The sequence below is a fragment of the Schistocerca gregaria genome, chromosome 1 (genome assembly GCF_023897955.1).
Source record: "Schistocerca gregaria isolate iqSchGreg1 chromosome 1, iqSchGreg1.2, whole genome shotgun sequence".
Lineage (NCBI taxonomy): Eukaryota > Metazoa > Arthropoda > Insecta > Orthoptera > Acrididae > Schistocerca > Schistocerca gregaria.
The window spans coordinates 1,105,623,142-1,105,745,037 of record NC_064920.1 but is presented as its reverse complement, the minus strand read 5'-3'; the positions used below and the strand labels follow the sequence as shown (position 1 = coordinate 1,105,745,037).

At 41.7% G+C, this 121,896-nt stretch overlaps 1 protein-coding gene across 2 annotated transcripts; it reads left to right on the top strand.

Moving 5' to 3' along the window:
- Positions 1-5,009: 5,009 nt before the first annotated feature.
- On the top strand, positions 5,010-91,646 carry LOC126282890 (hypodermin-B-like). Of its 2 annotated transcripts, none has more exons than XM_049982230.1 (7): positions 5,010-5,079; positions 18,442-18,527; positions 40,715-40,803; positions 55,039-55,174; positions 56,208-56,324; positions 82,682-82,840; positions 91,245-91,646. In XM_049982230.1, the coding sequence occupies exons 1-7, from the start codon at positions 5,022-5,024 to the stop codon at positions 91,398-91,400; spliced, it is 801 nt and encodes a 266-aa protein (XP_049838187.1). In that variant the 5' UTR covers positions 5,010-5,021; the 3' UTR covers positions 91,401-91,646. The 2 variants fall into 2 exon arrangements, with proteins under 2 accessions (XP_049838187.1, XP_049838186.1); XM_049982229.1 differs by having other exon boundaries at positions 55,036-55,174.
- Positions 91,647-121,896: the final 30,250 nt, after the last annotated feature.

The following is a 121,896-nucleotide window of genomic DNA, read 5'->3' as shown; positions in this document are numbered from 1 at the left end:
TCCTGTTCAGTATTAACATTTAACAGAAGGAACTGAATGCCATGGTCTGAGAGGCCATTGACTATTGGTTTTGTAATATAATTTTGTTCATTGGACTTTTCTATAAAGATATTTTCGATGGTTGTTTGTGAGCAAGTGGCTACCACAGTGGAGAACTTTACTGTGGGAATTAAATTGAATGATAGTGTTACTAACTCAAATAAGTTCTTATTGGGAGAGTCTTTAAGGAAAACTACATTGAAATCACCAGCAACCACTATTTCTTTGTTTTTGGTTGTTAAATGGGCCAGTACAGCTTCAAGGTGGTTCAAAAACAGATTAAAGTTACCTGCAAGTGCTCAATATACACTTAATATTATGAAGGAGTTTTTGTGAATTTCTAATTCTGTTGCCCATGCTTTCATATGCTGTTCTAGGCAAAATTTATGAGTGTCTATGTTCTTAAATTATGACAGTTTCTGATGAATTTTGCAACTCCTCCTTTCTCAATTTCTGATCTACAAAAGTGAGATGCTAACCTAAACCCTGTAATACTTAAAAGTTCTATACCAGTGGTCACATGATGTTCAGAGAGGCAGATTATGTCAGCTGGGTTTTAAGACTCTAATTCATCTATGCTGATAGTTAATTCATTAATTTTATTTCTCAGTCCTCGAACATTTTGATGCACTAAAGATAGCTGACATTTCATATTGACTGAGTTAAAATTTGGTAGAGTTATAATATCTGCTGACTGTTGAAAATTCTTAACAGATAGCTGTTTATGCTGATGCAATAAGCTGGAATTATGTTTTTTGATTTCTTTCTCAAACTTAAGGTTTGTCTCAGTACTAACCTCTCTTAAAATTTGCTTTCTTTATGTCCTCCCTACCCTAAAAAAGGGCCTTTTCTGAACCCTATAACCACTGGTATTTTACCACTCATGTCAGTGCCTCCCCCCTTTAACTTTCCTGCTATTTCCCCAGCCAATTTACCCTTCCCCTTCCTGTTGAGGTGAAGGCCATGCCCAGTATAATCCCACCTACTGAGAGAATCAACAGGAACCACACCAATGTGTGACCCTTCACCCGACGTAAGCACCAGTTCCAGCTCCAAATTAACTCTCTTCTGTCGAGTTCAAATGAGGTCGGTCATGGCGCCCAAGAACAGATACAAACTCGACACTAGTATGCTTCGATGCTGATGCAATCTTTGCCAGGTCACACTCTATACTGTACCCAGGATCTCTGTCAACACTGTTACCTGCCCCACCCACTATAATCACAGTGTCTTCCTTAGTGAAATCTTTGCAAAGTGATCCTAAATCCTGTCACCGGCTCCAGACCAGCACTAGGTTTAAAAAAAATTGATGACCTGGTATTCTGATCCTAGTTCATCCTGAAAAAGTTGGCCAACACCTCTTCCATGATAACTACCTAACAACAACAGTTTCATTCTCTTTACTGATTTCCTTACATTCTTACTTTTCAGTTTGCCGCTGAAAGTTTGTTGTGCCCTGTCTACACTTGCAACTGCTTGCAATGTATGACTTCATTTTGGACTGTATTACTTACTGTAGAACTGTTTCGGCCACATGTACTGAAATGATGTTTTAAATCTTCGTCTCCAGCATCCACAGGAAAAGCCAAAAGACTCTGAAACACTCCATGTTTCCCCCTAGAAGATCATCAGTTTTTTCCTCTTTTAGCTGAGGAATTAAACCGTGATCACGATGTTCTCGTAAAGGCAGTTTATTTCTAGCACACAGGACTATAGACTTATAATAGGTCTCAAACGTTTCCGGTTTTCTTCAGTAACTGAAGATTTCTTAGTATCGAGAACAACAGCAATACTTTTTGTACTTGATTGCATAGACTTGGTGAACTCTATAGCCTTCTCCATGGAAAACTTGCGGTAGTTTGTGTTTTCATGATGATGAAGATCTTCCGTAGCCTTCTTGTATTTGACCAATGGTTCTTTTACCAGTGTTTTCAAAGCTTATAAAAATAAATTAAAAATGTCTTCGATAAATAATTAAGTAAAGAAAAAATTGTGTAAACACTAAACCTTGTAAGCTCTCGAAATGTTAGTAACATGGAAATTTTTGCTGAAAAACCAAGCTTGAAAACAATTTGAATAATTATATTTTTATACCTGAAGTGATTCCAACTGAAAACGACACCTCCAAGTTATTAATGGTTTTTACCAAGCCAGGTAAAGGTTTCAATTATTTAGAATAAAGGAAAAATGTAATAAGTACATGGGAGCCGATTCCGGCACCTGAAGGAGAAAACAGAACAGATGCAGTACAAAATCCGCGACGTAACATTTTACTGTATGAAATGTAGTTGTACTGGCTGATACATTCATGCTTAAATCTTCGGTTTTGCTTTCCTTCTAATTGAGTGGGAAAAGAGAAGTTTGCAGAAGGCTTCCAAGTATTGTTTAAAGACTTAAGCTTCTCATCATCATATTAGTCGCTTTTAAGAGCTCTTTATACATCATATGGGTCATAATATGTTTCAGTCCTTTGTGGTCTTTCTTCCTGAAGTGATTCCGATTGAAAACGACACCTCCAAATTATTAATGGTTTTTACCAAGCCAGGTAAAGGTTTCAATTATTTAGAATAAAGGAAAAAATGTAATAACTACATGGGAGTCGATTCCGGCACCTGAATGCCAGTATTACGTACAAGTGACTCAACACAAAAGTATATAGCATTATTTACACATATAAATATTTTTATGATCACTAAAAAGTCACAATTTGTCTTCCAAAACATTAACACTACACCATATTCCTCGGTCTTGCCGCTTGCCCTAGTAACATTCGTGTAAGAGCCCGTGGCAAACAGTACTGAAATGGTCTTATGTATTGACATGCTTATTGCAGGTACTAACTGCAGCAATTCCGTGCAAAGAAAAAAGACTCAGAGGAGGGAAGCAGTAAAAAATAAGGAAGCAGATGACAATGGCTACTTCAAACCGTGTTTCAGCTACCTAATGTTACAGGCAGCCTGGAAGAAAGTTACTACCGGCCGAAGTTTCCCGACTTCTACCAATTCAGGACAAGGGAATGGGACTGTCAAGATACATTTTACACATTGTAACTATATTTGTTTGTGAAACTGGTCCGTGAACGGTATTTATGAGTCCAAAGTTTTGTGTTATACAAATTGTAGACTGTAGATGCAAAAAGGCTGTGACGGTTCCAATTCTGTAGCGCAAGCAATATCAGATTTCTTACGAGGGTTTTTCGCCCTACTTTCAGGTTTTCCAAAATAATCCGTTAGCTTGCGATTCGTTGCAGCAACGTCTTTAATCACTCTCTCCAATCAATAATACAGTATTATTAAAGAAAAAATTGACACTACTCATTCACACACCTCAATAATGTCAATAATCGTGAGTGGAAGACAAGTGTTCGCTGGCAGCGCGTGGAAGAGTTGGAACTAGTGTCGGGACAACCAACTGTTTTTAAGAATTGATTGGTCATCAGACCCATGGCATCCTTCGAAGATGGCAGGTGGAGCACTCTTCGAAAGATGCCATGGGTCTGGTGAAGGTCATGTTTAATGACCGAAACCGATCACCTATGTTCTTGTAGCACACGTGGTGCGATCAAGACTGAACTTTAAAAGGAAAAATCTTTATAAAATTTTTTGATCTCTGTTCCAAAAATGTTTATTAAAAATCAAATGGCTCCAAGCACTGTGGGACTTAACATCTGAGGTCATCAGTCCCCTAGACTTAGAACTACTTTAACCTAACTAACCTAAGGTCATCACACACAGCCATGCCCGAAGCTGGATTCGAAACTACGACCGCGGCAGCAGCGCGGTTCCGGGCTGAAACGCCTAGAGCCGATCGGCCACAGCAGCCGGCACCTCAAACACAAAACACCGCGATGAAAACACCATGAAAGAAACACTCGAAGAAACATGAAATCCTTATTAGAGCATGCAGCTTATATATAAGGTATTTTCTCTACACTAGTCTACCAATCAGCAAAATGCAAATTAAAGGTCTTCTGTGACTGAACTGTGCGGGAAGAATGTATTAAACCCTTGAAGCAATACATGGCTGCTGGCGATCTGCACGTGCAGTTGCTCCGTGAGAAGAAGAGAGTAGCGAAATGAAAAACCCTCCAACCTGATTGAAGTAATTGTGCTTGTAACAGTTCAGTGATTTCAGAGTGAGTTATGTATTTTGAGCGGCAACTCTACTGGATGGCCGGCCCGAGTGACCGTGCGGTTCTAGGCGCTACAGTCTGGAACTGCGCGACCGCTACGGTCCCGGGTTCGAATCTTGCCTGCGGCATGGATGTGTGTGATGTCCTTAGGTTAGTTAGGTTTAAGTAGTCCTAAGTTGTAGGGGACTGGTGACCTCAGAAGTTAAGTCTCGTAGTGATCAGAGCCATTTGAACCATTTTGAACTACTGGATGACCCAAGAAACGTGTGTGTGTGTGTGTGTGTGTGTGTGTGTGTGTGTGTGTGTGTGTGTGTGCGGTACCTATTTAAAGTTTTGTGCTTCAAAAGACACTGAACCGTATCAAATAAGCATTCGGAGTTCTGCGGCCGCTTCTTGACATATCCCCTGGGAGATATGTTTCGCAGCAAGCGGCCGTTTGGCAAGCTGACATTTCTTCAGCACCAGTGGATGGCGTTTTCAAAGTATTATCCTCTGTCACTACTCGTGGACTGCGTCATCTATCATTATCAGCTTAAACACAGAGAAGCTTTACAGGGATGGAACGATGTATGTCAGGAAAAGATGGATTAGCTACTTACTCGACTGATGGATAGATCTGATAACACAAGAAATCGCTAAATGTAGTTTTACACTGGAGATACAATCTCTGTTACTAAAGAATAAAATTACACGTTTGTTTGATCGATGGGAACTTTCTTAGGCTCTTATAAAAATAACTTAACAGTGATAAGACCCCTAATTAGGCAATTTCATCTCCATATCTGGCTGTGGTGGTTGTCGTTATAAAAGACGCTGTGGGTGTCTGTGTTGTAGCCACATTAAGGACACCATGCCACAGACAGCGTTGCTACTGTTGCTCCTAACAGCGTCCGTGCAGTGTGCTCCAGGTGAGATCTGCATTTATTTATTTTCGTATGTAGTCCCTGTGATTCACTCTTAATGTGAGTAGAGGAAAATCCTTTCTTTATTGTTCTATGTATTAAGATTTCTTCGATTTACGTATGGGGTACGAACAATCAGGTGCGGATCCAAGAAGTGTGGGAGTGTGTGGTTGGGAACAAGGCCCCTCACCTCCAAACTCCACCCCTCCATCCCTCCCCTCAAAAAGAAAGTTCACTAAAGGCATTCATGCTTTTATGTATAACAGTTTGCAAATTTCTCAGCCAAGTTTCGGGGAGTAAAATAGCATGAGCACTAACAGTCTGTTCGAACAGTCCACGGGTGTACTGCCGGTCAATAGTCTCCAACGGGCACAATATTTTGGCGATCAGACGTGTCTCCATCGTCAGATGGGCTGACAAACTGAGCTCCCGAAATATTGTGCCCGTTGTAGACTATGGACTGGCAGTCGAGTAAGAAATACGCCGGGAGAAACTATAGAATCACACTAACGCTCTGTTTTAACCCAGGGTACTCTGTATTCTGTACAAACATGAGAGGCAATACTGGCAATACGACTTCTCTTAAAAAGCAGACTGAGGACAGGCAAACCTACGTTTAGAGCATTTGTAGATTTAGAGAAAGTTGTTGGTAATAATCACTGGAATACACTCTTTAAATTTCTGAAGGTAGCAGGCGTAAAATACAGGGACCGAAAGGCTATTTACCACTTGTACAGAAACCTGACGTCACTTCTAAGAGTCGAGAGGCATGAAAGGGAAGCAGAGGTTGAGAGGGATGTGACACAGGATTGTAACCTGTCGCCGATGTTATTCAATCTGTATATTGAGCAAGCAGTAAAGGATGCAAAAGAAAAATCTGAATCTGAAATTAAAGTTCACTTAGAAGAAATAAAATCTTTGAGGTTTACCGATGAGGTCGTAGTTGTGTCAGAGATAGCACAGAAGTTGGAAGAGCAGTTGAACGGAATGGACAGTGGCTTGACAGCCGCATAAAAGATGAACATCACAAAAGGAAAACAAGGAAATTGGAATGTAGACGAAATAAACCAGGTAGTGATGATGGAATTGGACTAGGTAACGAGTAGTAAGTGAGTTTGCTATTTGGGAAACAAAATAACTGATGACGGCCAAAATAGAGAGAATATAAAATGTAGAAAAGAAAAGAATTTCTGAAGAGCAGAAATTTCTTAACATAGAATGCAGATTTAAGGGCTAGGAAGTCTTTTGTGAAGGTGTTTGTCTGGAATATAGCCTTGCACGGAAGTGAAATGTGAGCGGTAAGCAATAAGATGACAATGGAAGCATCTGAAATGTGGTGCTATAGAATAACGATGAAGATTACTAAGGTAGATCTTGCAACTAATTTGGAAGCACTGAACAGAACTGGAGCGAAGACTTGTCTAAGGGATCGATAGGTAGCTCACCTTCGAAGACAGCTGAGTTCTGTAATGCAGTTGCCTGAAACTCCAAGTGCCATCTGAAAGCATTTTGCAAACCAGACATATCAGTCTGTCCAGTATAATCTGCTCCCTGTCGGGAAATGTTGTAATTTGGTTTGTGTGGATCTCGACTTTCCAGATTCTTTGTTCAGGCAGATACTGGCGGGCATTCGTTGAGAGTAGATGCCTAAGGTAGCCTGGAGATATCGTGGTGAGCAGCCAATGGTCGCGGCTCGGGTGCATATTGAAAAATAACAGACGAATATCACCTCGTGCACTCTGTAAGGTAATATGGAGTAAAGTACTTTCACGTGAACATTGTGTTCGTCTCGTTATTGTGGAGTGGAGATAAGGCGAGGGCAGTGAGTCATCTCGTAATTACACACTCCAGAAGTAAGTTACCAGTGCTGGAACAGAGACTTGCAACTGAACAGCGTACACGGCAGCCCCAAATCGGTGATCGTGTTCGCTTCAAGGGGGATAACTTACCTAAGTCGGTGTGGAGGCTGGGTGTCATCGATCAGCTGTTTTCCAGCCTCGACTGGTGAGTGAATAGGGCGCCGCTGAAAACTACTATTGTCAGGCTAGAAAGGCCTGTTAGTGAAGTTGTGTCCCCTGCCCAACTGAGAACCAGTATGGGTCCCCTCCCAATGGCGTGGCGGTACAATATGAAGGCCTATCGCCAGCTTGCTTTTTGGAGCCAAAAAATCTCATCTCTTATTCTCAGATTCAGAAATTGTGTATGTTTTCTTGTATTGATTTCCTAAGTGTCATATGCAGTATCACAATAATATTTATTATTTTTATGTACTAACAGGTATGTTAGTACCCTCCATGTTTCATACGCAGTCCATCGATAGCATTTTGTCGGTTTTTTGTATTCTAATTGTTAGTGTATTTCATTTCTATATGCCTAAATACTGTGTCCAGTTTTATTTTTACTGTTTTCCCTGTTTGGAATTTATGTTTCCATTCCTTGCTTGTTAATATCATAAATCACTACACCAGAAAAGTTTATGGAGCCACATCAAGAACCTCTAAGGGGAGGAGATGTTTGAACTTGTAAGGAAGTTGGATGTACTTCATAAGAAGAAGTGGACATTCGAAATTTGTGGTAAGGTCTTATGGGACCAAAGTGCTGAGGTCATCGGTCCCTAAGCTTACACACCTTTTAATCTAACTTAAACTAACTTACGCTAAGGACGACACACACACCCATGCCCGAGGGAGGACTCGAACCTACGATGGGGGCTGCCGCGTGGACAGTGACAAGACGCCTAAGACCACGCGGCTGGGGGAAGTTGCTGAGCGCCCTCGCTTTTCTGCTGAGCTGCCGGAATTAAGGTATATTACCTAAATTGGCCAAAAATGGCCTTGGGACAAAAATGACCAACAACATTAAGAAGCGAGCTGGTTTTGCCTTAGCGAGGGAGCGCATTCGTTTTACACGAAGACAACTGGATTTCATATCCAAGGATTTATTTTATTTACTTTCGGAAGTTTCGGCGTTGCTGTCTGATGCATCCTGAGACTGGGTTGACAGTTCGTACTGAGCAATATGAGATTGGGTTTATGCAAACGTCGTCAGTAGGTGATCTTTTAGACGTGTGCAGGAGGGATGATATGATATTAGGCCACAGCGTTTATAGTAAGCCGACTCATATGGACCGATGTCTTCATAAATCAAGTTGTCATCCATCGTCCCAACGCAATGGGGTCCTATGTGGATTGGTAAAAAGAGCTTATGCCATCTCAGACGCAGATTGCTTGACATAAGAACTGCATCAACTAAAAGCTGTGTTCAAGCAGAATGGTCATATCGATAATCAGACCTGTCGTGGTCCAGTCTGGACCTTCGCGGGAACCAACAGAAGACACAAACAAATCGGTCGTGTTTCTACCTTTCGTGGGAAGCTTATCTTCAAAAACAGGAAGAATTTTAAAGATATTTGATATTAAAAGTGTATTCCGCACGCCTGTTAAGACTAGAACTCAACTGGGCTCAGTGAATGATGATGTGGGTTCGAGGAAGCCCAGTGTCTACAGAATTCCCTGCCATTGCGGGAAAGCCTATGTTGGACAAACGGTTCGTAAGGTCCAGGATGGACGGGTGAAGCACAATCGTCACATGCATTTGTTTCAACCAGAAAAATCTGCGGTTGGAAAACGTTGTCTTAGTGAAGGACATAAAATGTTGTACGATAACACACAATTGGTTCCCCCTGCATCGCGTTATTGGAACTGTATAGTGAAAGAAGCGATTGGAGTACGACTATCTGACGATATCATAGCAGAGGTTAATTAAGAATTGGAACGCTGTTTTGTTTGACATTAAAAAACAACGGTTGTTGCTTCGGTCTTCAAAAGCAGTCAATAGTATTTGATAACGATTTATCGTTTCCACGAATTTTCACCACCTGAGCATTATTGCGTCTTGCGCTAGAGGGCAGATGTGTTCGCGCACGCGAGGTGGACCTGCAGGCTGTGTATATAGGACCGCCGAAATATGATGTTACGTTCCGTCTGGAGCCCGATATCATTACGCTGCCCAATATCATTACGCTGTGCTCCTTTAAGGTAATAATTAATAAAGTATTTTCATATAATGGTTGTTTTCGTCCCATCATTTTGGAGTGGAAATAACTAGGGAGTGGGGGCGGGTGGGGGGGGGGGGGCAATGAGTTGTCTTGTGCTACACACTCCAAACTGAAACGCACCAGTGCAGGACCACAGGCTTGCAAGTGAACTAGGTAGTCCTGTGGCGTTACCGACTACGGGAAACCTCCCACGCGAGTAGAGGTGTTGACCTGGCCCCACCTGCTGCTGGCGACCAAACCAATACGCTTCCTGAGTCCGCAGGTAGGATCAACAGGTCAGAGCAGGCTGAATGACAGGCAGAATAGGAGAGACCTCACACTGAGGAAGAAAATAACGGAGACTGAATTTCTCAAGCGTAGACACAAAAAGACGGAGGGTAAAGGCGTTTCCCTTATTTAGTCACTCGCTAAATTGTAGACTGCTGATCTTTGTTCACTACAGTAGAGCTTAGTGAAACACTGCTACTGAAGTGAAATTTAGGTCTTGACGTTGTCGCAGTTGTGAGAGTTTGTTGCTATTATAGTTCTTAAATTAATTGCACGACACATGGGAATTCATGTTTTGGACGAATACTTTCTTGAAATTCCGTATGTCTCCGAATTGCAGTTTCTCAGAAGTCAAATGAAAGGAAAGTACTAAGCCCTGATCTAAATGAATGTATGTATGGACCATGCTGGCTTGCACAGTGTTTTCAGATCAGTTTTCCTGATCTTCCGTATCGCTGTCACTCTCTATGCATTACTGTTCACGTATGGACACAGTGCTTTTAGATTAGTTTTCCTCATCTTCAATATGGGTGTCATTCTCTATCCGTTTTGCTGCATGCTTCCTTCAGTCCACCTTGTTCCTGTTTATTATTTTATTTTTTATTTTAATTAATTTATTTTTTTCAACCTTACTTTCTGGCTATACTGCCCAACAGTTTACCTTCTGTGAATTTTAAAACTTTCCCGGCGAATTGACCGTTCAAACCAATTTCGGGCTTGCAGACGGCTCACCTGAAGATGACTGGCAGGTGCCCAGTTCAAATATCCTGCGAAGTATTGAACGACGACCGGCTGCAAGCCCGAAATTTGTTTGAACAGTTTACCTTCTGTCTCAACAGTTTACTGTCTACTGCTTCCACTCCTATCTCGGTCTTTTTAACTTGTTGAATCCATGGTATATTCTTCAGAAAACAGTGGTGTGTGTAAAAGTGTGCTGTGAAACACGTAAGAAATGCGTAGTGCTGCAGAACAACTAAAAGTTAGTTCAAAATTATCAGTGCCTAAATCATAAAAACACCAACGATGTGCTAGCAGACGGCATTTCCCGATGTAAGCGTGAAATCTAGGGAAAATCACTACCGCTGATGAGGCTTTACCTCATTAAAGCGAAACGCGTCTGGTGAAAAACATCACACATTTTTGTAGTTGCAACGACAGAACAAAAATACTCTCAAGAACGATGCTTCAATTTTCTTACATGTGATAAAATGTCGTGTGTAAACATTGTTGTGGTCACTATTTCAAAATGGCCACAAAGTTCCAGTCTGTTACGTTCTAACGTCTGAGTGCAGGATTGATAATTTTTCTGTTACTGCTTAAGATTTCAGTCTGTATGCACCCTCTGTTTCCTCCTGGGCCAAGAGTTGTCCTCATAATCCTTCGACCTTCCTTCAGGTTGTTTTCCAGATCGCTCGCTATTTCTGTTGAGAATTGAAGTTCCGCTTATATAAAGAACTTCCAGTTTGGTCACCGTGTTGTAATGTCTAACTTTTGTATGTATAAACATACACTTCTTGTAGGGCTCACGTTTTCCCCCATACGCTCTCTTGAGTTTCTGCAGCCGATCATTCCGTGCTTCCTTCTCTAGTCCCATTGGTTCTACGATCTCGCGGAAATAGTTGAAGTGTCTGAACGTCTTCATCTCCCCGTACTTCGTGTTTAATTTCTTAACGGTAAATTTGGTGCAAATGAACTCAGATCTGCAGGTCAGCCTTTCCCCGCATTGTTTGAATTCCGTAAATTTACTGTTCGCTAGAATTACTAAATCGCCTGCGAAAGCTAAGCAGGCGATCTTCACCATTAGTCCGTCCGACTTGATCAGTCATCGAGAAATCTTGCTTTTGGATTCTTTTTCGCTTCCCCTAAGAACTTTGTTCGGGATGAGCAGTGGAGACAGTCCAACTGGTTGGCGAAAATCGTTTTTAATTGCAAAGGATATTCGACTTGGTGTCTGTGAGTGCTTACTTTGAGTCTGGTCCTTGCCCCTTTAGGATGTCTAAAAGAGACAGTGAACTTGTATTGTTACAGTTATTATTATCTCAAAAAATTTATGTATTCTACTGTTATTGTTATCAGAATCAGAGGCCTATGTCCCACGTTAAATAACGGACTGACAGAATGTTATATTGCGCAGAGGGGCGGGATGTGGTAAAAACCAGCCGCGAAATCTGAAGCACACTATCTCCTTCCGCTCCCCCTCTTCATACCTCGCCATAAGCGGACAGTGGAAGTTGAATTCTTCTGTTTCTCTTAGAGATCGTAATAGCGTAATTTATCTTCACAATCTCTATGAAAGCGATACAGTGTGCGACGCATAGGGGCGCGCGCACTTGCGTCATGTGTGGGGAGGTGGTGGGGGAGTGTGGTGCGTGGCACAGCATAATGTAGTTCGTGTGACGAAATTCAATTCTGACAGACTTTAAAACTAATACAGCAAAATATACACAAACTTTTAACGAATATACGTTGAAATAGGAGTCTTCAGCGTATTTATAATATTAAATGACAAAGTACAACTGCGAGATACTTTTATATACCTTTGTTTCTGACAATACGTGTTTCGGACTTTCGTCAGATATCTTCAACAGTATATCGTTTTTCTTCGAATTCACTTTGAACTTTGCAGCTACCTTTTATTCTGTAACTTTCCAGTTCATTTTCACGCATTTATATGGGTAGCACAGATTTTCAGTTACGCCGATGCAGTGCAGCCACAAGGCGAATGGAACAGAGGGTTGCAGTCTGCCATGCTTTGGTGGCACAGTTTAAACTGTGGGAACTTTCCCGGATCTTACAAATGATAATTTTAGTCTAAGAGCAGTTAAGGAAGGTCCCCAAGGCATTAGAGAGGGAAAAAAAGCAGCATTTACCGTGGATAGTGGTCCAAATGGCTCTGAGCACTACGGGACTTAGCTTCTGAGGTCATCAGTCCTCTAGAACTTTGAACTACTTAAACCTAACTAAGCTAAGGACATCACACACATCCATCCCCGAGGCAGGATTCGAACTTGCGACCGTAGCGGTCGCGCGGTTCCAGACTGTAGCGCCTAGAACCGCTCGGCCACTCCTGCCCGGCACTGTGGATAGTGAGACAAGAAATTCTCATTGATTCTGTCGTTTATAAATGATGAAAAAGTTAGATGACCTTGACTTGTAAGTTCTCGAGCAAAAGTTGTGTGGATTGCTTTTATTGCAAATTGTTCAGTTAGTGAGCTGCCTCTATCACAAGAAGTGGTTTAAGAGAATGGCAAAGCTTATCAGAAGTTCTCTCTAACGATGAACTGCCCCTAACGTCCAAGTGAAAAGAACTTTTGCAGAGAAGGTGAGTGATAATAAAATCAACCAGGAATGAAGTGGAGATCGGTTTTGTCAACGTTATTTTCCCTAGTATGACCATGAAGTACTGGGGAAATCCAGGTAATGGAAACTTTTTAGGGCAAGTAGAATTAATGTCCGAGTTCGATCCTGTATCAAATGACCATTTAATTGTGTGGCTAAGCCTGGAAGGTTACTCACTTACTTAAGGACATACAAAATGAAATCATTACCATAATTCCTGATGAGATTCTGTTTGTCACTAAGGATACTATACTCAAAAATAAGTATTATTCAATAATATTGGACTGTACACCAGATTTGAGTCACAAGGAACAATTAAGAGTGGTTTTAAGAGTGGCAGAAGTGTCTTACAAACCAGTTGCAACTCAAGAATATTTTTAGATTTTTTTGAAGTGAGTGATACCGCTGGAAAAGGTCTTACAGAAATGTTACTTCAGATACTACATAACCACGGCATATCGTTTGCGGAGTCTCAAAATGGTTCAAATGGCTCTGAGCACTATGGGACTCAACTGCTGTGGTCATTAGTCCCCTAGAACTTAGAACTACTTAAACCTAACTAACCTAAGGACATCACACACATCCATGCCCGAGGCAGGATTCGAACCTGCGACCGTAGCAGTCGCACGGTTCCGGACTGCGCTCCTAGAACCGCGAGACCACCGCGGCCGGCTGCGGAGTCTAAGCGGGCAATCTTATGACAACGGGAACAACATGAAGACCAAGAAGAGTGGTAGTCACGCTCACATAATCGAAGGAAATCCCTTGCTGTGCTCATAGCTTGAACTTGGTTGTTAGTGACGCAGTTAAATCATTTATAATTGCACTACATTTTTTTGGTGTAGTTCAAAGGTTGTTCACATTATTTTCTGCCTGTGTAAAGCGCTGGGAAGCACTCAAAAATCACTTAGCCTGACTCTGAAACTACTGTGTTACACAAGATGGGAGGCCAGGAGTCAAAGCGTTCAGGTTGTAAGATCAGACCTTAATAACATAAGACTTGTATTAACAGAGTTAAAGAGCACATTTAAGTTTTCTTTGCGTGCTGTGATGTGCAATAATGTTCTTTTCCACGTCAACAGAGTAGTTCAGCAAGAAGGTACACAATTACACTCTACAATAAAATTAATAAAATCAATTCTTAGTGTTACTGAAGATTATATATCCAACAGTTTTGAAAGGCTAAGAAAGAAGCAGAGGAACTGCTTACATCTTAAAGAAATGTTGCTGAGTTAACAGAATACACATCTGTAACTATTCAAATGCAATGTTCTTACTAAAGTAGAGATGAACTCATTACGGGGGAAGAGAACCGCTTGAGGATAAACTATTTCTATGTTGTGTCGGACACCGCTGTTATTCCTTTGAAGGAAGGGTTTCAGCAGCTCAATAACTGCTGTGTCGTGTTAAGTGCTATTTTTGACATTACTAACTTGGCAACACAAATATGCAGTCTCAAAAGAGGGTGCAGAAGTCGCTCTGAGACACGCTAAAATGCATCCAGGAGATATAAACTCGCAGGACCAAAAAAAAAAAAAAAAAAAAAAAAAAAAAAAAATAAAAATAAAAATAAAAAAAATAAAAAAAAAATGCTTCCACAACATGTTTAGAAGTACTTCAGTACGTCTCCGAAATGAATTCGGGATACGTTTTCCTAAATATAACAACTGCGTTAGACAGAATATATTAAATTTTATGCCTAATTTTGCATGGTTATAGCGGTTCATGTAAAAATTATTCCTACCAAGTCAGCCGGGCTTCGCTCGCTACTATTGTGAACTGTTAGTAGTTATGGTCATCAGTGACAAAGCACCAGGAAAAGAAAAATTAAGAATGAATAAAAATACAATTTATTTTTATGACGACTCTCACTGGCTCCTTCTCTTGAATGTAAGAACGGAACAATGTTGCAAGCAATCTGGAAACCCAATGTTGAACCAGCCGCTATTGCTTCGTAAAAAGTTAAAAATTACGACGAAACGCCCAGTTGTTACAGCCTGCGGTAATCTGTGATTCCCTCAATTTATATGAAATACTGTAAGTAAGTTCTCTAGTACATTTAAGAATCGTCATATACTTACTTACTGCTAAATTTTCGAGTTAAAGAAAACAGTATATTTACTTTATTACTGTCAGAAACGCCGAATAAATTTTTAGATTCATGTTTTTCCATTTGTATTTGGTATTCGTTTTAATTGCAGGCTCGTTCATTTCAAGTGCTGGTTAGTATATTTTTGGTGCATCTTCGTTGTTTTAATGTATATTTAGGATATTTTTGTGCATATTTTAACCCACTAGTGCTTACATTTAACACAGAAAAATCAACTGGCGACCTAGCCAAGGCAGCAGCACCATTTGTTTGCATTAAAATAAAAGGATGAACAGAGATATTGTGAAATATGCACTATCCGGTATTCTTACAGCTGGAGGTTAACACGCTATTCTCCAAACATACTGAATGTGTTTTGGGCAATAAACCCTAGCTTACCAGTGTAAGTCGTGGGTAAGCTCCTGGCCCGTCAGTACATACACGATTCAAACACTCCCCAGTTCGTGAATTTCGAGACTCTTTGAGCTGCTAACACACACACACACACACACACACACACACACACACACACACACACACACACACTCATAACAGTCATATACACTGAAGCGCCAAAGTAACTGGTATAGGCATGCTATTCAAATACAGAGATATGTAAAAAGGCAGAATACGGTGCTGCGGTCGGCAACGCCTATATAGGACAAAAAGTGTCTAGCGCAGTTTTTAGATCGGTTAATGCTGCTCCAATGGCACTTATCAAGATTTATGTGAGTTTGAACGTGATGTTATAGTCAGCGCACCAGCGATGGGATACAATAGGTCTGAGGTAGCGATGAAGTGGGGATTTTCCCGTACGAAAATTTCACAAGTGCACAGTGAATATCAGGTATATGGCAAAACATCAAATCTCCGACATTGTTGCGCCTGCAAGAATCGGACTGAAGACATAAGTGCAACCCTTCCGCAAATTGCTGCAGATTTCATTGCTGGGCCATCAGTAAGTGTCAACATGTGAACCTTTCTACGAAACATCATCGATATGGGCTTTCGCAGCACAAGGCCCATTCGTGTTCCCTTGATATGACACAAAGCTTTACGCCTCACCTGGGCCCGTCAACATCGACATTGGACTGTTTATGACTGGAAACATGTTGCCTGAAACGTTACGGGTGTCGAGAGAACCTCATGAATCCATGGACCCTGCATGCCAGCAGGGGACTGTTCAAGCTGGTGGAGGGTGTGTAATGGTGTGGGGACACGTAAGCATCCTGTCTGATCGCCTGTATCCATTAATGCACAATGCATTCCGACGGTCTTAGGCAATTCCAGGGAGAGACTGCGACATCTCACACGTCCAGAATTGCTACAGAGTGGCTTCACGAACACTCTACCGAGTTTAAACACTTCCACTGGCCACCAAGTTCCCCAGTTATGAACGTTATTGAGCAGAACTGGGATGCCTTGCAACGAGCTGTTCAGAAGAGATCTCCACCCATCGTACTCTTTCGGATTTATGGACAGCCCTGCTGTATTTATGGTGTTTCTTCCCTCCAGCACTACTTCAGACATTAGTCGAGTCCATGCCACGTCGCGTTACGGCACTTCTGCGTGCTCGCGGGGGCCCTAACCGATATTAAGTAGGTGTACCAGTTCCTTTGGCTCTTCGGAGTCTTTCCTAACATAAAACTTTTTGTTTGTAGTTGACTTAATAGGCATTTAATATTGGTATTTCGTGAATTTTATTCCGTCGTGTTGTCTATGTAAATGCCAACACAGTCTCGCTTATTTGGCGCGTGTAACAATTGCTCCAATAATGGAAAGACCAATTTCGTTTTATGTAGCAGACAGTGACAAAATAGACATAAATCGAGAAACCACACCACTCTTAGGTACTATTCGTATTAACAGCTTTTTCACAATTAAATGACATTCTGATTTTTCATGTAGCAAAACGTTTGACCAACTTTAATGAGGTAATAGATTCTTTCGCGGAAAGATGTAGTAAGATAAGAGAGAAAAAACCGCTGGGACGTAAGGATGGAAGAAATTTTTTCTGTCTTGCTTGTATCTTGTCTTTAATGGTTTTATGTTTCCTATATTTAATTTTATGTTACACAAAAGAGGAAATTATTAACTAATAGGCAATGAAGTGGGCAACTTTTCTCAAGATCTCTTATAATTCCAGTTACAATAATCCCAAGCAGTATTAATTGTGAGTTTTTCAAAAGGGGGTAGGATGTCAAAACGGCCGACTGGGAGCAGGAGAGGCAGCACAGGACACTGTAATTTCCACTGTCCTGAATATAGGTCAGATGAGATTCATGGCGGTTGGTCTGGGTGAGCAGATCATTTGCTCGAATTGTCCAGAATGTTCTTCAAACCAATAGTTAACAGTTGTGACCCAGTGACAGTCCGCATTGACAATCATAAAAATTAAAGCATTGTTTGTGAACATAAAGTCCATGAATGGCTGCAAATGGTCTCCAGATAGCTGGACATAAGCATTTCCTATCAATGAAAGTTTCAGTTCGATTAGAGGAACCAGACCATTCTTTGTAAACGTAGGCCACACCATTAGGGGGATCACCAGCTTGCACTGTGCGTTGTTGACATCTTGGGTTCATGGTATACAGAGGTCTGTGCCACACTCGAATCCTATCATCAGCTCTTACCAACTGAAATTCGGACTCATCTAACTGGGCCGCGGTTTTCCAGCTGTCTACGGTCCAATTAATATAGTCACGAGCCCAGGAGAGGCGCTGTAGGCGATTTCTTGCTGTTAGCAAAGGCACTCGCTTCGGTCGTCTGCTGTCGTAGCCCATTAACGCCACATTTCGCCGCGTTGTCCTAACTGATACGTTCCTCCTACGTCCCACATTGATTTCCGCGGTTATTTCAATCACGGTTGCTTGTCTGTTAGCACCGACAACTGTATGCAAATGCGGGTGCCCTCGGTCGTTACTTTGCGCGTGTATGAGTTATACATCATGTATGATGTAGTACAAACTAACTTAATGCTCCCATGCAGTTATTAATGTAGAACTGGGTTATCCATGATGAGAAGTAATGCCTCAAATTTGGTACTCTTGGCACGCTCTTGACACTGTGGATCGCGGAATATTGAATTCTGTAACGGTTTTCGAAATGGAAGGTCCGATGTGTCTAGCTCCAAGTACCATACTGCATTCAGAGTCTGTTAATTATCCTCGTGCGGCCGTAATCACGTCGGAAACCTGTTCAAATGAATCACCTGAGTGCAAATAGACAGATCCGCCACTGCACTGCCCTTTTGTACCCCGTGTACGTCATACTACCGGCACCTATATATGTGCACACCCCTACCCCATGACTTTCGCCACCTCAGTGTAATGAGTGCACCATAGGCACTGAAGAACGAGTTGGAAAATGTTTCATTAAAATGACCTGTGTACTGGTACCAGATATCTCATAGAGTGGAGCCCTAGCAAGAGTCTCGGGGAATTTGTTTAGAAAGGAGTGTCATTAACGTGACACAGTTATCGGTCCACAGATGGACATTACTATAATAAAGAATAAATATCCATTCTTATCAATGTAAGTTTGCCCATGTAGTTGTCAATTATGCCTGCAGGTATACTGCAAGAAGTACACATTGTAAAAGTACAACCTTTTGCAGGTGGCGCACTACTGCGGAAGCCTACGGTACTAAAGGGACGTATAGTCAACGGCGTCGAAGCGGAACCTGGGGAGTTCCCTTATCAAGTGAGTACTGGTAACCAAACAGCCAGAAAAATGCTATATGTTGGCCTTTACGTTTCTATTTCCAGTGGAAATGGACGTTACTGCTAGTTATTTTGTTGCAATACGACTCCCTAGTAGCACTACTACTCATACTGAATCTCTTATTTACTCAGAAAGGAGTAGGAAATGTCTGAGGTATCTGCAGCTATACAGCGGGCAACATAAATAAACCGACAAACTGCTTGGACGGATTCCTAACAGGAAATGTGTCGTTGTTCCGGCGGATGACGCTGACGAATGAAAGATCATCCGACCACATGCCGTGTGTTCCTTGTATGTTGCAGGCTGTGTGAAAGACGCAGCGTAAAAGCAGAACAATGGTTCGATATTCGTGTCGGGAGCAAGCCGAGATTCAAACGGTCGACAGGTAGCACGGCTAAACCAATACAAGTACCCCAAACACACCAACCACGTCATACAACATTTTAAGCCCTTTTTGGGCGTCTGTGTAATTACGGGACCTTTCAGACAGACGAACGCGCAGGGAGGAGTGTTCTACTGGATATTGAGACGAACCCTACAGCAAGCACTAGGCAAGTGGCCCGACAACATGTGTAAGGTGTCAGGCAAATCCAACACCTTCCATGAAAACCCTGACATGATAAGCAAATCCAGTAGTATGTCACATAGCTCCGAATAAATCGTGACATTAAATTAACCAAAGTAATACGATTAACGAGTGAGCAAATGGAATACCACAGACTAACACAAGAATGCCTAATGCATGTCATACCTACCCACCGTGAGGCAGACGCAGTTCCGAGGGGAGAAACGGGAACAGAAGCCGAGAGCAGAACCGTGTTAAGCTAGAAGGCCCTCCGATAATGGACGGACTGGTCACCCACGTCGCCAGCTAACCACTAGGACAACGCCAGCTGCAAGTTTTAGCGTGAGACGTTTTCGCGTCTCTGTTACGTTAGCGCCACCCCCCAGCCCATGTTAAAAGCTAGAGCCCTCCAGAAGAACAGTATAGATCTTACTATAACGCTAAAAGGACTACACCAGCTGCAAGTTTTAGCGTGAGACTTTTTCGCGTCTCTGTTACGTTGCAAACTTTAAAAACATTGCCCCACCACGAAAAGTATAACGTTTCTCATTGGATAGACAGAATTTTTGTAGGCAGAGCTTAAGGTTAACATTGAAAGCACTGCCAGATAGTTTTTTGTAAACCAACTTCGGTAAATGGTAGTAAGGAGAAGTTAGGAAAGGTTAGTTAGTTCCGAGACGGCGAGCTGGATGGCTGCTGCGCCGGCCGCCGCCCCCTGACGAACACCAACAAGGTAATGAACGCACGCGATGCCGCATAACAGCGCATAAAGCTTCACTCAGAACTGCAGAAGTCTCTTCTGTTACACCCCCTTTTTGCGTAATACTAGTGTCGATCGTCAATTAAAGCTCATGGTGTTCACATCTGCCACTTGAAGTAAAAATCTGAAACGCGATGATTTTTCTGTTATATAGTTATTGAGAAGCCACGTCATCCACTGTAATTTACGACAAGTTAGATAAGTAATTAAAGATAATTGAGGGTCACTGTAGACCATTTTGATAGTTTTCTCTGTTGTGAAACTTAATTTAAACCTAGATTATAGATGTGATATGACATAGGTCATCCTTCGATCCATTGTAGAACTTGGAAATAGGGAATATTGGTTCACATTTTTGTTGAACGCAGTTGGTTTTTACCATCCTGTATTAAAACACTTCCTTTTATCAATAGTGCAATTTATAAACAATGTTTTGTGAGTAGAATAAAATTTCCAATGGTAAACTTAACTGCTTTCTCGACGTTATTTTACCAGCTAACTAAAAATAGGAAAGCCTTGAACCCCTTCCACTAAATTTAGTTAGTATTAAGATTATTTTACAGAGAGTGCAGTGGAGCTGACGCTGAAATCAATAAGTATTTGGTTATATCATCGCTAGTCTCACTGAACTCTTCTGAATTCTACATGTCATGTGTGGTCTGGCGTCTCCTCACCAGCAGCAGGTCCCAGGTTCAAACTAGTCAATTCCCTAAAAAACACGTTCAGAGCGTCGTTGCGTGAAAGTGGTAGGGAGACATGATATAGAACAAAGAGACACCACCCAGAATGTTAGACATGCTGTAAACCAAAGTACGACTATGTGTATCCTGCATGACAGATGTGTGTGAACGCGTGCAGTGCATCCCATGGAGACCACTTTGAACAAATGTTGTGATGCGGATACCATGCAGCTCTGTACCGTGTTCAGGGTCGATTTGTTGTTGTTACTCGCACACCGTCCATTTTCAGACACGTATCCATAGGACAGTCTTCCATTTCCAGTCCCTGGATATGTCGGTTTTATTAACATCCACCCTGCATATCTTTTACAGTAAGATCCCTTTGAAACTTCAATATTGCGCCTCATGTTGGTAGACTCTGAAGATGGAAAAACAGAAGTATTTAGCAAAATAACTGGAAAACGTTGGGAAAGACTTAGGTCCAATACATTCGAACATTGAAGCGAAAGAAGAATTCAAGAGACCTGGTATTTTTCCCTGCTGACAGATGTTTGTCACATAAAGGGATTCAGAGAGAGAGCTTCTGATGCCACTTTTCTGGTTTTCCCCGCGGATCTGTTGCAAATGCACTTCCCGAGATTGCCATCGGATATTACAGTGCAAATCCCACATAACGTCGTCGATAGGACTGTTTGACACGTTCAGGTGTTGGTAGCTGCTGTTATCACTGTTGCAAGACGTGACTAATGATAATCGCTCGGCCAGGAGCCAGGAACAGGAACAGGAAACACGCACGCGCGAGCAGGTTCTCACAGTTGAATAGAAGCTGCGCTCATAGTGCCTCCTGTTGGGAGCCGTAGAGACTAGGTATGTGCTGTAGGTATGATTGAACTGCCGGACGTCCCTGTGCGGATGAAAGCTGAATTAAATCTCTGCAACACGCTGCACCCTGTCGTGACTGACAGGATTCCGGTGTTCTGTTTTAATTTAATAGCAGCTAGTGCTGCATTGCAGGTGGCGCTTAATTGAAAACCTGCATCCCTATTAACAAGACTGTCCGCTGTAGGGATCCGTATCGCCTCCCATTTCGACTAACGTCATGAAGGACCTGCGCCAACAATCAACAGTTTCCCCAAGACTGTACGGCCTACCGAAGAACTGTAAGGATGGGTCTCCTCCTCGCCCTATAGTGAGCAACGTCAGATGCATGTCTGCCCTGATTAAACATCTTATTTCACTGTTTGGGCTTTCACGCAGGTGAATGTGACCATCATATCCAGCATTCAGAGGATTTCATAGGTCGCCCGAAGACACTTCAATTACAGCCATCGGGTTTTATAGTTACCTTTGACGTTGTATCTTTATTTACGAAAGTACCTCTACAGGACTCATTACAGCTTACCAGCAACAAGTCTGAGAATGATATAGTGCTTTGAGTATGTGCTTAACTCAACTTACTTCTAATTTAATAACCACTATTTTGAACAACCCTCATTCTGACACCGGCCTTGTCAAAGAGATTCAGGGTACTCTCTTCCTCTTAGCGTGGGAAACTGCCTCTAAAAGGCGCAAGAATCAGCAATTGTTAACGGCATAACGATAAAGGACGCAATGGAAACCACTGCACCGAAGATGCATAAAGTGTATCCACAGGAAGTGCGACAGGAGATGCGCCCTGCAGTTGAAAAACTATCATGATGATCTCTCCGTTGGGAATAGATTCCGAACTTGCCCTCCATTCGGATCTCTGTAACGATACTGCCAGGCGAGAGGTGACAACGAGAAAAAGATTGAATAACCAACGGAAGGATAACGTTCTAAAAATCGGAGCGTGGAATGTCAGAAGTTTGAACGTGATAGGGAAGGTAGGTAATCTTAAAACGGAAATGCAGAAGCTCAATCTAGATATAGTAAGGGTTAGTGAAGTGGAAAGAAGACAAGGATTTCTTGACAGATGAGAATAGGGTATATAAACAGCAGCAGAAAATGGTATAACGGGAATAGGATTCGTTGTGAATAGGAAGGTAGGGAAGAGAGTGTGTAACTGTGAACAGTTCACTGACAGTGTTGTCATTATCAGAAGCGACAGCAAACCAACACCGACAACGATAGTTCAGGTATACATGCCAACGTCGCAAGCTGAAGATCAAGAGGTAGAGAAAGAGTATCAGGATACTGAAAGGGTAATGCAGTATGTAAAGGGGGATGAATATCTAATAGTCATGGGGGACTGGTATGCAGCTGTAGGGGAAGGAGTAGAAGAAAAGGTTACAGGAGAATGTGAGCTTGGGACAAGGAATGAGAGAGGAGAAAGTGTAATTGAGTTCTGTAACAAGTTTCACCTTGTAATAGCAAATACTATGTTCAAGAATCACAAGAGGAGGAGGTATACTTGTAAAAGGCCGGCTGAAACGGGAAGATTTCAGTTAGATTACATCATGGTCAGACAGAGATTCCGAAACCAGATACTGGATTGTAAGGCGTACCCAGGAACAGATATAGAATTAGATCACAATGCAGTAGCGACGAATAATAGGTTGAAGTTTGAGAGATTACTCAGGAAGTACTAAGGAATGACGAGATACGCTTGAAGTTCTCTAAGGCTACAGATACAGCAATAAGGAATAGCTGAGGAGGCAGTACAGTTGAAGAGGAATGGACATCTCTAAATACGGCAATCACAGAAGTTGGGAAGGAAAACATAGGTACAAAGAAGAAACCATGGGTAACAGAAGAAATGCTTCAGCTGATCGATCAAAGAAGGAAATACAAAAATGTTCAGGGAAATTCAGGAATACAGAAATACAAGTTGGTGAAGAATGAAATAAATAGGAAGTGCAGGGAAGCTAGGATGAAATGGCTGCATGAAAAATGAGAGAAATCGAAAAAGAAGCGATTGTACAGTACGACTGACTCAGCATATAGGAAAGTCAAAACAACCCTCGGTGAAATTAAAAGCAACGGTTGTAACACTGAGAGTTCAACGGGAACTCCACTGTTAAAAGCTTAGGAAAGAGCGGATAGATGGAAAAAGTACACGCAAACCCTCTATGAGGGAGAAGATTGGTCTGATGTTGTAAAAGATAGAAGAAGAAACAGCAGTCTATTTAGAACAGACAGGGGATCCTGTATTAGAATTAGAATTTAAAAGATGTTTGGAAGACTTAAGATTAAATAAGGCAGAAGGGATAGATAAAATTTCCTCAGAATTTCTAAAATCACTGGGAGAAGTGGCAACGAAACGATTATTCACGTTGGTGTGTAGAATTTATGAGTCCGGCGATATACTATCTGACTTCCAGAAAAATATCATGCACACAATTCTGAGAACTGTAAGAGCTGACAAGTTCGATAACTGTCGCACAGTCAGCTTAACAGCTCATACATTCAAGTGGCTGATAAGAATAATATACAGAAGAATGGAAAAGAAAATTAAGGCTGTGTTAGATGGCGATTGGTTTGGCTTTACTAAAGGCAAAGGCACTAGAGAAGCAATTCTAACGTTACGGTTGATACTAGAAGTAATTCTTACGAAAAAAGAAAAAGACACATTGATAGGATCTGTTGACCCGGAAGGAGCGTTCGACAGTGTCAAATGATGCAACTTGTTCGAAATCCTGAGGAAACTAGGCATAAGCTATAGGGAGAGACGTGTGATATACAATATGTACAAGAGCCACGAGGGAATAGTAAGAGTGACGACCAAGAACGAAGTTCTCCGATTAAAAAGGCCGTAAGGCAGTGTAATCTTTCGCCCGTACTGTGCAGTCTATACATCGAAGAAGCAATGGTGGAAATGAAAGAAAGCAACATGGAATTAAAACTGAAGATGTAAAGATATCTGCTGAATGGAATGAACGGTCTAATGAGCACAGGATACGGACTGAGAGTAAATCGAAGAAAGATGAAAGCAATGAAAAGTAGCAGAAAAGGGAACAGCGAGAGATTTAATATCAGGGTCGGTGGTTGAAGTATTTGCTCTAGCAGAATAGAAATGCGGAAGATACAAGTACCAAAACAATTTATTGGACTCACCAAAACGAAACAATAATACAATATCCAAAAGAACAACCCGTTCGATCCCGACTGCGGATCGACACGAACAGAAAACAACAAATAACAATAATAATAGAAAAACACTCGTCTTTTCACGGTGAGCGAACACAGACAATTCTACAACGTCCAGAGGTTCGTCGACTATACCAAGAGATCGGCCAGCTAAAAGAGGCGCCTGGCCCGGGCTACAGCTCTGCATCCTTCCGAATGATGCCTCGACCTGCCTTTTACCGGCAGTGAGCCGCTTTATAAAGCCAGTTGGCGGATGTATCTGCAGGAACTATTTGCGGTCACGTGCCTGGCGTAGCGAAGTAGTCCGTAGGCAAGCTGCGACCTGTGGTGCAGCTGTTCTGCAGATTGCGCGAACTGACTCTGTTTTCCTGATGAATATGCACCCTGTGATGGCATCCCGTGATGGTTTGACGTAAAATGGGACACCGATGTATTAGGCGCTACGATGTCAGAAGTGTGCGGCCACTGCAGTGGTCAAGAAGTAGAAGTAGATGAAGTTAAGGAATTCTGCTACCTAGGCAGCAAAATAATCAATGACGGACGGAGCATGGGGGACATCAAAAGCAGCCTAACACTGGCAAAACAGGTATTCCTGCCCAAGAGAAGTCTACTAGCATCAAACATTGGTCTTAGTTTGAGGAAAAATTACTGGGAATGTACACTTGGAGCAAATCATTGTATGGTAGTGAGACATGAACTGTGGGAAAACCGGAACAGAAGAGAATCAAAGCAGATAAATTCTTCTCGGGTTGATAGCCGAGTCAATGCGTTGTTCTCCAGCAACGTTTCAGCAAGTTTCTTACTTGCCATCTTCAGGCGAAGTGTCGGGTTCACGTCTCATCCGGGTCTTTATAGCCGCTGGACCACGGGCATCTCTGCATCCTTGGCGCGGGTCGGGCCAATCAGGCGCGAGCGGAATCGGCGCGGCGGCGCGTGGTGAGGGGGAGGGGGGGGGGGGGCGGGCGCCGGGTCCTGGCGTCTCGTCTCGGTGCGGCCTGTTTATCCCATACGCCGCCACCGACCTACCTCCATCGGAGCGCTCTCGTCTCATTCTTGATAATGTTGTATTCCACGCGCTGCTGAGTTGGAAGCCACTGTCCCGATTGACCAGGTTGTCACTAACCCGTATCTCCACTGCCTCTTTAATAACTGAGTCCCAGAAACCTTTCGCTCTACACAGTCTCTTGGTTTCTTCAAACTGAAACGTGTGTTCTTCACTGAGGCTGTGCTCCGCTACCGCGGATTTTTCTTTTTGTCTGAGGCGGACGCTTCTCACATGTTCAGAGATGCGTTGCGTTATGCAACGCTGCGTCTGCCCAATATATTGTTTCCCACATTCACAGGAAATACTGTAGACACCCGGAGTTCTTAGACCCAAGTTGTCCTTCATTGAGCCCAGCATATTTCTGATTTTTGTTGGAGCATGGAAGATGGTTATTATCTTGTTTTTCTCCAGTATCCTGGCAATCTTGGCCGTGGGTGGTCCTGTGTACGGGAGGAACGCCAGACTTTTGTTGTTCTCATCTTCCTGAAGGTTCTTCTCCTTCTTCTTCTTGCTCATATGGAGAGCGCGTCTAATCTGCGTGTCGGAGTATCCATTCATCTGGAAGGTTTTCTTCAGGTGCTGAATCTCAGCAGATAAACTATCCCTGTCGCATATGTCATCAGCTCTGCGGACCAGAGTAGTGAGCACGGACTTCTGTTGTGCTGGGTGATGGCAGCTGTTGGCGTTGAGGTACAGGTCTGTGTGCATGCTACCAGCGTTATAGACGCACGGCACAGCGGACACACCAGGAACCGCGGTGTTGGCCGTCGAATGGCGCTAGCTGCGCAGCATTTGTGCACCGCCGCCGTCAGTGTCAGCCAGTTTGCCGTGGCATACGGTGCTCCATCGCAGTCTTTAACACTGGTAGCATGGCGCGACAGCGTGGACGTGAACCGTATGTGCAGTTGACGGACTTTGAACGAGGGCGTATAGTGGGCATGCGGGAGGCCGGGTGGACGTACCGCCGAATTGCTCAACACGTGGGGCGTGAGGTCTCCACAGTACATCGATGTTGTCGTCAGTGGTCGGCGGAAGGTGCACGTGCCCGTCGACCTGGGACCGGACCGCAGCGACGCACGGATGCACGCCAAGACCGTAGGATCCTACGCAGTGCCGTAGGGGACCGCACCGCCACTTCCCAGCAAATTAGGGACACTGTTGCTCCTGGGGTATCGGCGAGGACCATTCGCAACCGTCTCCATGAAGCTGGGCTACGGTCCCGCACACCGTTAGGCCGTCTTCGGCTCACGCCCCCACATCGTGCAGCCCGCCTCCAGTGGTGTCGCGACAGGCGTGAATGGAGGGACGAATGGAGACGTGTCGTCTTCAGCAATGAGAGTCGCTTGTGCCTTGGTGCCAATGATGGTCGTATGCGTGTTTGGCGCCGTGCAGGTGAGCGCCACAATCAGGACTGCATACGACCGAGGCACACAGGGCCAACACCCGGCATCATGGTGTGGGGAGCGATCTCCTACACTGGCCGTACACCTCTGGTGATCGTCGAGGGGACACTGAATAGTGCACGGTACATCCAAACCGTCATCGAACCCATCGTTCTACCATTCCTAGACCGGCAAGGGAACTTGCTGTTCCAACAGGACAATGCACGTCCGCATGTATCCCGTGCCACCCAACGTGCTCTAGAAGGTGTAAGTCAACTACCCTGGCCAGCAAGATCTCCGGATCTGTCCCCCATTGAGCATCTTTGCGACTGGATGAAGCGTCGTCTCACGCGGTCTGCACGTCCAGTACGAACGCTGGTCCAACTGAGGCGCCAGGTGGAAATGGCATGGCAAGCCGTTCCACAGGAGTACATCCAGCATCTCTACGATCGTCTCCATGGGAGAATAGCAGCCTGCATTGCTGCGAAAGGTGGATATACACTGTACTAGTGCCGACATTGTGCATGCTCTGTTGCCTGTGTCTATGTGCCTGTGGTTCTGTCAGTGTGATCATGTGATGTATCTGCCCCCAGGAATGTGTCAATAAAGTTTCCCCTTCCTGGGACAATGAATTCACGGTGTTCTTATTTCAATTTCCAGGAGTGTAGATACTCTCAATTATATATATATATATATATATATATATATATATATATATATATATATATATATGTGTGTGTGTGTGTGTGTGTGTGTGTGTACATATATATTCTTTGCTTTACTTTACTGCCGAGAAATAAACATATCAATAATGTATCCAGTATTTTCACTTGGAAAACACATTTGATTTTCATAAAGAACACTCAACGAATGAATCTACAGTTAGCTCAAGTTATCATACTGCTTTTCAACTTGGAAAGGGTTGAGCAGTTTTACTGATTGTCAGGTTATCTTGACAATGTTAAAACTTGGTTACAGTTACAACTTATACACCTGCAGTGTGACGTTTGCGCTATTAGTTTCATAGCAAAATTAATTGTAGACTTCTGTTTCCTCAATGTAAATATTCATGGCTTTACGAGTCTATAGCTACGAGTATGCCAATGTTTGGACTCACATGTACATACTGCTTTTTTACGCAATGAAGAGAACGAATTCCACCGACAGAAGTTTACTGGCGTACTGAAAGTTAAGAGCTTGTCTTCGAATTAGCATTACTCGAAAAGTGGTACCAGACATTGATCCTTTAGTGAAAAGCAAAAGTAATGTTCGTTGATATTCTGTGTTTTTAGCTTTAACGTCTAAATAAAACGGAAAAGGAATATAAATTTATCAATTTCAATGTCGTCATAGAACTGCAGTTATCGTAAAGTCACCCCCCCCCCCTCTCCTCCGCCACAGTCCTTTGCACCTTCAAAATATTAAAAGAGATATTGAATTTCGTTGGCAGTTTTCATTAATACAACATACTTAAAAACAAATCTGAAACGAAACGCCTTCATGAGCGACCCATGGTTGCTCACTACTGTAGTGTGAGCGCAAGACAACTCGCACGAGCACCTCTGCTGAACTGCTGGACATCTCAGTGTGCCTTTACCCGGGAAAAGCCAGTTAGCCTGGCAAGAACCCCAGGCTCCGTGAAAGTGTCACTTCGAGCAAATGTAACTCTGTGAAAGTGTTCCAACCTCCTGGCTGCCATTAAATTAAACCTCCGATTGATGTCTGGACAAGTGGAGGATGTTTTCTAACAGCAGAAGAACACGTGAACACCAACATGCGGATTTATTGGTTATTGTCTACCGTGATAATACTCCACGTTCTTACTCATCTAGGTTCCGTGAAACTTAGCGTCAAGGTCGCGGGTACACCTTCAGTTGTATAGGTTTTAAGGAGCTGGCGTGATATAATTACCTCACGGGTCGAATACATATGGATTTGATTAACAACGTGCATGGTTCACAGCGTGAGCAGCTAGTCCTTACCACTCAACTACAAGTTCACATCGATGCCTCCAGGTGGTTGCACACGGCAGCAGACTTTTATACTCATTCACTTGTCATAAATCCTGAAGTCCTGCTAGACGGTAGCACAGTCCTCAGATATGAAAATTTGTTCGCTATATAGTAAAATTAGTTCTGACATCAGTGTATATTATAGTTGCAGTGATAGAAAAACCTATTTTATGGGATTCTAAATGAGATATCGTGTTTTATGTTTCGAATTTTATCATACAGTAATCCGTCTGACGCCGTGAGAACAATAAAGCAGATCACCATCGATTGTGAGACTGTATCATTTATTCATGCTTTTGGCATCTGCTGATCTTATGGTGGGTTACGTTTATCTGAGCAATAGGCCGACATTGCAAAAATGAACATTCACGAAAAGCTGTCGCACTGGTTTCTCTGATATTGAGTTAAATGTAGGATGTCTGCTTTAGTCCCTTTTGGTTCTTATTGCCTCACTTGTATTCTAGGCCTGTACCATGTTGGTAGACAGTACTGCTTTAATTTAGCCATTTCCACAGATGGCAGTTTGTGTTTCGAGTTGGCTGTTTTACTGTGCAGGAATCGGCTTAAGTGTGAAATGTCAACATTAACTCTGTTGAATCTGTGTTAAGAGCTAACAGAAAAGACAATTACCAGGAAAAGTTAGCCGCAAAGGAACTATAATCTCCCAGACCAGATCTGTTGATTGAGAAAATGACGAAATCAAATAAGCGTGACTATAAGTGAACATTTAACAGCGAAGTATATAATCCATGTAAGTTGTTGTGTGAGTGCAGCATAAGAACGTCTGATTTTAAGCATGGAAGTTAATTCGTTAACTAATATATGTGTTAGGGATCTTGTACATTTATCCGAAAAATAAAAAGGTGTGAAAACTCCCCATTACACAAACATTTGGAACAGAGAGGAGCGAAAACTTAATTATTTCGTGCTTCCCCTAAACTGTACTTCATTATACACAAAACAAAAAAATTCCAAAAACAGTTCTTTTCTTCATACAAGTTATGCATGTCAATATTATTATTATTATTACTCTTACTATTATTGTTATTGTTATTATTATTGGCAGTGGATGCAGATGCATTAACATGTTGATAAACATAACTGTTATACAGCAGGCGTTATTAATTTCACACTCTCATATTTCTGTGAATCTAAAAACTTATGAACACCCAGAACGTATATTCATGAACTGCCACTGCACCAGACGCAACGTGTTGCAGAGACATAATTCAGCTTTTAACCACCGGGGCATCTGGCAGCTCAGCCCAAGGATAGTTCATGAGCCCATGCGAATAGTAAACGGTTAAGAAAACTCACTTGACCTCTTAGGAACAAATAATCCTGAGTTAATAACGAGCATCTAAACCGATTCAAGGATTAGTGTACATAGGGCTGTCGTAGCAAGACTGAATATTGTAATCCCCAAATCCTAGAAAAATAAGCGAAAAATATACTTATTCAAAAAAGCAGATAAAAATTCGCTTGACGCCTTCCTGAGAGACAATCTCCACTCATTCCAAATTAATAATATCAGTGTAGACCAGATGTGGCTTAAATTCAAATAAATAGTATCGGCAGCAATTAAGAGATTTATACCAAATAAATTAACAAACGAAGGAGCTGATCCTCCTTTGTACACAAAACGTGTTAGAACACGGTTGCAGAAACAACGAAACAAAAATGCCAGATTCAAACAGACGCAAAATTCCCTAGATTGCCGATCTTTTACAGAAGCTCGAAATTTTGCGCGAGCTTCAATGCCAGATGCCTTTAACAGTTTCCACAACGAAACTTTGTCTCGAAACCTGGCAGAAATATCCAAAAAAGTTCTGGCCGTATGTGAAGTATGTTAGCGTGCTTCTCTGCACGATAGAAATGGAGATACTATCGAAGACAGTGCTGCCAAAGCAGAGTTAATAAACACAGCCCTCCGAAATGCCTTCACAAAAGAAGACGAAGTAAATATTCCAGAATTCGAATCGAGAAGAGCTGCCAACATGAGTAACGTAGAAGTAAATATCCTCAGAGTAGTGAAGCAACTTAAATAACTTAATAAAACCAAGTCTTCTGGTCCAAACTGTATACCAATTAGATTCCTTTCGGAGTATGCTTCTGCATTAGCTCCATACTTAACAATCATATACAACCGTTTGCTCGACGAAAGATCCGTACCCAACGACTGGAAGGTTGCACAGGTCACACCAATATTCAAGAATGGTAGTAGGAGTAATCCACTAAATTGCAGGCCCATATCGTTAACGTCGATATGCAGCAGGATTTTAGAACATATATTGTGTTCGAACATAATGAATTACCTCGACGAAAACGGTCTATTGACACACAGTCAACATGGGTTTAGAAAACATCGTTCTTGTGAAACACAACTAGCTCTTTATTCACATGACTTGTTGAATGCTATTGCCAAGGAATTGCAGATCGATTCCGTATTTCTGGATTTCCGGAAGACTTTTGACACTGTACCACGCAAGGGGCTATTAGGAAAATTGCGTGCTTATGGAATATCGTTTCAGTTATGCGACTAGGTCTGTGATTTCCTGTCAGAGACTGGTCAGGTGACTACAGGGCTGTAAACACAAAATCAATTAGGGGTAATGCAGGAGTAGGTTTAATAATGAATAGGAAAATAGGAATGCGGGTAAGCAACTACAAACAGTATAGTGAACGCATTTTTGTGGCCAAGATAGATACGAAGCCCACACCTACTACAGTAATTGACGGAAAGTCATCGAGTAAAATAAAAGTGATTTCAGGCGTTTCTCAAGGTAGTGTTACAGGCCCTTTGCTGTTCCTTATCTATATAAATGATTTGGCAGACAATCTCAGCAGCCGTCTTCGGTTCTTTGCAGATGACTCTGTCGTTTATCGACTAATAAAGTCATTAGAAGATCAAAACAAACTGCAAAACTATTTAGAAGAAATATCGGAATGGTGCGAAAAGTGGCAGTTGACCTTCAATAACGCAAAGTGTGAGGTCATCCACATGAGTCCTAAAAGGAACACGTTTAACCTCGGTTACACAATAAATCAGTCTAATCTAAAAGCTGATTTATTGTGTAACCAAATTTTGCTGTATGATTAAATGATGATGGGGTCCTCTTGGGTAAAATATTCAAGAGGTAAAATAGTCCCCCATTCGGATCTCTCTCAAGGGGATGTCGTTATCAGAAGAAAGAAAACTGGCGTTCTACGGATCGGAGCTTGGAATGTCAGATCACTTAGTCGGGCAGGTAGGTTAGAAAATTTAAAAGGGAAATGGATAGGTTAAAGTTAGATATAGTGGGAATTAGTGAAGTTCGGTGGCAGGAGGAACAAGACTTCTGGTCAGGTGACTACAGGGCTGTAAACACAAAATCAATTAGGGGTAATGCAGGAGTAGGTTTAATAATGAATAGGAAAATAGGAATGCGGGTAAGCAACTACAAACAGTATAGTGAACGCATTTTTGTGGCCAAGATAGATACGAAGCCCACACCTACTACAGTAGTACAAGTTTATATGCCAACGAGCTCTGCAGATGACGAAGAAGTTGAAGAAATGTATGATGAAATAAAAGAAATTATTCAGGTAGTGAAGTGTGACGAAAATTTAATAGTCATGGGTGACTGGAATCCGGTAGTAGGAAAAGGGAGAGAAGGAAACGTAGTACGTGAATATGGACTGGGGCTAAGAAATGAAAGAGGAAGCCGCCTGGTAGAATTTTGCACAGAGCACAATTTAATCATAGCTAACACTTGGTTTAAGAATCATGAAACAAGGTTGTATACATGGAAGAACCCTGGAGGTACTAAAAGGTATCAGATAGATTATATAATGGTAAGACAGAGATTTAGGAACCAGGTTTTAAATTGTACAGAGTTTCAGGGAGAGCATAAGGGTACAATAGACAGGAATGGGGGAAAGAAATACAGTAGAAGAAGAATGGGTAGCTTTGAGGGATGAAGTAGTGAAGGCAGCAGAGGATCAAGTAGGTAAAAAGACGAGCGCTAGTAGAAATCCTTGGGTAACAGAAGAAATATTGAATTTAATTTATGAAAGGAGAAAGTATTGTATGAATATCAAGAGCTCAGATGGAAGCCCATTTCTAAGTAAAGAAGGGAAAGCAGAAAGGTGGAAGGAGTGTATAGAGGGTCTATACAAGGGCGATGTACTTGAGGACAATATTATGGAAATAGAAGAGGATGTAGATGAAGACAAAATGGGAGATAAGATACTGCGTGAATAGATTGACAGAGCACTGAAAGACCTGAGTCGACACAAGGCCCCCAGAGTAGACAACATTCCATTAGAACTACTGACGGCCTTGGGAGAGCCAGTCATGACAAAACTCTACCATCTGGTGAGCAAGATGTATGAAACAGGCGAAATACCCTCAGACTTCAAGAAGAATATAATAATTCCAATCCCAAAGAAAGCAGGTGTTGACAGGTGTGAAAATTACCGAACAATCTGTTCAATAAGCCACAGCTGCAAAATACTAACGCGAATTCTTTACAGACGAATGGAAAAACTAGTAGAAGCCGCCCTCGGGGAAGATCAGTTTGTATTTCGTAGAAACGTTGGAACACGTGAAGCAATACTGACTCTACGACTTATCTTAGAAGAAAGATTAAGGAAAATGCAAACCTACGTTTCTAGCATTTGTAGACTTAGAGAAAGCTTTTGACACTGTTGATTGGAATACTCTCTTTCAAATTCTAAAGGTGGCAGGGGTACAATACAGGGAGCGAAAGGCTATTTACAATTTGTACAGAAACCAGATGGCAGTTATAAGAGTCGAGGTGCATGAAAGGCGGTGGTTGGGAAGGGAGTGAGACAGGGTTGTAACCTATCCCCAATGTTATTCAATCTGTATATTGAGCAAACAGTAAAGGAAACAAAAGAAAATTTCGGTGTAGGTATTAAAATCCATGGACAAGAAATAAAAACTTTGAGGTTCGCCGATGACATTGTAATTCTGTCAGAGACAGCAAAGGACTTGGAAGAGCAGTTGAACGGAATCGACAGTGTATTGAAATGAGGATATAAGATGAACATCAACAAAAGCTAAACGAGGATACTGGAATGTAGTCGAATTAAGTCGGGTGATGCTGAGGGAATTAGATTAGGAAATGAGACACTTAAAGTAGTAAAGGAGATTTGCTATTTGGGTAGCAAAATAACTGATGATGGTCGAAGTAGAGAGGATATAAAATGTAGACTGGTAATGGCAAGGAAAGCGTTTCTGAAGAAGAGTAATTTGTTGACATCGAGTATTTTTGAAAGTATTTGTATGGAGTGTAGCCATGTATGGAAGTGAGACATGGACGATAAATAGTTTGGACAAGAAGAGAATAGAAGCTTTCGAAATGTGCTGCTACAGAAGAATGCTGAAGATTAGATGGGTAGATCACATAACTAATGAGGAAGTATTGAATAGGATTGGGGAGAAGAGGATCTTGTGGCAGAACTTGACCAGAAGAAGGGATCGGTTGGTAGGACATGTTCTGAGGCATCAAGGGATCACCAATTTAGTACTGGAGGGCAGCGTGGAGTGTAAAAATCATAGAGGGAGACCAAGAGATGAATACAGTAAGCAGATTCAGAAGGATGTAGGTCGCAGTAGGTAGTGGGAGATGAAGAAGCTTGCACAGGATAGAGTAGCATGGAAAGCTGCATCAAACTAGTCTCTGGACTGAAGACGACAACAACAACAACAATCTAAAAGCCGTAAATTCAACTAAATGCCTAGGTATTACAATTACGAACAACATAAATTGGAAGGAACACATAGAAAATGTTGTGGGGGAGGCAAGACATTTAGAAAATGTAACAGACCTACTAAGGAGACTGCCAACACTACGCTTGTCCGTCCACTTTTAGAATAGTGTTGCGCAGTGTGGGATCCTTACCGGATAGGACTGACTGAGCACATTGAAAAAGTTCATTGAAGGACAGCACGTTTTGTATTGTCGCGAAATATGGGAGAAAGTGTCACAGAAATGATACAGGATTTGGGATGGACATCATTAAAAGAAAGGCGATTTTAGTTGCGACGGAATATTCTTACGGAATTCCAATAACCAACTTTCTCCTCCGAATGCGAAAATATGTTGTTGACACAGACTTACATGTGGAGGAACGATCACTGAGATAAAATAAGGGAAATCAGAGCTCGTACGGAAAAATATAGGTGTTCATTCTTTCCGCGCGCTATACGAGAATGGAATAATAAAGAATTGTGAAGGTGGTTCCATGAACCCTCTGCCAGGCACTTAAATGTGACTTACAGAGTATCCATGTAGATGTTGATGTAGATGTAGATGTAAATAGTAAAGTTGGGCAGCAAGCGCTCTTCTCTGCCATTGGCTGACATTGTGACGTCAGGTGGAAGCAGGCAATCACAAGCAGATGACCCGGCATGCGTGTTTACGTCACGTTTTTGGCGAAAGGTGTGGTTTATACCATAATACCATAATTTTGGTGTCAAAACTGCTTTTCTGTTGCTAAAATGTTACCTTTGGAACTGATGAGTTCTATTCTGTCTTAGCTTATGTCTCACGCATCAGTAAAATATCGGATCACAACCACACTGACATACACTTGAAATGCGAAACGTTGACGCAAATAAATCAGAAACTATTAATTTAATTGCACTGAAATAAATTTAGATAACGGCATAATTCCCGTAAATTAAGATTATATAAATAATAAAAAAACAACTTTACTTATCATTTCTCCTCTGCAGTGAATCTGCCAAGCTGTGTTGTAAATATGCAAAAACATTCGTAACATCATTCTTGTAATGTAGTGACAAAATTCGAGAGAGTTTTACATACACAGTATCACACGCAATTATACTCTGTATACAATGGTTCCGCCAGAAATATATGTTCCTACATACACAACGTTTATTTACAAAGCATTTAAACTACATATTGAATTCATTATTGTGATGACATATGACACATTCTCCCACTTTCTTCGATGTGCAGTCTCAGATATTCTTACTCTGACTTTTAATGAATCCAGCACAAACGAATAAATGTGCGAGTTCTAAAGTAAATTCTAATAATCTCTTCGTGTATATTGGGGAAACGCTCACCAAGTGTTGCCCCTTTCTCCAGAGAAATTGTCACTGCTATGAAGCTGAGCAAAAGTGATCTCGAATTGAGTTATTGTCTCAAAACATTTTTCTGAGGGCACAAGTGAACTTCCCCTAGAAATAGAATGCACACTCAGCTGATAGGTTTTTCTCCTGGGATTGACTCCAGCCATTCAGTAGGTATAGCTTACGTTCTGTCTTACTGCCTGCGCCGATGAGCTATATATCCGGCAAGATACTGAATTCCCGCCCCGCCCCACCCCCCTCCCCTCCTCCTCCACGCTACAGTCAGAATCCACGGATGATGAGGAACTCTCATAAGTTTCTGCAGTCGGTTCTGCCCCTGCAGTTTCTTTCTGTCGTTCAACCATTGACAGTGCTTCAGACACATCGGGAAGAATGCTGTTGAACACTACTGCAGTCATAAATGTTGCTTTTTCATCGGATTCAACAAAAGAAGCAGAGGAATATAGAAAGAATTGGTTCTTAACAATGATAACCTTATTCTGTTTTTTATATCTACTGGAGTTGGGCCCCTCACAAGAGCAAAGACGATTTCCAGTCAGTCCTGATTCAGCGTGGCAGTCAGCATTCATTTTTGACATCCTATTCTCTTAAGTGGCTGAATAGACCTAAAAGTGGCCAAATAAATTACACGAATCCTTTCTGAAAAGGTGACAAAGGATTTGATGTTCCAACGTGCATGCTCTTACAGCATTTGTAGAACTTGTGCAGACATTGTTCTGGTACTTCGAAATGAATTCCGGATCCACATGTCAGATGTTTCTTACTTTCGAAGTTCCTTGAACTGAGGACATCTTAACTATCATTGACCAGCTATATGAAGTCACTAGTGTGTCCTTTTTCTGGCATTGAATATCGAACGGCCTGAGAAGTTGTGTGAGACAGCAATTCGGCTGCTAAATGCAGCCTCTCTTGCTCTCTGCCCTTGACAGTGCTGTGTTGCTAAGTTAGCTTTGGGCTCATTTTCATCTCGCCACTGTCTAAAGCGAAAAGTCTGGCGAAGACGGATTTCGTCACTGCCTTGTTTTCTGCAATAATGGCTTCATCCAACAAATGATTCAGTAACAGCTTCATCAAACGTGGGACGTCAGCGAACTCGGACACACGTTTCCTCGTCGTCGCTAGGATGAGAGAAACAACTGTTTATGTGCGTCACGCCAAGCTCGCTCCAAGCGGAAATACTTCTTATTCCACGTCTGCCACACAATGTGCAACCCCATACGAATTATTGGCTAAGGCGACAATAAACAGCACAAACTGGCATTGTAAAAGGTATATGAACGCGTGGTGTCTGTTCTTTCGGACTTGTCCGAGGGAATATGCATTCATGTAAGTGGTTCGCCTCGATGGGGAATAATCTAACTTCTTCAGTGTGGATGCACAAATACATCTGACCTCATGCGGGAATCTCAGAGAAGCGAGCACAGAGGACAAGAACAGGAACTGCAAATAGGTGACGTTAGGTGGGAGTATGGAGTCGTCCAACAGGCGTGCTGAAATTGTCCGCACAAAGCCGATAAACATATTGTTTGGTGTGGTGCAGTGGTTAGCAACTGCCTAATAAGCTGGATATGCAAGTTTGGAATCCTGGTAAGGCAAATATTTTTCATTCATTGCTGCTCATTCTGCATGAAGTCCCAATGCAGCTGACGTCACTAGTCCCTTCCCCTTTCATTCCTTTCTCCCCTTTCACCTTCAATTTGCATACAGGGTGAAAAGTATTTAAACTGAAAAACCCTAGGATGTTGTAGGGGGCATCAAAACAAAAACTTTTCCCTAATGTCATTTTTTCGTATGAGGAATATTTAAACCAGTAGAGGAAGATTTCTCTGGTGGCAAATTAACTAAACCAACAAAAACTTTTCCATTTTTTATGACCAAGAGGCAACACATTAACACAACCCTATTTCAATTACGGTAAATTTTCGAAAATGCCTCCAATCACACGTAAACAAAGGTTAATCATGTTCTGTCTGACATGGGCAAAAAACCCAGGAGGCAAAAAACCCAGGAGTATCCTGAATTGTTCCTGCTGCTGCTACTATCCGGGCAACCAGATCCTCTTCTGATGCAACAGGAGTTGCATAAACAATCGTCGGTCCAGGAATCGACGCACACGACGACTGAAATGTGCCGGAGACCCGTCATGTTGGAACCACATGCGTTGTCTTGTATGGAGCGGGACGTCTTCCAGCAACTCTGGCAATGCTCTGGCGAGAAAACTGTAGTAGTTCCTGCCATTTAATGGCCTAGGTAGCAGATACGGCCCAATTAAACAGTCCTCAACAACACCGACCCGCACATTAGCGAAGAACCGCACTTGATGAGCGCTAGTAACTGTGGCATGTGGGTTATCCTCACTCCAAACATCCGAATTGTGCATGTTGAACACTCCATCACGCCCGAAAGTTGCTTCATCGGTATATAAAACAGAGGACGGAAATGTAGGATACATTTCACACTGTTCCAGGTATCACCGCGAAAACTGTGCTCTGGGTGGATAATCAACTGATTCCAAGTTGTGGACACGCTGTAAGTGAAATGGACGTAAAAATTGCTCTCGAAGAACTGTTCTTACATTCGTCTGATTCGTCCCCATGTTACGTGCAATTGCAGGAGTGCTGATTGAAGGATCCCGCTCCACATACTGCAAGAGAGCTTCCTCAAATTGCAGCGTTCTTACCGTGCGACGGCGTCCCTGTCCAGGTAATCTGCTAATGACCCGGTCTCACGCAGTCGTTGGTACACAGCAGCAAAGGTCGTATGATGCGGGATACGGCGATTAGGGTATTGTTGTTGATAAACCCGCTGTGCAGCTCGTCCGTTGTGGTGCTCTACGTAGTATGCACCAACCATGTCAGTGCACTCACTCCACGTGTATCACTCCATTAGTAAACAGAGACAATGCGCTACTACACTGGTGGACAGCAGTTGCCTACAACTGAAGAGCGTAATACGCCTTCTGACAACTGAAGATCGTAATACGGCTTCTAACAACTTAAGAGCGTAATACGGCCTCGGCGGGTTTAAATAATCCTCATAGGAAAAAATGACATTAGGGAAAAATATTTGTTTTGATGTCACCTACAGCCTCCCAGAGTTTGTCGGTTTAAATACTTTTCACCCTGTATATGGTAACAATTAATTTTCGGTCTCACTTGTATATTCCGCACAGAGTACTTCACAGAGAAAACCATAAACCATAAAGCTGGCGAACGGAGTACTGATGCCACTGTCCTCTGTTCGCTAGCTACTTCAGTTTCAGATCAAATCTCTGTGCAATTAAAGGAAAAGTGTAACACTCCCGAATTGGTTAAAGTTGACACTGTTGACTGTGTACTTATTACAACTTGATCGAAGTACTCCACCAAACAGAGTAAAAACTATCATACACAGCGTGAAATAGTGTACTGTTCGGCTCGCAACTGAGAAAACGCACTGATGACTACATACCCCTGGCTGAGTCATTGTCTACAGTGAACGCTCAGAGTGCCTATCTACAGCTCCCGACAGAGAGCACTGTGAGCGCTACTATCATCCAACTGTGAGAACCCTATCGCACATGCATATTTCCTGCTACTGGAGTGAGAAATTCGACACCGCACCAACGATTATTATCAGTCGCTTTTTGCAGGTGTGTCAACAGTAACTTCCACCATTAAATATTGCAGTATTTGCACAATGTTATCCTCTGGCAAACCTGAGAAGTATATTTGCAGAGCTTCTATTACTTACAATGAATTTTATTACTATAAGTCGAGTAGCCACGAGTCTCCTGGAGAGAGTTAAGAAGCGAAGAAATATGGAAGAAACGTGTGAGAAATTAAGAAATAGTGTACAATGATACACTGTTAGACTGATGAGAGTATGCCATCAACTCGGTAGAATCTCAGGCAGTTGTGGTGTGTGGAACTATTGAAAGCGACCCATCAACGGGATGCAGATGTTAAGTTCATCAACGCCTTTAGTGTTGTACTAGATGAGCAGGCAATGACCTAGCACCAAATTTACGTCTCCTCCTTCTTGCACTCCCTATTTCTTCATAGGAATACAAACCAAACGTCTACCACGGTCATAGAAACGACACAGAAGCAAGTTTCACGCTTGAGAACAGGTTGGTGGAAGGCTTACCTCAAGAACTGAGGTAGCAGAATGCCTGTTAGAAAACTTGGAGCACAAAACGAGTAAATTTCCTGATCAAACTATCGTAATACGAGGCGACTTAGATCTTCCAATTATAAAATGGCAGTGATTATAAAAAGGCAGTGATTTGTGAAAATTACTTCAGGCCGATAGAGAGCGATCTCGTGAAGATAACATTCGAGACGTCATGATATTACAAAATTTCTATGAATTCACCTCTCCCCATCACACCTCACATCCCGGAGTATAGGTGTAGATGTTGAAGGCAATGGTAAACCAACTGCACAGGTAATCATGTTCTATATTACTGTTCGATTACGGGACTCTCTTATTTGTTCCACGCTGTTTCTGATATCCGGACTAACTGCAGTTCTTTGTGTTTTAGCTGTCGCTGCAGAAGAACGCGGAACACTGGTGTGGCGCCGTCATCTTGAACGAAGACTGGGCACTCACTGCAGCACAGTGTGTCGAAGAGTGAGTATCTCCATACGCGAAGTATAAGAAATAGTGGCACACTTTGCCCCTCACTGGGTGCTAATGCCTTTAAGTCAGTAAAATCCCTGAGACGATTTTAGCACCGAACACAGCTGGGCGATGCAATCCTCTGTTTAGAATTGTGGCTCGATATACTAATAGGTTCGGATTGTACATGACTGCTTTCACGCCCAGCAGCTAAACCTGCTGCTCCTTTAGTCTATTAATCCAAACATTCGCATTTCATGCGAATTTTGTAACCTAAAACAAGTTGAAACGAAGCAGAATAATAATTAGAATAATAACTGAATAAATGCTGTAAATGGCTCCAGAGAGCTTAAGTTGAAAGAACTAATAATTCATTTATTCAGTCAAAACTATGAAATCTTAAAAATGAAAATAAAGTTATAAGAATACTCAAATGCTATAAAGTTTGCTTGAATCCGTTATTAGAAAGAGAACAGACTCCTCAAATACTATCTAAACAACACTAGTACTCAGGAAACAGAGCCCCCTGCTTTTAAATTAAACACAAAATATTCTCCATCTCTTAAATACATGATATCTATTACGGTGATCAACATATTCTCCGAATCATTTGTAGGTTCCCACGCTGCATACAGTATTAATTCAAAAATGCATATGAAAAAAGTTAAAATTCAGTACTGAACCACATCTAATGCTTGCGAATGTTAAAATTCCAGCCAAAAATATTAAAGTGTTTGTTCGACCACTTGTCGCCCAGGATCTATCACTTATGCAAGTCTAAAACCACATTATCGGCTCCCCAACACGTTACCTCAAGACCGATCCACACAGACTGCCAGATGCATATTTTAGGCATGACCGCTCGACTCACAATGACCAGAAGTGAAGGCTCGCTCGCGCTTTTAAGCTTTCCCACTCCAAAATTCACGACGTGCTTAAAGCACAGGAAGTGGACCATAATTTAAAATATGCATAAGTAAGAAATGTATCACATGTGTTAAACAAAAGATCTGCCTTTGACAGTCCTCTACAGACCCTACACATTGTTTTGCAACTAAGAGTTTAGGCATCATTAATTAAAACATGACTTTTGCACATGCATGCTTACGAAAAATAACGGAAAGAAAGTTGTTAAAGCATGAGAAGCACTTAAGTTAGACTGCCTAATAAATGCGCCTTTTCACGCTCTATTCAGTGACGCTATCAAATCTTATATGCAAACTATCACGAGTGTTTTTAATATAGTTCAATTAAATAAACTAGAATTTAAGTAATAACATAGACTTCATTACATGGTTTAACTGTGGAGAAAACGATGAGCTGGCACATGTACATAATTAAAAGGATATAAAAACCGTAGTAACACAATAAATAAAATATGTACAAATGTGTCGCTTTCAGGATTGACAGCTAGTGCCCTAAGCTATCATTCAATACTGATTTGTCCAGGTCTCATGCAGCATTCAACAGCTATTGATTGTAAAGTTCTACTGTAAGATTATTACTGTGAGTATGTAACTTCCATGGTTTTCGTGATATTCATGATATTTATATCTCTATATATGAATTACAGTCCCTTGTATATGTGACGTGACTGTTTTTGTTCTACGGTGAAACTGCGAGTTACTATTGAATTTCGAAGTATTTCAAAGTACATTCTGCCATGTTGCAAACGCCGCCATCTTTGGAGCCACTTACTCTCAGACCATGGTGGTGAGATAGCTAAACATCATTCCCCATCGTCTGCGGCCTGGAGAAAACTGCCGATTACATGTTGCTGGACGCATGTTTTCCCGCAGTTGCGCGGATTTCGGTCACAGACGAACTGTTTCCATTCGCATTGGCTTCAGCAGCCGAACCAACACACACAGTACCAGAACTCGATAACTTTTGCTTGGCTGATTGCTCACCAGCTTATGTGTTAGGTTAGAATTTTCGTTAAGTATCGCCCACTAAAGAGAAGATACTGTGGCACCACATTACCTGTTTCTCAACATTAACATTACTTCACCAAATTGCTGAAGCAGATTAGTGTGCTCACCTACATAACTGACAAGTACATCATCTTTCTCTTGCAGTACCACAACTCATCCTGCTATACCTTCTACAAGGCTTTTTTTGTTGAACAACTAAATGATTTACATACACATGATTACTCTGAAATTCATAGTTCAGTGTTTGGAAGAGGGTGCATGAAAGCGCTTTCAGACTATCTCTCTACTCTTCCAGTCTGGAAAAGAACATGCAAAAATGAACTACTACTTCTTTTATTTTATCATGTGGTCATCTACCCTTACACCCACATTAATTGGCGTAAACAAAATATTCTGGGACATGGGGGAGAAAGTTGGTGATTGTAATGCCGTAAGGCGTGCGGGATTAGTCGAACGGTCTGAGGCAATGCAGTCATGGACTCTGCGGCTGGTCCCGGCGGAGGTTCGAGTCCTCCCTCAGCATGGGTGTGTATGTTTGTCCCTAGGATAATTTAGGTTAAGTAGTGTGTAAGCTTAGGGACTGATGACCTTAGCAGTTAAGTCCCATAAGACTTCACACACATTTGAACATTTATAATGTCGTAAACATATTTCACCACAACGTCTTCGTTTTAATGACTACCGTCCCAACACGATTCTCATATCCATGACAGTTTCCCCCTATTTTTTAACAATGCAAAACAAGCTGCCCTTCTTTGAACTTTTTCGAAGTCCGCCATCACTCCTGTCTAGTAAGGATCCTATACTTCGCAAAAACTCTATAGAAGAGGATCGACAAGTATATTGTACAGAGTCCCTTTGGTAATTTTTTAATTTTTTTCATCTTATAATGGCTCTAACAATAAAGCATGATAGTTACAGTTTAAGTTTGTCATAATTGTAAGTCCCAGAGATTTATTTAGTTGAACTGGCAGCCTTTAAATTTGTGTGATTTACCGTGTAACCGAAATTTAACGGAATTTTTATACTACTCATGGGGAGGACCTATCACATTTTATTGGTCAGGATTGGTTGTCGCTTTTCCACTTGCCTAAATTAATTTGTAATTCGGTTTGAACTACTGTTGACTCCATTACACTGTAAACGATGACATTTCTACAAACAGTCTAAAAGATATGCTCGCATTGTCTCCTAAATTGTTTATATAAATTAAGACCACCAGAGGGCCTACAATGTTCCTTGGGGAACCACAGTTATGATTTCCTTGTAATTAGATGACTCCCCATCAACTGCTATGATCTGTGATCTTTCTGACAGAGAACCATTCACGCAGCTGCGACGGTACTCAATAGGTATGCAACTTGAACAGAAGCTCCCTGAGAGGAATGGTGTCATATTTCGCCTGGATATCTAGTAATTTGTTATCCAATTGAGATCCACTGTCGATAGCACTCATTACTCAGTGTGAATAAAGAGCTAGTTCTATTCCACAAGAACGATATTTTCTGAATCCGTGCCATTTATCTATCTGCAGATAGTTTTTTCGAGGTATTTCATATTGGTGGAACACAGTTTGTAACCTGTTTCACCTTGTTCTTTAGCGCTTATTCTTCGATTTTTAATAGACAAAAGACAAGGGAAAAAACATTGCGTCTCTGCTGCAGTAATTGGGAGAAATAACATGCCCACCTGATCCTCTTATAGTTCGGTCCCAATGAGCATCACTACCTACCAGCACTTCTCGGTCGGCACTCGTATGTAACGTTTCATTCCAGCTGGTTACATATACACAATCCTTGAATGAAATTATGTGACTGGGAAGAGGCTAATTGACCAGCAAACACAATGAAAAGCCAAAACATTATGACCACCTTCTTAATAGCTTGTTTTTCTGTCTTTAGAATGAAACACAACACTGATTATGCGTATCAGGGATCAGAAATTGCATTGGCAGGTTTGTGGAGGTATGTGGCATTAGATTGCTACGCACAGGTCATGTAATTCGCGAAAGTAATGGGCTACTGGCATGCGGACGTGGTGACAGCGCCCGATAGCGACCGAGGTGGGTTGCATAGGATTTACATAATGGGAATATGTTGGCGAGAAATCAATGTGAGTTCATTGTAATACTCCTCAAACCACTGTACCACTGTTCTGGTTCCAGGACACGAACAATTACACTGCAGAAAGATGACGTCGCCATCGGGGAAGACATCGAGTATGAACGGCTGCAGGTGGTTCGAAGCTGTTGATTACATCCACAGGTCCCACGCAAATGCAGGAGAATGTCTCCCATGTCATAATACTGCTCTCCCCAGCCTGCGTCCGTGGGGCGCTGCACTTTTCGAGCCGCCTTTTACCTCGGTGACAGCGTTTGTGGGGACGACCATCGATCTAGTGTATCGAAATGTGATTCACCTGAAGAGCAATGATGATGGTCTCGTACCCACTGCATTCACAATTGACGATGTCTTTGGGTCAACATGTGAACACGCAGGTGTGGTCTACTGTGGATCTCCATGTTCAACAATGTATGATGAATAGTGTGCTCCAAAACACTTGCACGTGCATCAGCGTTGTGGTCTTTCGGCAGAGATGCCACAGTTCACCATTAATGCTATTATACAGAGCAGACAAGCCCCTGAACCCTACGTTCTCTGAAGAGTCACGGACGTCCAAACATTTAGCGTCTAGTGGTAGTTTTTACTGTCCTTCTACCTGGCTCCCTAGATGCTCATGACAGCCTCGTTCGCAGCCTCTGCGTGATAATAATCTGCCCTTTATAAAATCTCAATGTATTTCCCCATTTGCAGACCATCCTTGCAATGATAATCCCCCGTCCATGTATGTCCTGCTTACATACTTTTGTTACTACATCACGTGTCAGCAACGCCACAAGGCGGCATCCAACGTCGCCACTGTCAGTGGTCATAATGTTTTGGCTCATCAGTGTAAATACCCAATGCTTCTGCTAAACACGCTGTACTGTCGAGGCCAAGTGTCCTTCAGTTCAGTAGGTGTACATCAAAAGTAATTGCAAACCGAAGACAAAAGCGCGTCGAAAGGGGATTCATGAAGGGTTCATGGAAGCCACGAATGCCAAATAATCGTCTTCAGAACGTAGCTTTGCAGATTTAGCGACTCGAGTCCGATGCCAAACTAAATATGTTTTATGAAGAACTTTAATAGAAGCGCCATGATAGTTCTAATACTGCTTAGCGTGTCGACGTAGAAGATTCTCCACTGATACTAAAGTATCTACCACCACAGTGAGTAAGATAAAAAGCAGAGTCCTATTTACTATTTCCAACCTGAGACGCCATGTAACAGCCTAACATAACCTTTGTTCAGAAAATCTATCCATTTCTAAAACTTTAGTGACTGTCACAGTGAAAAATAGCACTTTTGAGCTCCAATTACAGTTACTTCCCATGCGACTGTCTCCAGTTAGTCATGGCAAAGGTCGTATGATATAACAAAAAACTTAATGCGTCGCTGAACTTGTGCAGCTATCAGCTACAAGTCTGTCCTCAGTCACACGTGTGCTGAGTACAAGGGGACGTACCCCTATTTGTATCTTTTTAACAGAATGTGAGGTCAGAAACATCACTTTTCTAAATATCCATAGTTGAATTACTTTGATGAGCCACAGCAGTAACTTAGGCATCAACTCACTCGGGAACTCTTCTTGATCAGTTTCTTCAGGGCCAAGGCCAAGGTCCTGTAGCTGATGCTGAGGGGTGTCTTCCCACTAAAACTGGCGGAAATATTCCTTCACGAAGCATCCAGAATGTTTCAGACGCCTCAGCTTCGACCTTCCATGGGACTCAAGCAGCGCCTCGCCACCCTTTCCTGATTGTGGTCGAACATGGCCTGCCACTTGCCTTCCTGAATTCTGATGCACTACTTGATTGAAATTCACATAACCCATCAGATATAGTCCACTCAAAAGTGTACAGAGCACATGCCTTTGCTATGGTTCGCGAAGTATTCTGTTCTTCACGTTAAGAGTTTTCATAATGCCGTGTTCAGAAATTAATTTCATCCAGGAAACAGCAGGTCACTGCTACATCACACTCCACATCCATTGCTTTTAAAATTGAGATAGTCTTGGGAATTAAAACACAAGTATAAACTTCTTCTCCAAAATGAAATCTTTTAAGGTATTCATACATTTTATTCCCAAAGAACTTCTTCCACCTCATGGTGACGTTATATTTGATGTTTTACCATAATTTCACTTTCTCTTTAGCTATCTGATCGTTTACATTCTTGCCGCCGACTCTTTCTCTCTGAGCCTTCCAAGGCACTGCCGGGCCATGACGACAAAGCATAAGCAAGCCTTCCTAATAGATGGGACGTGCTCTCGCTGTCGTGGCTTGTCCATGTGTGGAAATTGCAGCCTCCGCACCCCATCTGCACTTATGTTAAGCCAAAGCGTGCTCAGTGGGGTGCTTCAAACTTAAAAACTACCTATACTACGTTTCAAATTTCCACAAGCCTTTTTGATTGGTTTAAGAAAATAAAGTTGTAACATGGTATACCATAGAAATTTCACATTAAACCACACTACTAGCACGAAACAAAAACCAATCAAATACACAAACTAGAAATACAAGATAACTCTTTACCTGTAAGGCTCTTTTCCTCACTTCATTGGTAATTTTCCTTGTATACCACTGACACACTTGTACTTCTTCTTGTTGCTGCATCCCTGTCGTCAAATACCTCGATCACACCGTTCTTCCTCCTCTGCTCTTTTTCTTCTCTCCATAACTTCTTGGATACCGCTTAGTCACCCTTTCTGTGCTCTTCCCCTTCTTTCCCGTCCAGTAAGTTGCCGTGAAGGCACTTTCGTCATGAATCTGCCTTGTTCCATGCTTTTGACATGCCCTAACCATCCTTGCTGTCGTTCATTTATTCTATCCACAATAGTGTAAAGACTTACACTCTTTACCGAGCGAGGTGGCGCAGTGGTTAGCACACTGGACTCGCATTAGGGAGGACGACGGTTCAATCCCGTCTCCGGCCGTCCCTAAATCGTTTCAGTCAAATGCCGGGATGGTTCCTTTGAAAGGGCACGGCCAATTTCCTTCCACATCCTTCCGTAACCCAAGCTTGCGCTCCGTCTCTGATGACCTCGTTGTCGACGGGATGTTAAACACTAATCGCCACTTACACTCTTTATCCTATTTCCTCATTTCTCATGTGGTAAAGTCGGAAAATCCTACTTGCTCTTCTCAAGTGGTCCATTACTGAAGCTCTAAGTCTCTTTTTACTTCCTTTTGTAAATTCGCAGAACTCAGTCCCATACACTGTTATTGGTTCCACAATGGATTTCTATGAAAAGCATTTCAATATTTAAACTCATTTTTGAAGGCCAAAGTCCAGGATTTAATATGTGGATAGCTGTCCTTCCCTGCCCGATCCATTGTTAGGTATCTCTGTTACATCTTTCATCACGTGATAGGATACTACTCAGGTATTCAAACTCTTCACACGCTTTTATACGATATCCACAAATGTCCAAGTGACTTCTATCCCGTCTAGAACATAGACGTTCCACCCTCTCACAATTAATTTTTAAACCCCACTTTTTATTCTCTTCCAACATCTTCCTAAGCATATAACATTATTATATCATGTTCATCATTTGCTACAACAAACTGGTCAGCATAGAAAGGTGTGTACATGTGGTGGTTTCCTACTTCAGTGTCCACGTCCATGCAGTTTCTATACCATACATCAGCGCCTTCTTCACATACGTCTTAAAGAGTGTGGCAATAGACAGCACCCTTGTTATAGTCCTTTAGTAATTCTGAAAACCTCCCTGTCGCCACTTTAAAGACACATTATGACAACCTGTAGAAGTTTATGATATTTCTTACACATTTTTTTGGCAGTTCCCTGGACCACAGCACCTCGAAGAATAGCTTTAGAGCCATTGCCTTTTCTCAAGATATATGAAAACGAAATGACTACTTGTATTCCCTCCCTATCTCTTCTCCATGATCTGTCTTAGGGCAAAGGTGTTATCTACACGTGACCTACCTCTTCCGAAGTCACTTTGTTCTTTGCACTTGATTGACTGTCTACTCTATTCCTCCCTCCCGCCGGAGGTTCGAGTCCCCCTCTGGCATGGGTGTGTGTGTTGTTCTTAGTTTAATTAGTGTTTAAGTCTAGGTACTGAAGACTTCAGCAGTTTGGTCCCTTACGAATTCAAACACTTTTGAACATTTTTCTCCATTCCTGATTTTAATATCCTTCCTTACAGCCTGCTAATTGTACTTGTGACACTTCATTTTATTTTATTTACACGTCTAGTTCCGTAGGACAGAATTGAGGAGCAAATCTCCGAGTCATGGAACGTGTCAGTATACGAAATTACAACATAAAAGTAATAACAGATAAAATAAAATGTTTATGAACCCAAAAAAGTCAAGTCATAAGGTTAAGTACACGCAGTCCACAAAGTAACATAAGAATAAGCTTAATTTTTCAAGGAATTCCTCATCAGAATAGAAGGAGTGACCCATGACGAAACTCTTCGGTTTTGATTTGAAAACGCATGGATTACTGCTAAGATTTTTGAATTCTTGTGGTAGCTTATTGAAAATGGATGCAGCAGTATACTGCGCACCTTTCTGCACAAGAGTTAAGGACGTGTGATCCAAATGCGGATTGGATTTCTGCCTAGTATTAACTGAGCGAAAGCTACTAATACTTGGGAATAAGCTGATATTCTTAACAAGAAACGATAGTAAAGAATATATGTCTTGAGAGGGCAATGTAAAATTACCCAAACTAGTGAACAGGGGTCGACAAGAAGTTCACCAACTTACGCCACTTATTGCCCGAACTGCACATTTCTTGAGAATGGGAAGAGTTACCCCAAAATGTAATACCATACGACATAAGAGAATGAAAATAAGCAAAGTAGACTAATTATCGTGTCAAACGATCACTTGCTTCAGATACCGTTCGAATAGTAAAAATGGCAGCTTTAAATCTTTGAACAAGATCCTCGACCACGGCAGTTTACTAGCTATCTGAACACCTAGAAATTTGAACTGTTCAGTTTTACTAATCATATGCCCATACTGTGAAATTAAAAAGTCGGGTTATGTCGAATTCCGCGCTAGAAAATGTAAAAACTGAGTCTTACTGTGATTCTTCGTTAGTTTATTTTCTACAGGCAATGACCTTAGGTTCTGCACTGTTTGAAACGGATCCAGTGTTGCACATAACATTCTTTACTACCAAGTTAGTGTTATCAGCAAACAGAAGTATTTTAGGATTACCCTTAATATTAGAGGACGTATCAGTTACGTAAATAAGGAACAGGATTAGCCCCAGTATTGATCCCAGCCCCCTTGCCCACTCAGACCCCACATCACAGCCATTCTCAACACTGTGAATAAATGACCTTTTGCTGCCTGTTGTTAATGTGAGAGGTGCATCAGTTGTCAGCTACTCCCCGTATTCTGTAATGGTCCAATTTCTGGAGCAATGCTTTGTGATCAACACAATCAAACAAACGTCTTAGTTAAATCAAAAAATATATCTAGCGCTCGAAACCTTTTGTTTAGTCCATCCAGTACCTCACAGAGAAAAGAGAATATAGCATTTTTAGCTGTTAAACGAATCCTAAAGCTGAACTCTACATTTGATAGCAAATTATGTGATATAAAATGATCGATTATCCTTACATACGCAGCCTTTTCAATAACTTTTGCAAACACTGATAGCATATAAATAGGTTTAAAACCGTCCACATTATCTCTTTCTCACTTTCAATAAAGCGGCTTTACTACTGAGTACTTTTACCGTTCAGGAAACTGACCATTCTTCAAGGAAAAATTACAAATATGGCTATGTACAGGGCTAACATGTGCATTACATTACTTTAATATTCTGCTAGGTACTCCATCATAACCATGAAAGTCCTTAGTCTCCAGTGATTTAATTATAAACTCAATCTCCCCCTTGTCACTATCACAGAGGAGTATATTAGACATCAGTCTCGGAAAGGGATTTTTCAAGAGAGTTAAATGATTCCCTGTAGAAACTAAATTTTTATTTAATTCACCAGCAATGCTCAGAAAATGCTTGTTAAATACTGTACGTATATCTGATTTATCCGTGAGAGAAATATTGTTACTACGAACTGACTTTATATCCTCGACCTTGTGCTGCTGACCAGGCACAACTGACCACATGGTTTTAATTTTATCCTGTGAATTAGCTATTCTATTTGCGTACCACATAGTATTTGCCTTCCTAATAACATATTTAAGCAACTTACAATACTGTTTGTAATGGGCTACTGTAGCTTGATTGTGACAACTTCTAATTCCCCTGCACCGTAGTTGAAAAAAACATATGCTCAGATCTTGCTACACACTTTCTTTCTTTCTTTCTTTTGTATGTATGGGGATTAGATACACAACGTATCATTCTGGTGCAATTTCCTACCCATACCACATAAACTTATTAAATAACTTGCTTAGATATGCATCGAGACTGCTTGGGGTCATACCTTACAAACTCTGCTGGTACATTTCCAGGCCTTGGTGATTACAAAAATTTCTTTCGTCTAGCTGCATTCTTTAGCTCTTTCATGGTTGTTCCTGTGCTTTTATGCCATCCTGGTTCTCCCATATCTACTGTTTTATTTTCTTGTACTCTGCTTTGTTAGCTGGCCTTCTAAATTATTTTCCCACTCTACCAGGCTAATAATTGTCAGGTGAGGTAGCAAGGGACTGTTGAGGCTATTGGAGGCTCTGTAATGGTGTGGGGTGTCTTCAGTTGAAGTAGTTGTGACCCCTGATACGTCTAGATACGACTATGACAGATGACACATACTTAAGCATTCTCTTTGTTCACCTGCATCCATTCATGTACATTGTGCATTGCGACGGACTTGGGCAATTCCAGCAGGACAATGAGACACCCCACACGTCCAGAATTGCTACAGACTGGCTCCACGAACTCTCTTGGAGTTGAAACACTTCCGCTAGTCACCAAACTCACCAGACATGAACATTATTGAGCAGATATACGATGCCTTGCAACGTGCTGTTCAGAAGATATCTCCACCTATTTATGGACAGCCCTGCAGGATTCATGGTGTCATTTCCCTCCAGCACTACTTTAGACGTTAGTTGAGTCCGTGCCATGTCGTGATGCGACACTTCTACGTGCTCGCGGGCGCCAACACGATATTTTGAAGGTGTACCATTTTCTTTGGCTCTTCAGTGTAGTTCATTAATTGACAACCGTTTAATATTATTTTTGTGGTTTGATATTCTTCTCTACTGTCATAGTCATCAGCTAACTTAACAAGAATAGACCAGACGAAATGAGTCACCCATTTCTATGAATTTCAGTATACTATCCGGGGCTCAGACGAAAGTAGGTCCTGTGAAAGAGCTTAGGTCATTACGATCCGGGTTTGAAAGAATCCCTTGCTAACTGGAAGGATGCATAAATTGCATTCATACTGTGATAACGTCACGCGCAACTTATATGAACGTTTGTTCGAGACTGAAATATATACAAGGTGACAATTATTGAACTATACGAAAAATCTGCTTACAAACTATGGCGTGCACATACTTTAGTCAACGTGTAAACGTCACTACATGTATTCGGATTTAGGTTATGACATGTTCGGTGTGCCTGTTATCATTGGCGATAATGTGGCGCAGACGAATAGCGAAATTCTACATGACCCGCTGAAGTGACGGAACATCGATGCTCCCAATGAAGTCCTCAGTGGCTATTTCCAGCTCAGTAATGGTTTTGGAGTTATAGCTCTACACCTTTTCTTTAATATAGCCGCACAAAAAGGAGTCACATGTGTTCAGAGCGAGAATACGGCGGCCAATAGAGGCCTATACCAGTGGCCTCTGAATAACCCAGAGCCAGAATGCGGTTCCCAAAGTGCTCCTCCAGGACATCAGACATTCTCCTGTTTTGATGGGGTCGAGATCCACGTGTTGTCGAAATCAGACTCACTTTGTATAACGGAGATGATTGCATCTTCCAAAACCTTCACATACCGGTCGGTGGTCACCGCACCCTCAAGGAATATCGCACAGTTATTTCGTGAGTGGACATTGTGCATCACACACTCTCCTGTTGAGGGTGAAGAGACCTGACGATCACGAAATGTTGATTCTCAGTCTCCCATATGCGCCAGTTTTGCTTATTAACAAACCCATCGAAATGAAAGTGGGCTTCGTCGCTAAACCAAACCATATTCACATCAAAGTCCTGTTTGTCACTTCTATGTGAAGAGATTCAGATCTTCAACAATTTGTCGCAGTGTCTCGCGGTTGATTCCCACCTGTTGTGCAACTCGTCTGATCGATTTACTGGGGCTCGTTTGAAATACAGCTCGTGTCTTCTCGATGTTTTCAGGCGTTTTCACCCTTTTTAGATGAACGACATCGCGAACACTGTCATCACGAACACTACCGCTTCTCTCAAATCTGCGAATCAAATTTTTGGTCCTTAGTTCACTGAGACCGATTGTCTTCAGCTTGAACTCGGTCGAAAACTTACTTTGGGTCGCAGCTGGGCTGTTATTGCTCGCCTAATAAGCATTCACGAACGCTATACTCTCAGGCACGCTGTATCACGACATTTTGACGTGCAAATGGCCGACAACAACAAGTTGCTTGTGCTTGCACATACTCTCATCATGCTCCGCGGCCAACCATGCATTTTGAAAGCCCTAACGCAAACCGTTAAGAAGTTATGAAGATTTTATTTCGCATAGATAACTGTCACCCTTTAGATCAGATAACTGAGGACAGTTGGTGCAGGCGCTGCTGTTAAATGGAGAGACTGCCAAAGCAGTTGCTGATCGAAAATAATGGTTAAAAATGAAGTTCTTTGTAGCTTCATTTAAATCTTGCCATTATGATACAGTTCACGAACGTCCTACCAAAAATTATGTCAAGTATATGACAAGTAAGATTCCGCAGATATCAGAAGCTAAGCGATAGCGACTTTTCGTCGGCCCGGGCAATTGGAAACTGATGAAAGACGAAACATTTGAAGACCTGAGAAAGTCTGCTTTGGAGGCCCTTTACTTCTTTACAAGTTTTTCAGGAACTACAAAGGCCCTAATTACGAGAACATAGTACGAAAAGGAGGAAAGATTATGATTTAAGGTGGTAACCAGAGCCACACCTTTCTCGGTGAGAATATAGTAAAAAACGTGCTCGATAACTGCGAAGTGCTGGGTGCCTCAAAATACCTGCGTTTCCTGGATTCCTGGGCCAGCTTTTCCAATATAGTTTATGTACTGTGATTGAGAGAGAGAGCGAATGATTCCATCAAAACACTAAAGAAATGAAACAGATCTTCCAGGCTCGTTTGGATGACGGGATGACATGACGATTGAAGATTGCTACACAGACAGTATTCCCAGACAGAAAAAAAGGAAAAGTTCGAAATAGAGACATCCTCCTTAGAACTAAAGAATGATATTTCTACATAGTCTTAAGAGTACCTTACATTATTATGGTTTTTAAATAACTTCTGTAACGTACGTGTTTTTTTTTACTTACTGAAAAGAAAGGGTCTTCTGTGGTAAGGGAAATCGTTTGCATTTCTGAACTTAGCATGTGAAAAATATTACGATCCATTAAAAGAATTAAAGGATTGCTAAATTTGTGGATTTGTCAAAGGCTGTCTGAGACGAGGAGTGGTTTGTGAGATATAAGAGCTGGACTTTTACCAGTCCTTACGATGCTGTTGCAGATGAGCAGTCGACAAGGAAGCTCAAAGACAAAGACGTTGTGCTGCTACGGTTTCACTTCCCTAGTTTTCAAAATATCGTTGTAGTTTATTTATTTTCTCGTATGTGAACCAATGGAGAATACAAAATAGAAACACCTTCCAAGAATGTAGGAATCTGCTTCAGATTTAGCAGTTTATAAATCCTGTCGCAATAATGAAAACTGTCGTACTGTTCGTGATTTGTTTGCAAGTTGAACAGTTGATTCCCTTATATAACTGACAAGGTAAATATCAATAATCGCAGGAATGTAAAGGCATCGCACCTCGAATAGAACCTTGCCAAGTAAATGTCTATGTCGTTCAAGCGAAGTGTCGAGTTAAGGATAACTTTAGTTTCTTTGACTTTTGGGTAATATATTTTCATGAAAACCTGTACGTTATATAATCCGATAGCACATCACACTAAACGCTGTCCAAGTGAAAATAGCTCTGTCTAACAAGTTACACGTAGTTCCCATCTGCTGAGATGTGACGCACTCTTCATTTCTTATGGCAGCAGCGACGACATGTACGAGGTGCTAGCTGGTACCAACACCCTCAGTACAGGCGGCACCCGACACACGGTGACATTCATAAGCTCTCACGAGGGTTATGACGCCAGTGATTCCTGGGTCAACGACATCGCCGTGCTCAAGGTCAGTATTGCTAGTATTTCGTAATATTGATTCATGTCGAGAGAGTTCAATAGTAATCGAAATTGTTTCAACTGCACTGAATCTTTGAAATGAGAATGGAAATGGTGGGATCTAAGGATATGACTGTGGCCCTCCAGTGGAGGCAACAGAAAGAAGAACGGTGAAACTACTGAAAATACTACAGAAGTCTGAATGTCGTAGGAGGCAGCCGCGAACAGGGTTGAAAGCATACCAAAATAATGTTACTGATAATGACATCGTTCATATCGTCCTGCATTTAGTTTTTTCTTAAATTCAATAAGCATACCATATACTAACCACGAAAAATACCCCTGCACCATGCGCCAAGTCCTTTATACTTCACTGTTGGCACTGCACACGATGACAGATAAAGTTCTCTAGGTATTCACTAAACCCAGACCCGTAGATCAGATTGACGGGGTACAGGTGTGGTTCATCACTACAACTCGCTCATTTACAGTCTTCCACTCAGCACCAGAGACTCTCTTTACAATACCTGAAGTATCACTTAGCACTGGCTACAGATATACATGGCTTGTGAGGAGCTACTCGGCTATTGAAACTCATTCATTTAAATTCTTATGCATAGTCATTGAGCTAGCCGGACTGCTCATAGTACTTTGTAACACACTGGTTATTCCTTCTGCTGATTTCACGCTATTTTTTTGCATAGGTTGTTACTAGTGTTTAAATGAAAGTGATTCTGCTCCCAGAATGTGAAATATGTTTGTTTTTTCAAGGGTCCTCCAGAACAGAATTCCATCATGTATTTTATAAAACTTTGACAATTTATTGTTCATCTTTACCCCCATATTTTGCTTTACTGATTTCTATACATCATCCGCATTTTGGTACTTCTTCCTGTTCTGGTATAGATCTATAATTTTCTTTCCAAGAGGGATTCCTTTCAAAAATTTCTTTACCTAGTCCAATTTAATTCGACGAAATTCAATTACCTTTATTTACAAAAAAAATCTGTATTACGAAATAAGAAATGTTCACGCCTGTGCAGGTATCACCAGCTTTTCCGATTGACGGAGTCACAGTGGCGCCAATACAGCTGCCGGAAAAGGATGAGGAGGTTCCAGACAATGCCAACGTCACGGCCATCGGCTGGGGAAAACATTGGGTAAGACCCCTGTTTCTATACACTAATTTCTGAAATCAACTTCCCATAGAGACAAACACTTTCCATGCTTATAGGGCCACTTTGAGGATGTGGCTCTTCAGCTTGACCTGTATTATTCTTGCAAAGATACATACAAGCAGCTTGGATTATGAAATTCTTTCGACGTTGAGCAACATTCCGACTAACAACCAAAATACAATCAGTCTCAAGTCTTCTTAGATATAATTTTGGTTATAGAAATATTTCACTAATAAAACCCAGCTCTATATACTGGATGCCGAATGTTCAGCAGAAAAGTGTGCAGTGCAAGGAGGCATAATAGGACTGTTAATGATCTTGGTATTAGGTAGCAATTTATTAGACAGGGCCAGTACTGATACCAGATTGTCCGCTGACAATAGTGTTGTCTTCAGGAAAATATTGTCATTGGGCGATAGCAGGAAAATGCTGAGAGAAGGTATAAAACTTCAACTACTATATTGTTAGCAATAGACCGACAATGTTACTCCTGTGAAAGGATTTTAATTGACTGTAGAAATGCTTGGTGGAAAGGTATGACAATGTTTTCATTTCTCGAAACTTTGCTGTTGAAAGGAAGCAGTAGCAGAACTAAATAAATTCGAACCAAGATTCTATTATTTATATGTAAACTGCAATTAGATAAAACACAATGGTCTCCAGCCTAATTAGGCAAAGTTATACCAAGCACTAACACTGTTCATGAAGAAATTTAACTATTCAGACTGACTTTACTTGATACTGAAATTCTCTTTGCACATAGGATATACGACAGTAGCACACTTCAGCAACCACTGATACAGTAGTTTGTCATGAACAACACAAAAGGAATATTAAGTGTTTTTCTTACAACATGTTTGAAAGAACATAACCACAGAGAATCAACAGCTGTGATATATACTATGTAATTTGAATTTGAAAGGGGCAGAAAAAAAACCAGAGCCAAAGGACTTTTGATATCACGTGCATCTGTGTTTTACGTGGAATCAGCAGCGATGAGTAAAGCAGACATGAAATGAGACCTTCCGCACAAATTATGTGTGTGGCTCTCATTTTACCTAGCTCCAACTGATAAGCATTTTTATTCAAAAATGTGGTCATATTAATCTATTTTATTCATTAATTTTAATCACATTACATCGATAAATATGTCAATTAAAATTGATAATTTTAGCAAAACATGAAACATGAAAAATACTCCTAAAGAAAAAACTTTTATTAGACTAAATATTAAATATGCGAACTCGTTTTTCTTAAATTTAATAAATTTTTTATTATTCATTTTTTAAATTAATATCTTTTTAGTTTTTAAAAACTAATTATTTCATTTTTCAAATCTAATAAAATATTTCCTTATAAAGTATAACAAAAAACAGTATAAATTAGCCCTCCCAAATCTAGTATTCTATTAATTTTTGCAGTTTCAAGAAATCTAATTTAGAAATATGACCTATACTTTTGATGAATTTTAATTTCAGAAAAATATTTTACTTACAAGAAATAATACGCCAAGAGAGGAACAAGTTAAATGATATATTTGCAAATATTTGAGCACTGTAGAACATAATGATGCTATCGTTAAATCAAATGAATTTATGGTGAAAATATATATGAATTTGAATAGTGTGGTTATAATAAAGATTTCTTAGAAATGTGGGAAGAAATAGAAAAGAGAAATTTCTCTTTTCTATAACCTTAAAAGAATTTGTGAAATATCATATAAATATGTATTGATCATACATTTTATTTTATTTGTGATGATATATTCAAAGATTTTAACAATGATCTAAGAATATTAAAAGATAATATTTTTGTTTACATATTATTTTTAAAGGTCTATAATTCAATAAACGAAAAATATAAATATTTTTAAAAATTCTGAATTTAAAATTTTCTGTTGAATAGTGTAAATTAAATTCCTTATTTTCCATAGAAAATTACAGTATGTAAGCTTAAGGAATTTTATCATTAATAAAGTAGTAAATTTCGTTGTTGTTTCTCGATTTGTACCAATATTTGTCCTTTGCATTTTGCTGAATTATAATGATTTGTAATATCTAACTCAAAGATAATTTTATTATTCAGTCCAGCAATTTCTGCAGTTTGTAGTTCAAAGAAAGATATTGGTATTTAGAATTTTTAATCTTTGTTATACTAATTCTATCTCATTATCATGTTCATATTTAATGATAGAGATTCTAATTTCCATATTTTCAGTAACAGTGTTTCCTTCTTTTGGTAATGAAAGTTTTAATTTGGCTCCAGCATCATTTTTATTGGACCATCTCAAATTATTTCCAGCACTAGAGCTTAAGGAAAATCTACAGTTAAATCTCCTTCTCCCATAAAATCTTTCTGATGGATAAGGAACATATTTTTCTTTATTTTTTTATTTTATCATTACTAAGTATATATCCTTCCACATCAGATTTCTCAGGAAGGGTTGAGGTTCAATTTAATAAAACTAACAAAGAAATAAAAGCAGGTTATTTTCTTGATAAAATATTATTTCCTTTTCGAGGTTACAAAATCAAATAATTTGCAACATAATTGCAATTAATTCTTTATTTGATTTTCCATCTTATGGAGGGTAACCTAAGACATCAACGTGAAAAATTTAAAGACATATATATAATAGAAGATGATTTGCATCCAATATTTATATTAATTTCTATTTCTCTATTAGAAATATTTGAACTATCTTCACTTTTTCATTGACACAAAGAGAATAAAATTGATAGATTTCAATTTATAAACATCATATTTTCATGAACATTTGATAAAAAAAACATCTTACCGATTTTTATTAAAAAAACTATAACCCATTAACTCACAGAGTATGGTCTCTCAGACCATGTCTGAATTATCCAAGTCGTTCACGTAGTTCAATTATGGCAGAACGTTTTTATACACCAAATACCTTCTTTTAAACAGCAACCCTACAAATTATTATTGTCAGTTGCATAATCACTTTATTTGATTTTTGTTGACATATGTTGTTGACAAGTGTTAGGGTCTCTTACTACACTCCATTCCCCTTTTGAACTATACATTCACTTTCTACAGATCAGCACAAAACATGTTAGCACGAATATGACAGTTTTACACACTCTAATTTCGATGAAAATTTTAGTCAGTGGATGGAGAATGATGTCAATGAAATAGAACCAAAAGTAGACAATGAAGATGACGACTTTTAAATAGCCAGTGATCACGATTCTGCTACTGAGCAAGAGCATTGTTCAGAGGAAGAACTTCAGGACAGTGGTAATAAAGACCTTTCTGTTTCTCCAAAAAAATAATTAGTATTACTTAAAAATAAATGTGTTCTGAGTGGTGGTAAAGGAGGATGTTGAAGTCAGTACTAAATATTAAATTTGCAGTCTTCCTTTTTCTCTATTGCATTGAGGTTTTATATGCAACTTTAAACCATGGAAATTAGTTTAATGCGGAAATTTGCCTTACACGGAGATACCATAATTTTTCAGAACGTAAAATTCATTTGTGCAATAAAATCAACAAGGAATATTTAAACAACACTTATATAATTGTACCCTAAATGTTATACAAGACTAACAGAAAGTTCAAACGATTTAGAGCTTGAATCTTGGTTTAAATATGAGGGTCTCAGAGAGCCCCACCTCCTAGTATATGTTACAGAAAAGTCACCTTCTGAGCTAAGGGATAATCTCTAACCATTATCTTCTAGGTCAGTTCCTAATCTTCGGTTTTCAGACATTATTCCTCTTACTGCTGTTGCTGCTAATTTTTCACCAAATGACACATATGAAGCATGCATTCTTTCTTTTGCAGTTAACTGAAGTTCTATACCTGCTACATGTTTCTTTTCTAAATCTTTATTCTCTCTATATGCAATATTATGCTTTTTACAAGCTTCACCTAAATTCTTTATTCCTTGATCAGTTCTAGGTAACATTACATCTAATTTGATTCTTGGACCACCACAATTATAACCAGGATGATACATTTCAAAAGTAATTTATTGATTAAAGTATTAACTAGCACTTTTCCATATTTTTGTCATTTCCAAAACTTGGGGGTAAATTATTCAAATATCTGACTAAATATGTTAAAGTATTAAAACATCTCATTACAGAAGGTATAGCTATTGGATTATTAATAACAAAATCACGAAATTAATTGTTAACATTTTTGTTATTTCAGCTTTTTCATTGCAATAATTTTTATTTCCAGCTGATACTTCTCCAGTAATAATTGCTTATCTGTCAATCAAATCTCCAGAATCATTCAACCAAATCTACTTGATTGGTTTTTCCATATATTCTTACCTATTATTTCATCTTCACTTGAATTTAAAACTAATTGAAATTTTTGTTTGAAATATAAACATAGAAAATTTCTTTCATCAAACATTTATATTCATTACCTTTACTTGATTTTATTTTATTTGCATTATAATCAGAATATAATGCACCTGAGTGATATAATATATCTACATAATTTGATAAAGCAACAGTATGAAATTCTTTACTCATATTAAAATTAGTAATCTGTTCTTCATTTAAAAGTTTCATTAATGTATCTGTTGCTTTAAATGTTTATCTCCAAATGCTAATTTATCAGAATCAAATGTTACTGGTAATTTACCGACAAATTTAAATAAGCGAAATCCAAAAATCGTATATTCACTATTGTTGACAAATTCTAGCATTTTTCACTTACATCTGAGGTCATCCTCAGTTCATACAGGTAGTTGGCGGAGTTGGTAATGGCGGAAAGAATCACTCGCAGAGTGGAATCTGAGCTAACTATTTGTAGTATCGTTTCCAGAACCGATCACGGTCGTCCGCTTTGGAGCCAAGTGGAAGGCTTAAACCAGAGGCTCAGATCTCGGGTGCAAATTTCTCGACCTCCGCTATCGGGTGGAGAAATGTAGGGTCCCCTGAATAGGTCAGCCGTGCACTACGTGCACGAAGCAGCTACAAGGGTAGTACGTGTGGAGTGCACAAGTGGGTTTTTTTGGTTAGAGAATTCCCTCCCTAGGCCCGACAAAACGCCTCCTGAGACGTGACAAGGTAGTAGTAGGCAAAACGCAACAGGGAATTACAATGTTAATGTGGTAATAGTAAACAGCAGGAAAGTCTTATAGAAAAGTCCCAGAAGTGCTCTCATTAATAAAAGGTGACAATACCCACATAGTACTAGGGCTGAAACCGGATGTAAATAGTAATGAAATTACCGCAGAGACAGGCTGGACAGTGAAGGGGGAGGCGTGTTTATAGCGATAAGAAGTGCAATAATATCGAAGGAAATTGACGGAGATGAGAAATAATTTGGGTGAAGGTCACGGTTAAAGCAGGCTCAGACATGGTAATTGGATATCTCTATAGGCCCCCTGGCTCGGCAGCTGTTGAGGCTGAGCACCTGAAGGATAATTTGGAAAATATTTCTAGTAGATTTCCCCTCCATGTTATAGTTCTGGTTGGAGATTTTAATTTGCCAGATATAGACTGGGAGACTCAAACGTTCATATCGAGTGGCAGGGACAAAGAATCCAGTGATACTTTTTTAAGTGCTTTATCTGGAAACTACCTTGAGCAGTTAAACAGAGAACCAACTTGTGCCAATAACATATTAGACCGTATGGTTTACAAACAGACCCAAGCTGTGAGTACCGGGCGTGAGTCGTGCTTCGGTAGCTCAGATGGTAGAGCACTTGCCCGAGGAAGGCAAAGGTCCCGAGTTCGAGTCTCGGTCAGGCACACAGTTTTAATCTGCCAGGAAGTTTCATATCAGTGTACACCCCGCTGCAGAGTGAAAATCTCATTCTAGACCCAAACTATTTGAAACAGTTAACGCAGAACAGGGAATCAGCGATCATAAAGTGGTTACTGCATCGGTGATTTCAGCTGTAAATAGAAATATCAAAAAAGGTAGGAAGGTTTTTCTTTTTAGCAAAAGTGGCAAAAAGCAGATTTCAGTGTACTTGATGGCTCAACACAAAAGTATTGTCTCAAGTACAGATAGTGTTGAGGATCAGTGGACAAAGTTCAAAACCATCGTACAATATGCGTTAGATGCGTATTTGCCAAGCAAGATCATAAGAGATAAAAAAGAGCCACTGTGGTACAACAACCGAGTTAGAAAACTGCTATGGAAGTAAAGGGAACTTCAAAGCAAACATAAACATAGCCAAAGCCTTGCAGACAAACAAAAATTACTCGAAGCGAAATGTAGTGTAAGGAGGGCGATGCGAGAGGGGTTCAATGAATTTGAAAGTAAAGTTATATGTACTGACTTGGCAGAAAATCCTAAGAGATTTTGGTATTATGTCAAAGCGGTAGGTGGATCACAACAAAATGTTCAGATGCTCTGTGACCAAAATGGTACTGAAACAGAGGGTGACAGGCAAAGGCCGAAATACTAAATGTCTTTATCGAAAGCTGTTTCACAGAGGAAGACTGCACTGTAGTTTCTTCTCTAGATTGTCGTAGAGATGAGAAAATGGTAGATATCGAAATAGACGACAGAGGGATAGAGAAACAATTAAAATCGCTCAAATGAGGAAAGGCCGCTGGAACTGATGGGATACCAATTCGATTTTACACAGAGTACGCGAAGGAACTTGCTCCCCTTCTTGCAGCGGTGTACCGTAGGTCTCTAAAAGAGCGTAACGTTCCAAAGGATTGGAAAAGGGCACAGGTCATCAGCGTTTTTAAGAAGGGACGTCGAACAGATATGCAGAACTATAGACCAACATCTCTAACGCCTATCAGTTATAGAATTTTGGAACACGTAGTATGTTCGAGTATAATGACTTTTTTGGAGACTAGAAATCTGCTCTGTAGGAATCAGCATGGGTTTCGAAAAAGACGATCGTATGAAACCCAGCTCACGCTATTCGTCCACGAGACTCAGAGGGCAATAGACGCGGGTTCCCAGGTAGATACCGTTTTTCTTGACTTCCACAAGGCGTTCGATACAGTTCCCCACAGTCGTTTAATGATCAAAGTAAGAGCATATGGACTATCAGACCAGTTGTGTGATTAGATTGAAGAGTTCCTAGATAACAGAACGGAGCTTGTCATTCTCAATGGAGAGAAGTCTTCCGAAGTATGAATGATTTCAGGTGAGCCACAGTGGAGTGTCTTAGAACCGTTGTTATTCACAAGATACATAAATCACCTTGTGGATGACATTGGAAGTTCACCGAGGCTTTTTGCAGATGATGCTGTGGTATAACGAGAGGTTATAACAATGGAAAATTGTACTGAAATGCTGGAGGATCTGCAGCGAACTGATATATGGTGCAGATAATGGCAATTGAATCTCAATGTAGACAAGTGTAATATGCTGTGAATACATAGAAAGGAAGATCCCTTATCATTTAGCTACAATATAGCAGGTCAGCAACTGGAAGCAGTTAATTCCATAAATTAACCGGGAGTAGGCATTAGGAGTTATTTAAAATGGAATGATCATATAAAATTGATCGTCGGTAAAGCAGATGCCAGACTGAGATTCATTGGGAGAAATCCTAAGGAAATGCAATCCGAAAACAAAGGAAGTAGATTGCAGTACGCTTGTTCACCTACTGCTTGAATACTGCTCAGCAGTGTGGGATTCGTACCAGATAGGGTTGATAGAACAGATAGAGAAGATGCAACAGAGAGCAGCAAGCTTCGTTACAGGATCATTTAGTAATTGCCAAAGCGTTATGGAGATGATAGATAATCTCCAGTGGAAGACTCTGCAGGAGAGACGCTCAGTAGCTCGGTACGGGATTTTGTTGAAGTTTTGAGAACATACATTCACCGAGGAGTCAAGCGGTATATTGCTCCTTTGTATGTATATCTCGCAAAGAGACCATGAGGATAAAATCAGAGAGATTTGAGCCCACTCAGAGGCATACCGACAATCCTTCTTTACACGAACAATACCAGACTGGAATAGAAGGGAGAACCAATAGAGGTACTCAGGGTACCCCCGGAACACACCTTCAGGTGGGTGCGGAGTATGGATGTAGATGTAGATGTACATATACTTTTTTCACATTTGAGGGTTGTTCTCACTTTTTTCTATCTTTAACCTCTTCTTCATACTTGTTTCATAAATCACATATTTCTGATTCATTTAATTTATATTGCACTGTGGACTTTTGTATTGTTTAATTCATGGTATATCTTAAAGTTGTTTCTTTTGTTGGTTTTAAGACATAGCTGTTGTATCTTCTATTGTATCAATGGGGGGTTGATCATATTTCTTATATTCCTTTCTAGATGGTTTTCTACATTGTAAAATTCTTCTTTTAATTGTATCTTTATCCATCAGGTCATCTAGCTCTTGTAACAACTTCTCAATCATACACAAAATGCATACTGAGTCCTTCGATCATATTCTGCAACTATGTAATAAGCATAACAAAATTAATGTTTTATATTTAAAGTGTATATTGGTTTCTAATGATTTTTTATGTTTCAATATTGTTTATATTTTTTATAATAACTTCATATGTTTTGTGTGTTTTTATATGTTTATATATTTGTAATGCTATTTAATACATTTTAAATTTCTTTATGAATTATTATACTTTCTTAATGTTTTTAGATCCTTTAGCACATTTTATATGTTTTATAGGTATTGATGTATTTTTATAAGTTTTTAACTTTTTTATATATTTGAGTGTTTCAACAATTTAATTCGTTTTATAATGCTTTTCAATATTGTATATCTTTTTAATGTTTTTAAATTTTTTCTAAGTTTTCTAAGTTTTTATATATTTTAAAGTTATTTCCTTATTTTTGTTGTATCTTTTGCAATAACCTCAAATTTATCATCATTGCATAATTTACTACACAGTTTTTTAAATCAGAGAATTTAATAACACCCTCAACAAATTAATGATAAATATGTTTTAGTTTTTATCATCCTGTCCAAAAATGTTTAAAAAATGTAAAATATTTCTTACTAATTGTTTCTGTGTTTCTGTATTCGTTTCAGCTAAACAACACAATGTATTTCTTTATGTCTTCCTCTTGTAAAATATTCTCAATCATTATCTCATTTCTTAAGAACAAAATAAAATAACTGAATTATCTTCACATTATGTAGTGGTATAATTTATCATTTTCCTAATTAAAGTTAATTATTCCTTTAATTTTTTATACTTTTTAATAAATTCTGAATTTTTTGATTGATCTAAATTTAGAATGAACAAATAATGATATACTTCGTCTCAGTTTAACTGTCCTGTGACTAAACATTTATTGTCAATCATTAATGTAGCTTTTTAACATTTACTTGGCCCAATTACAGCACACTGATTTGAATTTGGTAAAAGCTAACCCTGTCTTTTAATGTCATTTCTCATGAATACTCCTTTGTGTTAGACCCAAATTATTTCTTGATTATTGTAATAGCTACAGCAGTTTTAACTGCATTTCCTTTGTTTTAATATTAATTTAATTTAAATTAAAGTTACATGATTCAATCAATTAATAAGTATATAAAAGCTGCTTGGACTGCTTTCCAAACAACATTATTACCTTCAAATATTATACCAAAACATTATAAATTATATTGTGATCGAGAAACAATAGATATTCCTGTTGGTTAATATAGTTTAAAAATAAAAAAAATTATTAAGTCTAAAAAACCTAATATACATATTAAAAAAGAAAAAAAATTATATAAAATTAGTTGGTGGGGTGGTCAAGTACCAGGTTGAGATTCATAGGGAGAGTCCTTAGAATATTTAGTCCATCAACAAAGGAGATGGCTTATAAAACACTCGTTCGACCTATACTTGAGTATTGCTCATCAGTGTGGGATCTGTACCAGGTTGGGTTGACAGAGGACATGGAGAAGATCCAAAGAAAAGCGGCGCATTTTGTCACAGGGTTATTTGGCATGCGTGATGAAGTTACGGAGATGTTTAGCAAACTAAAGTAGCAGACTCTGCAAGAGAGGCGCCCTGCATCGCAGTTTCGAGACGGTGCGTTTCTGGATGATGTATTGAATATATTGCTTCCTCTACTTATAGCTCCCGAGGAGATCATGAATGTAAAATTAGAGAAATTCCAGCGCACAAGGAGGCTTTCTTGCAGTCGTTGTTCCCGCGAACCATACGCAAGAGGAACAGGAAAGGGAGGTAATGACAGTGGGACGTAAAGTGCCCCCCCCCCCCCCCCCGCCACACACCGTTGGGTGGTTTGCGGAGTATAAATGTAGATGTACATGTAGAATAAATTTACTTTTGAAACTGATATTAAATTGTATACGGATATAAAAGATTAAATTGGAAGATTTTAACAAATTTCCAGGTTAAGAATGAGCTATAAATGATGGAACTGATAATTTGAGTGATTTCAATGCTGCTACTGTATTATTTTAGAAATGTATTTATAAATTTTAATCTCATTTTTATGTTTAATTTTCATTCCTTTAGGTTTAGTTGTAGCGCTTTAAAGTATGACCAATCGTTTAGCTTTTCAATAATATTTTTGGGCGTGCAGCCACATAAATTCAACTTCTTCTTCTAATATTTGCTCTGAATACCGTCCAGCCATCTTCATAATGAGGCATGGTGAGTGATGCTCCAGCATTTGTTCCGTCATTTTAAACCTGCAGACCGCACCACTGCACAAGGCGCCAGAGACGTTGATCTACGGCAAAGAGGTATGATGTGTGCATGGAATTAGATCTATGGCTAGATGATGACACTTTGAGAGATGCAGTATATGAAAAAGAGACACATACGCATTTATATTTACATGCAAATAGCTGCCTCCATCCTTTGCATATGATGAGTGTAATTAGAACCCTGGTACACAGAGCATACGTCATTGCTGATGAGATCAGTCTGGAGGACGAGCATCTGCACCTGAGCAGAGTTTTTAAGGCCGACAGGTACTCTCCACATCAGAGATGTAAGGCACTACAAATGAAACCAACAGTAGGTTTAAGAAAGTCCAAGGCTTTTCTGCCATATGTGGGAAACCTATCGTAAAAAATAGGACGGATCCTCAGTGAACACAAAGTGAAAGTCATTTTTCGTCGACCTCCAAATACTGCAGCACTCCTGGGTTCCGTTAAAGACGATTTGGTGCTTCAGGAGCCTAGGATTTCAATTTGCCCTGTGACTGCGGCCGTTCATACACTGAACAGACGACATGTACAGTCCAGGAAAGATGCACAAAGCTCCACAAGTACACCCAGCTCTTACGGCTAATAAATCTCCAGTGACACAGCATTGATAGACACTGGGCACTCTAGAGTGTACGATAACGTGAAATTTTAGTCTCAACTTCATCTTTCTGTGACTCAGTAGTGAAAGAAGCAATTGAAATATGGTTAGCGATCAATTTAATTAATAGAGATGGTGGCTTCAATTTGGAAAGACCATGGAATCCGGCAGTTTCTGTAATAATCTCACAACAATGTAGCGAGAATGCTGCCGACTGTGATACATCGATATCACCATGTGGATCGACCGTGCAGCCAAGCAATTCCATGCATATGTCACATCTCTCTGATCAACATCTCTGGCGCCGTGTGTATCTGGGACACATGCACAGTTGTGTGGTCTGTGGCTTTTAAAGGATGGAGCATGTGCTGGACTGTCAGTCACCTTGGCTCACTCTGAATATGACTGCATGGTACTGAGCCGAAATATTAGAAGATTTCGTCGAATTTATGCGGCTGCAGGATCGAAATTTTGTGGAACAGCTTAACGATTGCTTATACTTTAAAGTGCTAAAACTAAACCTAAAGCAATGAAAAATAAAATTAATAATGAGGATTTAAATAATATTGATAATTTTGTAACTGATACTCAAGGAAAGAAAGGTGAAAATTTTTTCTGGAAATTCACTTATAAAATTAGGTATTCTGACTTTGAAAAATTATTGAACATCTTATTAAAAAAAGAAATACAGGTTCTCAATGAGCAAAACATGATGGTGGATTTTTAATATTATTATTAGCTGCATTAACACATTTAGCTGCTGCCAGTACATTAGCAAAAATAATAACCGGTAAAAAACCAAAAAGGTAATGGTTTCAGACAACAAAAAACAAGTGATTTAGCAATGGAAAAGAAATCAACTGTCTAAAAGAAACAAAAAATAATAAAATTATGAACGTTAATCAAATTTTGTTTTAAGAATCCATGAGAGGAAGTAAAAAATGAACACTTTGTATACATTTTTATGATACATGAATCAGAAACAGTAAATTGACATATTTCTGATAATGTCAGTCCTCTATAGATTTGTTATTACAAAACAAATAATACAGAAATTGTGTTCGATTCACTTGGCAGAAATTTACATAACAATTTATTAATTTTTGGGAAAAAATTAATATTATAATGTTAACAGAATACAAACTTTTGAAAAATTTATTTGTTCTCTTTTCTGTTTGTTTATGTGAAAACTGTTACTAGATAATTATAAATTTCAACCTATTTGAAATGTAATAAATGGACATTTTTGAAAATAAGGCACATCCTAAAGGCTGCTTTGACAGCTGCCAAATAAATGGTTAAGAATTAGAGAAACTGAAAAATGAATTACAATAAAAAATTAATGATGAATTAAAACCAAACATTATTTCAGAATTACAGTCAGAATTTTTAAAAATAAAATTGACATCAGATTCTTTAGTTAGATCCTGATGATGACAATAGGGGTAATTGTTGAGATTTTATCCAGTACTGACACGGCAAGAATACCGAGAATGAAATTTCCTGGCAGATTAAAACTGTGTGCCCAACCGAGACTCGAACTCGGGACCTTTGCCTTTCGTGGGAAAGTGCTCTACCATCAGAGCGACCGAAGCACGACTCACACCCGGTCCTCACAGCTTTACTTCTGCCAGTATCTCGTCTCCTACCTTCCAAACTTCACAGAAGCTCTCCTGTGAACCTTGCAGAACTAGTACTACTGAAAGAAAGGTTATTTCGGAGACATGGCTTAGCCACAGCCTGGGGGATGTTTCCAGAATGAGATTTTCACTCTGCAGCGGAGTGCGCGCTGATGTGAAACTTCCTGACAGATTAAAACTGTTTGCCCGACCGAGACTCGAACTCGGGACCTTTGCCTTTCGCGGGCAAGTGCTCTACCATCTGAGCTACCGAAGCACGACTCCCGCCCGGTCCCCACAGCTTTACTTCTGCCAGTTCGTCATCTGGCAACAAGCTATGGATAAACTCCTTGACTTCCTTACACATCTAAACTCCATACACCCCAACATCAAATTCACTATGGAGACTGAAACGGAGGGTAAATTACCTTTCCTTGATGCCTTGGTCAAGAGAAGGGCTGACGGCACCCTAGGTCATTGGGTGTATCGGAAGACAACGTACACTGAACTGTATTTGCACGCAGACAGCTGCCACCACCCTTCACAGAGGAATGGGGTACTTAAAACTCTAGTACATAGGGCGCGCACTCCTATCTATGTGGGTAAATGCCCTACCTTCTCGGTCGGACACACAGTTTTAATTTGCCAGGAAGTTTCATATAAGCGCACACTCCGCGGCAGAGTGAAAATCTCATTCTGGATACCGAGAATGTTTTATATAGATTCATTAGACTTAAAAACTAAAACAAATTTGAAGAAATAAAAAAAGAATAAAATCGACTCTAGAATCAAATATTGATACAAAAATTAATAAACATGAATTATATCAGAAAATAGAAAACATAGTTAAACAAGTTCTCACGTCTCCTTGGCAAACCATCTCTGCAGGTTCCATGCCAGACTGTCATCAGTTGGAGTGGCTTGGTGTTGAGTGATGATGCGGTCTCGGTTTTGCAGAAAGGTCTCAACTTCGCTCCCACCCCCAAGTTCACTCCGGTCGCAGAAATTTTTAATGCTGTTGAACAGGTTGCAGCTCGACTTCCGCCTGAATCAGCTGAGGAAATACGTCGCGAAACTTGTCATGCGTTGACGAAATCCAAGCCGATGAAGTCAAATACCACCAGTAAAGAGAGGGCGGCCATTTGTGATCTGAGGGAGGGCTCTGAAATTGTTGTCTTACTGGCTGACAAAGGCAATGCTATAGTTGTTGTCTCCCATAAGGACTACACTGATAAGATGCAGAGCCTGCTAAATGACGATTCCTACCGGAAGATCAGCGTTCACCCTACAAAGAAGGTGGAGAACAAGACGAGGTCGCTTCTTAAGGACGCAGATTTACCGGAGGGTGACGCTAAGAAACTGTTACCCCAAAGTCCGGTACCGCTTAGACTATATGGACTCCCGAAGGTTCACAAAGAGGGGGTACCATTACGCCCCATTGTCAGAAACATCAGGGCACCTACATATTTGTTGGCCAAATACCTGACGGGAATATTAAGTCATTATGTGGGTAAATGCCCTCATCACCTCCGTAATTCCATGGATTTTGTTAAACGCTTTGATAGCTTCAGGTTGGATGAGTCAGATATCATGGTGAGTTTTGACATCGTTTCCTTGTTTACGAGAGTACCCCTGCGAGAGTCACTAGAATTGATTAGCCGAAAGTTTGACGAGAAGACCACTGATATTTTTAGGCATGTCTTGACTTCCACGTATTTTCGTTTTAATGGAGAATACTACGAACAAACGGAGGGAGTCGCCATGGCTAGCCCACTCTCACCGGTGGTAGCCAATTTGTACATGGAGAACTTCGAGGAGGAAGCCCTGTCGTCATCCGAATGGAAACCTACTTGCTTTTTCCGCTACGTGGACGACACGTTCGTCATCTGGCAACGTGGTATGGATAAACTCCTTGACTTCCTTACACATCTAAAGTCCATACACCCCAACAACAAATTCACTATGGAGACTGAAACGGAGGGTAAATTACCTTTCCTTGACGTCTTGGTCAAGAGAAGGGCTGACGGCACCCTAGGTCATGGGGTGTATCGAAAGACAACACACACTGATCTGTATTTGCACGCAGACAGCTGCCACCACCCTTCACAGAGGAATGGGGTAGTTAAAACTCTAGTACATAGGGCGCGCACTATCTCTGATGCAGAGAGTCTACCCACGGAATTGGAACATCTAAGAACAGTATTTCGAAAAAATGGGTACTCAGAGTGGCAGATTCAACGTGCTCTCCGCCCAACCACTGCAGCACAACCTGTTGAGATGGATGAAGTCACGAGGGAGGAGGTAGGCACTGCATTTATTCCATACACAGGCGCACTCTCGGGGAAAATCGCCCGCATTCTGAACAAACACCGGGTTGGAACTGTGTTTTGTCCTCCGAATAAAACTCATGCACGGGTGGGGAGCGCCAAAGATGACCTCGGCTTAAGGAAGGCCGGCGTGTACCAGATATCGTGTCAATGTGGCAAGTCCTATATTAGTGAGGCGATGCGTACCGTCGAGGATCGATGCCGTGAACACCAGAGGCACACTCGACTGATGTATCCGAGCAAGTCGACGGTCGCTGAACATTGTTTGTCGGAAAATCGCGCTATGGAGTATGAACGCACGAGGATTCTGGTACAGACGTCGAGATACTGGGACAGCGTTGTTATAGAGGCCATCGCAATTCACACCAATGACGACCTCATGAACCGTGACTGTGGTTATAATCTTAGCAAGGCTTGGGAACCAGCGATTGGATTAATTGAGCAAACATATAATTGTGATGACCACAGCAGACAGAGACATCACACCGACGTCATCTCAGACGCCGTCGCAATCTGTTCCACCGCGTGACCGTGGCGCGGGGCGCGGACGGCGGAGGGAGTGCGCCGCGGGCAGAGGGTATTTAAATCGGCCGCCGCTGCGACCGAACCCAGTTCCCCCTGAGCAGCCATAGCGTACGGATCTCCGTACCGGCACGTTCACAGGAGCTCAGTCCATCAGTTCACCTGATGATGGCGACATGCATGATCGCCGAAATATTGTGCCCGTTGGACACTGTACACCGGCAGTACACGCGTGAATATTTTGATTATAATTAAACAAATTCAGAAAACACTAGTATAATTTTTCATTTTAGGAAAATTTGGACTACTTTTATCAGTCGAAGATTAGCTGCTTCAAAAAATACAGTAAATGTTTATGATCCCATTACTAACAAATTTTAGAAATACTATTAAAATATCCTTACATGAAAACTGAAAATATAAATATTTATACACAGTTCCATAATAATATTACTAAACAAGAATAAAGTAAATACACTTGTGTTCAGAAAAAGCAGAACACTTTGAACAATGAGAGGTAGGATATTCATATGCACAGGACATGTGCTTTACTACATTCTGCAGAAATGTTTAGTATTTCAGTCACATTGTTTCAACATGTGTCCTGTTGTGTGAATGGCGTCCTGTGGTGTAGTCATCCATGCTGCATTCATCTGTTTCCAAAGTTCATCTTTGATGTTGGCAGTGGGTCACAGCAGTATACCTTTGTTCCACCATATCCAACACAATTTATATTTTCGACAAGTCTTATGATCTGGTTGGCCAGGGCTAAAGGCTGACATGCTGTTACACCAAGAAGGCAGGTGTTCATTCAGCAACATGTAGTCATGCATTGTCTTGCCGAAAAATGGCTTCACTGATATTGTGCAAAGAAGGTTATGGTTACAGGTAGTAGGACATCATTCACATAGGTCACACTGATCACAGTGCCCTGGACATGCACCAACTGTGATTTGTCATTGTATTCAATAGCATCACATGCAATGATCCATTGAATTGCTATTGTATGTCTTGTGTGAATGCAGGCACTGTATCGGTGCTCTTCCTGTGTACAGTGAACCGAAATGCTGCCATCATTATTGAGCAAACACAATATGGATTTGTCATAAGACACTGTCTGATGCCATTTATGTTCCCTGTGGCGCCTTTCCATATTCCATACACTATTGGCATCTACCCACATAACCCATGCCACAATAAACGATGACGGTCTGTCACCCTGATAGTGTATGATCTGTTACTCTGTTCCACAATTGGACCAGAGCCGAGGAGGATGCAGATCTGTCCTGCAATGCTATTTGGATGATGTGTCGATCTTTTGGGTGGAGTGGGGGTGGTGCAATCTGACATCTCATCATGTTCTACAGCTCTCTGTGAACCATTCTGCTCACACCTTTTGCACTGCTGAAACAGATTGTTTCACATGAGCAGCAATTTCTCAGATGGAACCATGACGTTCTCTCATGGCAATAATGCTCCTTCTTTCAAACTCACTGATCTGAAGTTACAGCTCACTCATGTGTCCACAAAAAACTAAAAATCCGAATACAGTCAGTGAACACAGTACATAAACAACAGTACAACAAAACACTACACAAAAAAGCACAAACAGTGACAGAACAATAACGACACAAAGATTACAGGAAAACAAGAAAAAAAAATTCAAGATGGTACACAATGACATACAAACACAAACTCACAAATAAAATAACAAACATTTTCAAAAGACAAGGGATAAACATAGCATTCAAAACAGGCAATTAAATCCAAAGGTACATTTCAAAACTAACAGAAACCACAAATATCTATCAAAAAGCATGAACATACCAACTACAGTGCAACACATGTGATGGAAGGTTTATAGGACAAACCAACAGGACATTTGACACCTGACACAAAGAACATATCAGAGCATGGGAATAAATGAGCCACTCAACTTTTGCAGAGTATTTGAGAGAAAATAACCACAAACCTACTACAAGAGAAAATGATATGAAAATAATTACAATAAATAATGAAAGACATCTCTTAAAATTACAGGAAAATTATCGTATATACAAATCAAAGGCTGGAAAGAAACAACTACTAAACGACCAAGTAAATATGACTAACAACTCACTGTTTACACTGATTGCTCATAAAATAGACAGAAATCCCAACAAATGATTGCACGTATCATTCCACACACACACACACGCACACACACACACACACACACACACACACACACATATTCACAAAACAGTTGAATGCAGGAAAACTATGTATTAAAAAGATGGCAGTAACAGTGATGTGTAACGTAAAGAGTGAACTGAAAGTGAACTGTAAGATGTCTACCTGGTTGCCAGGTAAGAAAAAGCAGTTTGCTTAGATACAATGAATTAGAAGTTACCTGTAAGTACCTTTCCATTTCATAAGAAAACGTTAAGGAACTGTTTTTAAATGTATAACCTAGATGTGAAACCATAACCTATGTGTAAAAATGGACAAATCATGTAATGTTTCATGACACCCACTGAGCATGCCTTGTAAAAAAGGCGAAACGCGTCTGGGAGCATAAATAAAAATAAGAAATTCGATACGCTGCATGCAAAAAAAGACATTTTCTCTTGCAACAACTGCAATTTATATACATCTGCTGCGAAAATGGCCACTACAAGAAACGTGTTACCGATAATTAGGCCTCAATATTACGTTAACTTACACATGCAACTAAAAAGACATGTTGAGGTTTGCTGCATTAAATGTTGTATGCCTATGCTATGCAGAAAATTAGGCTTAGCGTAATAACTTGGAAGAAAGGGTAGTTATACTGCTGTTCATACACGCTGATCAGCCTGAACATTATGACCAGCGACCTAATATCGATATAAACCCGTCCAGGCGATAGGAGCGTTACTTGGTGTGGAGTGACTGCTAGCCAGAGAAGCACATGGTGAATGGAATATCAGTGAGTGTGCTGTCCGTGTGTACAATGGGCAAGATGCACAACCGATCTGAGCATGACTGAGGGCAGTTTGTGATGGCCTGGAGGCTCGGCACGACTTGTCGGTTGTTCGAGGAGTGCTGTGGTGAGTGTCTTCAACTCGTAGCGAAGACAAGGTGAAACCATGTCTAGACGTCGTGGGGTCGGGTGGCCAGTCCTCATTACAGATGCCGGATGTTGTAGGCTGGACAGACTGGTAAAACAGGACAGGCCGCGAGCTGTGACAGAAGTGACATCAGACATTAATGCTGGCAGAATGCAAGTGTGGCTGGGCACAGAAAGCTCGAAACACTCCAAACGATGGGTTTCTGCAGCCAATGACCCATGCATGTGCCAATGTTAACACCACAACATAGCACCTGCGACTGAAATGGGAACATGGCTATCGGCTATGGAAGTTGGCACAGTGTTGCATGGTCTGATGAAACCCGATATCTTCTATATCGTGCCGATAGGAGAGCGCGAATCCGTCGTATTCCAGGGGAACAGTACCTTCACTCTCATACTGCAAGACAGACATAATTTGCTGATGGCTCCATCATGCTCCGGTGAACATTCATGTGTGCATCCATGGGTCCAGTGGAGCTCGTGCAAGACACCATGACTGTCGAGCAGTATCGTACACTAGTTGCAGACCACGTACAACCCTTCATGACGATCATGTTTCTCGATGGCAATAGCAGTTTTCAGTAAGATAATGCGCCATATCACAAAGCCAGGAATGTTGCAGTGCCGATGGTACTGTTATCGACGACTGTGCCGCTAAAGCGGAGTTACTGAACGCAGTTTTCCGAAATTCCTTCACCAGGGAAGACGAATGGAATATTCCAGAATTTGAAACACGAACATCTGCTAGCATGAGTTTCTTAGAAGTAGATACCTTAGGGGTTGCGAAGCAACTCAAATCGCTTGATACGGGCAAGTCTTCAGGTCCAGATTGTATACCGATTAGGTTCCTTTCAGATTACGCTGATACTATAGCTCCCTACTTAGCACTCATATACAACCGCTCGCTCACCGATAGATCTGTACCTACAGATTGGAAAATTGCGCAGGTCGCACCAGTGTTTAAGAAGGGTAGTAGGAGTAATCCATTTAACTACAGACCTATATCATTGACGTCGGTTTGCAGTAGGGTTTTGGAGCATATACTGTATTCAAACATTATGAATCACCTCGAAGGGAACGATCTATTGATACGTAATCAGCATGGCTTCAGAAAACATCGCTCTTGTGCAACGCAGCTAGCTCTTTATTCGCACGAAGTAATGGCCGCTATCGACAGGGGATCTCAAGTTGATTCCATATTTTAGATTTCTGGAAAGCTTTTGACACCGTTTCTCACAAGCGACTTCTAGTCAAGCTGCGGAGCTATGGGGTATCGTCTCAGTTGTGCGACTGGATTCGTGATTTCCTGTCAGGAAGGTCGCAGTTCGTAGTAATAGACGGCAAATCATCGAGTAAAACTGAAGTGATATCAGGTGTTCCCCAGGGAAGCGTCCTGGGACCTCTGCTGTTCCTGATCTATATAAATGACCTGGGTGACAATCTGAGCAGTTCTCTTAGATTGTTCGCAGATGATGCTGTAATTTACCGTCTAGTAAGGTCATCCGAAGACCAGTATCAGTTGCAAAGCGATTTAGAAAAGATTGCTGTATGGTGTGTCAGGTGGCAGTTGACGCTAAATAACGAAAAGTGTGAGATGATCCACACGAGTCCAAAAGAAATCCGTTGGAATTCGATTACTCGATAAATAGTACAATTCTCAAGGCTGTCAATTCAACTAAGTACCTGGGTGTTAAAATTACGAACAACTTCAGTTGGAAGGAGCACATAGATAATATTGTCGGGAAGGCGAGCCAAAGGTTGCGTTTCATTGGCAGGACACTTAGAAGATGCAACAAGTCCACTAAAGAGACAGCTTACACTACACTCGTTCGTCCTCTGTTAGAATATTGCTGCGCGGTGTGGGTTCCTTACCAGGTGGGATTGACGGAGGACATCGAAAGGGTGCAAAAAAGGGCAGCTCGTTTTGTATTATCACGTTATAGGGGAGAGATTGTGGCAGATATGATACACGAGTTGGGATGGAAGTCATTACAGCATAGACGTTTTTCGTCGCGGCGAGACCTTTTTACTAAATTTCAGTCACCAACTTTCTCTTCCGAATGCGAAAATATTTTGTTGAGCCCAACCTATATAGGTAGGAATGATCATCAAAATAAAATAAGAGAAATCAGAGCTCGAACAGAAAGGTTTAGGTGTTCGTTTTTCCCGCTCGCTGTTCGGGAGTGGAATAGTAGAGAGATAGTATGATTGTGGTTCGATGAACCCTCTGCCAAGCACTTAAATGTGAATTGCAGAGTAGTCATGTAGATGTAGATATAATGCAGTCGTTCGAGCAACACAGTGGCGAGTTCCAATTGATGTGCCTCCTCCCCCAAATTGCCAGGTCTTAACCTGAGCAGCCGTGCGGAGTGGCCGCACGGTTAGAGGCGCCATGTCACTGTCTGCGGGGCCCCTCCCGCGAGAGGTTCGAGGCCTCCATCGGGCATGGGTGTGTGTGTTGTTCTTAGAATAGGTTAGTTTAAGTTAGCTTAAGTAGTGTGTAGGTCTAGGGACCGATGACCTCAGCAGTCTGGTCCCTTAAGAACTCACTCACACACATTAACCTGATCGAGCACATTTGGGATGTGATTGAAAGTGGCGTCAGAGGTCATCGTGCCCGCCCTCGGAATTTACGGGAATTAGGTGATTGTGCAGGTGTGGTGCGACTGCCTCCAGCCATCTACCAAGGTCTCATTGCTTCGATGCCACTAGCGTCGCCGCTGTTATCCAGGCCAAAGGTGGACTTACCAGGTATTAAGGAGGTGTCTTAATGTCCTAACTGATCAGTGGTAATCATAGGACGACAATAATTGCTTATGTTGATAGTTTTGTATCTACCATCCATTCTACAGATTGTCATTGGCAAACAGCGAAACGTATTTTTTTCTATTTTTCGCCTACTTTAGACCTCAAGTCTTCCATTATTTAGCGTTTTACTTTAGGTTTTTAAGAGGCTGTTGTCTTGATAATCTTATTTTTACAAATGTGCCATAAAGTAATGCAGGAGGCAGGCGACCATTATTATAATTATCAGTAGTCCGCTGATGTTTGTTTCACATACTAGTGGAACATTGTATCTACTTGTCCGTCTGCTTAGCTGGGTGGTAACATGCTTGCCTCCCCTGCAAACGGTCCCGGGTTCGATTCTCGGCCTGGTTGGAGATTTTCTCCGCTCGTGGACTGGGTGTTGTGTTCTCCTCATCATCATTTAATACTCATCACCGGCACACAAGTCGCCCAGTGTGGCGTCGACTGCAATAAGACTTGCACTTGGCGGCCGAACTTCCCCGGATGGGGCCTTCCGGCCAACAATGCCATCCCCTCATTTCATTTCATACTGTATCTACGTGCAACAATAGGTCCTGCATATCTGATGACGGACAAATTCCAAAACGCCTCATATGAGCAATATCTGATGTTTGAGTTTTACAATTGCGACCCAGTTTAACTTCTTTTGCTATTGCTCTTTTGCTGTTATAGACGTATTTAATGTAGTTTATCAGACAAACTCCAGGTTTCTCTCCCACTTGCATGTACGTATTGTTGTCGTTACATTATTTATTTCGTTGCCTACTTGTTTAGAGTGGCGTGCAGTTCGACGCAACGATCACCATCCAGCACAAAGCTTTAACCTGCCAGGAAGTTTCACTAAAGAGAGCTACACTGACGGAAAAAATCTGAAGTACCAAGGAGTTGTGCAAAATAAACGAAAGTTGGCAGGTGTGTTTCTACATCTGAAAGATAATGTCTATTCAAATTTCGCCCCAGTCGAGCAAGAAAGCACTAGTGGCGCCACTGTGACGATGCAACTGAGGTTTGCTTTAAACACATGCTGTAAAGGTCGTGAGCGTTAGTTAACTTTAAGACTGGACATGGTAAGATGATGTTAGTAAAGAATGCCTTCAAGGCGACAAAGAAGCTATTATTAACATCTCACTGAGCCTGAAAGAAGCTGTGTAATAGGGCTATGAGAAGCTGAATGTTTCTTCTTCGATATTGCAAATGTTCAAATGTGTGTGAAATCTTATGGGACTTAACTGCTAAGGTCATCAGTCCCTAAGCTTACACACTACTTAACCTAAATTATCCTAAGGACGAACACACACACCCATGCCCAAGGGAGGACTCGAACCTTCGCCGGGACCAGCCGCACTCGATATTGCAGAAAGACTTGGCAGAAATGTGGACATTGTAAATGGTTGTTGGTAGCGATGGTCACGAGAATGTTTGGTTGCAAGACGATCAGGCTTCGGCATTCCACTGGCCCCTAAGCACCTCCATTTGCGACTAGAATGGTGTCAAGTGAGATCTCGTTGAAGGGCAGGGTGGAGGTCTACTGTGTTTTCTGATCAAAGCTGGTTCTGGCTTAGTGCCAGTGATGATAGTATGTTGGTTAAAAGGAAGGTAACTGAGGGCCTGCAACCAACCTATCTGCTTGCTGGATATACTGGACCTACACCTGGAGTTATGGTCTGGGGTGCAATTTCGCATGACAGTAGGAGCATTTTCGTGGTTATCCCACGCACTCTTGTTGCACTTACGCCAGTCTGGTCATTCGAGTAGTTGTGTTGCCATTTATGAACAATATTCCAGGGGGTGTATTACAACAGGATGACGCTCGCCCACAGACAGCTGTTTTAACCCGATTTGCGCTACAGAGTGTCGACATGTTGCCTTGTCCTGCTCGATCACCTGCTGTTTCTACGATCAAGCACATAAGGGATATCGTTGGATGACAACTCCAGCCTCATCCATAAACAGCTTTAACCGTCCTTGTATTGACTGACGAAGTGTCATGGAAATTCTTCCCATATACTGACATCCGTCACCTGTAAAACACAATGCATGCACCTTTGCGCGCTTGCATTCAACATTCTGGCGTTTACACCAGTTATTACTGTACTGGCGTTTCACATTTGCAATGGTTTATCTCACGCTTATGTTAACCAGTGATCTTGCAATGTAAATCACTTAAGTATGTTACCTAGAGAAATGTATTCCAGAAATATTATTTCTCTACATTAATTATTTTTTGGTGTTTCGATTTTTTTTCTGCCAGTGCATTTACCTCCTTATGAGGATCCCTCAGTCATGTGAATACGTCTTCGTCACTTGTCAGTGATGTCTCAAATACACAAAAATGATTTGGTCCACTCAGCGTGCAGGTATCTGCAAAGGATGCAGATTTAAAATACTTTGGTAAAAGACGAATCATGCCAGGTGAATGACTGGAAATCTGCGAATCAGTTCCACAGAAAAAGTATAGAGCATTGGATGTTGAAATTTTGTTGTCAAAGAACAAAGCATCTGTCTTAAGTAGACGGATACCGTTGAAACCACTGCTAACAATGAGGTATTATAGTAACATAGCTTATTCGAGAAGCTCAACCTCAACCTTGCTCGCCGCGAAAATAGAGCAGGTGTATATCTGCAAAGCAACTTTTTTTTAAGAAATGAACACACCGCCATTTGGATGAATTGTTGTTTATTTAATTACGACCCAGGTTTCTGTCTTTTATGCCATTTTCAAGTGACTGAGTTTATGTCATTAACATATATTGCAGGACGTCAAGCTCAAAATTGGTCATAAATTAAGAAAAACATTCGCTCCCCACGAATGTTATCAAAGTGAAATCGTGGACAGGTTGTAGCGCATTACAGAAAATGTAACTCAGGGGAAACTAATACTGTTTTCGAAACTTCCTGGCAGATTAAAACTGTGTGCCCGACCGAGACTCGAACTCGGGACCTTTGCCTTTCGCGGGCAAGTGCTCTACCAACTGAGCTACCGAAGCACGACTCAGGCCCGGTACTCACAGCTTTACTTCTGCCAGTATCCGTCTCCTACCTTCCAAACTTCACAGAAGCTCTTCTGCGAAACATGCAGAACTAGCACTCCTGAAAGAAAGGATACTGTGGAAACATGGCTTAGCCACAGCCTGGGGGATGTTTCCAGAATGAGATTTTCACTCTGCAGCGGAGTGTGCGCTGATATGAAACTTCCTGGCAGATTAAAACTGTGTGCCCGACCGAGACTCGAACTCGGGACCTTTGCCTTTCGCGGGCAAGTGCTCTACCAACTGAGCTACCGAAGCATGACTCACGCCCGGTACTCACAGCTTTACTTCTGCCAGTAAGTTTCATATCAGCGCACACTCCGCTGCAGAGTGAAAATCTCATTCTGTAATACTGTTTTCGATTAGAAAAGGTTGGTGAGTACAACTGGAGCTTGAGAAGCATAGTTACATTATCCAAGCTTCTTCTTACATCATTCCGAACATTCGAACATAAGCTTTCATGTCATTTTGACATGTGTCCTGTAGAAAGAACGTAGTGTAGATATATACATCGACGAGCAGTTGTACGGCCTATGTTTATTACTAAAGACATCATTAAAGCACTGAACGGCTGGGCTATGGCGATCATTCCCGTGTAGTTCGTACATGGTGGAGAAGAGCAACTTGAGAAAGATTAGAAAAGATGAAAATGTAAAAGTCGATGGCCTGAACTAAGCTTGAATCCTCCCTACCACCCGCCCCCCCCCCCCCCCCCTTGCACATGTAGTTGAAACATTTCCAAGAACTGGTGAAATCAGGGTACTATTGCAACTCCCTTGTCATCGACTGCTTTACGGTATTGTTTAAATTAGCTGGCATTTTACAGCGAACTGACTGGACTACTTCCGTCAACATTATACCAGTGGCATTGCTATCTCAATCTGTGTCGTCACTTCCTCTGCTCAAAGCACTGCCCCTGGCATTTCCCTAATAGGATACTTTCTAGAAGCGAAAATTTCTCCAATGTCAAGGAAAAAGCATATATCAGACGCTAATTCAAATTAAGGACATACTTTAGACATGTCTGCAGACTTTACACAAATCTATGCCGCGTTTGAATTTCATAATTTGTACGTCGTTACTGTAGGAGGTAAGACTTTAAACTTCATACAAAAGTGGGTTAAATACTGACCAAAAAAATCTGGAGCTTAGCATAGTAAACGAAAATGCGATAAGAAATTTAAGAGCACCCAGTCGCCGAGGAAAATATTTTGGTACTCAATGAAAATAAAAACTATTTCAATGAGTTCAATGATTTTCGAAATTACTTCCTATTAACCAATTACACTAGCCCCTCTCCTCACGTTCGGTTTGTGGAATCGACTCGTCAATACTTGATGTGGTTTACGAAATACATCCAGCGGTAATGTTAGGGGACTCACCCTGTATACAAGTATTACATACATGAAATGTCAGCGACAGAATTTAAAGCTATTTTCTGTCACTGAGGAGTGTGGAGCACTCTCTGCAGAGATACAACAGTGCTGCCACTTCAGACCTTAAATGTGAGATGACTCCTAATTTAAATTAATTGTAATTCATGGTGTTCTTTATTATTTATTTCTATGTTGTGTTAAAATATTGAGCTCTTCTAATGGTGAGCCTATTACAGAAGATTCACATCATACATTTTTGTGCGTAAATAATGTGTTTTGAAAACTAGAACATACTAGCGCAACTTTAGTGTAAGAAAAGACTGTTCTTTTTTCACAGTACTTTGGACAGATTCAAGATGGCCTGCGCAAAGTGGACATACACATATGGCAGCAATGGCTGTGTGAGTCCGTGTGGCATGACATCAATTACAACGTCCACCCTACACAGATCTGTGCAATCCGTTTCAAGAATAACAAGCACTACGACGCTTGCACTGTAAGTAAAAAGTATGCACGGACGAGGAAGGGCCATTTTTCGGCCTCTTACAGAGTGGGGGAGTTGTTGTACCTGGAGGATAGTGTGCCTAGGAACACATGATGTTTCCTAATCAGTGTTTCAATCTAGCGACTGATTTTAGAAACACATGAAGGAGGATAGTGTATCTTGGAAAACTTGATGTTTCCTGGTCAATGTTTCAATCTCGCAACTGATTTTAGAATCACGTGAAGGAATGGGCTCTAGGAATCGCCATAAGCAGTTTCTGGGACTGTGTACTGTTTTTATTGTTGAGAGACCTGAGGTTCTGTTTTGTGTAACTTTTGTAAATATTCCGAGTTGTGCGTATTTAAGTGCTATTTAGTATATTAAAGATGCCTAGAGGATACTGTTAATTCTTCTGTTACTGTGTTTGATGGTGAGTAAAATTCCTTACTTATTTAATACTAATTGCATGACGTGTGAATCGTTAAGCCACACTTCGTTAGTTGTGTACCGTCTTGTTCCCTGAAAAAGAAGAAGGTCTTCAAGCATGGAACACTCGATATTTGCAAACGGATCGACATGCAGCACCGCACCGCAATTCCCTCATCATCGCACTAGGTCTGTACCCGGAGGCACCGAGTGGAGATGCTGGAAGGGGGAGGGGAGAGAGGATATAACAGCAGCACCGAGCAGACAGCTCGTGGGTTGCATGCACCTGGAAAACCCATTGTGTTTATTGTTTTAACAGTGGAAGCAAATTGTTGTGTCAGTGTGCACACACTATGAGCAAACAGGGATGTGGGAACCTGAAGAGGGCAACTGTGACAGGAGGCACAGCAGCGATGTGGCCCGAAGAACTGGCTGAGGAAGAAAATCTTGCAACACGAACTGGGTCGCACCCTTAGCAACCACATCATCATCGTCAACTCTGCCAGCTGTGATAAGATGGATGAAGACCGACTGCCACACAATCAGAAAGCAGACCACCTTTGACTGAGATGCTTTGACACCGCCTATATTTGTCCGGTATCACGCTGAAGACTAAATGGACTTTCTTTGCACACTCAAAGACACTGTGAAATAAAACATTATCATCAAATGCCTTGTCCGGCCCTGGTAGCTGAGTGGTCAGTGAGACAGAATGTCACACCTAACGGCCTGGGTTCGATTCCCGGTTGAGTCGGAGATTTTCCCCGCTCAGGAAGTGGGTGTCGTGTTGTCCTTATCATCATCACTTCCTCCCCATCGACATGCAAGTCCCCGAAGTGGCGTCACCTCTAACGACTTGCACCAGGCGAACGGTCTACCCGTTGGGAGGCCCTCGCCACACGGCGTTTTCATCAAATGCCTTGACAATGACGCTCTACTAGGGGATCGAATGGACTCTGCGCTGACTATGAGGCTCTCAAGCCTCTCCGCAGGCAATACATTGTTCTAGGACGAGAGAAGATGCAATCAAAGAAGAAAATGGAAGCAGTCAAGGCACTCTTCATAGGGCTACTGTGGCTTTGAAATAGATACACAATCTGGAGAGGTATGCTACCCGCTGGGTTCAGAGATGTGGCTGTTAGTCTACAGAACAGAACCCATAAGAAGAAGAACATGTCCGGCCAAAAAAAAAAAAAAAAAAAAAAAAAAAAAAAAAAAAAAACATATAACAAGATCGCCAAAAGAAGAAGCTGCCACGCTTGATCTAGTCTTGGATGTAGACATAGCTGAGCACCAGAAAAGAAGAAAGGAAGCCAAACAGGTCTATGAACTGAAAAAGTTTATGGGTTTTGAAGTGCAAGTGGAGACTCTCCCAGTGGGACTCGACATTTAGTCGCAGCGCTATAAGTGCCAAGAAGAGGATTATGTAGAAAAATACTGCTGCAATCAGTCAGTATGTGCCGAGTGCTCTGGCAAGCACGCCAGTCAAGCTTTCCGAGAGGAAATAAGACCAACTTTCATGCGCCCACTATGGTGGTTATCATGTAGCATGATGGTGCGGCTGCAGAGTCTTTGCTGGCCGACACCACGCCAGCGAAATGCAACAGTGGATGACGTTCCAGGCAAGAAAGAAGACGTTGCAGACCAGCTCGGCAGCGACCCCCGTCAAGAAGAGCCGTCGAAGGAGGTGAAGACGCGGCAAGGGCGCAACTTCGCCCGTAGAGCAGACTAGACGCGAGACGGAAGCAGTCCCGCTCCTGGGCGGTCAGCTGCCCACAACGTTGGTGAGAATGATGGAAGGAGTAACCAGCAGGACACTACAGAATCAAGGCAGTGAGCACCAGATCACAGAGAAGTCCAAGACACTGCAGTGGCAGAAAATGACGCACCAACAGGATATGAGAAGGACGACCCTTGCGCCGACATCGACGCCGCTCTATAAGAGGCTGACTCCCACTTTAGTATGAGGCTCCACACAAAAATGGAAGCGGCCTGCCTCCTGCTGAGAGAGGTCTAAGATCGCTGACAACAAGTAGATTCAGGTGTGGTGCAGATGGGCGCACAAATCGTCATATGGTGGCCTCATGCTGCAACACTGAGAGATGCAGACCTGCCCTGCTAGATCATACAGCAAGAAGCTGATGACGAGCAAATGTACAGCACAAATGCCAGAGACCAACAGAAAAGACAGCATCTCAGTCATCCGAACAGAAATAACTAACCAAACTATCGAATGCTTCAACAGCTGTTATTGAGTAATAAGCACGTAATGGCAAGAATATTCTATTCCAAACGAAGAGGAACAGGACTACAAATGGCAACGTAACTGGCTGTTCTACCGCCACTTTGTGGAGAAAGTCAACGCCCAGTGACCAGAACTCACCACCAAGAAGAAGATTTCTCTGGCTCAAAGTGATGACCCCTGAAAAAAAAAAACAACAAAACAAAGTGAAGCCACCGCAGTTAACCCAACAGGTGGAAACACCAACAGTTCTGGCCAGGGTTTTTGAAATGTTCGCTGCAGCTACAAGTTGAATGACCGAACTACCCCTTGAGACTCCGACTGCAGTTCTAATTGGGAGACGCTAGCAAATATTCCCTACCCCCCTCCCAAAAAATAAAAAACAACTCTTGGCATAATCACAAATAAAATAAAGATAGGAGCAGAACGATCTTTGTTTAAGGCATTGGCTGAGAAAGTGTAACTGTGCATGCACTAGTTATGCCAGCCTTCCTCAGTCAGAGAAACGAATGACATGCTATAAAAAAAATATCGCTCAGAGTTTCGCACTGGTAGCAGTATCACTGGCTTCACCCGATCGTTGGTGCTGAAGACACCTGAGGCTAAGTCTCTGTTTTGAGATGCGACAGCAGAATGGTCATGTCTTGGTCAGGCAGGGCTGTCAATGACAGTGTCTCCACTGACATAGTCACCACTGCCGTCAGCATTACCACAGGTGAAGCGAGCGCCGAACCTGTAGGCGACCCCTGCATTCGGCGCCATCTGACGCATGTATGCTGAACTACGTGGTCTGGTATAGCTCTGGCATTACGAGTTACTCTGATAGAGAAAACTGCCTTTAAAAGCAAAATATCATGTTTCTACTTGCGCCTATGCCAGACAATAAGAGGCAGCTCAAGACGATTACAGGCCAGGAAAATGTGTCCTGTATGGCGACAGTCAGCATGATCATCTCGATATACTTACGGAAAATCCAGTTGCAAAAGGGAGATGCCAGTGCCGCCACCATTCGTGTACTCACCTCAGACGAATCCAACATCTGTGGCAATGCCCTACATCTGGACCTCCAGGAAAGTATGCAGGTAATAAGTCGTAGGGTGAACTAGATGCCGCCATCGCCAAAGTCATACGAGGAGATTAGTGTGCAAGGCAAGGAGCAACAGCAGTTTACTGACGTTGTCCTTTGCATCTCAGTAAGTACATGACGATGCCAAGGAACTTCTGACTGAACACCTTGTCACGGAGGCTGTACCCTGGGATCCCAGAGGGCGCGAGACTATGAAGGAGACTATGCATGGATTACCCCTTGCTTGTGACGACACGGGTTTTACAGAGTCATAGACCTGCATCAGGTGACAAACAGGGAATGACCGCTGGTCAACCAGTTTTTCGGCTCAACCTGGCACAAGAAGCACAAAGACATGTCTGGATACTGACGTGATTAGATGTCGAAGTCGCACCATCGTTCCTGGAAAGCAAGGCTTCTGCTGACTGCAGCTGGGTCATGTGGCGAAGTTTTGCTGAAACGCTGAGATGCGTGCAAAATGTTCACAAACTCATGTATGGAGCACATGCTCCTGTCCAAAGGTCACTGCACTAACACATCTCAGCTGCGGTGGCAACCATGTGGCCAGCTTTCGGGGACGCCCACACATAAAGGGGTTGCGCCACGAAAAGAAGTCAAAACGTTATCACGGAAAGAAGTCCCACACGACCGAACCTTCCATCCCTGCCCCACCAAGAAGACAATGAGCACCCGCTGCTCAAGCAGGGGACGCCAACAGATCGACAGAGCACGCAGCAATCTGCGAGAGGATGGTGGAAACAATCTGAGTGCTGTCGAAGCATTTCGTAGCTGCCCTGATGGCGGCCATGGAGGAAATCCTCCAGCTGATCTCTCACACAACCATTTTGATAGCGCCACACCCCATTGTCGTTTGAAGGAAGCCAGAACCTGGGGATAGGAGAAGAATGCAAAATCGCAACGAATTGACAAGGCTGCTGCAGAGGAGCCGATGGATGAGTCTGCACCTGTCCGCTCCAAAAGCCAACAGGTCATCCGCCGCTAGACGTCCGCACCACAGAGTTGCAGCTCGCCTCATGCGACGCGAGACCCAGGAAGAGAGTGCTAGAAACACGAAACATTCAGAAGCAGTCCACAATACCTGCAGAACAGCGTACTCATGGAACCTTGTACATGTTCAACACCAAGCAGGTCTTCCCTTGGCAACAGTAGGGGCAGCCACACCTAAGACACCTGCTTCCTCAGCCATACCGCAATGGGCTGCTGGGATGGACAGAATCAAGAAAAGCACACAGGGCCAGACGGGCAGCATCTGTGGACGGGTCCAGCAGTCGCTTCCGAAATCTGCCCACACGTGCCAGCATACCCCTATAGCAAACACAAAAGCAACCCCATGCAGGCACAGAAACCCACTTACTGGCGGCTGTCTGGGAAACTTCCAAGTTCGAATAAAATCGTGAACATTCCTTCAGATGCCAAATAACCTGTGTCCCAACAGCATAATCTAACCCCAACATAAACACCAATGCATTGAAAATCAGCGAAGCTGATTGTCCCTGTTCAGCAACGCATATAATGAAAGTTATCATTCAGTCACCAGGCATTCCTGAAGATGGCAAGAAGTCGACTTGCCGAAATATCGCGTCTTTTAGACGACGCCACCTGACTGAATAACCGCGAACTATTGAGAATTAAAAATATAATAAAAACCGTCTACACCACATAAAATACACTGCCAGAAAAGGATATTAGTACACCGTTTCGGACATTTCCAGTTGTCTCAAAATTTCTTGGTGCCGCAGTACATATTGGAGTATAAGAAATGATTACATTTACATATTAATAGCACAAGTTGTTCTGAGGTACAAAGTATGGAAGGATGCTCAAACACCCATATCAACATACTGTCCTGCCTCCACAGCCACCAGTGCAACCACTGGCTAGCATACAGTCGATCGTACAGATGTCGAATACTTTCCTGGGATACGTTATACCATGCCTGCTCGACCTTTTCATGTAGTTCTGTAAGAATTGTTAGTTGAGCCGCATGAGTCACTTCTTATCTCGACACATCCCACATGTGCTTGATATACACTCCTGGAAATGGAAAAAAGAACACATTGACACCAGTGTGTCAGACCCACCATACTTGCTCCGGACACTGCGAGAGGGCTGTACAAGCAATGATCACACGCACGGCACAGCAGACACACCAGGAACCGCGGTGTTGGTCGTCGGATGGCGCTAGCTGCGCAGCATTTGTGCACCGCCGCCGTCAGTGTCAGCCAGTTTGCCGTGGCATACGGAGCTCCATCGCAGTCTTTAACACTGGTAGCATGCCGCGACAGCGTGGACGTGAACCGTATGTGCAGTTGACGGACTTTGAGCGAGGGCGTATAGTGGGCATGCGGGAGGCCGGGTGGGCGTACCGCCGAATTGCTCAACACGTGGGGCGTGAGGTCTCCACAGTACATCGATGTTGTCGCCAGTGGTCGGCGGAAGGTGCACGTGCCCGTCGACCTGGGACCGGACCGCAGCGACGCACGGATGCACGCCAAGACCGTAGGATCATACGCAGTGCCGTAGGGGACCGCACCGCCACTTCCCAGCAAATTAGGGACACTGTTGCTCCTGGGGTATCGGCGAGGACCATTCGCAACCGTCTCCATGAAGCTGGGCTACGGTCCCGCACACCGTTAGGCTGTCTTCCGCTCACGCCCCAACATCGTGCAGCCCGCCTCCAGTGGTGTCGCGACAGGCGTGAATGGAGGGACGAATGGAGACGTGTCGTCTTCAGCAATGAGAGTTGCTTCTGCCTTGGTGCCAATGATGGTCGTATGCGTGTTTGGCGCCGTGCAGGTGAGCCCCACAATCAGGACTGCATACGACCGAGGCACACAGGGCCAACACCCGGCATCATGGTGTGGGGAGCGATCTCCTACACTGGCCGTACACCTCTGGTGATCGTCGAGGGGACACTGAATAGTGCACGGTACATCCAAACCGTCATCGAACCCATCGTTCTACCATTCCTAGACCGGCAAGGGAACTTGCTGTTCCAACAGGACAATGCACGTCCGCATGTATCCCGTGCCACCCAACGTGCTCTAGAAGGTGTAAGTCAACTACCCTGGCCAGCAAAATCTCCGGATCTGTCCCCCATTGAGCGTGTTTGGAACTGGACGAAGCGTCGTCTCACGCGGTCTGCACGTCCAGCACGAACGCTGGTCAACTGAGGCGCCAGTTGGAAATGGCATGGCAAGCCGTTCCACAGGACTACATCCAGCATCTCTACGATCGTCTCCATGGGAGAATAGCAGCCTGCATTGCTGCGAAAGGTGGATATACACTGTACTAGTGCCGACATTGTGCATGCTCTGTTGCCTGTGTCTATGTGCCGGTGGTTCTGTCAGTGTGATCATGTGATGTATCTGACCCCAGGAATGTGTCAATAAAGTTTCCCCTTCCTGGGACAATGAATTCACGGTGTTCTTATTTCAATTTCCAGGAGTATATATATATATATATATTGTGTGTGAACTATCTTGTTGGAACAACTCATTAGCGACCCCCCCCCCCCCAGAAAAGCCAAAGGCGAACAAGAAGTGTAGCTTATCACACCACAGACCATAAAGCGTGGGGTGAGGCCAGTGTGTCTTGACGAATGCATCTCCAGCAAGTACTCACCAGGTCTACGTCGTACAACAGATGATCATCACCTGTATGCAGGCAGAATCTGCTTTTATAGCTAGAGATCGTGGTGCACCATTCCATCGTCCAAGTGGTACTCTGTGGTGTGAGGGGAAGACGGGCTATAGGTGTGTGTACCTACAGTCCCACTGCTAACAACTGGTTTGACACAGTTTGGTGTGTATGTCTGTAGTCACATTGCTAAAAACCAGTTCGCAACATTTTATGTTGATGTGTCTGGGCTCACAAGGCCTCTTATCTGTGCTATGGCAGCTGTCCAACCTGCCATTGCTGCTCTTGTAATATGACGACCCTGGTGGGCGTCTGTCCAAAATTCTGAATCAGTATGGCCATAAGAAGAAGCCACCACTGTTGACCTGATCTTGTCTTGGCTGTAGACAGAAAAGAAGAAAGGAAGCCAAACAAGTGTATGAACTGAACACGTTCATGGGCTTTGATGCCCAATTGGTGTCTCTCCTGGTGGGACTCGACATTATTGCAGTGCATTGCTGTAAGTGCCAAAATACTGTCGCTGTCAGCCAATGTGCGCTGAGTGCTCTGGTAAGCACGCTAGTCAAGCTTGCCAACAGAGGAAATAAGACCAACTGACATGCACCCAATCTCGTCTGCCTACAGGCGTCAGAATGTTCACTTGACTACTGATACGAGCAACATTGCACAACCGATGCATGAATGTATTTGAGAAATGAATTTTTGTAGAGGTAAGTTCAAATTTCATTTGTGAAGGTAAAGATTTGCAGTTTTATTCGAACCTTTAATATTAGTTGCTTGTATTTTTGGATTATAATGTGTTTCGATAAATAATATGGTGTAAATTTCGATTGCAGTCAATAGCTCTATTAAAATACTGAGATTTCTGTTTAGAGATGTGAATAACAGTTTATTCTGATAATTAATATTTTTAAGTTGACTGAAAAGAAACGTGTATTACGTTAACAATGATCCGAATATACCTTTTTAAAATATGATTTTCTACACATACTACAAACAACTTTGTCATGTGATCTTTGCAGGGTGATGAAGGGGGACCGCTGCTCTATGAGGGAAAGGTTGTGGGGCTGGTGTCGTGGGGGCACTTTTGTGGCGAGCCTCCCTACCCCTCAGTCTACACACGTGTCTCCAGTTATCTGGACTGGATCACTGAGAAGACCAGTGGATCACGGGTGTAGTACTAGAGACGATGACTTTGTATTTGCAACAGTTCTTAAATACTTATAAAATTAATATTGTGCTTTATAAGAATTTGTTAACGATATTAACGTCTGCCTGGGAGTGACAAGAAAATTTCGCCCAAAACATTATTTGGTGACTGTCTTGTACTCAGTCTGTGACACTGGCTCAAGCTCACTCACATTCGTAAAACTTATCCATTAATTATAATAAATGTAATTCAGCGCTCATCTTACACTTGTAAATCACTTTTCTTCTTTTCCATATTTTACGAAAAACAAATGTTATCTCGTAGGCAAGCAGCTGGAACATTATGTTGCTTTCAACCATATCCTTCTCTTATTTGGATGTTCTTAACAGCAAATTTACCGTAACAAATTTGGCACTTTCAAAACGTAGACTATGCAATTTTCAAGAGTCATACAAAGAACATCAGCGATCAGAGCACAACATTTACCAAACTCAGCAGATGCTAATCTCACTCCATTCCATTTCATCCAACTGTAACGCTATCTGACGCAGCTCTGAAGCACTTGGCACCAAAAATGCATTACATATTGCAAGTCCAGCTTCCTATATCTAGTAAAAAACCTGTTTGTACGAGTTACTACGTTATTATTGGGAATGTAAATACTTATTACTTGTGAAATTAACGTGAGAAGATTAGGATCGCCACCGACTCTAGCCACACAAGTAATCAAAGATTTGGCAGAGTCGAAAAAAAAAAAAATTGACCACAGAGCAAAAACTCATAAAAATGCATACGTTGTGATGTCGCTCATAGGGGATGCGATGTAATTAATAGTACTGCCCGTGCACTCTTTACGACCATCAAACATTTAAAATAAAATAGAAAATGCATGGACACTGTGCATAAGATCAGCTCCCACCAGCACACCTCATAATATGACTTAATCTAAAGCCTTTGCTTTAAAATAAAAGGGGTAACTAATCACTGGACCTGTGCGTAAGGAAACGTGTTCGATGTGCTAATGGGAAAGCAATGAGGTCAGTGGCTTAGGTGCAAAAACGTAACCTCGGGACACAAGAGAAAATTGTGGATAACATCATTTATTCCTAAGATATGGATGAGGCATGTACACAACTCCTGATAACATTAATTCCTAAAACATTAAAGAAAAGGATCGATACATTCACCGTTATAATCTACACCTAAAATCATTGGTGTGAATCATTCATACAACTACTGTTGCTTGATAACTGGTCGCAACAACTCGTAAAGCGGTACACGTTTCGCAATTCATCCGCGTGCCCACGTGGTTTGTGGAGACGCAATTTCTAGGTATCGTGGCCAAGTTGCAAAAATATCACATCACACAATCATGAACATTCTTTAACACAAACATGGGATCGGACAGTTAGTGATGACGGTAGCCCGACAAACTCTAATGTTCAACCACGTGGTTCGCTCCCCACGGACAAAAGATACGTTAAGCAAGGAAAATTTACGAGAAGGCAAAGCTATTAATATTTAGTAAAATAAAAGCTTATCCAGGCACAGCTGAAGGCAGACAGACATTCATACAGAAGCGAGTGCTCACTTCTTATCGACACCTTTGTGTGGTGGATCCAAGTATGCTGTAGAAATTTACTAACAGAAAAATCTGCCAAAGTTTTGCATTCCTTGCTGCGACAAGGCAGAGCAATCTTTCAGAGTTGAAAAGCGAGACCAAAAGCTAACAGCTCTCCTCTCGCCAAGTAACAACGCGCCACGCGGTCGGTGTAACTCACCCTTGTTCGACTGGAGCACAGCTGTGGACGCTTCCAGTACCGGCGGCAGACTGCCTCCCTTTTTCTTTTCCAGCCTCTTCCACGCTCTGCGTGGCCCGGAAAAAGCCAAAGATGCCATTTCCGCCACCAACCTAACGCAGGTGGATTTCCCACGAGTAGCGCAAACCTCTTTGTCTACTTGACCACTACGAGAGTTGGCTATTCTGTACAACTGCTGCTGAATCTGTATGACTATCGCAGACTTTCTGCAGCAGACTAGCCACCATCTAGCAACGTGAGACACAACCACATTCATTCAATCACACCAGTAAGAGAGTTATGAGAAAAGAGAAACAAGAAAAAGGAAGAGAAATGCTAGTGAAAATGGGCTACCGAACTAATGAAAGGTGGCTACAGGACCCTTTCAACCATCTAGAATAGTGTATGGTAAAAATTTGTACTAACATGACTGTCTCAAGTGAAACTCTTTCTGAAATTTCATTTATAATTTGTTTTCTGAAAAATAATTACTTAAGTAATGTGCTTTATTATCAATCACAAATGTCACAAAATTTTGACAATTTCAAAAATAGTACCTTCCTGTTATTTTATAAAATCTATAGCAAAATAAGAAAAATTATGAATGAAGACAAAAATTTTGTTTACTTGAGAACCGAAGAATAACAATATTACATTTACCGTAAATTTGTTTTAGGTCGTTTATGGTAACAATTGTGGATACTTATTGTCATGGAAGAAGATTGATATTATCAAATATGTCAATATAAATTATAAAAATATAGTAACAGAATTATTATTTGGTAATCAGATATCTTCAGAAATATCTAATTTAAGAAATATGTCATTTAAGTAAGAAAATTGGCCCAAGCGTGGTCAAAATTTATACGGAATCGACTGTTTTGGTTAATATGGGAAAATTCCGAGGAGGCTAGGTTCGTTACACAGTGCAAGGTGAAAAAATGCGATTAAGTTGGTCAGCCGTCAAGTTTCAATTACCAGTTCGAATAATTGAAGGTGAACATTCGCCCTTCAATATGATATATTTGTCACGAGAATGGATGACGTGGTGGGGGCCATGGTTGTAGATGTATGCGTTTGAGCTCTACAGGAGACGTTTCAACTGGAAGATCCAATATACTGTTATTGTTGAAACATCTGCCACGCAATTCTTTCCTCGTCTGTGAAGAGAGGGAGAAGTCATTGCGTACCAAGTCAGGAGAATACAGGGAGTAGGACACCATGTGGCAGCACAAAGAATCAGTGCGCGTGAGTGAGTCTTGCGTAGCATGAGGTGGGGTGTTGTCGTCCGGAGATGACCCTACCTTAGAGTGCCTCGCCACATCGTATCGTCAGTGTCCAGCAGCTTTGTCAAGATATTTCATAAGAATGCTCCTGTGACTGTTTAAAGACATAATGTTATACTGAATGGGTGTGAGCAGTCGTTGGAAGCTGCGAGCGGAGACGATCTGTTTATAACTGATCCAGGGACGATTTAAGGTTGTGACAGGCTGATCTTCGAGCAGCAGAGGCCTCCAGCGACTGCTGGTTCTTCAGAGAGAGATAGTCTGTCTTGTAACGAAGAGAACGCGGAAAGTGCTATAACGCGATTTTCCGGTACCAAAAATGGTTCAAATGGCTCTGAGCACTATGGGACTTAACATCGATGGTCATCAGTCCCCTAGAACTTAGAACTACTTAAACCTAACTAACCTAAGGGCATCACACAACACCCAGTCATCACGAGGCACAGAAAACCCCCGACCCCGCCGGGAATTGAACCCGGGAACCCGGGCGCGGGAAGCGAGAACGCTACCACACGACCACGAGCTGCAGACTTTCCGGAAACACAGTAGAATAAATGCAAAAAATGCGGAAACACGTGTCTCGTCTTATCCGTACCGTAGATACGCGACCGTTTATAATACGTAAATCCACTGCTACCGCTTCTGTGGCACAAATATGAAGTCGTGATACTTTGGATGATGAACACTTTGCTTACGATTGGAATTAGTTCTTAAATACAGCATCTATCATAAGTAATGGCGTAAACGCATACAGTTGAAAGTACACGATTCTAGAAGGATAAAAGTCTCAGCAAACAGGGTCGAAAATGCATACCTTAAGAACTACGAGCAATTTTTCATCTTCGATACTGTGAAACAAATCTCTTCTACTGTAAGATCTTTGCTTTCCATATTTTGACAATTGGTAGTATGGATCAAAACAAGAAAAAAAAGTTCAGTAAACATGAGCTCTAAAATGCATTTCTTAAGAACTACGAGCACTTCTTCGTCTTTGCTAATTTGAAACACAAGTCTTCTAATGATCAAGTGCTCGTAACTTTTAAGGTATGCGTTTTAGAGCACGTGTTTGCTACTATTTTTTCCTTGTTTTGGTCCATACTACCACTTCTCAAAATCTGGAAAGCAGAGAACTTGCAATAGAAGAGATTTGTTTCACAGGATCGAAGATGAAAAATTACTTGTAGCTCTTAAGGTATGCATTTTAGACCCTATGTTTACTGAGATTTTCTTACTTCTAGTATCGTGTACTTTCAACTGTATGCGTTTAGGCCATTAATTATGATAAACCCTGTATATCAGGCACCACATTTTTTTATGGATGGCACTTTCATTTCAAGTCATTACTGCTCTTACTTTTCCAGCAAATCGCCTACAAGTTCCCAAAATTAGTCTACTAAGGCATTTATGATTGTGCATCTTAAGGAGCATAATGCGTGCTAGATATATCTGGTAGCACTCCACCATACTGTTTTGCTTATGTAGTTGGACTTTGAGTCAGTTCTGTGGTGCACAGGAAGGTCTGTACACGATGTAGTGTGACCTAAAGTTATACAATCCTTCTAGTATAGAATGATTGCTATGATGATGGATATTTGTCTATTAGGAGTTTTTACATTGGACGGTACACTACCGTAATTATCGAATTGATTTATTCTGTAGTTGTTTCGGTAACTTGATGCGTGACTACCTTTTGCTATAACGCGTCTATTTAGTTTGTTCTGATTTATCATGGCTGACAACAGTGTTTCGTTGATTTCTTGTCCTATATGTCACTCGCTACGCCAAGGCGCTGTGTGCCCACGGTAGTACTTTGGTTTCGTCTTTGATCGGGAATGTTAGGACCCGTTTTTTGTTCGTAGTTCAGAGTAACTTGGGGCCCATACTTATCCTCACACAAGGTTCATAATTTGTGACTGGACTGGTTTTATTTCTAACATGTACGCTGTTCCTAGATGATTTACATAGGGGCAATTATGTTTCACAGACTTAGATTAGATTTCCTTCGTAATTTATTATAGGAGATACAGAAGAAAATTATTCCTGATTACACATTTGGTAGCTTGCGCATAAGGTTCAGGCACTTATTTCAAAGTGTCTCCTTTTAATAACAAATTGCACAAGTACGAAAATAGTGTTTAAGTTTATTCATAACCAAACAGTTTGTTACTTAATCAGGTGTGAGGATGGGTTGCGTAGTGTAGTGTGCTTTGACTGCACCAGTTTTACTTTCAGTTATAAATGTTACTCTCTTAGCCGGCTTAATCCGCATTTTTGCAACACATACAAGCATTGTTGGTTTCGTAGACTATATAAACCCTATGTTTTGAATTTGTCTACAGGTGTAGAATAGCTGACAAAATGTGTATTTCTGGGCCCTTACTTCGTGTAATACTGCTCACAGTAAGCTATGTATTTAGAGATAGTATTAACGTACCTCACTCTGTTGTGTTTTAGATGGTATCTTCTGTTGATGTCTGTCTACACTGTACTCTACGCCTATGGTGTGTGATTGGTTTGGCAGTCTACTCTGATAGCGAACTCCTGTTCACAAACTAACCTCAGTCATGGGGGTTTTCTATTCTTTCAGTTTTTTAGATTGTCTCTATTTTAGGTTGTGAGAAAACAGCTCACATGACATACTGGCAGGGATATGACGATTTTATTTTAATATTATACCTATTTGTGGGTAGGTTTATTAGTGGAAAGCTTAGGTTTCTGTGATATCCGTTTAATTATCTGTTTACTGGTACTTAAACTTTTGCGTGGTTTACTAACAACATAAACTTTTGTGTGGTACACGAAGAATATTTATTTCATGACCGCCTTAGATTCATTCAGATACATTATTTAAAACCTGTACCTACTGTTCGTTTCTTCACTTTAGGTAATTCTTGTTGATAATTTTGCTGATAATTTTATCATTTATAACCTGTTGATGGCTTATTATATGACTGAAACCGATAGCCTACAAAATAAAGTGGAGGTCAGCTTACACCTCACAGTATTATTGATATTTTATTCGTATGTATCGGCTGTCTACAGGTGTCTACAGCAAAGCTAGAATGGATGCATCTAAGTTAGATTTATCTATGTTTTGTTTATGAGTGTAACAACTTGCCAGAGTATTATTTTTGTAATCCTTAATTCTCCGAATTCATATGCTTTGTGAAATATGGTGTTGGCGTTCTGTGGACAAGTCAGGTAAGTTTGACTGGTGTGAATGCTGCGGTTGGACCTCAGAATTGCAGAACCAAAGAGATATTTGTGCTAAGTACAAGATCCACTTCACTCACCCAGTTAACCTACAGAATCTTGATATGTGTAGTTTACATGTTGTATGCTGTTGTTTAGAGTCGGAAACGTCACTATTTTATCTCGTAGCATACCGATGTATTTTATTTTGATTGACACAAGAAAGGTAGCAAATCAGATACACGTAAAATACGAGAGGGGAGCTTCTTTCCTGCTAACAGCTGTGGTGTGTGTCACTGCGGCGAATTCTAAACTACAGAGTATCTCCCATAACCCCACTAGGGCAGACATGTTCAGCTACTTAACTAATCGCGGACAATGCAAATGAAGGAAACGTGGCTCGATACTGGGCTGATGTTGTCTAAGTTACTATGTCTTGTAAATTTTTACAGTGCGTTTGTAAGGTGTATAGTTGGTATTTTTCTTTACCTTATTTGTCTGTCTACATTAGTATACACTTTAAAAATAGATGTGTTCCTGACACAAATTAAATAAACAGATAATAACAAAGGGACAGATCAAGATAAGATGAATAGTTTTTATGAGGCACTCAGTGATGTACTTGTTAGAGTAAAGGACAAGGACAGTGTTCTGCTCATGAGTGATTTTAACGCCAGGATTGCAAATCGAACAGAAGGCTATGAAAAGGTTATGGGTAAATTTGGAGAGGATATGGAGGCCAACAGGAACGGAAACAACTCCTGTATTTCTGTGTGAGTATGGGCTTAGTAATCACAAACTCCTTCTTTAAACACAAGAATATCCACCGGTATACTTGGGAAGGCAGGGGAACCAGATCTGTCATTGACTACATAATAACAGATCAGGCATTCAGGAAGGCTGTGAAGGACATACGTGTACTCAGGGAATTCTTTGATGACACTGATCATTATTTAATCTGCAGTGAAATTGTGAGACTGAAAGTGCAGGAATTCAGGTCCATATGTAGGAGAATAAGAGTGGAGAAACTTCAGGATAAGGAGATCAGGCACAAGTACATAACACCTCAATGTAGGTGAAAATACGATCAGTAATGTTTCTGATATCGAGGTAGAATGGGATAGGAATGATGATAGAAATAGGATCACATTTGAGGAAGTGGAGAAAATGGTCATTAGATTGCAGTGCAATAAAGCAGCTGGGGTGTATGAAATTAAGTCAGATCTCATCAAATACAGTGCAATGTCTGGTCTCAAATGGCTACACAGGATAATTGAAATGGCCTGGGAGTCGGGACAGGTTCCATCAGGCTGGACAAAAGCAGTTATCACACCAATATTTAAACATGGAAACAGAAAAGATTGTAACAACTACAGAGGTATCTCTTTAATCAGCGTTGTGGGTAAAATCTTCTCAGGTATTGTTGAAAGGAAAGTGCGAGTATTAGTTGAGGACCAATTGGATGAAAATCAGTGTGGGTTTAGGCCTCTTTAGCTTACGGCAAATAATGGGGAAGTGTTATGAGTGGAACAGGGAATTGTATCCATGCTTTATAGATCTGGAAAAGGCATATGACCGGGTTCCTAGGAGGAAGTTATTGTCTGTTCTACGAGATTATGGAATAGGAGGCAAACTTTTGCAAGCAATGAAATGTCTTTACATGGATAGTCAGGCAGCAGTTAGAGTTGACGGTAAATTGAGTTCATGGTTCAGAGTAGTTTCAGACAAGTTTGCAACCTGTCTCCACTGTTGTTCGTATTATTTATGGATCATATGTAGAAAACAATAGACTTGCTGGGTGAGATTAAGATATGTGAACACAAAATAAGCAGTCTTGCATATGCGGATTACTTAGTTGTGATGGCAGATTCGGTTGAAAGTTTGCAAAGTAATATTTCAGAGGTAGATCAGAAATGTAAGGACTATGTTATGAAGATTAGCATCTCCAAAACGAAAGTAATGTCAGTGGGAAAGAGATATAAACGGATTGAGTGCTAAATAGGAGGAACAAAGTTAGCACAGATGGACGGCTTTAAGTACTTAGGATGCATATTCTCACAGGATGGCAATATAGTGAAAGAACTGGAAGCGAGATGTAGGAAAGCTAATGCAGTGAGCGCTCAGCTAAGATCTACTCTCTTCTGCAAGAAGGAAGTCAGTACCAAGACTAGGTTATCTGTGCACCGTTCAATCTTTCGACCAACTGTGTTGTATGGGAGCGAAAGCTGGGTGGATTCAGGTTACCTTATCAACAAGGTTGAGGTTAAGGATATGAAAGTAACTAGGATGATTGCAGGTACTAGTAGATGGAAACAATGGCAGGAAGGTGTCCACAATGAGGAAATCAAAGAAAACCTGGGAATGAACTCTGTAGATGTAGCAGTCAGGGCGAACAGGCATAAATGGTGGGGTCACGTTACACGCATGGGAGAAGCAAGGTTACCCATGAGACTCATGGGTTCAGCAGTGGAGGGTAGGAGGAGTCGGGGCAGACCAAGGAGAAGGTACCTGGATTCGGTTAAGAATGATTTTGAAGTAATAGGTTTAACGTCAGAAGAGGCACCAATGTTAGCACTGAATAGGGGATCGTGGAGGAATTTTATAAGGGGGCTATGCTGCAGACTGAACGCTGAAAGGCATAATCAGTCTTAAATGATGATGATAACAAAGCTTTCTCTTGATGGCAGCTCATGGAGACTGAATGAAACATACTCCATACAAATACATACACATACAGGATGACAATTATTGAACTACATGAGAACAACGTAAATTAGTTACAAACTACGGCGTACTCACACTTTATTCAAAGTGATACTCGGATTCAGGTTATGAAATGTTCGATATCATTGGCGCTGACGTGGTGCAGACGAATGGCGAAATTCTATATGACCTGCTGAAGTGTCGGATCATTGATGCTGTCGATGAGCTCCTGAATGGTTTTAGGGATACTGCTGTACAGCTTATCTTTAATATAGTCCTCAGAGAGGTGTCACATTTGTGCAGATCCAATCGAGGCCCATGACAGTGACCTCTAGGTACCCCAGAGCCAGAACGTGGCTCGATGAGGTCGATCTCGGTCTTGCATGAACCACATGTTGACGAACTCACGATCACTTTGAATAAGGGGAAAAAATCATCTTCCGAAACCTTCACGTTCCGTTCGGTAGTCACCGTGCCATCGAGAAATATAGCACCGATTATTCCGTGACTGGACATTGCTCAACGTAAGTCACCCGTTGAGGGTGAAGAGACTTCTCGATCGCGTAATTCTCAGTCCCCCAAATGCGCAACTTTTGTTCAGTGATGAACCAATTCAAATGCAAGTGGGCTCCCCCGCTAAAACAAACCGTACCGCGCGTACTAGTTTCCATCACGCCGTGCAGCTTGGACGCCGTGACGCAAACCGTTCAGATGTTATGATGATTTTATTTCATATAGTTCAGTAATGGTCACCCTGTACTTACATGCATACAGATGCACTGGTTTTAATTGTTTATGCGGGACAGTGGATAACATTGTGGCAGGAGGGAAGTAAAATTATTACAATTTCTCAGTCCGACCAAGGTTTCCTGTAGGTTTCCCTTGGTCGCCAGGTGAATGGCCGAATTGCAGACCCCCGTCTACAAGCTGCCAATTGAAGTCCCTATGCCTCACTCCTAATTTATTGAAATATCCGTCTGGTGGAATTCTGTATCACCTGCTGAAGTGTCGGAAGATTGAGTTAGGAATGAAAAAAAAGGCATCAAAATGCGCATACTCGTAAGTTTCTGAGCGAACCAGATTGTGTACTGTATTGTCTCAAAAAGAGGTAAGTGAGGTTATCCAATCCAGATAATTAGCAAGTGACGCCCTTGGCTGAATGAACTAACCGTGATAGTCACTGTTTTCCTCTTTCTTTGCAAAGCAGAATACGCAAGGCAAATATCGATTGGCGGTGGTGAATTTCCCCTTTTATAGGACAATGTTTTCTCATAATATGTGTGACGATTGTCTAGCAACAAAAAGGCTGTATCATGTGGATACATTATGCAGTACCATGTAGAGAAATCAGGTAATACATCTTATCACTTTGTTGCTCTTAAAATTTTGAGCTGCACTCAAGATAACAGATTTGTGGCCCGTAAATATATCAGACGTGAGACATCACTTGCTGCACGATAACGCTGGCGTTCTGCAAACTGACACTAAGGAACTGATATCACCAGCTCTCTCAGTTAATGTTGCTGCCAGACATAGTCACCACCGTGTGACCGTAACACGTAAATGAATCTTATCAAGCTGGACTTTAAGTCTGGTATTAGCAACCGGGTATCGTTATCCTCGTTACACTGATCTCACTAAGAAGTGAACAAAGTTCTATTTTCATGGTAATTTAATGGATTTCTTTAGACACACTTTTACATTAATATACATATGTGATAGATGTACAATTTATATAAAAAAGCGAATAAACTGATCTATGTGAAATGCTTCTTGTCTCTTGTGCAGATAGTTTACTGACAAAAATTTCAACAAAAGCAATATTTTGCGTTTCTCATACTACTGAGTTCCATATTTGCTATATTTAAAAACAAATAAATCAGTATCGTGGCATATTTTGTATTATATGCCATTATTAATGTCTGTGGGGTAATATACTTTCGTAGCTCATAACTTCGAAAGGCAAGGAAAGCGTTTCTGAAGAAGAGAAATTTGTTAACATCGAGTATAGATTTAAGTGTCAGGAAGTCGTTTCTGAAACTATTTGTATGGAGTGTAGCCTTGTATGAAAGTGAAACGTGGACAATAAATAGTTTAGACAAGAAGAGAATAAAAGATTTCGAAATGTAGTGTTACAGAAGAATGCTGAAGATTAGATGGGTAGGTCACATAAGTAATGAGGAGTTATTGAATAGAACTGGAGAGCAGAGGAGTTTGTAGCACAACTTGACTAGAAGAAGGGATCGGTTGGTAGGGCATATTATGAGACATCAAGGGATCACCAATTTAGTATTGGAGGGAAGCGTGTAGGGTAAAAATCGTAGAGGGAGATCAAGAGATGAATACACTAAGCAGATTCAGAAGGATGTAGGTTGCAGTTGGGAGATGAAGAAGCTGGCACAGGATAGAGTAGCATGGAGAGCTGCATCAAACCAGTCTCTGGACTGAAGACCACAACAACAATAACTTCGAAAGAGAATACCTATTAAGCAAAAACGAACAGTGGGTATAATTCGTAGAGTTCCACCAGATATCTTATGGAAGCAGTTATTCAAAAATTTAGGTATTGTATTTATTCTTATACCTTGCAGTCCACAAAGTCCTAAAGATCTAAGTAGGCCTGTCTGGTTGTCCATTCTTCTTACCACAGGTCTCGCCCTGATGACGCTACTGTCCTTCGTGAAAACAAGGAAGAATTGCAGAACATGAATTGATAAGAAACCAAAGAAAGATGTAATTATTAGGGAACAGCAGAAATGAGATTAAAGACAATAATCTAAATTGTGGACCAAATAGTGGACGAAGTAGAGAACTCTGCTACATTGGAAGCACAATATAGCAGATGGACGAAACAATGAGGGAATAGGAAGCCGACTAACACATGAAAAGAGAGCATTGTATGCTCCTAGTGTCAATCATATATCTTGATTTTGGAAAGAACAGTAAGAATAATTAAGTCGTCGAAAAATAAAAAATTTCGATACAGCTTACAATACTGTTGACAGACAGAAGTTGTTTAATAGCCTAGAAGAACCAGTAGTCGTTACAAAAAGCAGACTCATTTTCCAGTAAACTGTAACAGGAGCCACCTGAAAAGTGAAACTCATGGGAGAAAACTCAGTGTCATTCGAAATGCTCACAGGAGACCAACAAGGAGACGGTTTATTGTCACTCTTGTTCAACACCATAATAAAAAAAACCCTTTCAGACAATGGGAAAAGTACGTCGAAGGTATCCAAATTTGAAAAGAGAAAGGAAAAAGAATTGCTTTGAAATGCTTCGCCTTCGCAGATGATCCGGCAAATAAACGACCAAGATGAAGTCAAAAAAGCACTAGGTAAACTAGATAAAATGTGCCGAAGAACCGGACTCCACATTTCCTTTAAAAAAACTGAAGATATAGATACCAAAACAGCCGAAAAACTCCCACTGAAAACAAAGTATGAAAAAATCTCATGGGGGTACATCTACATCTACTTCTACATCATTACTCTGAAATTTATGATTAATTACTAGACAGAGGGTTCATCGAATCACGTTCCAGGTATTCATCTACCGATTCGCTCTCGAACACGACGCGGAAAAAACGAACACTTAAATCTTTCTCTGCGAGCTCTGATTTTCTTTATTTTATTCTGATGATGATTATTCCTTATGTAGCTGGGCGCCAACAAAAAATATTTTCACACAATGAGGAGAGTGTTGGCAATTGAAATTTCATGAAAAGATGCTGCCGCAACGAAAATAATTTCACCCCAATTCACGTATTATATCCGTGGCGCTCTCTATAGTACAAAACGAGTTCCTGTTCTCTGAACTATTTCGATGTCCTCCGTCAATTCTATGTGATACGGATCCCACACCGCGCAGCAATACTCCATAAGAGGACGTACAAGCGCAATGTAGGCATTCTCTTTAATAGACCTGTTGCATTTTCTGAGTGTTCTGCCAATAAATAGTAGTCTTTGGTTTCTTTACCCACAATGTTATCTAAGTGATCATTCCAATTTAAGTTGTTCGTAGCTGTAATCCCCAAGTAAACAGTTGCTTTACAGCCTTTATATTTGGGTGATCTACCGTATAACCGAAATTTAGCGTTTTTAGTTTGGTACTCATGTGAATGAATCACACTTTTCATAATTTACAGTCACCTGCCACTTCTCGCACCATCTTGTCTAAATCGTTTAGCAACTTTTTGATCAACTAAAGACGTTATAAGACGGCAAATGACAGCATCATGTGCATCATTACATGTTCTTCCGAGAAACCAACAAAACTACAGGGCTGAACACAATCTTCAACACAAGAAGAGTATTCCAACTGCAAAAAGCGTACAAACTGACATGAAATCACTATAACAGAGGGGCAATAATCGTAGTGCATGTAATGCGAAATTACGACACAGCAACACGGTTGTTTTACTAGAAGCCTAGTATGCAGCAGAAACGGCAGTAATATGAGGGATGACAAAAATTCATGACAGAGGAACAAGAACATAAAATTCTTAGAAAAACATACGGCACTATTCTCCGACGTCGATCTCAGTAAACCGACTTTCAAAGACACTCTACGAACGCCCAGACATCTCTGAAAAAAGCTTCGAGAAAGATTCTTACAGTTCTACGGGCGTCTCTGAAGGATGGATGAAAACCAATTGAGAAAAGTTTTAACATCGTCAATGTCAGTAAACAGAAAACACGACAGGACCTACAACAATTGAAAGTTTCAGAAGAAGAAATTGAGGACAGAAAACATTGAGTCATAAAATCAAACACGAAAACCTTGAACAAGTCTGAACACGAGTAACAACAGGGAAAAAATGGACAGACGGCATGAAGAAAAAAAAGACAGTGAATTAATGAAGAGGTTTTTGGAAGAAAAGAAAAAAGAAGGAAAGAAAATGAACGTATGATTGGCTTAAGTTCACAAGCTCTCCTAAAGAGGAATAACCGAGAGTAATATATCAGTCAAATGAAAGGTCTTCTGAGATTAAACTGTTCTGGAAGGAACTACTAAAATCTGGAAATGTACTAATTTATCTATTAGCAATCTTCACACCCGGTTATTCTGTGAGATTAAGAGATTGGTACAGAAGAGGAAGTAACAAGCAGCCCTTTTAATATGACTGACGTAACTTTGTTTGTAACATTTCAGTGGTTTCAACATGCGATATGTGTTTCGAGGGACGTCACCACTGGATGCCCCATAAAACCTGTGTGTACGTTACCAGTTTCCATCCTGTCGTGTCCTAACATGGGATGGAGCGAAGACGGGGGATTACAGGTGAGTCTGCGGCTTCTAGGACCAAATGCAAAAAGAAAACCTCGCAGTGATGGCAGGTTGTTTGCTTCGATCAGTGGCAAACACCAACACAGGGCATCTACGAGAGGTACGGGTTTCTAGGCTCGATAGGAGACTCACAGAATGATTGTCAAGGGACTCCGTGGTCTCAGTAACAGTCTTTTATTGCATTAAGACTAAATTAATACACTGAACGCTAATTCTATATGTTAGAAAAACTAAAGGAAGGAACCCTTTGCACAACCGATGTCAGTGTCTGAGTCTGTGGGATGAGTGATTACAGGAGTATCAATCATTAAGACAGACTTGTCCAAGTTACCCGAGTCTGGTGACGAGCGTCGCGGAGTTGGCGCCCCTCTGAATACAATAAACATGGGATTTTGAAGGACTCTAGCGACGCACTATTTCTCCCTCTCTGTAACTGGCTCGCCAGTCCACCGGCAACTTACAGGCACTGGCTGATGTGACGTGGGTCTCTGCACCTCTCTGCGGCCGCTGTCCAACCACCTTCAGCCCATTCCGTCCTACTACACTGTAGGTGGCGGTGCTTCTGGCCTTTACATTAACGAGCTCTAGTTAGTTAGAAACAGCCTTCACCTGAAAGCTAAACGTCAGTGCCCTTGCTATTGTGGCATCCAATAACAGTTTTCTGCGTCACTTGCCTCCCCCGCTCCCTCGTCATAACAACGTTCGCCCTCCCCCTCCGAGACCTCTAGTGAGTGGTAGCCGCTGTTACAGCACTCTAACATTTGTAACCCCACTGTCGTTGCTGTTCTCAGGACCATGTATCAGGCTTGCTGCCTACACTAAGATGTCACTCTTTTGACTGTCTTCTACTGCGACTCCTTACCGGCAGCTTCTAGGCGGTGGACAGAGTTGTCAGTTAATTCTCTGAAGCCAAATTTCTACTCGGGCAGATGCACAGAGCATCTGCAATTTGCAGGTGCCTCCTGTTGCTACTTTCCCCTCGTAAACTAAATGCTTCCACAGCTACCTGCTCTCTGGATTGTCTCCCTCATATACCATCTTGGAATGCTCTCGATAGCTTCCAACAACCTTAAGGTTAACGATGTATGAGCAAATACATCGTCAGTATGTGGCGAGACACCGCGCCATCTTCAGTAAACTTTCAAACTTTCGCGGCCTCTTCTTGGCAGATTGCCTGAGAGCGCCTGTTTCACGTTCTTCTACCGGTGGATGTTTGATTGACAATCTGACGTTGCTCCACCACCAGTGACTCGAATTCTCAAGGAATTATCCTCCGTTACTGATCGTGGACTGCATTCTCTGTCGGTAATAGCTGTAACACAGATACGTGTTACGGGAATGAGACACTGTATCTTAGTTTAACATGAGAACTGATTTATGGATTTGGTAACAGCACAAATTGCTGAACGCAGTTTTCGAGTCATGGATATTCATATGTTACCTGATGATGACCTATTGAGAACTTAATTATTAGAGCATATAATCAGACATTAATCACGCTTTTTTAATAGTCACTTATCAGTGATAAGACTCCTTTTTGGAGGCAATATCGTCATCGGCTGAGATCTGGGTGCAATGGTTCCCAACATTAAAGACGTTGTGTGTGTTGTAGACGCATTGAAAACACCATGCCACAGACAGCATTGCTGGTGTTCCTCATACTATTATTGTGGGTGCAGTGCTCCCTAGTTGAAATCTGCATCTCGTCACTTGTGTATCGACACTGCATCTCCCTCTTAACGTGAGAGGAAAGGAACTGTTTCTTTATTATTCTATATATTAAAATTATTTTATTTTACGCATTCGGAATGAACAACTACGATCTGATTCAAGAAGGCAAGGAAGCATGGGTTCTAGGGAGTCATAAACCCATCAACAATCCTCTCCCGCCACCTCGGAAAAGAAAATCTACTAAATGCGGTTATATTCCTGCTTAGACTATCTGATCAAAATCGTCCGAAAGCTCCTACTTGTGGAGTATTGTGTCATGAGTAGAGAAGCAGAATGGGTTGGTCAGAAGAGCTCAGCCACCTCGAACCTGTGAACTAGTAATTGGATGTCTTCGCCCTGTAAAGACTTCTAGCATTTCATGTAGATCCAAATGTAATTTATTTTTGCTTTGTGACGAACTTTTCTGAGTATCTGCATTTCTTAAATTTAATTTTTGCAGTTTGTATTTACAACTAGAGTAGACGTTGCCTCACCATCAACAGAAGTCATTACTATTTCCAGCTGTCTTCAGATTTTAGTGTAGTTGTTATTGCGTTGTTTTACGTATTCTTTAGGAGGGAAGTGTTTTCAGGCATGTATGTAGTGAATTCAATTCAAAATTAACAGCCTCAGTTGCGGAGTTACCTAGATTTACCTAGGTTTCAATTGGGATAACCCAACCTTCTTCAGAATTACACTTACTAAAGTTTGTGCATAATGGACATTGTCAAACTAAAAATACAAATACACCGAGTGTCGTCATATTTTGAAATCTTAACTGAAGCTGCACACGAGTGTTGTACTGGAACTGCTGAAAGTATTGATGTATGTAGTGTTTTTATGCGATGCATTTACGTGTTTGTTGTTGTATGTGTGGTATGTGGTATGATGAAGTGAGAGTTTATTTGGCTCTTACAGTTATAACTGAACAAAATTATAGCTATTTCCTCAATTGTTTATGAATTTACTTTCGCGAGTTGCATGTGTTAAATTTTTTTGTGTTTATCGCCAGAATCTGATTAGATTACGTTCGTTGAGTTTGGAAGTAAAGTGAGTCCTTTTCGAGTCCAAACAATAGGAATTTAAGGTCAAAATTGCTCAAAGTATCTCTCTGAGAAGTTTTCGTGAGATATCGCTCGGTTCGTCTCAGGACTGAGTAACACAGCAGGTTTAACTTCGTTACACTACTGAGTCATTTTCTTCGTAATAGACACCAAAGGAGGATTTGCAAAAAAGACGGATCCTAATGATTATGTATTGGTTCCAAATATCACATTGTATGGAGCACTTGCAAACAGTGTCGGAGAAATATCTTTAAAAAGCAGTTTCACAACATGACGTAATTATCACAGCATAATTGGACATTCACAAAATACAGAACAAATGCAAAATCTTAGTAATGAACTATGGCGTCCGTCCATTTCAGTAATACCTGTACATTCATTACATAAAGAAGACACTGTGAAACCTCGTTGGAGCTCCGTTTATCTACTATAGCCCCTACAAACACTACCTGGCAGCAATCATTTACTTCAATTTCACTTCAAGATATGCTACTTGTAAGAGTAAAAAGCACGACGCCACTAACAGAATTTAATCCCTCCTTTCGGAACACCGTCAGTTCCTTGGCAAAAACTTCGGTTGAACTTATCTATGGCTTTAGCCAGCTTTCAGTGCCTATAACGATGCATCACTGCTTGGAGCTCTAGTTCTTTCACAACACAACTACGATAATTTACAAATATAATACAAATGTTTCTTAGATCTAACCTTGTCCTCTGTTTGACCTACATCCTTTGAGACTTCACAACCGTCTAACCCATCACATTCTTGATTGTAACTTTTTGAGCTGTAATCAAGATAAAGTTGTAGCGAAAAATATACTAGAAGTGAGACAATACTCAATGGCCAATACCAACAGCATCCTGAAGAGGGACATTAACGAACTGACGTCATCAGTAACCTCAGTTAAAGATGCTATCTCATTTAATCACTACCGTGAGAACAGCAACAGTGTAATTATTTTGCAGTGCGGTAACTGTTGTTCAACATCGATTAGAATGGACAGGGACTGCGATTGCTGTGTTCGGATGAGGGCTGACTTGGCATCCCTTCGCTCACAGCTGCAATCGGCGCTGACTTCGGTCGCGCAGCTTGAGGCTGTTGCCAATGGGCACCACTGTGGGGAGCCGGACTTGGGTATCACGGGGATGTCAACCTCGTCCCGTCTGTCCCCAGATCGGTCTGCCGCTGTGGTTGCCCCGGTTGCTGACCACAGTGGGGCTGAGCCCTCGCCTGTGGTTAATTGGGAGGTCGTTCCAAGGCGTGGCAGGCAGCGAAAGGCGTCCCCGGAGGCTGATCAGAAAGCCTCCCCGGTGCGTCTGACAAATCGGTTTCAGGCACTGTCTCTGGCTGAGCCAGATGCAGCTGCCTGCCCTGTTTCAGAGGATGATTCTCAGCCTTCAAGGTCCGGGCAATCGCAGAGGGTGGGCTTACTGGTAGTTGGGAGCTCCAATGTTAGGCGCGTAATGGGGCCCCTTAGAGATACGGCGGCTAAGGAGGGGAAGAAATCCAGTGTGCACTCCGTGAGCATTCCGGGAGGAGTCATTCCTGATGTGGAAAGGGTCCTTCCGGATGCCATGAAGAGCACAGGGTGCAGCCAGCTGCAGGTGGTGGCACATGTCGGCATTAATGACGTGTGTCGCTTTGGATTTGAGGAAATTCTCTCTGGATTCCAGCGGCTATCTGATTTGGTGAAGGCTGCCGGTCTTGCTTACGAGATGAAGGCAGAGCTCACCATCTGCAGCATCGTTGACAGAACCGACTGCGGACCTTTGGTGCAGAGCCGGGTGGAGGGTCTGAATCAGAGGCTCAGACGGTTTTGCGACCGTATTGGCTGCAGATTCCTTGACTTGCGCCATAGGTTGGTGGCGTTTCGGGTTCCGCTGAATAGGTCAGGAGTTCACTACACTCAGCTGGCGGCTACACGGGTAGCGGAGGCTGTGTGGCGTGGACTGGGCGGTGTTATAGGTTAGAAGGCCTCGGGAAAGTGCGGGATGGGCTGCAATGTCAAAGGGTGCTTGGCAATTACAGGACGTGCTTGGATCAAGGAACAGTCGGAATTATAGTTGTAAATTGTTGTAGTTGCGCTGGAAAAGTCCCTGAGCTTCAAGCGCTAATAGAAAGCACAGAAGCTGATATCGTTATAGGTACAGAAAGCTGGCTAAAGCCTGAAATAAGTTCTGCAGAAATTTTTACGAAGTCTCAGACGGTGTTCAGGAGAGATAGATTAGGCAGAATTGGTGCTGGAGTGTTTGTGTCTGTCAGTAGTGGTTTATCTTGTAGTGAAGTCGAAGTAGATACTCCGTGCGAATTGGTATGGGTGGAGGTTATACTTAACAGCCGAATTAAGTTAATAATTGGCTCCTTCTACCGACCCCCAGACTCCGATGATACAGTTGCGGAACAGTTCAGAGAAAGTTTGAGTCTCGTAACAAATAAATACCCCACTCATACGGTTATAGTTGGTGGGGACTTCAACCTACCCTCGGTATGTTGGCAAAAATACTTGTTCAAAACCGGTGGTAGGCACAAAACGTCTTCCGAGATTGTCCTAAATGCTTTCTCCGAAAATTATTTCGAGCAGTTAGTCCACGAACCCACGCGAATTGTAAATGGTTGCGAAAACACACTTGACCTCTTAGCCACAAACAATCCAGAGCTGATAGAAAGCATCATGACTGATACAGGGATTAGTGATCACAAGGTCATTGTAGCTAGGCTCAATACCATTTCTTCCAAATCCATTAGAAACATTCGCAAAATAATTTTATTTAAAAAAGCGGATAAAGTGCCACTAGAAGCCTTCCTAAAAGACAATTTCCATTCCTTCCGAACTGACTATGCGAATGTAGACGAGATGTGGCTCAAATTCAAAGATATGGTAGCAACAGCAATTGAGATATTCATACCTCATAAATTGGTAAGAGATGGAACGGATACCCCGTGGTACACAAAAAACGTCCGAACGCTGTTGCAGAGGCAACGGAAAAAGCATGCGAAGTACAGAAGAACGCGAAATCCCGAAGATGGGCTAAAATTTACAGACGCGCGAAATTTGGCACGTACTTCGATGCGAGATGCCTTTAATAGGTTCCACAACGAAACATTGTCTCGAAATTTGGTAGAAAATCCGAAGAAATTTCTGGTCGTATGTAAAGTACACAAGCGGCAAGATGCAGTCAATACCTTCGCTGCGCAGTGCCGATGGTACTGTTATCGACGACTGTGCCGCTAAAGCGGAGTTATTGAACGCAGTTTTCCGAAATTCCTTCACCAGGGAAGACGAATGGAATATTCCAGAATTTGAAACACGAACATCTGCTAGCATGAGTTCCTTAGAAGTAGATACCTTAGGGGTTGCGAAGCAACTCAAATCGCTTGATACGGGCAAGTCTTCAGGTCCAGATTGTATACCGATTAGGTTCCTTTCAGATTACGCTGATACTATAGCTCCCTACTTAGCACTCATATACAACCGCTCGCTCACCGATACATCTGTACCTACATATTGGAAAATTGCGCAGGTCGCACCAGTGTTCAAGAAGGGTAGTAGGAGTAATCCATTTAACTACAGACCTATATCATTGACGTCGGTTTGCAGTAGGGTTTTGGAGCATATACTGTATTCAAACATTATGAATCACCTCGAAGGGAACGATCTATTGACACGTAATCAGCATGGCTTCAGAAAACATCGCTCTTGTGCAACGCAGCTAGCTCTTTATTCGCACGAAGTAATGGCCGCTATCGACAGGGGATCTCAAGTTGATTCCGTATTTCTAGATTTCCGGAAAGCTTTTGACACCGTTTCTCACAAGCGACTTCTAGTCAAGCTGCGGAGCTATGGGGTATCGTCTCAGTTGTGCGACTGGATTCGTGATTTCCTGTCAGGAAGGTCGCAGTTCGTAGTAATAGACGGCAAATCATCGAGTAAAACTGAAGTGATATCAGGTGTTCCCCAGGGAAGCGTCATGGGACCTCTGCTGTTCCTGATCTATATAAATGACCTGGGTGACAATCTGAGCAGTTCTCTTAGACTGTTCGCAGATGATGCTGTAATTTACCGTCTAGTAAGGTCATCCGAAGACCAGTATCAGTTGCAAAGCGATTTAGAAAAGATTGCTGTATGGTGTGTCAGGTGGCAGTTGACGCTAAATAACGAAAAGTGTGAGATGATCCACATGAGTTCCAAAAGAAATCCGTTGGAATTCGATTACTCGATAAATAGTACAATTCTCAATGCTGTCAATTCAACTAAGTACTTGGGTGTTAAAATTACGAACAACTTCAGTTGGAAGGACCACATAGATAATATTGTCGGGAAGGCGAGCCAAAGGTTGCGTTTCATTGGCAGGACACTTAGAAGATGCAACAAGTCCACTAAAGAGACAGCTTACACTACACTCGTTCGTCCTCTGTTAGAATATTGCTGCGCGGTGTGGGATCCTTACCAGGTGGGATTGACGGAGGACATCGAAAGGGTGCAAAAAAAGGGCAGCTCGTTTTGTATTATCACGTAATAGGGGAGAGAGTGTGGCAGATATGATACACGAGTTGGGATGGAAGTCATTACAGCATAGACGTTTTTCGTCTATCAACTTTCTCTTCCGAATGCGAAAATATTTTGTTGAGCCCAACCTACATAGGAAGGAATGATCATCAAAATAAAATAAGAGAAATCAGAGCTCGAACAGAAAGGTTTAGGTGTTCGTTTCTCCCGCTCGCTGTTCGGGAGTGGAATAGTAGAGAGATAGTATGATTGTGGTTCGATGAACCCTCTGCCAAGCACTTAAATGTGAATTGCAGAGTAGTCATGTAGATGTAGATGTAGATGTAGAAGTGGGCTGCATTAAGTCTTTAAACCCTGCCAACAAGATAAACTTTTGTTATTGTTAATTTGCGGAAGACTTCGTAGTCAGGGAAGCCACAGCTTTGATACATCATTCTGAAGATAAAAACCGCTCACCTTTTTTATTTTGTGTCATGAGCACGTGAAGGTACTATATGCACACTAATATAGATACAGAAATAAGATAAAGAGACCCAAAACTTATAGCTAACAAAAATACTACGCAAGTTTATAAGACATCGAAAGATAGACAACATTAGAACAGTATCGGGCCATGCTTCTCCGCTATTAATTGACTAGTTGAAGACGTCCAACCTAGTGGTCATCATATACGATACGCTACAGTGTGCAGTTCGCCGCTATCACTCACATCACAGCTGTGGGTGGGAAGGAATCCTCTTTTCTTCATGAGCCACACTCGATCTAAATCTGCTGACACACTTAGATGCCTTCCATCCCTTCTCCGCGCCTCCTAGTAGATTTCCTTCAGGCGAGATCGATCCCTGGAGGTCATCCGAGCGTACAGAGCGTACGTGATTGGCCCCCTGCTATGTTGCTATTGGTGCTAGTTTCACTGCCAGTACATGGAAAGTCATTTCTACATTTATGGCACTGCGTTACCAGCTGCTTCGTTTAAGCAGATGGTTTGAGCTGTATCATGCTTTTACTTATTCCACGTCTAACGCAGTGTCTGTGGCTAGCTGCTGGACCTGTTCCAGCCAGTGCACATACACTGTCTCCAGGAGGGGGCCGTTGTCAGCTTGCAACAGCTAGAGTTGAGTCCCTCGTCTACTTTTTCGCCAATTTCAGAGTGCCTACTGACTGGGACTGCGAATTCCACCACCGAATAGCATGAAAGAGTGGCCGTCGTGGAGGTTTTTAGAATTGGTTAAGGGGACCTGTACGTCATGGCCTGTACTTTTTACTAACATTTTGAAAATTTAATACGTCAAAAACTTTAATAGATATTGAAATGAAACTTCAACCAAGTAGTGAGTACATGGTGGCTTCTACGTAAGAAAATTTGGAAACTGTGGAATATGCACAGGAGTGAATACTGATTTTTATCTTACGAACTGAATTAGGTGCAATTTTTGTTTTAGGTGCACGATACTTCCATGCATTTGAAAACAAAGGCCAAAACAAATTTTATTCTTTTAATCATTAACTTGTTGACACAGTAAACCAAGAATATTTACCAATTAGTTGTTTTGTGTATTTAAAAAAACGTGTTTTACAAATCGCTTTTTTTCTTAATAATTTAAAAAAACGTATGACATGCACCATTTCAAAATAAGTAAAATATTATTGATAATGTAATTCACTATGTAGGCGAGAACTATATTATACTTTCTGCATTTTTTTTTTTTTTTGCAAATTTAATATTTCATGTCATTTTCTTCTAAATGATAACATGTCAAAACATTCCAGGCCCATAATCTTGTTGATTCTGAGTGTTCTTTTCGTCTTCTTTCTTTTCTTTGTTACTCTGGCCTTCGCTGTCAGGAATTTCAGCATCTTTTTCAGCTACAGCGACACCCTGCCTGTCCACTCGAAGCAGCTCACTTCTCATGTCTTCTGAAGGGTTTTAATCTGCTTCTTACTGCACCACTAAAACACACATGACATCCACCACACCAACCTAAAAACCTGACATGTCAACCAAAACTGTTTTTGGCAATCATTCCCAAATGCAGCTACTGAAGCTTTCATTCGGCTTCTGTATTTTGGTATGTAAACATTTTTCCACGAGTTTAGACTCTGAAAGATCTCTATGTATTGGCTTTAGTTCCACCATAACATTTTCTGGCATGGGGTGTGCATATGTATGTTTTTGTACATTTGCTTCGCAACTACTGTACTTGCACCACGAAGTGTTTCCTTTTGGGCAGAGATCATGCTGTGGATCCCCGTCATTAGATATTCTGTGAAACAGAGTTATCCAAATTGCTTTTATCATCTCACAGACATTCTCGCTGTTTCTCCTGATGGCTAGATCATAACATTCTATGATGTTTTCTATTTCTGATTTCTGGTTTGGTGAGTCTGTCCTGTCCACCTATTGCTTTCCAGTCAGAGAGTTTTTTATGCCATATCCTTGCAGAGTTCCCTAAGTCTGCCCCATTCTTTTCTATATATATGTTCTACATATTCCATTCTTTACATTTCAGTTTCACCGTAAGTGCTAGCAGCCACAACACTATGGAAGCTTTTAGAGCCATCATCACCAAGATAGTAAGCATATTGCACACCACGTCTAATGACTCATCTATTAACAAGATAGAGACTGCCGCCTTGCTTTCCATATCACCACTGAAACCTTCGAAGTTGTTGTCACATTTGTGTTCATTTACCTTATTTGAGTAACCTTTGCAATGTTTATCAGACATTCATGGTCCAGCACATTGCCTGTATCTGCAGAGGTATCTGTGACAATCAATTCAGCGGCGTATGGCCCTCTTCTGCCAGGGATCGTCCAATGCAGCAACATATAAATCAGTAGACTGACAAATATCTACAGTTTCTTTCGCTGCCCTCTGCATAGATGCTTCACTCACTTCTGTTAAGACATCATGCAAACGTTTATAAAACCTCTGAAATTTGACATATGGTGGTGGAAGAGCCATCATAGAACAGAATATATGGCTGCTTTTCTTTCCTTCCCAATAAAGTTTTATGGCATAAGCAAGACAAATATTCACTTCAATATATTTTGCGCATTTTACTGGAAATATCATTGTACATTGCATTACGTTACTCAATTGACATACCACTACAATTTTGTTACATAGTCCTCTTCTCTTAGTTATGTCCTCACTAAACCTATAGGATTTTACATTTAGCAACAGCAAAAGTAGTAATCAAAGCTTTCACTTACTAATTAAAATATAACCATTAATTTCACTACTTACAACAACAACAACATCTTGTTCATTTGTGGTAAGAGGTTTCAAAGTTTGTTTTAAAGCATTGACTAGTGAACGTTTTTACGATGTCCAACGGCAAGCTTGTGTTGATTACCTTTCAATTTACGACTGCAAATAAATTTCTTCGTTTTTGGCATTTTACGAAGTAAAATGGTAGAAATACGCCGTCACAGCAACAAGTTTACAACACGAACACGCTAGGAAAACGAAAGTAAATTAATCTACTTTTATCGACAGAAAGATCGACTGCAATACATCACTGCTCGTAGTAAAGTCGATATGTTCTTCGCCGATGTAACACAAACTAGTTACTATGGAACTGGCTCGCCAAAATTAACTAAAGAGACATTGTAGGCAACAAGTTTCCTTTAATTTATGTCTATGGTCACAAACTTTTTGTTAACACATTACCGGTTTCGGTCTTTAATGACCATGATCATATCTGTTTCATAAAAACAAAGTCCTAATGTTTTATGAAACAGATATGATGATGGTCATTAAAGACCGAAACCGGTAATCTGTTAACAAAAAGTTTGTGACCATAGACGTTAATTAAAGGAAACTTATTGTATATAGGGGTCATTGTTTTTTCGCGACAATGTCGCAGTTTGTGAAATTGTAGGCAAGGTTTTGTGTTTGACAATAGTGTGGCAGCTAGGAATTCATGCGCCTCATCTGCTTTAGAAACACGATAATGATATTTGAGAATTAAGAAGACGCACAGAATTTTATTACATAAATAATTTCACTTTTTTTAGCCTTCATGACGAGCAGATCCCCATAAATTGGAGTTGAAGTACTATTTATCATTAGGGAAAGATCGTTACGTAGAAAATTATTACGGGTTGTCACCTCGCATTGAAAACGTATTTTGCCGTGGAGCCGGGAGGAGAGCAGACTTCGGTTCTCACGTTGGTACAGCTGACGCTGTCCATTTACACTTGCTTAAAGCTGTGTGTAAGACGTTACACATACTCTCTATAAATCTAAATACGTACCATTAAATAATAATCGATCTTCTTCATATTTAGTATACCAACTTCTATGGATAACAAAAAATACTGTTAAAATTTCCAATCAATATCTTCCATACTTTTGGAGATATAAACTTTAACCTAAAACACATAATAACCGCCCTATCATTTGAAATTGTGTTAGGTACTGTAACGCATTCACCTATAGTATCGGCCGCTGTGGACGAGCGGTACTAGGCGCTTCAGTCTGGAACCAAGGGACATTTACGGTCGCCGGTTCGAATCCTGTCTCGGGCATGGATGTGTGTGATGTCCTTAGGTTAGTTAGGTTTAAGTAGTTCTAAGTTCTAGAGGACTTATGATCTCAGATGTTAAGTCCCATGGTGCTCAGAGGTATTTGAACCTATAGTATCAACTGAAACTACAACCAAGAGGGTAATTTTCTGGAATTGTCTTTAGTTTCATTACCACTAATTCCTGATTTAATTAAAAGTACTTTGAAAATTATTGTTTCATAGTGTTTTGGTTGTGTGTTTTGGAGAGATTGAGAGAGTGAATAGAGGACATATGTACAGTGAGAATGTAATATTTTATTGAAATGGTGGGATCCTGCTCAATCGTCTCTCATAGGGTGCCAAGGGAGCTGTTCTCTCGGATAGCTAGACAACATACAAGCAAATCATATTAATGGAGTTTATTGCAGTAATTGAATTGACAATACTTAACTTGCGGCGTCGCAAGCGATGGGCGACATACAAATAATCAATGTCCTTCAACGTACATAATTTCCATGTTAGCTAATCACACAAGTTCCTAAGTCACTGCTATCTTCTAGTGCCGGTCTTCCGCTGCTAGGCGGCGCGTCGCTTTTATTCTCTTGGTGTGGATGCCGCTGCTGTCGTGGTGGCGTCCTGGTCAGCGTGCTAAGGCTGACGTCATCTCACAGCCCTCTCTGTTGTATCGTTCTTGATTTCTGTGTCGGCGCTTGTCGTTACGCCAGAACATTCCTCCCCCTCGCCCCCCCCCCCCCTCCCCAGAAGCCGGCAGCCGTCGCGTAGGGAACACGACAACCACGGGGAAGATCGGAGGGTGGACACTGCGCTGGATCGGAAGCTGTGGCTGCAGGGGACATCAAGCTTCCGATTGTACCTCACCATCCAGCCTGCGCTCTGGCGGAAACTTCCTCCGAATACGACCAGAATGGTACGCGTCCACCTCCGGAGGTCAGTAACCAGATGTTGAAGGCGACTGCTGCTGCGGTGTGGGCGGGTTCAGCTCCATCGGCAGGACGAGAGTAGGCGGATGAGGCCAAGGCTCCGTATCCATGGGGTCACCCTGCGGTGTCGTGATGACATGCTCTGGCGGCTGCTGTGGCCGCCCTGTCCTCTGGATCCGTAAATCTGGGGGAAGAGACACTGAAAGATCATAGTGCACATGACAGTGTCGAAGCCGATTGCGATGCCGTCTGGACCTGAAATAAAACATGCATGCGCGATGTCAATGGACGATCTCACCTCACGCCCACCGCCTGCTGCTGCTGGAAACACTTGCAGCTTGCGACCTTCCGCCGGTGCCGGATACTGAGGAGGGGGGAGCAGATGGAACAGTGTCCGATGGTGGCGGCCGTAAACCATTTCCACCGGCGATGCTCCATCTCGTGAGTGCGAACGAGAGGAAGCGAGAAACAGTTGCAAAGCTTGATCCCTGGTATGTGCAGAGCGACGTTTGGCCATCTGCTGCTTAAAGGTTCTGACAAAACGTTCCGCTTCGCCATTTGACTATGGATGGAACGGTGCAATAGTCAGATGCTGCACGCCATTGCGTTCACAGAATGTTTCAAATTTATGTGAAGTGAACTGAGGGCCGTTGTTTGGCACCATAACTTCAGGTAAACCTTCGAGGCAAAAAAAGAGGGCAACACCTTAATTGTGTTACGCGACGATGTCGTGTTCATTACCACAGCACAGAAAACTTGCTATACGAGTCAACCACAATCAACCAACGAGTGTTCCGAAAAGGCCCTGCAAAGTCTATGTGGACACGTAGCCGTGGTGCCTGCAACTTAGACCAAGCAGAGAAGTTTTGTGGCGGAGAGGACTGATTTTCCGCACAAGCGTGAGACTGTGACGTAATCTGCTCTATATGGGTGTCCATACCTTGCAAAGTACAGTGTCGATGCGCTAACCATTTACACTCCTGGAAATGGAAAAAAGAACACATTGACACCAGTGTGTCAGACCCACCATACTTGCTCCGGACACTGCGAGAGGGCTGTACAAGCAATGATCACACGCACGGCACAGCGGACACACCAGGAACCGCGCTGTTGGCTGTCGAATGGCGCTAGCTGCGCAGCATTTGTGCACCGCCGCCGTCAGTGTCAGCCAGTTTGCCGTGGCATACGGAGCTCCATCGCAGTCTTTAACACTGGTAGCATGCCGCGACAGCGTGGACGTGAACCGTATGTGCAGTTGACGGACTTTGAGCGAGGGCGTATAGTGGGCATGCGGGAGGCCGGGTGGGCGTACCGCCGAATTGCTCAACACGTGGGGCGTGAGGTCTCCACAGTACATCGATGTTGTCGCCAGTGGTCGGCGGAAGGTGCACGTGCCCGTCGACCTGGGACCGGACCGCAGCGACGCACGGATGCACGCCAAGACCGTAGGATCATACGCAGTGCCGTAGGGGACCGCACCGCCACTTCCCAGCAAATTAGGGACACTGTTGCTCCTGGGGTATCGGCGAGGACCATTCGCAACCGTCTCCATGAAGCTGGGCTACGGTCCCGCACACCGTTAGGCTGTCTTCCGCTCACGCCCCAACATCGTGCAGCCCGCCTCCAGTGGTGTCGCGACAGGCGTGAATGGAGGGACGAATGGAGACGTGTCGTCTTCAGCAATGAGAGTTGCTTCTGCCTTGGTGCCAATGATGGTCGTATGCGTGTTTGGCGCCGTGCAGGTGAGCCCCACAATCAGGACTGCATACGACCGAGGCACACAGGGCCAACACCCGGCATCATGGTGTGGGGAGCGATCTCCTACACTGGCCGTACACCTCTGGTGATCGTCGAGGGGACACTGAATAGTGCACGGTACATCCAAACCGTCATCGAACCCATCGTTCTACCATTCCTAGACCGGCAAGGGAACTTGCTGTTCCAACAGGACAATGCACGTCCGCATGTATCCCGTGCCACCCAACGTGCTCTAGAAGGTGTAAGTCAACTACCCTGGCCAGCAAAATCTCCGGATCTGTCCCCCATTGAGCATGTTTGGAACTGGACGAAGCGTCGTCTCACGCGGTCTGCACGTCCAGCACGAACGCTGGTCCAACTGAGGCGCCAGTTGGAAATGGCATGGCAAGCCGTTCCACAGGACTACATCCAGCATCTCTACGATCGTCTCCATGGGAGAATAGCAGCCTGCATTGCTGCGAAAGGTGGATATACACTGTACTAGTGCCGACATTGTGCATGCTCTGTTGCCTGTGTCTATGTGCCGGTGGTTCTGTCAGTGTGATCATGTGATGTATCTGACCCCAGGAATGTGTCAATAAAGTTTCCCCTTCCTGGGACAATGAATTCACGGTGTTCTTATTTCAATTTCCAGGAGTGTAGTTCGTACAATCCCCCAGTGTCCTTCGTGAAGTAACTGAACACTTCTTTTTTGCAAACCTTTAGGGTCTAACACACATGAATACCCACTGTAATTTTAAACATGACTCGCAGCTTTCTGAACAGCGAGGCTATGCCGGCGGGAAAAGTATCGGCGCACTACAGAGTTCTTTATGCTATTTGGTGAACGAGGTAAAGATGAGGGAAAGTATGTTAGCAAAATATTCAAATCTGGATCAGCTTCCGTGGCGTGTGCAATTTTCTTATAGTTCAGGGGAAAAGATTGAAGAAATTCAGAATGCTGAGCATTGATGTGACAACAAGATGCAGCGGAAGCGTCAGAGTCTGTATCAGGGCAAATCGGAAGACGTGAAAGTGCGTCCGTATTACCATGTTGAGCTGTCGGACGGTGCGCAGTCTCGTACTGGTATTGAGACGACAACAAAGCCCATCTTTGCAATATTTGGGCAGTTCGTACAGGAACCGGTTTCGTCGGGTGAAACAAAGCCTGCAAAGGCTTGTGATCCGTTGCTAGGTAGAATTTTCTGCCACACAAATAGTGCTGCAATTTGGTGACACCATACGCAATAGCCAAAGCTTCTTTCTCAATTTGACAATAGTTACACTGAGCTTTGGACAACACTTTTGATGCGAAAGCAATAGGCCTGTCTTTATCACCAATTCTGTTCGAAACCACTGCAACGATTCCGTAAGAGGAAGCGTCAACTTGCAGTACCACTGATTTTTCAGGATCAAATTGAACTAAGAATCGATCTCTGAGCAATGCATCTTTATGTTTTTGAAAAGCTTGTTGGCACTCATCTGTTCAAACAAAGGGGACATTCTTGCGATGCAATGAAACTGCAATTTGCACAGCATTCGGTATGAACCGAATATAATAGTTAAGTTTCCCTAAGACTGACTGCAATTCAGTAACACTGCGAGGAACTGGCTAATCTCTTGTGGCTAACAAATGCGATTGAAGATGATGTAGACCTTGACTGTTTATGACATGAGCAAGATAGTGCAACTCAGGTTTAAAAAATCACACTGGTCCAGTCTATACTTTAATCGTGCATCAGATAACAGACGAAACAAAGCACTTAAATTTGCAAGATGT

Bases quoted from the DNA above. Each gene is read 5' to 3' on its own strand.
- LOC126282890 (XM_049982229.1), top strand. From the start codon at position 5,022: ATGCCACAGACAGCGTTGCTACTGTTGCTCCTAACAGCGTCCGTGCAG. The intron at 40,804-55,035 runs GTGAGTATCTCC...TTCTTATGGCAG, and splicing joins GCAGCACAGTGTGTCGAAGA to CAGCGACGACATGTACGAGG. The intron at 55,175-56,207 runs GTCAGTATTGCT...ACGCCTGTGCAG, and splicing joins ACGACATCGCCGTGCTCAAG to GTATCACCAGCTTTTCCGAT.